This window comes from Schistocerca piceifrons, chromosome 1, assembly GCF_021461385.2.
Source record: "Schistocerca piceifrons isolate TAMUIC-IGC-003096 chromosome 1, iqSchPice1.1, whole genome shotgun sequence".
Taxonomy (NCBI): Eukaryota; Metazoa; Arthropoda; class Insecta; order Orthoptera; family Acrididae; genus Schistocerca; species Schistocerca piceifrons.
In genome coordinates, this window is record NC_060138.1 from 750,463,664 (window position 1) to 750,607,842 (window position 144,179).

A 144,179-nucleotide genomic window follows, 5' to 3' on the forward strand; every position below is an offset into this window, starting at 1 on the left:
AAAATGCCTTGGAGCCAAATACGATTAAACATCTGGAGGAGATATTATCTTTGTGGAGAATTGAGGTGTTGAAGCAATTGGTTGTGAATGGAATCAGGGCCAGGTGCTGAATCGTGGGAAGAAGAGAGAACTAGAAGATACCCCCATTCAATAAGAGGTTCATAGTAGAATTCCACCTGGCAAGGGTAAAACATAAGCAGCAAGCTTCAGCCCACGGTTTCCAGAGGAGGAAGGTGGTTGAATAGGAGGCTGATGCCAATGCTGTCCCAAAATGTGTCGCAAAATATTCTACGAGTACTGAAAGATCTGTACAAATTCCACCTGGAAGGGCAAGTGGAAGCCTGCTGCAAACAACCTCAGAGGGAGGAGAATGTAGTCCATACATGTGATGAAGGTTCAGAAGAACCTAGAGACAAGATGGAGTGTTCCCAACAGACACACTTCCTCTGCTTGATTAAGTAATGGGCTTTGGCGCAAAGGCAGGTGAAGGTAATAAAACCAGCAGAGGATGGGTGTTACAGCATTGCAAGGTTCAATTACGGTCATGGGTAGTGGTGGCATTGTGGAACTGGCTGATGGTGTCACCAGTGAGGATGAGGTAACATCCATAAATAAGAGGTCAGACTGAGGCTGTGAGGGGTGAGGGAGCATTGTCCATGGACAGGCGTCTGCAAGATCTGGAACCGAAAGAGAGTGGACAATCTTGGGGCACACAGACTGTGTGTCCCATGGGCAAGTGTTAGTAGAAGGCCTGCTGCCTGAGAGATGACAGGGACGAGTCCTGTCAGGAAGCCCCACCATGGGTGGGTGCCAAAAAAAGGGGACACTGCTTTGGCCAGGGAGGAGCACCCAAAAGCGAAAGCATGTGATCTGTAGGGGAGGGGGAGAGGAAAGGGAGTGGACAGGGATAAGAAAGGAGGAGGAGGGGAAAGGATGTAACAGAGACAAAAGTGGGAGTCATCGACATAGGGTGAAATTGGTCATATTTCTGATGAGCTCAAGTGTATGACAAGTCATCAAGGGACACACACCTGTATTTCTTCTTCTCTTTCTTATAAGCCAGTCAGGTGAATTTGGAGAGTATGGTTGTGACAATTAATACACTTAGGTGGCAGAACACAGGGGCTCCCCTCGTGGAGTGGGTGTCCACATTCACCACATAATGGATCCGCCGTAGATATGTGTCCAAAATACATGCACTGAAAGTGCCATTGTTGGCGCGACGTATGGCTTAAAAGCAACGGTGGTAACATTAAGAGTGCAACGGGAATTCCATTCTTAAATGCAGAGGAGAGAGCAGATAGGTGGAAAGAATACATTGAAAGCCTCTATGAGGGTGAAGATTTGTCTGATGTGATAGAAGAAGAAACAGGAGTCGATTTAGAAGAGATAGGGGATCCAGTATTAGAATCGGAATTTAAAAGAGCTTTGGAGGACTTACGGTCAAATAAGGCAGAAGGGATAGATAACATTCCATCAAAATTTCTAAAATCATTGGGGGAAGTGGCAACAAAACGACTATTCACGTTGGTGTGTAGAATATATGAGTCTGGCGATATACCATCTGACTTTCGGAAAAGCATCATCCACACAATTCCGAAGACGGCAAGAGCTGACAAGTGCGAGAAGTATCGCACAATCAGCTTAACAGCTCATGCATCGAAGCTGCTTACAAGAATAATATACAGAAGAATGGAAAAGAGAATTGAGAATGCGCTAGGTGACGATCAGTTTGGCTTTAGGAAAAGTAAAGGGACGAGAGAGGCAATTCTGACGTTACGGCTAATAATGGAAGCAAGGCTAAAGAAAAATCAAGACACTTTCATAGGATTTGTCGACCTGGAAAAAGCGTTCGACAATATAAAATGGTGCAAGCTGTTCGAGATTCTGAAAAAAGTAGGGGTAAGCTATAGGGAGAGACGGGTCATATACAATATGTACAACAACCAAGAGGGAATAATAAGAGTGGACGATCAAGAACGAAGTGCTCGTATTAAGAAGGGTGTAAGACAAGGCTATAGCCTTTCGCCCCTACTCTTCAATCTGTACATCGAGGAAGCAATGATGGAAATAAAAGACAGGTTCAGGAGTGGAATTAAAATACAAGGTTTAAAGGATATCAGTGATACGATACGCTGATGACATTGCTATCCTGAGTGAAAGTGAAGAACAATTAAATGATCTGCTGAACGGAATGAACAGTCTAATGAGTACACAGTATGGTTTGAGAGTAAATCGGAGAAAGACGAAGGTAATGAGAAGTAGTAGAAATGAGAACAGCGAGAAACTTAACATCACGATTGATGGTCACGAAGTCAATGAAGTTAAGGAATTCTGCTACCTAGGCAGTAAAATAACCAATGACGGACGGAGCAAGGAGGACATCAAAAGCAGACTCGCTATGGCAAAAAAGGCATTTCTGGCCAAGAGAAGTCTACTAACATCAAATACCGGCCTTAATTTGAGGAAGAAATTTCTGAGGATGTACGTCTGGAGTACAGCATTGTATGGTAGTGAAACATGGACTGTGGGAAAACCGGAACAGAAGAGAATCGAAGCATTTGAGATGTGGTGCTATAGACGAATGTTGAAAATTAGGTGGACTGATAAGGTAAGGAATGAGGAGGTTCTACGCAGAATCGGAGAGGAAGGGAATATGTGGAAAACACTGATAAGGAGAAGGGACAGGATGATAGGACATCTGCTAAGATATGAGGGAATGACTTCCATGGTACTAGAGGGAGCTGTAGAGGGCAAAAACTGTAGAGGAAGACAGAGATTGGAATACGTCAAGCAAATAATTGAGGACGTAGGTTGCAAGTGCTACTCTGAGAAGAAGAGGTTAGCACAGGAAAGGAATTCGTGGCGGGCCGCATCAAACCAGTCAGTAGACTGATGACAAAAAAAAAAAAAAAAAAAAAAAAATGAAGGCTTCACATCACATTTATAACACATACTGGCCAGTTTGGGACATGAGATCCCTATGAAAAATGACTCCCTGAACCATGTTAAAAGATGGGTGAGGAGTAATGGACACTGGACATCGCTAAGGTAAGTACAAGCATGAAGGTCAGTAGATCAACAGTGGTTCAAATGGCTCTGAGCACTATGGGACTCAACTTCTGAGGTCATCAGTCCCCTAGAACTTAGAACTACTTAAACCTAACTAACCTAAGGACATCACACACATCCATGCCCAAGGCAGGATTCGAACCCGCAACCGTAGCGGTCTCGCGGCTCCAGACTGTAGCGCCTAGAACCGCACGGCCACTCTGGCAGGCCAGATCAACAGTGAACCTGACAACATCTCACTGAGAGACTCCATTTCACCAAACTTGTCTACGACATCTTCCACAAAAAATTACGGCTTTGTGGCAATGAACGTGTCCCTGTCCATCCTAGTCCAGAGCAAGCAGTGGGGAAAGTATTTCACCCCAAGCTGGTGAGTCTGGCCCTCCTCCCAGGATGTAACCAAGGTAGGGTACAATGTAGTCATAAGAAGCAGTATTCAATGATCTATTACCAAATAAAGAGATGACCATAGAGAAAGGGCCACGTTTTTGGGGCTTGATACGTTTCACACACAAAGTATTCGACCTGATATCACCCACTCGGATCAGGGGCTCTCCCCAAGGGGTATCACTCAGCCACAGCAAGGACCATTTGACATGGCGGCCATTGCTGGGAGTTCCAATGTTACAGAGTGACAAGCAACCACTTCTAGCCTTGCATGGCGATGTAACAGCTCATGTATCAGAAGTGTGAGCCCTGTGTTGTCAGAGGGCTCAGTTCCACCACACAAACTAGGTATGTATGCTAGTGACCTGGTGGGACAGAGGGAGGCTACAGTGGGAAAGAAAGAGGGGAAGGAAGGGAAGAGAGGTGTCCACGCCATAGATGTTAGGGAGGGAGTTCTTCCCCAAATCACTCAAATGACAGAGAAACTTTAGAAGTTGAGGTCGAACCCCAAAGGAGAACCACAAACACCAATGAAAAGGTTGAATGAAAAAATAATGCAAGTGGAACAAAACCGCAAGCAATACAGGAAATCATGTGGATATCCAGGTAGATATAAGTAAGAACACCGAGAGAGGAGAAGAAGAGGGCTTGGGGGGGGGGGGGGGGGGGGGAATTGTGCGAGGACGGGGAGGGAAGGAGAAGAAAATGCAGCCTGGGAGAGAAGAATGGGCTTCAATAGCTCGGAGCCCCGCACGCGCCATACACGAACTCAGGAAGGAATCGTGAGCCCTCTGGAGATTGGGAGGGGGGATTGAGCAGAATCGTGATGTCCGTGCTATTTACTCTTGGCTATTTATTTGTGGTATAAAAGAAGTTCATAGTTCCAGTGGCTGTTTGCACAAAATGAGGCACTCTAACGATTATTATCGCAAACCTCTAAAAACGAATGGGAATGACAAAAGAGAAAAAATAAGAATTCTCAATACCTTTTATGTGATATACAGTCGTATAATCGATGGGTATCATAAATTTGCTGTGATACCACATTACAGCGCCACAGAGAAAGAATTTAAAGTTTTAGTTGATGAGTAAAAGAAAAAAAATATAATGCTCGACAGTCAGGCTCCGTTGTTCTGTAGATCAAGAAGCACTTTGTGCTAAATCTGCAGGTGTGAAGCACATGATGGAATTGGTGGTGTGAATAGTAAATTTTCTGAAGTCACACAGATTATTCCAATGTCAGTTGCAACAGTTTTCGATGGAATTGGACGAAGAGCATGGAGACTTAGTGTATTACCGTAAATTACATTGGTTAAATGAAGGGGATGCCTGGAACGAATTTTGCTGTTTAAAACCCGCTGCACTTGAATATATGAAGAAACAAGAAGAGCAGGAACGAAAATTAGAATATCCAGAATGGATTGCAGACCTCGCATTTCAAGTAGACCTGACAGCACATTGCCCACAGTAAGACATTGCAAGATGAAAAACAATTTATTTATTATTTAATGAGGATACATTTCAAAAAGAAAACTGCGTTTTGGAACGGACAAATTCTGAAAAAAGCACTGTCCATTTCCCTACGTTCAATGGCGCAAATATTTGCTAACTGAAAAGCCAGCTGCGTAGCTAATTAACACATCGGGAGGGTGGCAAGTTGCATATCTAGGATTTTCTGCTTTATAGTTCACTTCTTCAGTTAGTCTTCCTAGTATGGACAGGATGTGTGCACGCTATGTGCGGACTCAGGAGGAGCTGGTTGCAGTTCGCAAACAGCTGAATACGCCTTTGGCTATGGTCAGTCACCTTCAGGCTGCTGCCTCAGGATGTAGCGTGGCGCAGAATCTGGCGCATCACGTGGGACACCTCAGGGCTCTGCTACCGAGGCACATCTTAGTGCACCCAACGCGGTGAATCCTCCATCACAGCAGTGCGAGTGGCGGGTGGTAACGCGTACGCGTTGCTCGAGACAGAGGGCTAATGTGGAGACTGGTCGCCTGGTCTCGCCAATTCACCCTGTGAGTGGACAGGGCAGGATTCGAGCAGGCACATGCTGGAAGTCTGCTAGTTACTGAGAGCTCCAGGCGCGTTTTGGATCCCTTTAACCAGATAGCGTTAAGGGCTGGAAAGAAAGCCAATGTGGGCTGGGCGTGTCTACCTAGGGACCTCATCTGAGATGTGAAGGCGGTCTTCCTTGTGGCTATAGAGAGTGCAGGGTGCCGTCCTCTACAAGTTGTGGCTCACGTGGGCACCAACGACGCTTGCCACATGGATTCTGAGGCGATCCTCAGTTCGTATGGGCGGCTGTCGGAGGTGGTGTGGCTTCATGCGGAGGGTGCTAGGAGAGATCGCAATTTACAGCATCGTTCCCAGGGTTGCTCGGGATCCTTTGGTTTGGAGCCGAGTGGAGGGTCTCAACCAAAGGCTTCGTCAGCGCTGCGTCCGTTTTGGTTGTAGATTTCTAGACCTGCTTATCGTGTGGGGATTTGTAGGACTTCGCTTGACAGATCAGGAAGGAACTACACAATGGAAGCAGCTACTCGGGTGGCAGAGTACTTGTGGAGTACACATGAGGTTTTTTAGGGTAGGCAGTATTATGAGGCGGTCTGATCAACTCTCGCCAGACAATATGGAGCAAGTGAAGTCAAACAGCTTTCAGAATAAAGATACTTCAACTGTCACAATTTTATCCGTAAAATGTGGAAGTAATCGTAATAAAGTTAACGAAAGTTCTCAAAATTATTCTTGGGACCGAGATCTGGCTGAAACCCGAAGTGGAAAGCTCTACGTTATTTACTGAGTCGCGTAACGTATATCGGAAAGACAGATTAGAGGCACTACTGAGGCCGAAGTTGAGTGTGACAGTGAAGTCATCTGGTCGCTTATAAAAGGTGTAGGTGAAACAAATTTAATTGTTGGATGCTTTTACTAGCCACCCCGTTCTGCTGTGACAGTTCTAGAGTCATTCAGTGAAAGTCTTCGGTCAATAGCGCGTAAATACCCAGATCATGCAATACTGGTTGGAGCCGACTTTATCCTGCTGAGTATAGGCTGGGATGTCTATGGATTCATTGTGGGGAGTACAGAGAGACAGTCATGCGAAATACTTTCGAATACATTTCCTGAGAATTGTCTTGAGCAGCTAGCTCGGCAGCCCAAACTCCATGGAAATACACTCCTGGAAATGGAAAAAGAACACATTGACACCGGTGTGTCAGACCCACCATACTTGCTCCGGACACTGCGAGAGGGCTGTACAAGCAATGATCACACGCACGGCACAGCGGACACACCAGGAACCGTGGTGTTGGCCGTCGAATGGCGCTAGCTGCGCAGCATTTGTGCACCGCCGCCGTCAGTGTCAGCCAGTTTGCCGTGGCATACGGAGCTCCATCGCAGTCTTTAACACTGGTAGCATGCCGCGACAGCGTGGACGTGAACCGTATGTGCAGTTGACGGACTTTGAGCGAGGGCGTATAGTGGGCATGCGGGACGCCGGGTGGAAGTACCGCCGAATAGCTCAACACGTGGGGCGTGAGGTCTCCACAGTACATCGATGTTGTCGCCAGTGGTCGGCGGAAGGTGCACGTGCCCGTCGACCTGGGACCGGACCGCAGCGACGCACGGATGCAAGCCAAGACCGTAGGAACGTACGCAGTGCCGTAGGGGACCGCACCGCCACTTCCCAGCAAATTAGGGACACTGTTGCTCCTGGGGTATCGGCGAGGACCATTCGCAACCGTCTCCATGAAGCTGGGCTACGGTCCCGCACACCGTTAGGCCGTCTTCCGCTCACGCCCCAACATCGTGCAGCCCGCCTCCAGTGGTGTCGCGACAGGCGTGAATGGAGGGACGAATGGAGACGTGTCGTCTTCAGCGATGAGAGTCGCTTCTGCCTTGGTGCCAATTATGGTCGTATGCGTGTTTGGTGCCGTGCAGGTGAGCGCCACAATCAGGACTGCATACGACCGAGGCACACAGGGCCAACACCCGGCATCATGGTGTGGGGAGCGATCTCCTACACTGGCCGTACACCACTGGTGATCGTCGAGGGGACACTGAATAGTGCACGGTTCATCCATACCGTCATCGAACTCATCGTTCTACCATTCCTAGACCGGCAAGGGAACTTGCTGTTCCAACAGGACAATGCACGTCCGCATGTATCCCGTGCCACCCAACGTGCTCTAGAAGGTGTAAGTCAGCTACCCTGGCCAGCAAGATCTCCGGATCTGTCCCCCATTGAGCATGTTTGGGACTGGATGAAGCGTCGTCTCACGCGGTCTGCACGTCCAGCACGAACGCTGGTCCAACTGAGGCGCCAGGTGGAAATGGCATGGCAAGCCGTTCCACAGGACTACATCCAGCATCTCTACGATCGTCTCCATGGGAGAATAGCAGCCTGCATTGCTGCGAAAGGTGGATATACACTGTACTAGTGCCGACATTGTGCATGCTCTGTTGCCTGTGTCTATGTGCCTGTGGTTCTGTCAGTGTGATCATGTGATGTATCTGACCCCAGGAATGTGTCAATAAAGTTTCCCCTTCCTGGGACAATGAATTCACGGTGTTCTTATTTCAATTTCCAGGAGTGTATCTTAGACCTTGTAGTTACAAATAGGTTAGACGTTATCGACAAAGTCGGTGTAAATTGCTCAAATGGCTCTGAGCACTATGGGATTTAACATCTGATGTCATCAGTCGCCTAGAACTTAGAACTACTTAAACCTAACTAACCTAAGGACATAACACACAACCATGCCCGAGTCAGGATTCAAACCTGCGACCGTAGCGGTCGCACGGTTCCGGACTGAGGCGCCTAGAACCGCTCGGTCACTTTGGCCGGCAAAGTCGATGTAGAAACGGGGATTAGCGATTATGATGTGATTATAGAAACTATGATTACGAAAGTTAATAAATCAGTCAAGACGGTTAGGAGAGTGTTTCTACTAGTTAAAGCAAATAAACTGTTATTAATACCTCGCTTAGACAGTGAATTGGCATCACTTAATTCTAGTAAGATGGATGTGGAGGAAGCAGATCGTAAATCGTGGCCTGGAGAGTTATGTGCCTAGTAAGAGGATAAAGGGTGGAAAAGATCCACCATGGTTTAATAACGAAATTCGATGGATGCTGAGGAAGCAGAGGCTGTTGCACTCTCGGTTCCAAAGGGAACGCATAAACGACGACAAGTGAAAGTTAGAAGAGATTCGTGCGTCTGTGAAAAGATCTATGCGCGAAATATACAACTACCACCGTCATACCTTAGCAAAAGATCAGGACGAGAACCAGAGAAAATTCTGGTCGTATGTAAAATCACTAAGCGGGTCTAAGGCTTCCATTCAGTCCCTTGTTGACCAGTCTGATGTGGCAGTTGAAGGTAGCCAAACGAAAACTTAAGTTTATGTTTCACCTTCAAGTAATCGTTCACACAGGAGAATCGAACAAACATACCGCCATTTGGCCATCGGGCAGACTCGCCTATGGACGACATAGTAATATGCATACCTGGCACAGAGAAACAACTTAATGATAATACAAAGAGTACTCTACGGCACTGCCCCTTACCTGGTTTGCATTTATCGTGAATATCTCATCCAGCGCAAAGTCCCAAGGGACTGGGAAAAAGTGCAGGTGAGTTCAGTAACTAAGGAAGATGAAAGAAAAGGCCCGCAAAATTACAGTCCAATATGCCTAATTTCTGTTTGCTGCAGAATCCTTGAACATATTCTCATTTCGAATACAATAAACTTTCTTGAGACTGAGAAACTTATGTGCACGAATCAGCATGGTTCTAGAAAGAGAATCTAAGTCTGCCCTTATCTGACATGATACACTCAGAACTATGGGTGAAGGGTTACAGGCAAGGTCCATATTTCCAGATTTCCGAAACTCATTTGACATGGTGCACCACTGCAGGCTGTTAGCGAAGGTACGAGTGTACCGAATAAGTTAACAGATATGTGAGTGGCTCGAACAGCTTAAATAATAGAACTCAGTACGTTGTCCTCTGCGGAGAGTATACGTAGAGACGAGGGCATCGTCAGGAGTGCCTCAGGGAATGTCGTAGAACAGCTGTTGTTCTCTACATACGTAAATGATTTGGCTGACCGGGTGGGCAACAATCTGCGGTTGTCTGCTGATGATACCGTGGCGTACGGTAAGGTGTCGAAGTTGAGTGACTGTAGAAAGATACAAGACGGCTTAGACAAAATTCCAGTTGGTGTGACGAATGGCAGTTAGCCCTAAAAGTGGAAAAATGTAAGTTAATGCAGATGAATGGAAAGATCAAACCTGTAATGTTCGGATACAGTGTTACGATTGTCCTGCTTGACATAGTCAAATCGTTTAAATATCTCGGCATAATATACAGGGTGAGACACCTAACGTTACCGCTGGATATATTTCGTAAACCACATCAAATACTGACGAACCGATTCCACAGACCGAACGTGAGGAGAGGGGCTAGTGTAATTGTTTAATACAAACCATACAAAAATGCACGGAAGTATGTTTTTTAACACAAACCTATGTTTTTTTAAATGGAACCACGTTAGTTTTGTTAGCACATCTGAACATATAAACAAATACGTAATCAGTGCCGTATGTTGCATTGTAAAATGTTAATTACATCCGGAGATATTGTAACCTAAAGTTGACGCTTGAAACCTCTAACGTTCAGTTGCGTGTTGTAACAAACACGGGCCACGGTCGGCGAGCAGCATCTGCAGGGACATGTTTACGATGACGACCGTGTTTACGAGTGTGGCTGTAGTGCACTGTTGTGGTTTGGTCTAGCTGTCGCAGTGTCCGCATGTAGCGCTTGCTGCTATTGTTATTCTCCATTCGTCTCCGCACGCAGACCAACTGTAGTACACCGTGTTACCAGACGTCAGTGATAGTGTAGTGTTGTAGGAACTGTGACCGTGGTGTATTCGAATTCTGAAAAGGCGGAGATGATACTCATCTATGGCGAGTATCGACGAAATGCAGCTGAAGCCTGCAGGGTGTATGCAGAACGGTACCCGGACAGAGAGCATCCAACGTGCCGCACATTGCAAAACATCTACCGCCAACTGTATGCAACAGGTATGGTCGTAGCACGCAAACAGGTCCGTAACAGGCCCATCACAGGAGAAGCGGGTGCAGTTGCTGTGTTAGCTGCTGTTGCCATGAACCCACACATGAGTACACGGGACATTGCGAGAGCCGGTGGACTGAGTCAAAGTAGTGTCATGTGCATACTGCATCGTCGCCGCTTTCACCCGTTTCATGGGTCGCTACATCAGCAATTACATGGTGATGACTTTAATCATCGAGTGCAATTCTGTCAATGGGCATTAAAAGAGAATGCGTTGCAGTTCTACCTGTTTACCGATGAAGCGGGTTTCACAAACCACGGGGCAGTGAATCTACGGAACATGCATTACTGGTCCGTGACATCCTCGCTGGCTCAGACAGGTAGAGCGACAGCGACCGTGGACTGTAAATGTATGGTGCGGAATCATTGGCGACCGCCTCATTGGTCCACACTTCATTGCAGGGGCCCAAACAGCTGCAACATACATCGCGTTTCTACAAAATGATCTGCCAACGTTGCTCGAAAACGTCCCACTGGAAACGCGTCGACGTATGTGGTATCAGCATGATGGTGCACCTGCACATTCCGCAATTAACACTAGCCTGACCCTTGACAGGATGTTTGACGGGCGTTTCATAGGACGTGAGGACGCATAAATTGGCCAGCCCATTCTCCTGATCTTACACCTCTGGACTTCTTTCTGTGGGGTACGTTAAAGGAGAATGTGTACCGTGATGTGCCTACAACCCCAGAGGATATGAAACAACGTATTGTGGCAGCCTGCGGCGACATTACACCAGATGTACTGCGGCGTGTACGATATTCATTACGCCAGAGATTGGAATTGTGTGCAGCAAACGATGGCCACCACATTGAACATCTATTGGCCTGACATGTCGGGACACGCTCTATTCTACGCCGTAATTGAAAACGGAAACCACGTGTGTACGTGTACCTCACCCCTCATGGTAATGTACATGTGCGTCGTGAAAAAGACCAATAAAAAGGTGTTAGCATGTGGACGTAATTTGCTGTTCCAGTCTCTTCTGTACCTAAGGTCTATCACCGTTCCCTTTGGATCCCTACGTAATTCGATGCTCTCCGATACACACGATCGAACAGCGGAGGGGTGGTACTCAAGCGTCAACTTTAGGTTACAATATCTCCGGATGTAATTAACATTTTACAATGCAACATACGGCACTGATTACGTATTTGTTTATATGTTCAGATGTGCTAACAAAACTAACGGGGTTCCATATAAAAAAACGTAGGTTTGTGTTAAAAAACATACTTCCGTGCATTTTTGCATGGTTTGTATTATCCAGTTACACTAGCCCCTCTCCTCACGTTCGGTCTGTGGAATCGGTCGTCAGGATTTGATGTGGTTCACGAAATATATCCAGCGGTAATGTTAGGTGAATCACACTGTATATGAAGACAGTATCTGTTCCTTCGAACATGTCCGAAAGAATATATATATATGAAGATGGTATTTTCTGTGCGGATGCACAAACAGTGCCCCAACTCTTACGAGAATCTGCAAAAAGCCGCGAGTAATGAGTATAATGGGCACGGGCACTATGAATATAGTGCGGGACAATAAGTTGGGAATGTGGATCTCACGGGAGGTGTGCCAGACATAAGGCCCTGCAGTCGCACCGTCGTCTGTGCCCTCGGTGGCTCAGATGGATCCCGGCACGGTAGCTCAGCGTGTCCAGAGGGCTGCGTGTCCTCTGTAATAAAAGAACTGAGTCTAGGAATCAACGATCAACTAGAACGGATGTCTTGTGACGTCCGCCCAAATCAAACGCAACGAACTATATCGAACTAAATGAAAAAAAGAAAAATATAAATTAAAAAAAAGATTGATAGAGCGTCTGCCATGTAAGCAGGAAATCACGGGTTCGATACCCGGTCAAGGCACACATTTTCAACTGTTTCCGTTGACTTATATCAACGCCTGTATGCAGCTAGGGGTATTCATTTCATTGTAATCTGGGTATAATGCTGCAAAGCGGTATGAGGTGGAATGAGCATGTGAGAACTGTGGTACAGAAGGCGGATGGTCGGTTTATCGGGAAAGTTTTAGTAAAGCGTGGTTCAGCTGTAAAGAAGACCGCATATAGGATGCTGGTGCGACCTATTCTTGGGTACTACTCGAGTGTTTGGGCTCCGTACCAGGTCGGGTTGAAGGAAGGTATCGCAGCAATTTAGAGGTGGGCTGCTAAACTTGTTACCGGTAGGTTCAAACAAGACGTAACGGAGTTGCTTCGGGAAGTCAAATGGAAATACCTGGAGGGAAGGCGACGTTCTTTTCGAGAAACACTACTGGGAAAATTTGAAAACCGGCACTTGAAGCTGACTGTCTAACGATTCTATTGCCGCTCACACACATTGCGCGTAAGGACCACGAAGATAAGATACGAGAAATTAGGACTAATACGGAGGCATACAGGCAGCTGTTTTTCCCTCGCTCTATCTGCGTGTAGAACGGGTAAGGAAATGATAAGTATAGCTACAGGGTACCCCGCGCCACCCACCGCACGGTGGCTTGCGGGGTATCTATGTAGGTTTAGATGTAGAAGAAAACTTGAGTTTTTAAGAAATCATTGTGGCTTTGAAATAATTAGAAGTATAGTTTTCTAAATGTTTTCAGGACACTGCCAATCTTACATGTGTTTTCGAGACCGTTTTCCGTTTCAGTTGAAAGCTCCCCTGTGCGCATGCAGATGGAACCGTTTGCTCCGTAGACTAATTACTGTCTAAAAGACAAATTACTTTACATTGAAACTTTCCTGGAGGTCTACGTTGCTTTCCTGTGAAAGAGTTTTCAAGTCTCCATAACGAGTTGCAAAGTGATAGAATACTTCGAACATCGCCTTTGCGTGAAATGCTTTTTTCGATTGTGAAACTAAGTAAGGTACGAATACGTGACAAGCTAAGTGTAAAAATCTGTAAAACTGTCTATTTCCCTCTGTATGCCTACTGTCTGCAGCAGATAAAAATCGCGTTGTGTTCTCAGTGGGCCGAAAGTGAAGAAATAATTGTTTGCGATCTATGTTGTTGAGGAATATAAAATACGAAATCAAGTCATATGCAATGCGACTGCATTGCAATTCAAATGGAGCGCGTCTGCAGTTCCTCCCTGGGCACTGCCACTGAGACAGGAGGATGTATTGGTGGGGGAATGTGCAGCCATTAGAGAGAGTCATAGGACGCGAGCCACAGCCCTGCTGGTGTGCCAGATTCTTGGGCGTGCCTGATCTAAGTGGAACCATGCTTTGACAAATCAAAACCAATCACTGAGTTGTTTCCCATCTGGCGTTAAAGATGACATGAACCACTATCAGAAAACTATTGTCTACAAGCAACAATTCATGAATTTTGTACGGACGCATCTTCAAAAACTTTCACAAAGCCACTTAGGCACTACCAACGGAGACGAGACTGGTTACAATAGACGTCGCAGTCCCATTCGAAGAAGCTTTCACATTTATCACCTTTTCTTGTGGCAACACTTTCAGTCGATCTCTGCTGGTTGCATCCGCTATATTTCCTGGCTTCTGGAACTTTCCGCCGGCCGATGTGGCCGAGCGGTTCTAGGCGCTTCAGTCTGGAACCGCGTGACCGCTACGGTCGCAGGTTCGAATCCTGCCTCGGGCATGGATGTGTGTGATCTCCTTAGGTTAATTAGGCTTAAGTAGTTCTAAGTCGAGGGGACTGATGACCTCAGATGTTAAGTCCCATAGTGCTTAGAGCTATTTGAACCATTTTTTTGGAACTTGTCCCTGATTGATAGTGGACTTGCTTGCTGCATCCTAACCGTCAATGGTGTACCCAGCTAAGGGGTGGTCGGTTGGGAAGGGGCGTGTCAAATCGTATTAGCTTCCCAGTGAACAACGAGACAGTGAGATTTCAAGACAAATATATCTAGGTATACCTGCTACTAGTCAATTTCCATTACGTGTTCTGGCTATAGAGTGAGTTGTTGTCGAAGATTTTTTCTCTAGAGGGAGGAAAGCGGATCTTAGGGGAAAGCAGTTGCCCTTTCCTGTTCCTTGATGTGTACTCCGTGGCTTATCATAGATCCCTGCTATGGTATTCTGAGTGTTGGCATAACTGAGACGTATAATGTATTGGATAACGACGAAAACGTTCTACTGCAAGTGTATAACCCACTACTCACTCAATTAAGCAAGGATCCTACCTGTAACGAAACGGAAACGTACTTCTATGAAGTTATGTACCGTTTTAAACACCGTTTATTAGTAGCATTTTCTTCAATCCTCGGTGCCACCTCTATTCGCGCTCAGAGCCACGAAGTGACACTGTACAATCAATGGAGTAATTTATGGCATAGTTGGACAGACATCTTCATCCAAAATAAAGTCATATAAAAAGCATTACAAGTTCCCGCAAATTTTGCCCGCTGAAATGCTTTTCAAACCATTGAAAGGGCCACTGACAACTTAAATATTCGATAAAGTGCCACAACGGTCTACGTCGGCGTAACAAATTTCGAAGTCAGCTGATTCTACAGTTTACAAGGCTGAATAAAAAACGGGATTGTTGTAAATTAACTGTTGTATTACTGCAGAACTTAACCCAAAGGCAAATGAGGGCAGCTGGTCAAATCTTGCACTATTCAGGTATGGAAGGCATTCAGGCCCATTAGGGGCCCGATGCTGTAATACATAGGAACGTCGAGGCTCCGGTGGAACACGTCTGGTCATCAGAATGGAGGATCGCTATATTCTTGAGCATTCAAGCACATCTCCGCCTGCGACCCGACAACAAGTAATGCACTCCCTGGAACCTTTGGTTGGAGACTAGGAGAAGTAGGACTATGGAATTACCGTTCCTTGCGTAGACTACGGATTGGTGCCGTGACTGGGAAGCATGGAAAACTGATGAATGACATCGCATCGTGTTCAGATGTGAATCATGGTTCCATACAACCCTGGATGACCATCGTCGACGATTATGACAGCGACCCCGGGAGAGATAGCCATTCATCTGATGTTCTGGACATTCACAGTGATGTTACTCCTGGTGTCATGGTGTGGAAAGCCATTGTTTATAGTATCAGGTCACGGCTGGTAGTGATAGAGGGCACAACCCGCTTCCTCACGCGGCAGTGTCGTGGCGACATTTTTCAACAGGTCAGTGCTCGTCCACAAATCGAATCTGCCTGTATGAACTGGCTGTGTGATGTTGAGGTGCTCGGGTGGCCAGCCTGATCCACAGATCTGCCACCGATAGAACATGTGCGGGACTAGCTCGGATGTCAACTCCGTCCTAGTGCCGTTCAGGACATGGAGAACGATGATGATGATGATGTTTGGTTTGGTGAGGGGGGGGGGGGGGGGAGGCTCTCAACTGCGCTGTTATCAGCGCCCGTACAAATTCTCAACCTTTGCTCAGCCCAATCTCGGCACTTTTCATGAATGAGGATGAAATGATGAGGACAACTCCCAGTGTCATCTCGAGGCAGGTGAAAATCCCTGACCCCGCCGGGAATCGAACCCGGGACCCCGTGCTCGGGAAGCGAATGGAGAATGAGTTGCTACAGTTGTCGGCCGTCTTACCTCAGTAGAGGACACAACGGCTGTGTGACCCTATTGCAATCATTTCACTGCACGCATCCAAGAAAGACGTGTAACCATTCCCGTTGTATTACAGGCTCGAGAGACGTGCAAATGATGTAAAGGTCGTCTACGTGCCGTTTCCTTGTCAAACGCCGTTGTACATGAATAATAATGGAGTTGCCGCATATGAAACAGTCTTGTGGTGCGTCTCAAAGGACGCCTAGAGGGGTAAGGAGGAGCAACAGCTGGCTTGGAGCCCGAGAGCTCGTGAAAAGGCCGCGCTGACACCTGACCTCGCAGCGCCGGAGGAGGGCCAGTTTGCACAGGCAGGCCTGGTCGGGCTACGTTTATTGTTTTGCTTCTATGAGAGTGGCAGCAAATGTTACGACGCGAACTGTCACCGCAGTAAGTGATGGACACTCCGCACGAGGGAACGGCTCCGTGTGTTTCATTAGGCTCAGCGTCAACACCGAAAAGCGACTAGTGAAGTATGAGTATTTGATTGGCTTTAATAGCTACTATCATCATGACAACGTCTGTCTGTGAACCTTCCTTGACCTTCCCTGGTAGAAGACTCGAATATTTCTTTTTCTTTTTGCTTCGATCGTCAGTTACCCGTATCGTTTGACGTGATTGTCAGTTTGTGTTTGTCCTTACCAGTGGTGTCAACTCTGACCATCTATCACTAGTAGTACCTTCAACAGTGTATTTACAACTGTCTGTTTCAGTCTTTCGATGTAGTTGCTAACGCTACGTACTTTATTGAGTTAGTTAGTGTCTAATGTGTACTATCAACCTATCCCTTTCTCTGGTACTGATTTTCAAACCGGTTTTTTTTCTTTGGTTGTCCTCCATAATGGGCAGCAAAATGAAAACGAGTCAGACGAGAAAAAAGTAAGCAAACTCTTTACTGTTTCAAAAGTAATCGCCCTAACTGTTGATACATTTATCCCATTGTGAAAAAAGACGATCAATTCTTTGATGGGAAAATGTTTGCGGTTGCGAACGAGACCGTAATTGTAATATTAGTAATTTTCGCCTAACAAACATTAATATACGCTCAATAGTACACACCTGATGGCCTAAAGTTATCGAACAATTGCAAAGTAAAAGAAATGAACCATCGCATAGCAGCGACAGAATCTATTATACTTTATTTTTGCCGTTCTTGCGCGGTGCCTGTAAATCTCTATGTACATGTATCGATTAATGATATAAGAAAGAATTCTGTTGTTTCAACACAAGTGAGGCTTTGGGCGCCTCACCTTTTACTGTTTGTATTCCATGAAAGGCGGACGCAAACTTGCTGCGTTCCGCATCGATATATTATATTTTATGTGAAAATACTCAGTGAATATGCTAACTGTTATTTTTCTAATCAGAAAACATGTAGTTTCTTGTAACTGATTACGAACAGACAGCATCAAGAGGACATTTTGACTGTTATGTATAAAGTATTTAACCACAATGGTCATCTATTGTAATTGAATATGGAAAGGCACGTAGCATTAAAAAAACGTGTGTTAAAGATAAGTGTGCTTATTTTAGTAAATTAACCTTGATGATTTCCATTCCTCACTTGCTTGAATGATAATTATTTTGTGTTAGTTCATTACCAGAAATTACGATCACGCTGATGGGCCGAACGCAGCATCAGGCAGAAGGAACATTATCGTTTTCCTATTATTTCTGAACCAACTCTTTTCTTAATTGTGTAATGTTGCATGTCTTTTAAAGTCTATAAATCTTCTGGTCCCTTAGTGTTGTTCCGGGTATGACTACATTGCGACTATAAAAATGCGTAGATATGATAATGTTTCTTCCGAACGATCTCAAATATATCAATATGCTGCTCTTATTCAGGTATTTAATGCTCAACGTATGTTATTATAATAGTGTAAGCAATCCCTGATTCTGTTGCCAAGTGGCCCACCAAAATATTCACTTTTCTGACATTTTTCAAAAAAAAAAACAATTCTTTTTCTTTTCGCCCCCCAAGAGCAACGCTACAAATTGTACCCAGGCGTAGTGCACCTCTTCGTCCGGAGCAATCGAAGGCCACGAATGTCTTTTTCCAGGGCTCTGAAAATATAGAAATCGCATGGGGAGAGATCTGGACTGTGTGGAGCATGTGTAAGGGATTCCCAGCGAAACTTATCCATCGCAGTCGAAACAAACTTGACATGTGGGAGGCCATTGTCCTGCAACAGAGTGATGCCACCCGTCAACATTCCTGGTCTTGTGAAGTTGATAGCAGACTGCTTCAATTTTGCAAGATGTCCACGTACCGATGTGTGTTAACTGTGGCGTCATGTTCCAGAGACATATGGTTTTGGTGTGTGGGAATCCACTGCTTAGATGACACACGCAAGAAAAATCTTTAATTTTTTAAAAAAGCTCTAAAAAACTTTTGGAAACGCATTTGCTGTTGGTAATCCTTTATTACAAGATTATGCATGACTGGTTTCACGATACTGTAATCGCATCTTCAGCTGAAATGATGATGATGATGAGGTCCCATACCCCGAGGAGCGTTGGGGAAAATGCGGCAGATCCGCACCGCCGTACTAGGCAAGGTCCTAATGGAGGTAGTTTGCCATTGCCTTCGTCCGGCCGTAATGGGGATGAATGACGATGATGAAGACGACCCAACAACGCCCAGTCATCTCGAGGTAGGAAGAATCCCTGACCACACCGGGAATCGAACCCGGAACCCCGTGCCCGAGAACCGAGAACGCTGCCGCAAGACCACGAGCTGAAACATTATAGCTAATTTAACATTGGCCTATTGAAACAATACGGTCGCCCAACGAGTCAGCCGGCCGGTGTGGCCGAGTGGTTCTAGGCGCTTCAATCTGGAACCGCACGACCGCTACGGACGCAGGTTCAAATCCTGCCTCGGGTATGGATGCGTGTGATGTCCTTAGGTTAGTTAGGTTTAAGTAGTTTTAAATTTTAGGGGACTGATGACCTCAGATGTTATGTCCCATAGTGCTCAGAGCCATTTGAACCTTTTGAACCCAACGTGTCAAGTGTCATCCGATAGTTGCAAGACCGTACTGTTTCAATGGCCTACTCTTAAATTAGCTATATTTCTTGGTTTAAAGATGTGATCACAATATTGCGAAGCTGGTCGTGCATAACCTTGGAATAAAGGATTATCAACAGCTAATGCGGTTTCCAGAAGTTTTTCAGAGGATTTGAAGAAACATTTTAAAGACTTCTTTAACGCATGTTCCAGAAAGTCAATGAACAGCGGGCCCTAGCAGTGAAGGAAAAAAGTCATCATGACTTTCCCGGAGCTAGCGCGCCAGTTACTTGGACTATGCTGCAGAAGTTTCGCTGGGAATCCCTTGCATATTCTCCATACAGTCCCTATCTCTACTCATGTGATTTCCATTTTCTTGGAGCCCTGAAGAGAGACATTTGGGGCCATCGATTTCCTTCTGACGAAGAGGTGCACGCCTGGGTACAACCATGATACCGTAAGCGGCCGCAAACGTTTTTCCAGAAGGCATTGACCACCATGCCTCACAGTGGAATAAATGTTTTAACACTTTAGGCAAATACTTTTGAAATAATAAGCAGTTTATTTACTTTTGTTCCAGCTGTCTCATTTTCATTTGACTATCCTTTATATTTTATCGAACAATTTCTAAAATTTCCTTTATCAGAATGGTTTATACATTTCCAATTTTATTTTCTAGAATTTAATTTTTGTCCAAATGAGAACTTCAGCTAAAATACGGATTGGTTCAAATCTTAAGTGCATTTTTATTCCACTACTTATTTCATAACTTTACTAACCTCATTTCCTTTGTTAGAGATTGTTTGTGATATATTCTAGCATTAGCATTCTAACGTGATTTCATTTGCTAAATATCAAAAGATCTTCCAATACAACATTCCTAATTTTGGCGTTTGCTATATAGCGGAGCTCGCAAATGCGTACTGTAGTGATGGTGGTCGGTACAGATGTAGGGATTTCGAGTACTGGTGCAATATATTACCGAAGTAGGCCAGCAAAGGGAATACTGGGGTGATCAACAGCAGTCGTCAACGTCCACTGTTTTGAGCTAAATCCAAAACTTCTCCGCAAACCCCGTGGAGCAAAGTGGTGCAGTCTGGTTATGATCATCCGTCGAGGGAAGTTCGAGGGAAGTGGGATAAGAAGATTTACGTCCTCTGGGTATTTTTCAGCAGAAATAGGTTATGTGCTGACACCGCGTCAGAATCTCCCTCTTCTTTCTATTTCCATGACAAAGCATAAATAGCGCTTCACTATACAGGTACTCATAATTATTCACACGACAAACACACACACACACACACACACACTCATTTCTCTGAGGAAAGAAGATGGTTCCTAGCTTCGTATTTCTGTGTGACTGCTAAAACTCAAGAGGGATGGATCATGCACACTTCGAATTGATTAGTAGGCTGGATCAGTATTACTCCGGTTTTTGTTCACTTGTTATTTTTTGGTGCATCAGAAAAGGAATTGAAGTTCAAGGAGGTCTGTCGAAGACACTGTAATTCTGTCAAAGACGGCAAAGGACTTAAAAGATGAGTAAACGGGTGGATTGTGTCTTGATAAAATATACACGATTAACGTTCACAGAAGTCAAACAAGTCTAACTGAGTGTAGTCAAATACTGTGAGAAATAGATTAGGAAATTATAAATTCAAGGAAGAATAGTATTTTTCTATTTGGGGAGCAAAATAAGTGACAATTGTCGAAGTAGAGACGATAAATGAGATGCAGACTCGCAATCGCAAGAACAGTTTTTCTGTAAAAGATACATATTTTAACATCATATAGTATATCGATGACTTAGAAAATACAAGGGGCAGTCAAAACGTAAAGGGACTTTAGCAAAATGAACATTTGTTCTAAAGACAGAAAACTGAAACATACATTATTTTTCTACATAACCTTCCTGCACTTCAATCCACTTTGTCCAACATTTCACGAGTTTTTTGATTACGTTAGAAAAAGCTTTTTGGTTACACCTGGAACTAGTTTTTCGCCGCGTCAGTGACTTCTGCATCGGTTGCAAATCGTCTTCCCCTGAGCGCTTGCTTCAATGGTCCAAACATACGGCAATCGCTTGGAGTTCTGGACTGTATGGAGGGTGTTCCAGCAGTTCTAATCCCAACTATTTTACTGTTTCGGCCGTCTGTTTAACAGGATGTGGCCGAACGTTATCTTGGTACATTATGACACATTTACGCAGTTTCCGTGACGTTTGAAGCTGATGGCAACATTCAGCTTTGTTCGCTACACATCCCAGTAATTCTCACTGTTCATAGTTTCGCATCCTGGGGTGAAATGAACTACACCTCCCATGTCCCATAATAGTGTTCGCATAATCTTACCAGCTGTTGTTTGACATTTAAATTTCTTAATTTATGGTGATTATGAGTGTTTCCAAACCATGCTGCAGCCTTACTTTCCAGTTCGTGAAGTAACGATTTTCTATAAAAATCCATCTCCCTCGTGATGTAACGGGCCAAATGTTTATGAGAGATGTCCATCCTTTGTTTCCTATGGTGCGCTGACACTGCTTTCGGTGCCCACCTTGCGCTCACTTTACGAAAACTTAGCCTGTCGTGTAGGATGGAATATGCCGAACTGATATGTACAGTATTGTCTGTTTTGTCCGCTGTGATAGTCTGTTTTCCATCGCCTTACCCTCAATTACTTCCAAATCGTCTTCAGCTGTTGACATCGAAGGCCTACCCGGCCTTTCCTCGTCACATAGAGAGGCAGCGCTCTACCCATTCGTAGATCTTGCTTCGCGATAAACAGCTGTCACCATACTGCGCTTGCATTCCGCAGGTTTAACACCTTCCGCAAACAAAATGCGAATCACTGCCCTCATGTCCTCCTTAGTGCAGATCGCCGATGGAGCTGCCATGTTCCGCGGTCTGCTACAATACAACAACTAACGCGGGAATGAGAGTGACACGGTGTATAGAATTGTTGCAGACGACAACACTTCAGCCCTGGATACTAGCAGTGTTACCAAGCCCTATGGCGAGAAACTGTGAAAGTCGCTTTACTTTTTTTCTCTTGCAATATCTGAAAGTATCTGGACTGCAGCCTTCTATCGAAACTAAAAGTGGACGACAAGCAGTACAGACCAGAAGAGGACAGAAGCATCTGAAATGCGATGCTAAAGAAGGAGGCTGAAGATTAGCTGCGTAGATTGCATAATGAAGAGGTACTGGATCAAACTGGGGAGAAAAAATGCGCTGTGACACAATTTGAATCAAGTAATATATCGCTTAATAGGTCGTATTTGGAGGCATCAAATAATAGCGTGATAATGGAGTAAAGTGTGGGTTGTGAAATTGAAAAGAAAATCAAGGCTTCACTACAATAAGCAGGCTCAGCTTGAAACCTCCCCTTTGGCCGGCCGGAGTGACCGAGCGGTTAAAGGCGCTACAGTCTGGAACCGCACGACCGCTACGGTCGCAGGTTCGAATCCTGCCTTGGGCATGGATGTGTGTGATGTCCTTAGGTTAGTTAGGTTTAAGTAGTTCTCAGTTCTAGGGGACTTATGACCACAGCAGTTGAGTCCCATAGTGCTCAGGGCCATTTGAACCATTTTGAACCTCCCCTTTGAAAAATTTAGTGAATTACTGTACTGATAATCCTCTTACGTTACTTGATTTTCAAACAGCTGAGCAGAACTGAATGTACTCAGACATTTCTCTCTTTACTTATTCTGATCAACACTAACTGACACACAATATTTTTAGCTCAACGCAATCTGACTTTCAATAATCTCTACAAAAGAATGGCCCTGACTATCAATAACCTATACCTTTCATGAATCACTTACCTCACAAAAATCTTCATTACTCGAACTACTGCAATACAGCGAGCGCCAATACTGCCAGCTAAATAAAAAATTATAACTACTGAAGGCACTAACTACTGATAGGCATAGTTAGCAAATGAAAGATTTTGATAGGGAACAAACAATGTATTTACCTTAATAGTGTTCAAAAGTCATTATATATATTCCAGTTCATGAGATCCAGACTTACAAATTTACTGTCTCTGATGGACACACGTCCAGATCATCCGCTCTCAAAACCCCGCCATTTCTCTCCCCACAGCCACCACTGCAGGCGGCTCACTTCCAACTGCGCAACGCTATGAGCTGTTAACATCCAACTGCCCAACACTACAATGACGAATATTGCAACAATGCCGACCAGCCTTAGATTGCACACAGCACAGTCAGTGATTTTCATACAGAGCGCTACGTGGCGTTACCAACATAAAAACCTAAACTGCCTACTATCAATGCTGCAACACAGCTGGAAACCAGATGTCAAATGAAATAAGCAACTATGTAAAGCAAAGCATAAAAATATCATTCAATAGTCATGTGGCATTTCATAAGCTAGTAGAAATTCTCTCAACTCTGGTAGAAAGACACTTGTCATAATCAGGTGTGCAGATGTAAGAATATTTCCCATAAGTTTATAAGCATTTCAGTAAGTAGCACAAAGTACACGCTCCACAATATAATCATATGTTTCCAAGTAATGAGCGTGTCGTATTTGCGATGCTTTCTGTAAAGGAATGTCAATAGCGAGGTTAATGGCCTCTTTTTTCTCCACCTAATGGCTTTTTCTCCAGCTGACTGGCACAGCTGGATGCCCACAACGCATTACATCAAGGTCGCTTAGCTTTATTACCGAAATATTTACGACAGCAGTTTACACTACAGTGACAGTCTGATATAAAAAAGTTTCACAGTACAAGAATTTGCATTACAAATGTGTAGAAACAAAATCCTATAAATATAACAGTGTCCAAAAAATTTTCGCCGGCATTGTGATACATTCACACATGTACACACATTTCATAATTCTTAAAGTATGATTCTTGGTTTCCAACGTCCTTTTCCACAAATCAGAATCCTTAACCTCTACTCAACTAGTCCTTACCTTATTACACATATACACATTCGTTGACACTTCTTCAATATTTCATCATAATAAATACATAGCATAATCAAATTCCTCATATAACATCAGCTTATTGATCATAAACATACCTCAACAGCATAATACACATCGTCATCGTAATAATAACATCATAACAGATCAATCACATCTCAAAATCGTTGTAGCTTTCTGCAATAATTTCAAAACCTAAAAAAAAAAAATTCTCTGCTCATTTCAATAGTGTCATCTACCTAAAACATACTTTAAAAATCATGATCGCATACGAAATACATCATTGAAAGTTCTCGTAGTATCACAATGGTTCCAAAAAAAAATATGAACAGTTCACAAAGTACAAACAAAATACAGTTTCATAAGTGTGGAGATATCCAACTGTGTAATTGCGTAAACATCGTTCACTGACATAGTAAAAAAAATGTGTGTCCCCCTCAGTTAAATGATCTGATAGCTGTGTAATTTATGTGTTAGAGAAATATGGTACCGCTGTGTAAAGTTGTATAAGCAAATACCATGTTAGCTAGGGTTCCTTGTGCTTTCCAAACACATGGTACACAATGTAAGCGTGTACCCCCCTTGGGATTAATGTAATTATACCCTCAGGTGTTACAGATTACAGCAATGGAATGAAATGTATCACAGAAAAACCGTAGCTTTTTAATTCAAAAATCTTTAAAAATAAATGTTTTAAGTACACAATTAATCACTCAAATATGTGTACTGTAGCGCTAAGGTGTGCATTTTGTTGCAAGATAATGTCTGTCATTACTTAAAGCTAAAAAATGTGCCAAGTGTCGTAATTATCGTCGTACATAAGCAAAGTTCGGTTGAAGTCAATGTACTTACCTCGTAATAAATAAAAGTGAAATGCTATGTGTATAGATATCGTAGTTATTACGTACCTTACCGTGATCAAGAAAGTACAATACTGTAACGCATTGTTGTGCTACGGAAAAGGCTGTCTCATTGTAGCTATACCACAAAAGTTACTACTAAAACATGTTTTACTTTCCAGAAGAATTCAGAAAAACTGTGGAGATATAAAACAGATACAGCGCAAAAGCAATAATATAAGTTGTGTCACTTATTAGTAGCGTCGTGATATAATCGTGTAGCAGTCAAATCAACTAACCACTGTGTCATCTGGTATCTCTCAGAAAGTACTTTAAATCCATAATGTATTTTCAAGTAAACCAAAATGTTGCATTAAAATAACATTAGCAGTACCAGTATATGTTCTAAGTATGTAAGCCTTATAGTCGTTACGTAATCGTGAAACTAACAAGCAAGAATGTACACACACAATAACACTGTGTCCTCTGTTCACTATAACAATGCAATTGTGATTACTGTTTACATATGTTCCCTAGGTTCTAGACTGGATAGTTAACTTCAAAACATTGTTGCATGTTAACAGTTTCTAAGTGTGACAAAGCGTATTAGTAGCGTGAAGTTAAAAATGTTATAGCAAAGACTAAGTAAAAAGAATAGACTTGTGGTGTCCAGTTATTATTTCTGTCATCGCGGAATTGTGAGGGATGTGACCTATAATTGTTGTGTTCCTGTTTTTAAATCCCGCGATTGTCACTGTCAATTTCTAATCCTTGTAACAATCCCTGAAAAGCTTCAATGTCGTCTTTGCAACGTCCTGCCAAAATAATATGTCGTAAATGTTCCTGCAGTTTGATTAAGCAAATGCAGATGAGTTCTGAGGGGCAGTATGGGTTTGACAGATACTGATTCTTGTGCAACATGTATTCAAAATATTTCACAAGACTAGAAAATTCAGATTGTTTGAAATGTTTCATCATTATGATGCTATGTTTTACTCGGTCTTGTGTAGCTTGAGACCAATATGCTGAGAGGAAGGTATGATAAAATTCTCCTTCACTGTGACAATAGTGAATGACCGATCGCATTCTTACAGCTGGTTCATTCTCTAAATAGCCACACATAAATTCTAACCTGTGCTCCAATGACCAGTTGGGAGGAAAACAATGAGAGAATTGATGAAGCCATGCTTGTGGATTAATGTCGTTGCCAGAATTCTTAAATGTTTTGAATTTACGTGTAGTAATAAACAGCTTATAGTCAAAATCATCCTGTCGGCGTGTCGCATGTCGGTCATTGTTACGACGTTTCGGCGGTTCCATCTCAAAATTTGGTGGATCTTGCCAATTTCTTTCATAATTTCCGAAGTGCCCTGTGTTATTATTTTGTGGCTGTTCCGTATTTCTATGTCCCTCTTCCCGTATTGGAACGCGAGTGTCCTCTGAAATATGTAATTCTTGTATTGTCTGTGTCAACTGATCTTGTACTTCTCGGATTTCTCTTTCGTACTGTGTATTGATTTGATTCTGATTTTGTTTGAATTTTCTAATTTGTTCATACTCTTCTGTGTCATTAAAGACTACCGGTCTTGTGTCATTCAGAGATCATCTACCTCTGCAGATAAATTATTTAGCTGATCCGAAAGTTCGACTACTTTCTCTGATAATGAACTACTTTCCTCCATGTGTCTTTCTGAACCAATTTTCAGAGTATCTACTGTGTCCTTTAAGTTTTCCTGAGTTTTTGCAAGTTGCGTAACCGAATCGGTAGATGCAACTGAGTCAATTTTAGCCCGCAAGGTCTCGTGGTTTTCATGAACAATAGTTTGCAGTTCTTTTATGGCTGCTTCATGATTCTGTAATGCATTTTCATGCCGCGAAAAAAAAGGTTGAAAATGCTCACAAATTTGTGTTTTTACGTCATTACAGACTTTTTGTCATTTCAGTTCGATGTTATGTAACTCAATAGTTAAATCTTCACGTGTTTGTTGAAGTGTTTCTTTAATTTGTTTCTGATTTTTTTCCATTTGTTGCTGTGACTGTTTTTGATTTTGTTCCATTGCGTCTAACTTTCGAAGATTTTGTCCCATTTGTTTCTGATTTTGTTCAAGCGTTGTGTGTAACTTTTGTAGCCTTTGTCCCATTTGTTGCATTAACTGTAACAACAATGCACTGGTGTCTGAAACATGTTCCTCAGTGCTATTCGGCAGTGCATTTGAACCGGCAATATTCGCATTTTGAAAAGCAGAAAAAGGCGAGGACGCAAAACCTGAATCTACGGTATTTCTAAAATTTTGTCCTGTCATTTCGGATTCCTGAGGTGGGCTGTGGCCGACCGCTCGATTGACAATTCTATCCTGTTCACTAATTGTTTCATTGTTTACACCATTATTTGCCGCCCGCTCCATTTCCCTATGCACAATTACCAAATTACTACGTTGAATGTCTGTTAATTCATTACACAGTGGTGCTGATAAGCCTCAATCGTCGTCACTATCATTTCTCAATTTACTTTGGAGCCTAGTGTTACGTTTTTCACACGCCGTAATTATCACGTATTTCACACGATAACAAGAAAAGCACAATTTGAGGAACAAAAACAAGGAAACCACATTAGCATAGAACTGAAAATAATAATCGTTAATTGCAAGTGCAGCTGCGAAATACTTGGTGCAAATATACATGCATGCCACAATTGTTTTACTGTACAACAATGAAAAACTATAACTACAAAGGAAATTCTCTCTATGATTATGTGCTAGCAATAAACAATAGCTACACTAATTACACAAACTACAAGAAAAAATCAGAAGATTCCAGTGAGGTATCCTCGGCTAAGGGTCGACAAATGAAACCACCCCTTTGAAAAATTTAGTGAGTTACTGTACTTATAAACCTCTTACGTTATTTGATTTTCAAACAGCTGAGCAGAACTGAACGTACTGAGACATTTCTCTCTTTACTTATTCTGATCAACACTAAACGGAAACACAATATTATTAGCGCAACGCAATCTGACTTTCAATAATCTCTACAAAAGAATGGCCCTGACTAACAATAACCTATAACTTACATGAATCACTTACCTCACAAAAATCTTCATTACTCGAACTACTGCAATACAGTGAGCGCTAATACTGCCAGCTAAGTAAAAGATTCTAACTATTGAAGGCACTAACTACTGATAGGCATAGCTAGCAAATGAAAGATTTTGATAGAGATCAAACAATGTATTTACCTTAATAGTGTTCAGAAGTCATTATATATCTATCAGTTCATGACATCCAGTCTTACAAATTTACTGTGTCTGATGGACACACGTCCAGATCATCCACTCTCAGAACTCCGTCATCTCTCTCCCCACATCCACCACTGCTGGCGGCTCACCTCCAACTGCGCAACGCCACGCGCTGTTAACAGCCAACTGCCCAACACTACAATGGCGAATATTGCAACAATGCCGACCAGCCTCAGACTGCAGACAGCACAGTAAGTGATTTTCATACAGAGCGCTACGTGGCGTTATCAACATAAAAACCTAAACAGCCTACTTACAAGCTGGATACAGTTTCAAGAATTAAGCGGAGACAAAGAGCCTTGCGCAGCATACAGCAGCGCTGCATCAAAGCCATCTTCGGACTGCATACCACAAAGAACATTTATTCCTCAATTGAAGGCTTGAAGTAAATAGGGATCTAAGAGCCATTTGTTCTAAAAGTGTAGTTTAACTGAAAATGGGATGTATGTGTCGTATTTCTGGATTTCCAGAAGGCTTCTGACACTTTACCACACAAACGGCTAGTAGTGAAGTTGCGTGCTTATCGAATATCGTCTCAGTTATGTGACCGGATTCGTGATTTCCAGCCAGAGAGGTCACAGTTCGTAGTAATTAACGGAAAGTCATGGAGTGAAACAGAAGTTCAAATGGTTCAAATGGATCTGAGCACTATGGGACTAGTGGTTAGCACACTGGACTCGCATTCGGGAGGACGACGGTTCAATCCCGTCTCCAGCCATCCTGATTTAAGTTTTCTGTGATTTCCCTAGATCGTTTCAGGCAAATGCCGGGATGGTTCCTTTGAAAGGGCACGGCCGATTTCCTTCCCCATCCCTCCCTAACCTGAGCTTGTGCTCCGTCTCTAATGACCTCGTTGTCGACGGGACGTTACACAACACTAACCTAACCTAACCTAACCTAACCACTATGGGACTTAACATCTGAAGTCATCAGTCCCCTAGAACTTAGAACTATTTAAACCTAACCTAAGGACATCACACACATCCATGCCCGAGGCAGGATTCGAACCTGCGACCGTAGCGGTCGTGCGGTCCCAGACTCCAGGTCCTAGAACCGCTGGGGCACACCGGCCGGCGAAGCAGAAGTGATTTCTGGCGTTCCCCAAGGTAGTTTTACAGGCCCTTTGATGTTCCTTATATATATAAACGATTAGGGAGACAATCTGAGCAGCCATCTTAAGTTGTTTGCACCTGATGCTGTCGTTTATCGACTTACAGAGTCATCAGTAGATCAAAACAAATCGCAAAACGATTTAGAAAAGGTATATGTATGGTGCGACAGTTCGCAATTGATCCTAAATAACAAAAAGTGACGGCATCCAAGTGAGTGCTGAAAGGAATCCGTTAAGTTCGGTTACACGATAAATAAGTCAAATCTGAAGGCCGGACATTCAACTAAATGCATCAGAATTACAATTACGAACAACTTAAATTGGAACGAACACATAGAAAGTGTTGTGGCAAAGGCTAACCAAAGAGAGTGTTTTACTGGCAGGACACTTAGTAAATATAACATCTACGAAGGAGACTGCCTACACTGCTCTGTCCGTCCTCTTTTAGTATACTGCTGCGCGGTGTGAGATCCTTGCCAGATAGGACTGACGGAATACATCGAAAAAGTTCAAAGAAGGGCAGCACGTTTTGTACTATTGTGAAATAGGGAGAGAGTGTCAATAACATGATACGGGAATTTGGCGTTTTTCGTTGCGGAGTAATCTGCTCTCGAAAATTCAATCACCAACTTTCTCCTCCAGATGCGAAAATATTTTGTTGACGCCGACTTGCATAAGGAGAAACGATCGCCATGATAAAGTAAGAGAAATCAGAGCACGTATGGAAAGATATAGGTGTTCATTCTCTCTGCGCGCTGTACGAGATTGGAATAATAGAAAATTGTGAAGGTTGTTCGATGAACCCTCTGCCAGGCCCTTGAATGTGATTTGCAGAGTATCAATGTAGATGTAGATGTAGAACGCCAAAAACGTAAAAGACGATTTAAGTGCCAAAACGGTTCCTATTAGTTGCAGCGATCGATAACAGAATGCTTTGGGTGTATGTGCCAGGCGGTCGAACGTATAAAAGGGATCTAATTCCCGTCGCGCCGACGACCTGCCTCGTATTTGTCAGTCGCCATTGTTATGCTATATTGCAGCCTATTGTCTTTCTAGAATGTTGTGAGCTAGGCCTATCATTAGAAGGCTTATCAGTGTTATTCATGTAAACTATGACAGATGAGGGTGTTAAAAGCGAAGAGAGAAAGGAGTAGGAAGACTATCGGAACAAAATAAGAAGCTGAGAAATTCTGGCAAAGCTACAAAGACTGTAGTGAAGGCGGAGGATGCCCCATCTCAAAAAACTAAGTAAGAGCAAATACGATTGCTAATATATACGCCATGACCAAAAACATTTACTCTTTGATGCGTTTTATAAGTTAGATCATTGTAAACAACAAAACCATCTTCTAGACCTAATGCAAGTTAAGTGTCTTGCAAGATGCAGGTATGGTACATATGGAGACCCTGCACAAAGTAGGACACGAACAATAGTGATGTACACTATTCAAATGGCGAAGGGAAATTGTGTAAGTTAGTAAGAATACTTTCTGCAGTATTTTTGCTGTTTCCGGTAAAAGGTGCCAGCTTTTAGTAACAATCAAGCAGACTGATTACCCAATGTGTGTTAAGAAAAAGGGGTAATAATGAAACTGATCGAAAATATATTCATGATGAAAAGGCTGTTGACTGTGAGCACGTACAATCATTCTCAAGAGATGTAAGCCCCTATGGGAGGCAAGATTCAGGGAAGGAATATCTTTCACAAGATTTGAACATATCTGGGTTTACAAGGCTTTTAAGAAACAATATCCTGACAGCACAGTGTCATGCCGTTTTATCATCTGACATTTAATAAGTATTTCAATAATAACTTATCCTTCAAGCACCCTAGAACAGACATGTGAACAACATGAGATTTATTAGCTTGTCAGATCACAACATCGTGTGATACAGCTAAAACAGATTTCAGACATAAACTAAAACTTCATCATTTGAAAGCTGAAAAAGCAAGAAAAGAAATGATTAAAGATCTTTAACGAATCTCACATTATCATCAGTTGTAGTGTGACAGTTGCATTTGATTTAGAAAAAATACTGTCTTTAGCAACTTTAACTCATACTAATGCGTAATGTAGTGTGACAGTTGCATTTGATTTAGAAAAAATACTGTCTTTAGCAACTTTAACTCATACTAATGCGTAATACCTAAGGCAAGTTTCAAATTTCAACCGTTGCATCCATTTCCACAGTAACTCCAGTATGATGAATATGTGGCATGGAGGGAATGAAGTTGCATCATGTGTCTTTTGAGCTCTCAAAGAAATTGAATCTACAGACAAACCTGTGTGGAATAATAACTGCTGTTGGCAGAATAAAACTAAAATGATGATATTTTTGTGGGTGTATTTAGCTTGCAATGAAATGTACGCAGAAATCAAGCACAGGTTTTTAAATGAACACACCGCCATTTGACTCTATTGTTGTTTATTTAATTACGATCCAGGTTTCGGCCTTTTTGCCATTTTCAAGTGACTGAGTTTATGTCATTAACATATATTGCACGACATCAAGCCCAAAATTTGCCATAAATTAAGAAAAATGCCAGATGGAAAAGATGAGGATTTTATATCTGGTATTTCGTGGGGAGCGAATATTTTTTAATTTATGCCTAAATTTAAGCTTGCTTTCGTGCAATATATGTTACTGACATAATCTCAGTCAGTTGGAAATGGCATAAAAGGCCGAAACATGGGTCGTAATTAAATAAACGACAGTACAGTCAAATAGAGGCGTGTTCATTTAAAAATTATTGTAGACTGTTGCTCAGTAACATCTAAAACTGTTAAACCATAAGTTCTTAATCATGGGTCACTCCTTCCTCAATTGCGACCGTGATTTTGCTGCTACTGAAAAGCGGAAAAGTCTTACTAAAGACATTTTACAAAAGACTTAAAATCTATAATAGAAAATGTATAAGTGCCAAATACGTTTAAAGTAAACATGTTAAGGAAAGATGACTTTCTTGTCTCCAAAAATGCAGCAGAGACTTTTATTAACACAGTGAACGTTAACATTACAAAACTTTCACGGATAAAAGTCACTCCTAGAAATCCTTGCAAAATCATGGTTAAAAGAACCTTCAAAAAATACTAACAATGGACTGAAATTAATGTTTTCAAGAAAGATGTGACCAAAAATAAAGTAGCAGAGGCAGCATTACCTATATTGTTGTGAAAATCACATATTACAGCAGATAAGAAGACCGATTTAAAAATTATGATTGAATTTTTGGCAAAACGTAAGGACAAATTGTTTTATGCGAGCATCACATCTTAAAATTCAAGCCATGTTGAATAATGGTTTGGAATAATGGGTTGTAATAACGGGTTTCGATAGCGTTGTATTAATAAAGTTGAATATTACCCAGAAAGATGTAAGTTTTTGTATCATTGTACCAGTTTCTTTCCGTTATCATCACAAGCAAGAATAAGGAACCAATACCTATTCTATGAGTAGGTATTACGCAATGAAACATTTACATCCTATTTTAGATCAACTACTGACGGCATGTTCTGACTTTTGCAATTTTTTTACTGTTCTTGATTATTTTCTGTTTTTTTTTAATGACTGAGCACAGTGTCATATGTTTTCAGTTAAATATATAAACATATTTTGAATTCGCAAATTAAAAGTAAGTACTAACCAAAGAAAAAACGCATTTTCTAAAAAAAATGTTGAGACTGGCACTTAGAACCCCATTTACTTCAAGCCGTCAGTTATTTCCTGGTTACTTGAATCCAAGGTCGTGCAGTATTTTACGAAGGACAACATTCTCCGCTTGGACTGTTATTAAATGTATTTATTCACCTCTATCGCGACGTCGGGTTGTTGTTCCATTCTCAAGTGACGCCCACCTATGAAGTGTGTGTCAGTATAAACGCCCCTTCTATGAAGAAACTGCCCTCGTGTCAATCATGTTTACATATTCAGTGTGTGTAATAAGACAGGGGCTTTTGTCATGAAGAGTTATGTTTGTTTTATATAAACACACATGGAATACGTAAACGTGATTGGCACGAGAACAGAATCTTATTAGAATGAACGACACACATTGACACATTTCGAGGTGGACTACCTCTTGCGTGGCATAGTAGGCCGAAATCGTGATCGTGATCGTGGTTTAATAACGGTACAGGCGTAAAATGTTGCCTGTCAGAATTTCTTCTTCACCCTTCCTCCTTCCCACTCTCTTCTCCCCCCATCCTCCTCCCCCCTCCCAATACCTCCTCTAACTCTGAGCCGTCTTGATTGCTACTGCAAATTCAGATTCTATAGTAGTATTGCAAATCACAGCCTAAGCCGCCAAGCTAGAAATACAACTTTTCTATTTTCTGTGAAAACAACCTGTGAGTTAGAAAACAAAACATCAGATTGTTGTGTATACAATTTATGTATAAAATATATATAATGAGAGAGAACATATATGGGAGAAACAATGTGTCTAATGGTTTAAATGCCCCACTATCCTAGCTAAAACTACCTTCGTCAAAGATAACGAAACTATACATTTTTACAGCAAAGTACAGCAGACTATTTTCTTTCTCGCAATCAATTTTCCCAGAAAACCCGTCTATTGTAGTTTGATAATATATATGCTCTATGTCTGTCTGCATATTTTACAGAATATCATTTAAAATTTGAATTAATTTGATCAATGACTTATCGAGATGTTTGCTAAGATATACTGTATATAACGTATATATCCTTTATTCGACCAAATCTTTATCACGGTAACGTGTAAAGATTTGAAATATATCAGTAACGTACTTTTTGAGATGTTTGGATTTTTGGTAACAATGTTTCTATTTTCTATATTAGATTTGTAATAACTCAGTAACCTATTTTTTGATATGTTTGGATTTTCGGTAATAATGTCTCCATTTTCTATATTAGATTTATATTTATATATTATATACTGAAATTTGTAGCCAGCATCCGTCCTTATGTTCATTAGAGTATTGTGTAAAAATCTGAAGTAAATCGGTCAATAACTATTTGACATTTTTGGTAAAAACGTTATATTACATATTTGATTATATGTTACATTTACAAAATAGTTACACAAGAACGCACACGTATTCGAAAGCAATGTTGTGTCACAATTTTAAATAAATCGACGGACTACTTTTCGAAGTTTGTGAGCACAAACTACGCAGGCTGAATTTTTGTGTATGTGGGTTGATGCCTCATATAAAAGTTATAGGGAAGCACGGCCTTGTGCCTTTATTCCGATAGGTACTTTGATGAGAGAGATTTGTTATGAAAAAAAGATCAGAATCATTTGCGTAAACAAATAGACAGCAAACGCCAAATGCGGATACTACAGGTTTCCGGATTTGTCGCCTTAAACGAAACGTCATTCTCCAGTTTTAGAAGAGCAATGCTGATTGGCAGACGATATTTCTGATGCCTTGAGCTGAAGGAGTAATGGAAGAGACCGAAAGATATACCCCGTCACGTCTGGCATGGAGAGGGGCCATTCCATTGTCGCTCTTGGAGCGAGAACACGTAACGAGAGCGTTTGCGCTCGTACATGTACTCAAAGAGCGAGGAACAAGTCTCTCCTCAGTACTTCACTGGGAGGGCACCTCTGTCGAGAGCGAATCCAAGTGCGACTCTATATTGAGTCCTTGCGATTAAGCGTTGTTCACTGTGTTGGCTGACACACTTATTGTGCAGTGTGAACGGACAGAGTTATAGTTAAACGCCTGCAAGCGAATTTTGAGTGGCATCGCAGTGGACTGGTTATCTGACCGGTGTACCATGCCAATAGTTAGACTGGGGGCGAATAGGAGCCCTTGACTTCATCAAGGTGTAGGGAGAGTTTGATTGGCGAAGGTCAATCCAGATAGAATGAGAGTTATCTTATTTCTCAGCAGCGAGCGGCGCAGACAGCAGTCATCGCAGCTTACGGTATTGTGCGCTACAGCTCTTGCGAGCTGCACATTTCCTCCACAACAGCACCCTTCACTGCATTTCACATGCAATAGCCTCGACTGTACCTAGCAATATTCTAACGGATAATTATTCAAGTTGAGTAGGCGTGGCTCTCAGCCATTCTGCCAAGTCAATAACAATCTTAAACTTTGTATAGAAATTTCATTAGCGAATCCTATCCTTGAGAGGTAACTTCACATTCCAAAAAGAACCAGGATATAACTTGTTCAATTCATAACTAAAAGTGCCATTGTGATTTCTCAGAATTTTTGCAAAATAAATAATAGTTTTCGTTAGTTTCATGTTTTTCTTACACTAACTAGCACTACTCCAGTACCCAAGTGCCCCACTAGTTACGTAAGAAATTTTGTGAATTTTTGTGTCATTTCCTTACAGCAGACGACCCCAGAAGATATTTATTGCTGAAAGTTTTTCAGGCATTTCACTTTAGAACGTTAGGAGGATTGATAGAGGGGATCGAAAAAGCCCAAACAATCTCGTTTTGTATTATTGTGAAATAGAGAAGGATGTATCACGGATATGATTAGCTGTTTGGGATGGCAACTAAAAACAACTGCGTTTTGTGTTGCGGCGAAATCTTTTCACGAAATTTTAATCATCAAATTTCTACTTCGAATGTAAAAATATTACATTGTCGCCAGCCTACATAGGGACACAAGATCATCATGATAAAATAAGAGGAATCAGAGTCCCTGCAGAAAGAAAGATTTAACTGTTCATGTTTCTCACGTGCAGTTAGAAAGCGGAACGTTAGAGAAATAGTCTGAAGGTGGTTTGAGGAGCCCTCTGCCAGGCACTTAAGTGTGAATTGCAGAGGAGTGACAAAGATGTAGCTGTAAGGCGTAATGTATAAATTGTTCGTGGAATGAGATGCCAGGTATTCTGATAAGAAACTTGCTCATTGGACTTTAGGAAAATCATCAAACAAACTTCGACCAAAGAACCCGAGACAGAAGCCAACAGACGGTTTAACAGAGGTGGCCACGAAATCCTTAACAATTTTGTAGTACGCCTCTAAGGGGAGGAGATTTGCAGATTGCACCGACGCCTTATCCAACGACGGAAAAAGAAAGCGCGATTGATGTCCTCTCTCGCCTTTCTGTCGCGGTGCAGGAATGAAGAGGTTACACCGAAGTTCTTGAAATGTAAGCGCCTATTCATCACCTCCCAAGCACATCGTATCTACGACAGAATGGAGCGAGCTTTCTGTGTGAGTGAATTCTTGCAACACGGAGATACTTGGCAAGAACGGAGGAGGAACTTTTGAACATTTTCTATCAACTGAGTAGCAAATTGCATCGAGGCGACTGGGACAAGATCGGCAGCATCACTCACAGGAGCATGCAAAACGAACTCGAGCGCTGCACCGAGCAACAGAAGAAAAAGTTTGCAAGATGCCGGAAGCAGATTCCCAACATGTAATGCACAGTACTCAACCTCACTGAACGACAACTCTCCAAAGAGGAACAGTCTGTCCTTCAAAAGGAGGGAATGTCACTGTCAACCGGGAACTATACCTATGGAGGATATCATTGTTAACGACGAAGCGGCCATTCGGACCCTTCCTTGTGAAGGGGCTGAGAAAATACGCTCTAAAACAGCCAGGATACTGCACCGAGGAAAACCACCAGCTTGCAACCTGAAGAAAGAAGAGGTACAGGTTATCAAGAATATAATGGTCCTGCCTACCGATAAGAGAAACGCAACATCTCCTGATTTAACTGAATGATAATTATTTTTGTGTTACTTCATCAGAAATTACGATCACACTGATGGGCCGAACGCAGCATGAGGCAGAAGGAACATTATTGTTTTCCTATTATTTCTGAACCAACTTTTTTTTAATTGTGTAGTGTTGCATTTCTTTTAAAGTCTATAAATCTTCTGGTCCCTTAGTGTTGATCCGGGTATGACTACATCGCGACTATAAAAATGCACAGAAATGATAATGTTTCTTCCGAGCGATCTCAAATATATGTATCAATATGCTGCTCTTATTCAGGTATTTAATGGTCAACGTATGTTATTATAATAGCGCAATAAATCCCTGATTCTGTTGCCAAGTGGCCCACCAAAATATTCACTTTTTCGACATTAAAAAACGAAGTAACAGTTTTTTTTATTTTCGTCCCCCAAGAACAACGCTACACTTAGCGCCCGAACAGGGACTTGATCAAAAAATCATTTCATGTATTGTGTTTAAAAAATTTTCAGTTCTTGTTCTAATAATTGTTTCATTTTTTCATGTGGATGCAATTCAACCGAGAAAGAGAAGTGGGAAAACCTTTTAATTAATTCAGAAGAACGATTGATGAAATTACCAAAAAACGCGAGTATCCAGCTGTATCATTATCAAGACAGCCATAGTAAGTCAAATTTTTATACGCAGTAGCCAAGCTTTCGTAGTGACGTAGCATCTTTCGAGTTGATCAGAACGTAAACCTGTCTTTCCTTGCCTTGAAACAGCTTTATTTCAATTTGTCCATAGTCCATTCTTATGTAGTTAAATTCAGTGAAAGTGTACCATTGTTGTCAGTGCATAAAAAAAATTACGATATGGCGGATAACTACGCTCAAAACTGGTAAAACGTGTGATATTTCATTTGTTTGTAATTAGTAGGAACCATCTTGTCTTCTTGGCGTAAATGAACGTCAGTTGTTACCCAGAGTTAAAATTTTATCTTAGGTCCCAGTAAGCCATAGCACTACGTCACAGACAAACGACTGACGGCAGTGACAAACAATATCTGTAGCATTTTGACGTTTGACAAATAATTCATGAACATGGCTGACGGTAAACAGCGGACACAAACAAAACCAGACGACAGCGGTGATGCGAATGGACCTCACTATCCATTACGATCACGCGCGATAGGTACACGAGCGGAGGCAGAAGCAGCCTCGACCGAAGTTTTAGAAGCTGGTCCTAGTGTGCAAACTATTCCCGCTTTTGAAAAAAATGACTTGGCTGCAATGATCGAAGCAATAATGGAACGCAAGTTCGAAAGCCAAAAACAGGAAAGATTAGATGAAAAGGCCCGCGAGGAAAAAGAGAAGGCCGAAAGACGGCATAATAAAAATCAGGTCCTTACAAATTTGTGCAATTCAGTAAAAGCAGACATAAATTCAGTAAAAACAGATCTGCAAACGGAGATAAATGACCTAAATACACGGTTAAATTCGGTAAAGGCCGAACTAAAGGCAGACATAACAGCTGATTTAAATACCCTGTTGGGTAATGTCCAAAGCCAAATCAGTAGTCAGATCACGACCATGAGGCTAGAAATTAACACACAAGTAGAGTCAAAAATAGAGGATATTTCAAAACGGTTAGATGAAAAAATCGAAGCAGCCAAGGGAGAAATAAATTCAAAAGTGATGGAATATCAAAAACAAGCTGCGACCTTAAAAGAAGATTATACTGCAATCTCTGATGAGGTCAAAGGAGTTAAAACCGCAGTAGACACGATCGAGAATGTTGTTGATGATCTTTCCAAACAGATTGAGACTCTTAATGTAGAGGATCAAATAAAGAATACTGTTAAGGCACATGCTGAAGCATTGTCCGACCACTACCAACAGTGGATTAGAAACAAAGACGGATTCATAGAAAAGGTCAAGAACGAACTCAGGGAAACTGTCAAAAACGTGACCTTTGAAATATTGGCAGCCCCTGGAAAAACAGGAGACACGGTGATGTCAGAATTAGGCCAGATAAGACGAACGTTAGCTCAAGATTTACCTGAATGGCGTCAACAGATAGTTGATGAAGTTCGTACACTAAAATGTCAAGTTGAAAATTCCCTGCCACCCGTGTCAGGAGACTGGAATAATTCACCACGAAGTAATGAACAACAGCAGGTACATTACCGTTCACCATTTGTTAACGCTCAAACTCATAGTTCTATAGAAGCACAAGTTAACCAGAGTACCAGCCCACCCACTTTTGTCAGTTTGATGCAGGAGGAAAGCGTGATCAAACATCGTATTTTTCCGACCTTTCACCCACAGAAAAAAGAAATTCATCCTATCGTGTTCCTCCGAAATTTTTCAGGAATTTTCCCGAATAGCTGGAGTGACCGCCAGCGAATTCAATTCGTTAGTGGATTTATCGTAGGCGATGCTGCCTTATGGGGAACCGAAATGGTCGACTCTTGTAAAAGTTACAAAGAGTTTGAACAGATGTTTTTAGCTAAATTCTGGAGTTCTGGTGTGCAGCAGCGCCTGAGAAAAGAGGTTTACAACGCCGAAGTGTTTAACAGTAAGCGCGGTAGTTTGAGAAAATATTTTGAAAAGTATTTAGCGAAAATCAAGTTCTGGGATTCGCCGATCACCGCCAAAGACGTTATTATGATTCTAAAAACTAAGCTCCCGATTGCGATCAGAGAAAAGTTAGTAAACGTGTCTGAGGACGATACGGACACTTTCCTATCTGTGTTAGACTCGTTAGATCTGATTTACGAGGACGCTAGAGTTGATGTTGGCAACGCCCACTTCAGTGCAGGCGGCCAGCACAATACAGAATACGCAGGCAACAATGGTGGCCGAGCGAAAGCGCGTCACAGCGACAGCCAGTACCAACCCCACAACGGTTTCAAAAATAAACACACTACGTACTCCAACAGCAAATACAAAAATAAGTACAATAACGGCCAGAGATACAATCCAATATATAATTCGTCACCACCTCAGTACGAAAATGCACATTATAACACACAGCCCCAGCAATATGGAAGCACGCAACCGATCAACGGTAATTATCAAAACGATCAGTCTTACGATTCAAATCGTCAGTGGAAAAGAAATAAATGGCATAATCAAGGTGGAGACCAATGTACACATTTCACTAACGGCTACAATCAACACAAGCCACAGCAAAATACTTTTCAGCCACAAGCGAACGGACCTTCGGGAACTCTGAAGCCTAAACGCCCGCATAATACGCAAATCTATTATGCGCAAGCGAATACGCCAGGACAACAAGATCCGTTTGCAACCGAGTTCGTACCACAAAACCAACACCAGTTCCAGACGGAAGAAACATTAAGAAATATAAATCAGCAGGAAAGTAAGCGTCGAGCGGAAAATTAAAAGCAGCACCTTTGAGCCTCCTAGAGGATGCTGCAGGTTTGAATGGGGGCACCCTGTCCCTTAGTCCACACGAAATTAAAGCAATTAGGTATGACAAAGAGACAAACTTACGGGATGATCTAGTAGCAGACACTGAGACGAAAGACAATGATGACGTATGGGACGAACAAGTTCAAGCTTCCATAAGAGTACCAATTGCCAACATAGCAGTAACAGCCATTGTAGATACAAGAGCTAATATAAATGTCTTATCTTTATGTTTATTTAAGCAAATATCCTCTGTATGCAAAGTTTTATCACTTCCAATTCAAGGTTGCACCGTATCGGGAGCAATTGGTCCACTAACACAACGTGTAAATCTTCAGACTCAGCTTCAAATCCAGATAGACTCTATTTCAGTAATTTGCATTTTTCTTATTGTTAAAAACCTATCAGTGCCATGTATCCTGAGTATGGAATTCTTGAGGCAGACGAAAGCTAAAATTGACATCGAGTGTGGAATCTGTACTCTAGTAGCGAGCCAGCAACAAGTAACTGTAAATTTGTTAAGAAGTAAGGTGAAGACAAACTTTGGGGTGCTTCAAATAGCAGTACGGCCATGGACTAAAAGACAACAGTACAGTCAGACAGAAGACATGACAGATCTTGAAAGTGTTAATGACGATGAGTATAAAGACCTAATTCCCGGTCAGAATGAATTATACGGTAAAGCTAGTGAGTCCATTGAATTATCCAAACAACAGAAGAATGAGCTTTACAATTTGTTAACAGATTACGTTCAAGTATTTTCTAAGAAACCTGGACTAATAAAAGGCTTTGAATATCGAATGGATGTCCTGCCCCATTCAGCCAACTGTAGAACAAGCTATTCCATTCCATATGCGAGACGCGAAGCTGTCAAGTGCGAGATCAGGAAAATGTTACGCTGGAATGTGATAGAAGTATCTCATTCACCTTATTCGAGTCCTTTATTGTCTGTGCTAAAATCAGATGGTAGCGTAAGGCTAGTCCTAGATGCAAGATTAATCAATAAAATTATAGTACCCATAAGAACGAGACCAGAGGCTCTTGAAGAGCATCTGCAGAAGTTTCATGGAGTTAAGTATTTGAGTACCCTTGATTTGAAAAGCAGTTACTGGCAAGTAAAACTTGCGCAGGAGTCAAGGAAGTACACTGCGTTTATATTTGCAGGTAGATCTTACCATTTCAAAGTTGTACCGTTTGGACTAAATGTGAGTTCCGGAATTTTTATTTCTGCCCTTGACTATGTACTAGGTCCTGAACTTTTAGATGAGGTAACAGTCTATGTGGATGACGTTCTTGTAGCATCGAAAAATTGGGAAGATCATGTGGCCCTTCTGCAAAAGATATTTCAACGATTCAGAGAGTATGGTGTTACAGCAAATCTTAAGAAATCCAAGTTTGGAAAAAGTGAAATTAAATTTTTAGGACACATCATCACCCCTGAAGGAATTAAACCCGACCCGGAAAAATTGTCTGCTATAAAAAACTTTCCAACCCCTGTTACAAAAAGGCAACTGAGAGGATTTATCGGTCTTACGTCATTTTTCAGACGTTTTGTTCCCAATCAGGTATTGAACAATCCCGCTCTTCACAACCTTTTAAAAAAGAATTCACATTGGAATTGGACGCCGGAATGCCAAGACGGATTTAAGAAAATTAAAGACAGTCTGGTTAACAGTAACATTCTCCATCATCCTCAGATGGATAAGGAATTTTGTATTACTGCAGACGCTTCCTTTGTGGGTATCGGCGCTTGTCTTTTCCAGATTCAATTAGTAAATGGACACGAGCAAATCCAAGTGATTAGCTTTGCGAGTCGAGTGTTATCAGAGAGTGAGAAGTCTTATTCGGTTACGGAGTTGGAGGCACTTGCCGTAATATGGGCTTTTAGGCGATTTAACTATTATATCTATGGAAGAAAAATTAAAGTCTATTCAGACCATCAAGCCTTATCATTCCTCCTTACATGCAAGTTGCAACACCCTCGTCTTACTCGATGGTGCTTATTCCTGCAGGAATATGACTTTGACATTGTATATATAAAAGGTAAAGATAATGTTATAGCAGACGCACTTTCTCGCTCACCTGAGGGCTTACTAGAAACCAGCGAACTGGTGGAACAAATGTCTAATTATAAAGTTTTGTTAATGAAAGATCCAATTCACAGAAAGTATTTTCTTCAGTTATGTAGGCAGATTCAGATTCTTCAAAATACAGATCCAAAATGGAAAAAGGTTAGACAAATTCTTCACGAAAATCCAGCCCACAAGTTGTCCAAGTTTTATAAAGTTCATAACCAAGTGCTATTTCATAAGACGTCTGAGTCATCTGAGAGGTGGTGTGTTTGCATCCCTCGAAATTTCATTGAACATCTTCTGTGGTACACTCACATTTCATGGGGTCACTACGGACCAGAAAAATGTAAAAGGAAAATCTCGACTTACTGTTATGTTCCGAATCTACACCAGAGAATTCATAAATTATTGAGAAACTGTGTCATCTGTCAAAAGGCAAAATCCTTAAACATTTCCACTTCAATTCCACTAAATCCAATAGTTGCTGAAAGGCCGAACCAGCTTCTTAGTATTGATTTAGCAGGTCCACTACCCACCGGTAGGGGAGGCGCTAAATACTTAGTAGCAATCCTGGACAATTTTTCTAAGCACATAAGACTGTACGCAGTAAAATCTTCTTGTGCAAATCCAATAATTCGTCGCATTGAAAATGATTATTTCCCACGATTCGGGGTTCCCGAATCAATCTTGTCTGATAATGCTTCAAATTTCACATCACGCCCGTGGCGTGCATTTCTTGCTCGCCATGGAATCAAACAAATTTTGATATCCCTGTTTCGACCGCAATCGAATCCGACAGAAAGAATCTTCAAAGAATTTAACAGATTTATAAGGACGTACATTCCGAATAAGCAATCTAAGTGGGTAGACTTCGTAACACCATTCGAACAGATTGTAAACCACCTTCCTCATCTGTCGACCGGATTCACGCCACATGAGTTAATGTCAAGATCAAAAGAGAGGAATGAATGGATAGACCCCCTTCCAAAGTTACAAGACAACGAATTGGACCTAGACGCAAAAATCAGGCAAGCTCTCATATCATTGACAACGTATGCTAACCTCCGAAAAAAGGCATTTGATAAGAAGGTAAACAGAGTTATAGATTTCAAAGAAGGAGAAAAGGTATTAGTCAGGACTCACTTTAAACCATCCCTGTTGTTAAAGAAGAATCGTAAGTGGCAACACATTTATGAAGGTCCCTTTGTGATGAGGAAACCACACATTGGTAGCTATTTGTTATCTGACCCTGCCACGAATAAAATCAAAGGATTGTTCCACCATCAGGATTTAAGAAAATTTTATAACGCCAGGAATTAAGTTAATTTAAGCTGTAAGAAAATTCTAAGGTATTGGAGATCAGGATTAACCAATGAGTAACAAGAACGGAACTGAACTGACTACGGACGTTAGCCGGTGCTAAAAGGAAACCTTATGTATCAAAACAACGTGTCTGGAAAATAAAATACAGAATAAGTTGTAGACAAGTATTTACATGAATAATCTTTATGTAAACAGGAGGACATGTCCTAGAGGCGATTTTCAATTTTAGTTATAAGTTAGTATGTAAGGAAAATGATGTACTCGAGAGGTATTAATTAGCCCCGAGGTACTAAAATGAGGAAAGAGGAAGGAGCGAATAATGCACTTCTCTCGCTAAATAGTAATTTGAGAATGAGCAGGAAGGAGCGAATAATGCACTTCTCTCACTAAATAGTAATATGAAAATTATGATTATATGTGCTTAGTATTAGTAAGTGAAATTTAATCGAGGACAAATTAATGATCTGTTTTAAAAGGAAATACTTAAACGTCCAGACAAAAGAGGAAAGTTGTGTGAAAGATTCGATTCCATGAGGTTATTTCCTATTTTCAAAGGTGACGTAAATAAGGCACCACCTGTTAGCGTAAAACAGTCGGTAGATTTAACTTGTAAATTCCAGCACAGTGCTGTGCCAGCGATAAAATAACATCTCTTTGAAGTGAACAGATACCTAGGATTAAGCAGGAACAGATTGATAACGCAGTGCAATTGTTCTAAAAAGGCCTGACGTTAACCTTAAGTAAAAGCGTGATGGAATAAAAAGGAAGTTTATTATATAACGCAAAGTAAGATGAGTCCAGACTATAAACAAGCTGAGTAAAAGAAGATATGAGTAACATGGTTTATTATGGCAACTTCACGGTACTATTGAGCATTAGCGATACTGCAAATTCACAAGCTAGCAGCACATAGAATAAGGATCTCGCCCAAGCTTCACAGGTAGCGACAGCAGCAAACAACAACACTCTAGTGAGAGGCTTATATATACAAATGATAATTAATACCCAAATGCGTAATGCATAAACTTGGCTTAGTCTAAGAAATGAGCAACGAGTAGTAAGCAAGCTGCAGCAAGATACATATTAGATATACATGCTTGAAGTGATAGATTTCATTTTAAGTGTGCACTGCAATATTTATTGTTTTCTCTGTGATTATGTGATTATTGAATCCCTTTCCTAAGTGCAAATCCTTTAAGATCCTTGATCCTATCCACTCCTCAGGATCAACTTGTAAAGATGCACGTGTGCTTAGGAAGTGAGGCACTACATATAAAAATGAGTAGGTTCGCGACGCGCATATTGCTTTTGTAATGCGCAAGGTAAATTAAATTTTCGACCTGGTTGAGGAGTAATTTAAATTCTGTCGACGATCAGCGAGTACGCCCGCTTTTCCCATTTTTTTTTCGACTGTTTGTATTTCTACTCGAAACTCAGAGGCGGAATTGCTATTTTCAAATCTGTCCTCGAACTTTCTTTAAGTACAAGCACATACGAGAAAAACTTTTGACATAAATGAAGCTCCCCTCACAAGTCACTAAATAAGACGAGCACTAAAAAAAAATGTATTGGTCCTACAAAATGAATAAGCAAGCGTGATAAAGATTACTATGAATGAAATTAATTTGTAAAGGAGATTGGAATGGATTCGGTCAAAGAAAAAGGACTCATAATAGCCTACCTGTGACCGTAGGCTTAAATAAAAAAAAGACTAATTGAGAAACAATTGTTTTGATTCAAAGTGGTCAATTAGATTATTTATCGATTTAAATGAACTCTTGTAAATATTAGTATGTAAATCAACTTGTAAACACCGTGTGATGTTATGACGCGAGAATTTCTTTTAATACACCGTTCACGCAGACGCTCACCGCAGTGCAAGTGAAGTTTTAAAGTTCGACGATTGTCAGTGGCAGTATTCTACTGCACCATATGTGTGAAAATTTCGTTGATGTGTGCAGTGTGTAATAATCAGTGTCATTCCACACATGCAGTTGCAGCGGTAGCTACCACTTACCTGTGAATCCGTAACTGGATAGTGGACAGGAAGTGATGTGAGGCAGTTTCGGTGGCAGAAGCTCCCTCCAGCAATCTAAAAAGCACAAAGCCACGATCCGCCGAACAAAAGCGACGCACGGCACCTCAAGCGCGAAATCAACGCTCTGCAAGAAAGCTCCAGTCACGTGCGCGCGCACAGACTGAATTTCAAGATTGCTCGCAACAGTGGAGGCGGACAGCCACCACGTGACGAAATAATGTAAACGTTCAACCGACAACACAGTTGCTGTGCGCTACATTCTGTAGCAAAAACATTCACACCCAGTACTGAAAACATTTTGTATGTATCATAAACCTTCCGAGAGACTCTAAGATAGAGAAGTTAACGTAATTATTATAATGACTGATTGTACACAGAGACAAGTCACAAGGTCACCTCTGAACACTGTTGAAATGTAAACTTTAACGAAAGGTCACGATACGAATGAAAATAAGCACACGAAAATACGTCAAAGGATCCGATCCTTCCTATATCCCATCCCACATGTATATAAAATTAGTTTTGTAAGCTATTCTAATGTTGTTGTTGTTGTGGTCTTCAGTCCTGAGACTGGTTTGATGCAGCTCTCCATGCTACTCTATCCTGTGCAAGCTTTTTCATCTCCCAGTACCTACTGCAACCTACATCCTTCTGAATCTGCTTAGTGTATTCATCTCTTGGTCTCCCTCTACGATTTTTACCCTCCACGCTGCCCTCCAATACTAAATTGGTGATCCCTTGATGCCTCAGAACATGTCCTACCAACCGATCCCTTCTTCTGGTCAAGTTGTGCCACAAACTTCTCTTCTCCCCAATCCTATTCAATACTTCCTCATTAGTTATGTGATCTACCCATCTAATCTTCAGCATTCTTCTGTAGCACCACATTTCGAAAGCTTCTATTCTCTTCTTGTCCAAACTATTTATCGTCCATGTTTCACTTCCATACATGGCTACACTCCATACGAATACTTTCAGAAATGACTTCCTGACACTTAAATCAATACTGGATGTTAACAAATTTCTCTTCTTCAGAAACGCTTTCCTTGCCATTGCCAGCCTACATTTTATATCCTCTCTACTTCGACCATTATCAGTTATTTTGCTCCCCAAATAGCAAAACTCCTTTACTACTTTAAGTGCCTCATTTCCTAATCTAATTCCCTCAGCATCACCCGACTTAATTAGGCTACATTCCATTATCCTTGTTTTGCTTTTGTTGATGTTCATCTTATATCCTCCTTTCAAGACACTGTCCATTTCATTCAACTGCTCTTCCAAGTCCTTTGCTGTCTCGGACAGAATTACAATGTCATCGGCGAACCTCAAAGTTTTTATTTCTTCTCCATGAATTTTAATACCTACTCCGAATTTTTCTTTTGTTTCCTTTACTGCTTGCTCAATATACAGATTGAACAACATCGGGGAGAGGCTACAACCCTGTCTTACTCCCTTCCCAACCACTGCTTCCCTTTCATGTCCCTCGACTCTTATAACTGCCATCTGGTTTCTGTACAAATTGTAAATAGCCTTTCGCTCCCTGTATTTTACCCCTGCCACCTTTAGAATTTGAAAGAGAGTATTCCAGTCAACATTGTCAAAAGCTTTCTCTAAGTCTACAAATGCTAGAAACGTAGGTTTGCCTTTCCTTAATCTTTCTTCTAAGATAAGTCTTAAGGTCAGTATTGCCTCACGTGTTCCAGTGTTTCTACGGAATCCAAACTGATCTTCCCCGAGGTTGGCTTCTACTAGTTTTTCCATTCGTCTGTAAAGAATTCGTGTTAGTATTTTGCAGCTGTGACTTATTAAGCTGATAGTTCGGTAATTTTCACATCTGTCAACACCTGCTTTCTTTGGGATTGGAATTATTATATTCTTCTTGAAGTCTGAGGGTATTTCGCCTGTCTCATACATCTTCCTCACCAGATGGTAGAGTTTTGTCAGGACTGGCTCTCCCACGGCCGTCAGTAGTTCCAATGGAATATTGTCTACTCCGGGGGCTTTGTTTCGACTCAGGTCTTTCAGTGCTCTGTCAAACTCTTCACGCAGTATCATATCTCCCATTTCATCTTCATCTACATCCTCTTCCATTTCCATAATATTGTCCTCAAGTACATCGCCCTTGTATAGACCCTCTATATACTCCTTCCACCTTTCTGCTTTCCCTTCTTTGCTTAGAACTGGGTTTCCATCTGAGCTCTTGATATTCATACAAGTCGTTCTCTTATCTCCAAAGGTCTCTTTAATTTTCCTGTAGGCGGTATCTATCTTACCCCTAGTGAGATAGGCCTCTACATCCTTACATTTGTCCTCTAGCCATCCCTGCTTAGCCATTTTGCACTTCCTGTCGATCTCATTTTTGAGACGTTTGTATTCCTTTTTGCCTGTTTCACTTACTGCATTTTTATATTTTCTCCTTTCATCAATTAAATTCAATATTTCTTCTGTTACCCAAGGATTTCTACTAGCCCTCGTCTTTTTACCTACTTGATCCTCTGCTGCCTTCACTACTTCATCCCTCAAAGCTACCCATTCTTCTTCTACTGTATTTATTTCCCCCATTCCTGTCAATTGCTCCCTTATGCTCTCCCTGAATCTCTGTACCACCTCTGGTTCTTTCAGTTTATCCAGGTCCCATCTCCTTAAATTACCACCTTTTTGCAGTTTCTTCAGTTTTAATCTACAGGTCATAACCAATAGATTGTGGTCAGAGTCCACATCTGCCCCTGGAAATGTCTTACAATTTAAAACCTGGTTCCTAAATCTCTGTCTTACCATTATATAATCTATCTGATACCTTTTAGTATCTCCAGGGTTCTTCCATGTATACAACCTTCGTTCATGATTCTTAAACCAAGTGTTAGTTATGATTATGTTGTGGTCTGTGCAAAATTCTACCAGGCGGCTTCCTCTTTCATTTCTGTCCCCCAATCCATATTCACCTACTATGTTTCCTTCTCTCCCTTTTCCTACACTCGAATTCCAGTCACCCATGACTATTAAATTTTCGTCTCCCTTCACAATCTGAATAATTTCTTTTATTTCATCATACATTTCTTCAATGTCTTCGTCATCTGCAGAGCTAGTTGGCATATAAACTTGTACTACTGTAGTAGGTGTGGGCTTCGTATCTATCTTGGCCACAATAATGCGTTCACTATGCTGTTTGTAGTAGCTTACCCGCATTCCTATTTTCCTATTCATTATTAAACCTACTCCTGCATTACCCCTATTTGATTTTGTGTTTATAACCCTGTAGTCACCTGACCAGAAGTCTTGTTCCTCCTGCCACCGAACTTCACTAATTCCCACAATATCTAACTTCAACCTATCCATTTCCCTTTTTAAATTTTCTAACCTACCTGCCCGATTAAGGGATCTGACATTCCACGCTCCGATCCGTAGAAAAATGGTTCAAATGGCTCTGAGCACTATGGGACTCAACATCTTAGGTCATAAGTCCCCTAGAACTTAGAACTACTTAAACCTAACTAACCTAAGGACATCACACACACCCATGCCCGAGGCAGGATTCGAACCTGCGACCGTAGCAGTCCCGCGGTTCCGGACTGCAGCGCCAGAACCGCTAGACCACCGCGGCCGGCTCCGATCCGTAGAACGCCAGTTTTCTTTCTCCTGATAACGACATCCTCTTGAGTAGTCCCCGCCCGGAGATCCGAATGGGGGACTATTTTACCTCCGGAATATTTTACCCAAGAGGACGCCATCATCATGTAATCATACAGTAAAGCTGCATGCCCTCGGGAAAAATTACGGCTGTAGTTTCCCCTTGCTTTCAGCCGTTCGCAGTACCGGCACGGCAAGGCCGTTTCGGTTATTGTTACAAGGCCAGATCAGTCAATCATCCAGACTGTTGCCCTTGCAACTACTGAAAAGGCTGCTGCCCCTCTTCAGGAACCACACATTTGTCTGGCCTCTCAACAGATACCCCTCCGTTGTGGTTGCACCTACGGTACGGCTATCTGTATCGCTGAGGCACGCAAGCCTCCCCACCAACGGCAAGGTCCATGGTTCATGGGGGGGGTGCTATTCTAATATAAGACATTTTATCTGTTTCATATGTGAAATAATTCGGAGAGCCACACTCGAGCCCTGAAAGTGAAAGATATGGACTTCCTTTTCGAAGCCATCACCAGTGGCCGCTCTACAATCCAAGTCTATCATAAATAGTGTATGTGCGACGAAAATAAATGTATAATTAAGTGCGACGACGGACAAGGCAATCAATCGACAAGACGATGACAATATAATGAATACTGTCAAAACAGAAAGTTGTGTACCAGTTATGATAGTCAAATTACTTTTGCAACGATGAAAAATGAAGTGTGACTCTATTTCCTTATAAATTTTGTAAATATGTGTACTTATAGCCTTAATTTTAAGAATCATCAAGATAGACTGAATCCATACAAACACAGATAGACACACAGAACAAATTCACAATGATCCACCGTCAGTAATTACAAACTAAAGCGTTAATTCTTTTATTATGGAATGAATGTGAAATGAAATTTTTAATAACCTGTATGTTACACCCGAAAATTACAAATATTCCAATGGGCATGAGGATGAAAGTAATACCTTCGGTATTCCTTCCCTCCTCATGGGAGGCAGTGTAATATTAGTAATTTTCACCTCACAAACATTAATATACGCTCAATAGTAAACGCCTGATGGCCTAAAGTTATCGAACAATTGTAAAGCAAAAGAAATGAACCATCGCATAGCAGTGACAGAATCTATTATTCTTTATCTTTGCCGTTCTTGCGCGGTGCCAGTAAATCTCGATGTACATGTATCGATTAATGGTATAAAAAAGAATTCCGTTGTTTCAAGACAAATGAGGCTTTTGGCGCCTCACCTTTTACTGTTTGTATTCCATGAGAGGCGGACGCGGACCTGCTGCGTTCCACAAATGTATTTTATATTTGATGTGAAAATATTGAGTGAATATGCTAATTGTTATTTTTTTTCAATCAGAAAAGATGTAGTTTCTTGTAACTGATATCGAACAGACAGCATTAAGAGGACATTTTGACTGTTATGTATAAAGTATTTAACCACAATGGTCATCTATTGTAACTTAATATGAAAAGGTACGTAGCATTAAAAAAAAAACGTGTGTTAAAGATAAGTGTGCTTTTTTTCGTAAATTAACCTTGATGAATCCATCTCCTTATTTAACTGAATGATAATTATTTTTGTGTTACTTCATCAGAAATTACGATCATGCTGATGGGCCGAACGCAGCATGAGGCAGAAGGAACATTATCGTTTTCCTATTATTTCTGAACCAACTTTTTCGTGTAGTGTTGCATTTCTTTTAAAGTCTATAAATCTTCTGGTCCCTTAGTGTTGATCCGGGTATGACTACATCGCGACTATAAAAATGCACAGAAATGATAATGTTTCTTCCGAGCGATCTCAAATAAATATATATATATATATATATCAATATGCTGCTCTTATTCAGGTATTTAATGGTCAACGTATGTTATTATAATAGCGTAATAAATCCCTGATCCTGTTGCCAAGTGGCCCACCAAAATTATTCACTTTTTCGACATTAAAAAACAAAGTAACAGTTCTTTTTATTTTCGTCCCCCAAGAACAACGCTACAGGTATCATCTTGTATGTGTCTGATTCTGCTTGTATCCACCGTACATGCCTGTTATGTTGTACCGGGTTTGACCATATGTTGCTCCAGAAGTGTTCCATGTCTGTTATGTTTGGTGGATTGTCTATTTTAATGTATGTGTTATCTATTGTCTGGTAAAATTTCTTTTGGTTTGTGTTGAATGTTTGGTTTTGTTTCCTTCTATTTTCACTTTTTTTGTATCTTCTAAGTCGTTTGGCCAATGCTTGAAATTTCTGCTTCTTTCCATCTAATTGCTTTATCGCTTCTTGTTGTGAGATTTTACCTAACCTTTTTCGTTTTTTTCTGATATTTCGTTTCTTATAAATTGTGTTAGCTGTCCGATGTCTTTTCTCAGTTTTTCTATTCTGATCTGTAGCCTGTGTTGCCATGCTGGTTTTGTGGGTTTCTTCTGCATGTTGGTTGGTTCTGATCTCTGCCTAGTGTGTATATTTAGTGTAGTGAGTGCTCCTTTATAAACCAGTAGTTGTAACTCTTCCATAGTTGTGTTTTCATTTATTTTGTTGTGTATGATTGTGATGATAGTTTTTATTGTTGTTTCTTCTTGTGGGTTATTTGGCGGTCTATGCAAGAATGGTCTAATGTTTGTATTGTGTCTTTGTATTCTATATATGTCAGCTGAAATTTTTCTGCTATATCTAACATGTGTGTCACTTCGTGTTCTATTTGTGCTTGTTCTGGTGGCTGTCTTAAGATTTCGTTTTCCTCTGATTGTTTAATTGATGCGAGTTGTTCTTTGTTTGTTTGCTCTGGGATGTTTGAGTCCATTACTGTATTTTCTTCTTCTTCTGATTGCACATTATTTTGTTCCAGTATTTGTTGTACTTGTTGTTTGATGTTTTCTAATTCTGACTGGGGTATCCTGTTATCTTTGATTATTACACGGATCTGATCAGCTAGTCGTTGTTCTGTTAAAAATTTTAATTCTGGGTATCTAGTAATAAATGTTGTGTATACTTGTGATCCGTATCCAGTTGTGTTGGTTCCTAGGTTTGTCGCTTGGTAATAACAGAACATGAGGTGTCGATTAACTTCATCTGACCATCTCATCCTCTGTCTTTGTTTTCCTTCTAGGGTGATTGCAGGAAGCATATCCTGCAAAACACCTCTATTTGGATTTAAATAATTTTCCAGTTGGCTAGCAGTGTCGTTACCATTGTGGGCGGGCATAGGGTTCAAGCGTCGTCCCCGACCATGACGGCGCTTGTCCGAGGCTTCTTTAGTTCTGTCCTGAACCAACTAATCACACTAAAAGGGGGGTTAGCCCTATTAGTGGTTTGTTCTTCTCGTCGCCTTTTACGGCTGGCAGAACGTACCGGAGGCCTATTCTTTTCCCGGGCCTCCACGGGGTTTATTATTATTATTATTATTATTATTATTATTATTATTACCGGGAGAGGAGGGGTCACTATTCATCTACAGTGTCCAGTTACGTTAATGTGGCTAACAGTGGAAAGCCTGAATAACTAACTTTTAGAGCGCGGACCGCTGCGAGATGTGCAGGAAGAGCGTCACTGAGGTTCTGAAAGGATGTGGAGTTATGCCGACTCCAGTGCCGTGACAAGCTGCGTTAGGTTTGTCGGTTGAGGATCCATGGTGCTAAAAGCCCAGTCGACGTGCTCTTACAGTTTCTCGACTGCGTTTGAATACGGGAGTCTGGTGGACATAGGAGTACAGTAAACTCATCATGGTGCTGTTCGAACCACGCACGTACACTGGAAGCCGGTGACACGTTGCATTGTCCCGATGGTGGATGCCAACGTGCCGAGGAAATACAAACTGCATATAGGGGTGGACATGAACCTCAAGGAGAAATGCATACTTGTGTTGATCCTTTGTGCCTTCCAAAAAACGAGATCACCCATAGAATGCCATTAAAGCATACTACAGAAAATAACGCATGTAGGGCGTTTGCTATGAGACATTTCACGCCGTACACGCCAACGGACCTGTCCGATGGAGCATAAAATGTCTGAAAAGGCTCCCCTCCCGCATCTCAGCGGAGGTCCAGTTGCGGTAGTGGCGTGCAAATTCTAGTCTTCGTCATCGATGAGCAGCGATCAGCATGGATGCTTGAACCAGGTGCCTGCTGCGGAGGCCCGTATGCAGCAACTATCGCTGAACGGTCTTTGAGAAGACACTGTTGGTAGCCCGTTGGTTCATCTTGGCAGTCGCTTACTCAACCGTTACATGTCTATTTGCTGTACTCATCTTCACAGCCATCTCCATAGCCCGTGGTTAGTCACAGTTTGGATATCGCGATTTTGCCGTGCACAGTATACTTTACCCACGGCGGCACGCGAACGGCTTAAAAACTCCGCCGTATCGGAAATACTTTCACCCTTGGCACGAGAGCCAATGATCAAACACTTTTGGAAGGCAGATAAATTGCTCCGTTTCCGCGTATCAACAACGACTGCACTTTCTTTTCGCATCCTCTCGACATGCCTTATATATACCCTACACTGCTAGTGCTGTAGTAAAGTGGGCATCTTTCATCAGAGCAATGTCCGCCCCCGGTATCTGAGTGGTTGGAGTCGGCATAACTTCACGTCCCTCCCTCTGTAATAAAAAACTGAGTGACACGACCAACAACTAACTTGAACGGATGTTATGTGAAGTCCTCAACGACCAAACACAACAATCAAAAACGAAAAAAAAAGAGTGATCAGCGCGACAGAATGTCAATCCCAAGGGCCCGGGTTCGATTCCCGGATAGGTCGAAGATTTTCTCCGCTCAGGGACTGGGTGTTGTGTTGTCCTAATCATCATCATTTCATCCCCATCGACGCGCAAGTCGCCGAAGTGGCGTCAAATCGAAAGACTTGCACCAGGCGAACGATCTACCCAACGGGAGGCCCAGGTCACACGACAATTTTTTTATCAGGGCAATCTTATGTGGAACTTTAATATCCACTAGTTTAAACTTTTTTAAGTACAAACACCGTATAACTTCATAATAGTTCGCAGGACGGCAATGGACAAACCTACTGGACTCGCGCCCGAGATGCAATGCGGGATTCCCGCATCTGCCATAAATGCTCGTTTCCTGTCTATACGGAACTGCGTCTGACATTCTGATAGATTCCTACGTATATTTCTGAGTCCACGTGCGATGCGGCGCTACGGCCAGCTGGATCGGTGGTCGGCCGCTACGGACTGCAGCGGTCAGAAGGAGCGGCGGGCGCGCAGGCGGCGGCGGCGGCGGCGGCTGGGGAGGCGGCGTTCCATTAGTCAGGCGGCCGATAACAAAGGCGGCTGCCGTGCCGCCGCCGAGCAAACCCTCTCCGCACTTTATCTGGACCGCGGCACCGCGCCGCAAAAAAGAAACAACCCACCCGGCCATCTCCGGCCCTCTCGAACGGTACCCCGCCCCCAATAAAGCTAAACTTTTAAAATTCCTTAGGGTCCATTAAAGAACGATAAAACGAGCTCGCTCGCTCTCTCTATATACATATACATGTAATGCATTAGCTCAATAGAGGGCCCGATTGATACCATCTGACTCGGTTCGCAAGGTATTGTCCCCTGCTCGGTCGTTGCGAACGAATGGGCACCACTACGTTTTTGCCAAGTGTGCCGGCATGTAGATCTGCGAGGCGCTTTCATGGTTCTTGCACATCGAACGATATTAACTTCAAATAGATGAATCACATTTCGCAGAGTACGCTATCTGATCAAAAGGAGCCACACACCCTTACGTAATGCAGAATTGACCACCAGATGTCATGAAAGGCCAACCTAGTAGAATAAACGGAGGTGGAGAATATTGTAGTCAGACAGAAGCCGTAACAACAGAATTAGTCGGGCAACACAGCACAGTCACTTCGAACGTGCGATACTCATTGGACGCCACACGAGTAGCAAATCTGAAACGCCCTGCTAAACCCGCAGGACAGGACAGGTAGTTTAAATTATGGAAAGGGGCCAAAATAAGCAGCCGTCAGTTACACTCGAACATACAACTGTATTATTTGATCTAACATTACAAGAGCCGATTTTTTTCTTAACACACGGCTTTAATCTTTGGGACTTAATTACCGGCTGAAAGCCACTTTAATTTAAAAACGGCTGAAGGCCAATAACTTAAAACGCAAGCATAATTAGAAATTTAAAAGGCAAGCCTTACCTTAAAACAGTTCATTAGTTATGCTGAAGGCCCAAGACTCAGACACGTCAAGAGCAAACAAGTTAAATTAAAATCGGCTGAAGGCCTAACACTTAAAATTCAACAACATTAAAACCTATAAAATGCCAAAGGTGTTACGTGAAACAGTTCCTTAAATAAGAATGTTAATTAAATGGACACCCTAGCCGCAAAGAGGCGTTGATATACTTTATTGGGGCATGGGGGACTCGAATCCGGGATCTCCTGCTTACATGGCAGACGCTCTATCCATCATTCTAGCGCCTGCCATGTAAGTAGGAGATCCCGGGTTCGAGTCCCAGTCGGGGCACACATTTTAAACATGTCCCCAATAAAGTATATCAACGCTTCTTTGCAGCTAGGGTTCCATTTAATTATCATTTCATTCTAGCAAAGCTGCATGGTCATCAACGATAACTGTTCTTTCAGGAACAGATACTACCGCCATATATGTCTTTAAATAAGGCTGAAGGCCTAAAAAATGTTTCCCCTTAACGGCAAAACAACCTTATTTTAAACAAAAATCGGCTAGAAACCATGCAAGTACAAACAACAAGAACAAGTAAAAAAAAGCGCAGTACACCCAAGGGCGCTCAGATGTTCGAGGGTCGGCCTGGGATTCAAACACTAACGCTCGCTTAGGTGAGACAGGCAGTCGGGACAACCATTCATGATGCGACGACAACCCAACCGACGGACAGTCAACGGACTCACCGACAAGGTAACTTCCACTTCACCCGACCAGGGCACAACAGGCAGTTCAATGGAACAACAGAGAAGGTAACGGCGCCCACAACGAAATGCAAACGACACAATGTGAACAGTTGGGGCTGGCTGGTAGATTAAGTATACACTCAATTTTCGTGTCCTGTGAGCCACGGACCTCGTAGCAATGGGAACAGCCCTCACACTCCGACCGTGCGTGGACCCCGCCAGCGGCACCGGCCAGACACGCGCCACGGAGACTTCCTCGCTGCTCCACACCAACCGACCAACTGCCCAGGCCCAGAAACGGTGAAAGGACCGATTAGACGTCCAACCAACGGTCGTCCCGCTGCAATCTCCCTCCGTCGGACAGTTCGTGTGTGTCGCCAGCGGTCGGCGAGCACTGGCTGTCGGCGCCTCACCGGCGCTCCGTCCCCGATTTCACTGCTGCTGCGTCCCGACTGCACTGCTGGTCCGTCTCCAACTGACCTGCTTGTCCACCTCGAACTAACTCCAGACACACGACGACTCGGAAATTTTATCGGTCGCTCCAGAGATGGTACGACAGTGTACTTATCGATACGCGCTGCTGCTGCCGCTCACGAGCAAGTAAGGCAGGAAGTTAGTGACGCCAGTCAACTGAATAAGAAAACGAGGCGGCAGTACCGTAAAAGAAGATGACAAACAATAAATGGGATAAACGCGAGCCGTGCATGGCTCAAAATCCATGAGGGACAGTCCATCCCTCCTAAAGTGCACTGTTGGTGATATCACTCCGAAGTGGAAACGCAAAGAAAGAACCACACTCAACCGATACAAAATAAAACTCATGTACTGACCGGCAAGGAGCGTCGAACATTGTGGACGGTGGCTGTAGAAAATCGCATCAAATCAGCAGAAGGAATCACTCGCGGGTTCCAAAGTGCTGCCAGCGGCCCAACTAGCACAACGACAAAATTAATGAGGTACAATGGTCGATCAGCTTCTCATAAGCCACCAACAGCTGCTGTCAGTGCTAAGCGACGCATGAGGTGATGCAGACAGCGGCGCCACTGAACAGTGGATGACTGGAAAGGAATGATTTGGAGCGACGAATCACACCATCGTGTGAAGTGCCACCATTGAATTTCGGAGGACCTGCTGTTACCGTATGGGAGCGTGTTTCGTGGTTGGGATGTGGTCCACATACTGCGCTTAAGAAAACGCTAAATGATGAATTATATAAACACGTTTTACAGCATTTGTTACTGCGTACAGTATTGGGACAGTTCGGAGGCAATGACAATACACCTTGTCATAAAGCGGCATCTGAAGCCCTAATTTGTGGCCAACAACATTCCTGAAATAGACTGGCCTGCCTAGAGTCCCTACCTGGACGTAGACTTGGTTCCAGACCACAGAGTCCAACGTCGCTACATTTTCTGGTTTCCACTGTTGAGATAGAATAGGCTGCCGCTCCTCCGCAGACACTGAGACACCGTTGAAACTTTTCCGGGCAAATTTCATGTCATCGTTGATTATTTTGCTGCCTGGGTAGTAGAATTCCTTAACTTCATCTACTCCGTGACCATCAGCACTGATATTAAGTTTCTCGCAGCTCGATTTACCCTCAGTCCATATTCTGTACTCATTAGACTGTTCACTCCATTCGGCAAAAAAATGGTTCAAATGGCTCTGAGCACTATGAGACTTAACATCTATGGTCATCAGTCGCCTAGAACTTAGAACTACTGAAAACTAACTAACCTAAGGACAGCACACAACAACCACTCATCACGAGGCAGAGAAAATCCCTGACCCTGCCGGGAATCGAACCCGGGAACCCGGGCGTGGGAAGCGAGAACGCTACCGCACGACCACCAGCTGCGGACTCCATTCGGCAGATCATGTAATTCTTCTTCACTGTCACTCAGGATAGCAATGTCATCAGCGACTCGTATCATTACATCTTTTCACCTCGAATTTTAATCCCACTTCTCAACCTTTCCTTTATTTCCACCACTGCTCCTTCGATGTACAGATTGGACAATAGGGGTAAAAGACTAAAACATTGTCTTACACCTTTTTAATCCGAGCACTTGGTTCTTGGTCATCCACTCTTATTATTCTCTCTTGGCTCTTGTATATGTTATATACTACTCGTCACTCTCTCTATAGCTTATCCCTATTTTTCTCAGAATTTCGAACATCTTGCAGCATTTTACATTGTCGAACGCTTTTTCCAGGTGGACAAATCCTACGGACGTGCCTTGATTCCTCTTTAGTCTAGCTTCCACTATCAACCGCAACGTCCTCTGCTGCCTTTACCTTTCCTGAAGTCAAACTGATCATCTGACACATCTTCAATTTTCTTTTCCATTCTTCCGTATATTATTCTTGTCAGCAACTTGGATGCATGAGCTGTTAAGCTGATTGTGCGATAATTCACTCACTTGTCAGCTCTTGCACTCTTCGGAATTTTGTGGATAGTATTTTTCCGAAAATTTTTTCGTTTCTCACTATCGAACGAGAATCATTTCATAAATATTTCATTGACTGCTCAAATACTCCTCTTATTCGACTTCTTAATCCCTATCATTCATTTTGATAGATGTTACCAACATGCGTTTTAGATTAGTTATTTTTCCATTTACCGCGTACATTACTTTGCTCACATTTCTTTGCTTCGTACTATGTGACTTTGGGATCTCTTCGAAGTGGAGGAAATTTTCAGTTACACTTCAATATTACATTCACGCCTCTGTTAACATGAGCTAAGTTATAGAATTAAAAAACTAGTTCAGCATTTGAAAACACGAGATTTCAGTGCCCTACAGTTATCAGCAGTTATGCGTTGTCACGGAGTGAGCTCAAAGAGTGGTCAAGACAGTAGAGTCGTATCCAGAAAGGCGGGGTTCATATCCTCTACAGGATACCTGGTGTTCCTCTGAAAATGCTTTGACTATCCTTCCTTTCTCTATCCCTGTAAAATCCGAACTGGTACTTCATCTCAATTGACGTAGTACACGCGATACTTACAAACAGCACTGCACAGGTGGCAAGAGTAGGGGGGGAAGGAGACGGAATGAAAAAGAGAACACGAAGCACAATCTTTTCGTTCAGTATTACTCATCTGGGAAAGACAATGCATTAGACAGGGGTGAGTCCCGAAATATTGAAACACAAGAACTTCAGAAACCACCGTTGCCCTTAAGCGAGCATATCTCTTCCTATTTTTCCAGTGTACTGGAAACACGGTAAAGATATGCGTTATGCAAACATATGGCTTAGCTTACCTAATCCACAGTTAAAAGATAAACTGGACAGTAAAGAATACAATATAAAAAAGTGTATTTCGTTGCTCCTCAGATAAAAAGCAGGGCATGTAGAGAAAACGTTGGAGGTATGCAAATGGCTCTGAGCACTATGGGACTCAACTGCTGTGGTCATAAGTCGGAGGTATGCAGGTACGTACTTTAACAAAGAGTGTTTTTGTGTGTGTGTGTACAAAACGCAAAAAAAAAAAAAAAAAAAAAATCAAGTGAAGTTGGCGTGTATTGTTCGAATGTGTAAAGGTTATTTCTCATTCTTTTGCAAAATCTAGTTTCTTCGCCTGTAACTTTTGTGTGGTCGGTCAGACTTTTTCCGTGTTTCATTTGTAAGTAGGCTGTTAAGGTTTTTATGCTGGTAACGCCACGTAGCGCTCTATATGAAAATCATTGACTGTGCTGTGTGCAGTCTGTGGCTGGTTAGCATTGTTGGAATATTCGCTATTGTAGTGTTGGGCAGTTGGATGTGAATAGCGCGTAGCGTTGGGCAGTTGGAGGTGAGCCGCCAACAGAGGTGGATGTGGGGAGAGAGATGGCAGAATTTTAAGAGCGGATAATCTGCACGTGTGTCCGCCAGAAAGAGTAAATTTGTAATACTGGATATCATGAATTGATATATATATATATATATATATATATATATATATATATATATATATATATATATATATATATATATATATACTCCTGGAAATTGAAATAAGAACACCGTGAATTCATTGTCCCAGGAAGGGGAAACTTTATTGACACATTCCTGGGGTCAGATACATCACATGATCACACTGACAGAACCACAGGCACATAGACACAGGCAACAGAGCATGCACAATGTCGGCACTAGTACAGTGTATATCCACCTTTCGCAGCAATGCAGGCTGCTATTCTCCCATGGAGACGATCGTAGAGATGCTGGATGTAGTCCTGTGGAACGGCTTGCCATGCCATTTCCACCTGGCGCCTCAGTTGGACCAGCGTTCGTGCTGGACGTGCAGACCGCGTGAGACGAAGCTTCATCCAGTCCCAAACATGCTCAATGGGGGACAGATCCGGAGATCTTGCTGGCCAGGGTAGTTGACTTACACCTTCTAGAGCACGTTGGGTGGCACGGGATACATGCGGACGTGCATTGTCCTGTTGGAACAGCAAGTTCCCTTGCCGGTCTAGGAATGGTAGAACGATGGGTTCGATGACGGTATGGATGTACCGTGCACTATTCAGTGTCCCCTCGACGATCACCAGTGGTGTACGGCCAGTGTAGGAGATCGCTCCCCACACCATGATGCCGGGTGTTGGCCCGGTGTGCCTCGGTCGTATGCAGTCCTGATTGTGGCGCTCACCTGCACGGCGCCAAACACGCATACGACCATCATTGGCACCAAGGCAGAAGCGACTCTCATCGCTGAAGACGACACGTCTCCATTCGTCCCTCCATTCACGCCTGTCGCGACACCACTGGAGGCGGGCTGCACGATGTTGGGGCGTGAGCGGAAGACGGCCTAACGGTGTGCGGGACCGTAGCCCAGCTTCATGGAGACGGTTGCGAATGGTCCTCGCCGATACCCCAGGAGCAACAGTGTCCCTAATTTGCTGGGAAGTGGCAGTGCGGACCCCTACGGCACCGCGTAGGATCCTACGGTCTTGGCGTGCATCCGTGCGTCGCTGCGGTCCGGTCCCAGGTCGACGGGCACGTGCACCTTCCGCCGACCACTGGCGACAACATCGATGTACTGTGGAGACCTCACGCCCCACGTGTTGAGCAATTCGGCGGTACGTCCACCCGGCCTCCCGCATGCCCACTATACGCCCTCGCTCGAAGTCCGTCAACTGCACATACGGTTCACGTCCACCCTGTCGCGGCATGCTACTAGTGTTAAAGACTGCGATGGAGCTCCGTATGCCACGGTAAACTGGCTGACACTGACGGCGGCGGTGCACAAATGCTGCGCAGCTAGCGCCATTCGACGGCCAAACCGCGGTTCCTGGTGTGTCCGCTGTGCCGTGCGTGTGATCATTGCTTGTACAGCCCTCTCGCAGTGTCCGGAGCAAGTATGGTGGGTCTGACACACCGGTGTCAATGTGTTCTTTTTTCCATTTCCAGGAGTGTATATATATTTTATGATTTTCGAACAGTAATAAGCTAAATACAATGTTTGTTTGCTAACTACGCCCATCAGTAGTTAGTGCCTTCAGTAGTTAGAATCTTTTATTTAGCTGGCAGTATTGGCGCTCGCTGTATTGCAGTAGTTCGAGTAACGAATATTTTTGTGAGGTAAGTGATTCATGACAGGTATAGGTTATTGTTAGTCAGGGCCATTCTTTTGTAGGGATTTTTGAAAGTCAGATTGCGTTGCGCTAAAAATATTGTGTGTCAGTTTAGTGTTGATCAGAATAAGTAAAGAGAGTAATGTCTGAGTACGTTCAGTTTTGCTGAGCCGTTTGAAAATCAAATAACGTAAGGTGTTTATCAGCACAGTAATTCACTAATTTTTCTAAGGGGACGTTACATACATTTCCTACGTTTAGCTATAAATGGTTTATTGGAATCAATTTGTTTAAAAGCGCCTATGTGTTCTGTCAACTGTTTGGTAGATTTACCCAGTTTATCCTGTGTATAAATATGGGAAAAGATGTAGCAGTATTGAGGAACATCACGGTTAGATAGTTACCTTTTTAATTTCAAGCCAACACCTGTTCCGAACAATTACCGATTTCAAATATCAAGCACCTACTAATACAAACATTTACAACTACACACTGATCCAAAACTTTACGATCACTGTCTACAGCGCGAATGGATGCCTCCCGATGGGGTCTCTGGCTCGTGACGGTAAGAGAGGTACGTGAGCGGAGTAGAGACGAGTCGGAAGCATTCCAATGTCAATAAGGGCTGCAAATGGGGAAACAGCTGGCATAAGCGATTTCGAAAAAGGAAAGAAAACTTATGGTTTGGCAGATGGGATCGAGCATCTCAGAAACGCCAAAGTTGCTCGGTTGTTTGAGAATTATTGTCGTGAGTATGTACGGAAAGCGGTTGAAAGGCGGTGAAACCACGCGAAAAGATGTTGGACTTCACGCCTCATCAGAGAACATGTAGGTAGGAGGCTTGCCCGTTCTGTAAAACGAGATACCACCCGCAGTCCTTCACGTTTGATTTCCACCACGACAGCGATGGCATCTTCCAGCAAGATAACTGTCCATGTCACAATGCCAGAACCACGCAACAGTGGTTTCACGAGCGTAATAGGGAACTTTCGTTGATTTCCTGGGCACCTGACTTGAATCCGATGGAACACATACAGATGCGCGCCCATAAGCCAAAGGCCCATAATTTAGGCAGTTACATGAGCTGTGCGTAGACACTGCGTTGCACGTGCCTTTGAAAACGTACCCAGGACTCGCCGAATCCAGATCATTCAGATCTTCTGCTGTGTAGTATTCCAAAAGTGGAACAACACACTACTAGGCAGATGGTCATAAAGTTTTGACTCATAAGTGTAACTTAGTAACGCATTCCAAACTGAACACGTAAGAGAAAATTACACCTTATATTTCGAATAAGAGGAGAGAGCTTTACAAAAACGTATTAAAAATCGTCTTCATATGGGAATGTGCGTACAATAATTGCGAAAGCGAGTGTTCTTCTGTTCACAGGAATAAAAAGCGCCCAAGACGTATCGCCTGTCCATGGGAGAAACCCAGTACGAATCAAAATTGCGACTGATGATCAGATTTAGGAGCCAATGCAGCAAGTCAGTTATCTGGGGATCTATAAGGGGCAGTCAAATAAAATGAAACAGATGGCGAAAAAAATTAAATAAACTATCTACTATTTCAATAGTAAACAGGTTACTAACTTTTTTTTGTACATGTCTGGTTTTCATTTGACTGTCCCTGTTATATTACTTTTTAACGAAGGTAAGGATGTAGATATGAAATTACCATGACAGTAAATGCGTCACTACAGGCAGCACATCAAAAAATACACAAAGACGCAAAAAAAATGAAATTTTATACGGTATCGGCTGTACTTATTCTACTGTACGGCAGTGAAACATGGGTTATAATGATTCTAGCCATGTTCAGGTGCCAAAAGTGGTGAAGGATTGTACAAGTAGTGAAAGATTGTACCAGTAGTGAAAGATTGTACCAGTAGTGAAAGATTGTACAAGTATTGAAAGATTGTACAAGTAGTGAAGGATTGTACAAGTAGTGAAAGATTGTACAAGTAGTGAGAGATTGTACTGGACTGGACAATGTTACTAATAAAAACATTAAAAAAGGGTTGAATACAGTAATTAATGATAAAATAGACGATCATAAAACTGGAAGGAACTTTTGGAACGAATGGAACAAGGACTGCAAAGATGGCCTTGTAATGCAAACCCAAGAGAAACAGGGACGTGAGACGGCCAGTTACAAGACGGAACTGAGATCAGACGAGCTCGATAGCCCCAATCTGTGAAACGCAGAGGAAGGAGAGGAGGAAGAAGACTTAAGATACAGAATAGAAAGAAAAAGAATAGGAAGAAGACCTACTGCCCTTATATTATACCTTCTTCAGACAAATCAAAAAGACTTACCACGAAGCAGTATTGCGAATTAGTGACAGACTGATTTTCATACAAGTATCGACGGAAAATGAAAAATTGTAAACTCTGACGGCCGATGAATGAATGTGTGACGTCGCAACGCAATCGCAGTGCGTAGCTGGCAAGGACAGTAAATGGGAGACATGTTGATACCAGGGTGATCTTTGCGAATTTAAATCCGCGTGCTCAGTCGGGACAGTAACTATACCTCGCTGACAGGAGCTTGAACAATGTACGAAGGTGACGTCATTTGAGAGACCACGTGTCGTTGGGCTCAAAGAAGCCGGACAGACTAATTGACGAACCAAACGACACTTAAACAGGAGCAATGCCACCATTCAACGATGTTGTCAGGAATGGGTGAACCGTATCAGAAAACAGGGTCAAGAAGAAAGAGGTCGACCTAGTGAGACGACAGGAAGTGAGGACCGAACAATGGAACTCGATCCGACGTGAAACCGGTGCTTCATTGACAACAAGGAGTAATATGTGCCTCACAGAAAGACAGCTGAGCTCACGGCGCCTACCGTTGACCTCGACACACCAACAAGCCTGTTTGCAGTGGCTTCGGGTACATTCGGCCAGGAATCTCATCGACTGGAGTAGAGTTCTCTTCAGTGAAGAGTCCCGTTTCGAACTGAGCCTCGATGCCGACCGAAGACAGTCTGGAGACACCAAGGACAGCAGTGTGATACTAACCTGATTGTCACCCATTAGACGATCCGTCAGCCAGGTGGGATGGTCTAGAGTGCCGTTTCATTTCATAGCAGGAGCCACTTAGTTGTCATCCGTGGCACCGTTACAGCACAGCGGTGCGCTGACGATATTTTACGCCCCGTTTTGTTAACCTACACAGCAAGCCATCATTGGCTTCCATTTCAGCAAGATAATGCCCGTCCGCATACGCCGAGAAATTCTACTACTTGTCTTCGTGCCTGCCAAATTATACCTTAGCCAACAAGGTCGCCGGATCTCTCCCATTTGAGAAAGTTTAAAGCATTTTGGGCAGGACCTTCGAACCGGTCCGGCATTTTGACGATTTAAGGCGCCAGTTGGACAGTGAGCCGTGCGTGGCACGTGTTCCCTCCATCATGTATTTTACGCCCTGTTTTTAACATACTTCCACCTCACTACGTTAATTTAAATTACTACTGTCACTGAATTGCTGCTTTGCCTGACCGTGAGCGGCGTTAGCAGCGCTGAACGATATATTCCCTCTCGTAGTATCTTTGCTCAACTGCAATTACTTCTCGGTCGTTGTCTGTTGTAGAGAAGTTCGGGTCTGCCAGTCAGTTGGAACGCGTCTGGAGCGCAGTCCGGACCTGCCAGTAGGGAAGGTGCAATGCGGCAGTAGTGCAGTCGGGTTGGAGCAGCAGTGAGCTCTGCGTCGACATGGCTCCCCCGACCATTGCCGTCACGCATCACTTGAGCCGGACCACGGTCTTGGTGGATCGTCGGTCGGACGTCCTACCGGACGACGCGTTTTGGATCGCTGATCGTTCATGAGTCGGCTGTGTATGTGTGTGTGTGTGTGTGTGTGTGTGTGTGTGTGTGTGGGCGCGCGCGCGCATCGGCTCCCGGTTTGTCTTGGTGTGTGCTTAGTTATTGTTAAGTATCGTTCAGGTCTTCGTGCAAGTGTTCGTCAGCTTGTGTGTGTAGTTGGCGTTATTTCCACTGACGATTTCAGATGTGTCGGCATTCTGAGGGAGTCGGTCGGTTGCTGCGGACCAGGAAAGTTACCTTCACGTGGTGCAATCGGCTGGGTCCGCTGCCGGTTCCTGCGCAGTGTCGGAGCGTGTGTGGAGCTGTCCGATCGCTACGAGCTTCGTGGTTCACCGACCCAGGACGTCAAAGTTCAGTAGTGGTTTCAACTACCCAAGCAACGTCCATTCATGTTGTGGTGGTTCGTTTCGCTGGTCTGCTGTTGGGGAGGTTTTCCCGTGAGCAACACCGAGTGTTTCTATTGCTGAAAATTAGCCGCCATGTGGTGCATTTAACTATTTTGGTTGACTACAATTAGAGTGCACAAGCGGAATTTTCTGCCTTGTGGCCGTTAGTGTTCCGGTTACCTGCCCTGGCCACTAATGTAATTTCAGGCAGCGTCCTTTCCTCACCTGTTGTCGCTGGCCGACATGGTGCGTAATTTTGACAGCTAATACATACTTCATTGTGGATTATCATGTTTGTAACGTTTTGTGTTTGAGTTCTTATGTACTGACAGCCGGCCGGGGTGGCCAAGCGGTTAAAGGCGCTACAGTCTGGAACCGCGTGACCGCTACGGTCGCAGGTTCGAAACCTGCCTCGGGCATCGATGTGTGTGATGTCCTTAGGTTAGTTAGGTTTAAGTAGTTCTAAGTTCTAGGGGACTGATGACCTTAGAAGTTAAGTCCCATAGTGCTCAGAGCCATTTGAACCATTTTTGTATACTGACTGATGGGAAGCAAGCGGTTGGTCGGTCGGTCCGTGACTGTCCCTTGGCTGGGTTCGCACGAATTAAGTGTAGTTGGACTCACCACCCGTCTCACCTAATTGAACGAGGGCGTGTAACCTCCCCCTCACTTATCGACCTTAATGACAGTGAAAAATGAAACCGCGTGTACCTAATGGGAGTTTTGGAAAAGCAATCGTCACCGAAGTTAACCTGTCGGTAAAGAGGGAGGAAAGGGTTACATCTAAATGAAAGGAAAAATGCAAAAGAAACTGGTGGAAATTAATTTTGAAAAGGGGTAAAGTTAATAAAGAAAGTAAATGTGCGGCCGTTACGTTAACAATTAACTAGCGGTAATTAGATATTTGAGATTTGGGGGAAATCACGGTCGCCAGTCCTAAGGACAATTACTATAGTAACTGAAAAGAAAGGTTATTACACATATAATTAACACTAGAAGCGTGGCAACTGAAGGTTGACACGTGTAGTGTGAAAACTGAAAGTTTGTCAGAAGTAATAAATTTCGCTACACTCTGACTTAATTTAGCAAAAGAATTAATAAAACCGGAAAATCGAAAGTTAATTTAGTGACTGAAGTTAATAGTGAGCTTTCTTTCTGAAGCACATCGAAATCCAGTAAAATACGGTTAGTCTTGGACTACCTCAACAATCATTTCAAAAGCAACTTGACTCTACGCAATTTAGAAACAAGAGATTTAACTTTGAACTTGAATTAAATGATTCTGAACTATTAACAATAGTAAAATTTAGTACGTACCAAGCTGAGCTGCAGTCACAGGTAAGCTAAAATATGCTAACAAAACTAGCACTCTTAATTTGTGCTTGTGTAATCTAACTATTGTAGCCAGCTAATGCTTGAATTGAACTTTGAAATTAAAGCAGTGAAATGGAATTATGCTGGCGTTTGAATTTCAACGACACTCGGGTTCAATTCGGAAAAGGAAGGGACCCTGCTTGGCAATGCAATTGGGACAATGAGCAACAAAGGTTCATGCTAAGTTGCTGTAATTTTGCGAGGCAAATGGAACAATTTGAAAAGCTGAGGTCTGCCATACAGTTCTGAAACTTTACGTGCTTTTAGTCTTCCTAGTTGGTTGATTGAAGGTTTGAAGCCGTCGATCGAGGAGGTGGCGGCAGTCACTCATTGTCGGCCGTCGCTGTTGCAGAAGCCGGATGTTGGCGCGCCTTCTTCTCGACACGGTCACCAGGCGAAACGGGCTCTTGCTGTGCGCCAGCTAATGCTTCCCGTCCGCGACACCATGTCAGAAACTATCATCGCGAGTCGAGCGCAATTACATGCTGCCAAACCCCGAAAGCGCGGCAACTCGCGGGAGCGTCACACAACACACCTGCTCCACTCGCTACTCCCCAGACTCTCACTGTCCTGCCCGCGCTCCACGCGGCAGAGTTAACACTACCAAAGATCCTACAAACTTTGATTCTTCACACGACCTATCGATGTAATCGTTCGATAGCAGTTTTCCCTAGGCAAGACCCAGCGTAAAAATACAAATACTCTTTACACAACAAACCAATTATACATCGACATAAGTGCATAAATATATATATACAAACAGTAAAACAATTACAATATATAAAGAGACAGAAATGTCATATCTCGAGGTAACAAAACAAGGAAAAAAAATAATAGTACAATAGATGGAAATAGGAGGATATGCATTTCCGGCGTTACACGTGCCCCACATTGTCTGAGGATGTTCGTGTAACGTAAACAGACTCAGAAAATGTCCCAAAAAAGAAACAGCGGAAATGCATATGCTCAAAACATCAACAAAATTTAGCATTCGTCTAATTAACCATAAATCAATTTTTAGACCATAATAACTGAGTGGAGACACTCCTAATCTTATTCCACTCTGTCATCTTGCACAAAATAAAACAGGTTGACAACATATTAAAATTCATAGAAGATATAGAAAATGGTTTAGCTATTCCAAAATCGTCAAAATTCCTAACAGTATCAAGAAATGGAATACTATTTACAAAATTAATCAGAGTACATGGTCATAAAAACAGGTAGATCAAAATACGCAAATAAATAATTAAATAGACTACATATTTTATATAACCTTTTCATAATTAATATTCTCGTCACGAGAATCTACTTAACGCTAAACAAGAAAATAATATTCAGTAGATCGAAAAAAACATAAATATTGACAGTAGAATTCTTTCAGCTGTCCAGGAAGAAAAACAATTCCGCCTTCCGTACTCGCAAGTACAAAGAATGCCGACAGCGGCTCGCCTCGCCAGTATTGTTGCGCCCGCGTGTGCGGCACGCTTGATCTCACTCGCCCTTGTGACGGCGTTTCCAGAACGTCCGTTTCACTGAATTCTTTAGGAAAAACTCACTCCCGAGTAATCTCAAGGAGTCCCTTAATACTATCACAGTGGATAACTCAACACTGTCCATCATCACACGCATGTACTAGCCTGAAACTTAAAACAGCGTCTAAGTACATCGGCAATGACTAGTAAATCACATATTTATGGAATCTTACAGATATTTACAAAATCATATTTACATTCCTTAATCTACTGTGACTCAGCTGAAAACTTAAACTAGCAGCTTGGATTTTTAAATTGATTAATATTCAGTAACTCTTAAATCATTTAATCAACATAAATTACTTATTAATTACAACTTCTTTACTGACCTTGGTCAGTCAAAAGCATGGCAATCTAGCAAACCTTAAATCTTACACTCTATATTTACATATTGTACAAATTACCCATTGTGTGGTATTAATCGATCCTAGGTTGGTACAATTTCAAATCTACTATATTTCGAATACCTAATAGCTTTCCAGAGCTTGGATACTCTAAGCAATAAGCATTTGTGTGAGGTATACCAATGACTTTATATGGTCCATTATAAACAAACTTAAATTTAGAGATTTCATTGTCTATCTCGCTCGATTTCTCATGAGCTTTTACAAGTACTAAGTCTCCGATCGCAAACTTAGCAAAACGCGCTTTAGCGTCATGACGACGTATGCGAGCATCGGCTTTAAGCTTCATTACTTCTCGCAAACGATCTTTTTTCACACCAATACTAATGTCAATCCGTGGAGGGAATTTGATTATCTCTTCCACTAAACTTTTACTTCTGTCATCCAACAGGATTTCCTCTGGAGAAAATCCCGTAGATTCATGTCTCAAGGTGTTCATAATTCTCTCAAATACTGCTACATATTTGCCCCATGCCCTATGGTTGTGATGGCAATAGGTACGGCACAGTCGGCCTAGCTCGCGCATATACCTCTCAGCGGGATTCCCAGCCGGACAATAAGCTGAAATATGGATCACCTCGACCCCATTACTTTCCATGCCTTCATTCCACAACTTAGAAGTAAATTGTGCCCCATTGTCTGATAGAATCGCCTTGGGCTTACCAATATGAACAAAATAATCGTTCACCAGCTTGCTATAGACCGCTTTGGCTGTAGCTTTCCTAATCGGGTATAGTTTGATGAACTTGGAAAAAGCTTCTAGCACTACTAAAATGTAGGCAAAGTTTCCTGATGACTTGGGCAAAGGTCCGTACAAGTCCACGCACAGTAACTCAAAGGTGTCGTTAGGCCTTATACTTTGCATAGGACCACGACTCGTACAGTTGGTAACCTTCACCTTCTGACATAAATCGCAAGTTTTCACTCTGTCAGTAACTCGTTTTAACATGTTGTTGAAATGCACTACTTCACTCAGCTTTTCCGTACATTTCTTTGGTCCACAGTGACCATACGCCAAATGGTAGTAGTCTATTATTTCCGTGACGTATTTGGTGGGCCAGCATACCCGCCAAATATTACTATCTTCACCCTTACGTATGTACAAGATATGATCGTATATCTTGTAATACTTCCTTAATTTCTCTCCTTCTGGACTCTTTTCATCATATCGGGTTTTCACCATATTTAAACAACCATCCTCGTTCTGATGACGACGTAGATTCTTACAAATGTTCATTATTAATTTACGTCCCTCAACTTCTTTAAAATAGTACAATTTGACCACTCCATCTGCCTCATCTTTCAATAGACCTTGATTAGACTCGGGCAACCGCGACAGCGCATCCGCTACGCAATTGTCGGTCCCTTTTACGTAACAGATGTCATAGTTAAATTGCTGTAAATACAGCGACCACCTAGTCAGTCTTTCGTGAAGTAGTTTACAATCCTTCAGATAAGTGAGCGCCTTATGGTCCGTATGAATAATCACCTTACGGTCCCATAGGTAACCCTTGAACTTCTTGAATCCCCACACGATAGCGAGACACTCTTTCTCAGAAATCGTGTAGTTTCGCTCACTTTTTGATAAAGTTCGACTCGCGAACGCTATCGTCCGGTGTTCCTTATCCTCTCCTTTACCAACTTCTTGGAACAGTTCTACCCCCACCCCGTAATTCGACGAATCCGTTCCCAGATGGAAGGGTAGCGATAAATCAGGATGAAATAGTATGTTAGATCTTAACAACTCGTCTTTTAATCTCTCGAAAGCGGTCTGACACCCGTCAGTCCACACAAACGGAACATTTTTGCGTAAGAGGTTATTCAAATTTTCATCATTAAACACTTGTCCTTTTACAAATTTACGGTAAAATCCTGTGAGCCCTAGAAAACTTTTTAACTGTTTCCTAGACTTGGGTGGAGGACAATTCCTTATTGCCTCTAGTTTCTCTGGGTCTTTCGTAATACCAGCAGTGGTAATTACATGCCCTAAAAATTTCAGTTCCTGCTTCACAAATTCGCATTTCTTTAGCTTTAGAGTCATTCCGCCACGGCGCAATGCTCTAAAAACTTCATCTAACAGGTCACAATGGTCATGCCAAGTGGCATTGGCCAACAATAGGTCGTCAACATATACAGTTAATCTTGAACTCAAAGCCGGTCCTAGCACTTTATCTAGGGCCCTGATGAATACGGACACAGATATATTAAGTCCAAACGGCAGTACTCTATACTGATAACACCTGCCCGCAAACAAGAAGGCGGTGTATGGCCTAGATTCTTCTTCGAGTTCTATTTGCCAGTAACTAGCCGTCAGATCGAGGCTAGTCATGAACTTAACGTCATGAAAACGTTGCAAAATCTCCTCCATACTCTCTGGTCTGTCTGTTTCACGTTGAACGACCCTATTCAACGTGCGTGCGTCAATCACAATACGCACACTACCATCCCGTTTTGCTACAATGACCAAACCGTTATTGTATGGACTTGTACTTCTTTCAATCACTCCCCATTCGATCATCTTATCTATCTCCCGTTGCACTGCTTCCTTTTTGGACAGCGGTATAGCATACGGTCTCACGAAGAATGGTTCGTGCGGAATTACGTGCAACTTGCATTTATATCCTTCCACAAGACCCGGTTTGTCTGAAAACACACTCTTATTCCTCATTATTACTTCATACAGGCCTCGTCTTTGTTCGTGTGTTACGTTTGACACACCGTCTACAATACTTTCCAATTCACTTTCTACACTATTGTCAATGCCGAGATTCCTCACATTACAGTAGTTCAAATTCATACCTACGTCAATACCATTCGGCCAGTTAACAATGTGTATAGGCTGGTATTGCCTATGCACACCGTCTCCTGCCTCGTCAAAACTAACTACTATTGTTTTATCTTGGGACGTACATGTCAAAGTTTTGCTTTCGCAGTTAATCACTGCACGGTACTTTAATAGCCAATCTAACCCGATAATTACTTCCGTAGTTAAGTCTGGCACGACGACAAACTCTTGTTCAAATCGTGCCCCACATATCTCGAAGTTGACAAAAATCTGTTTTGTGACCGGTTTACTGGCCTTCCCAGTAGCACCGATAATTTTCACTCCTGTTACTGGCATAACTACGATGCCAGGTCTGTCTTTAAGTAACTCAAATATTTTCCCAGATACAGCACTCAATTCTGCACCGGTGTCAATCAACACGTTTAGTTGTAGGTCGTGCATATTAACAGACACTACTATCTGTCTACACTTGTCCTCGACTGTTTCTTTATTTTCCCACAGTAAATCCTCGTCTATATCCAGGTCATTCCAGAAAAAACCATCCGGCTTTGATCCTAAATCCGGCTTATCTGGCGGCTTTTTCAGCCTCTGTTCACATACAGTTTTAATTTCAACACGTTTGTCCTGAGGCTTAGTCTCTAGCTTCGCCTCCAATACCGAAACCTTTTCCTGTAACTCGTCAACTAGTGAGTGTTGCTTTGCTATCAATTCACTAATTGTCACCTTCGTTGATTCCTCTTTAATCAGATTGATCTCATCTGCCAATCTACCTGGAAGAATGTGCCCAGTAGCATCTGAAATTACTTCCTCTGGATCTGCGCAACCCACACTGCTATCGTCTGACTGTATAATGTCAGCTCTAACCTCATACACGCTGTAATCTATGTGCTTTTCTACCAATCGTGTCCGGCTGTCACTAAAATTTTCGTAATCTTTCTCCTTAATACTCTCGCAATGTTTAAACTGGAGGTTTGCGTCGGATGGGTCGGCTACTTCTACCACTATAACTTTCGGTAAAGTCTGCCGGTTAGGGCCAGAACTTTCCGTTACTACTTCAACATCTAACTCCTGCGGGACGAAACACGACGAATCTTGCTCGTGCTCCCCATTAACATCAACTATTTCTGGTAAAGTCTGCCGGTTAGGGCCAGAACTTTCCATCACTTCACAAATACTATCTTCCTGTGGGACGAGACGCGGCAAATCCTGCCCGCGCCCCCCATAAACACTTCTCCCGTACAGGCCCCTATAATCTATTAGTTCGTCGTATAAGCGACCGAACTGCCTTAACCAGACCTCATCCCTCTCTGCATCTCCTCGCTCGATGACGGACGTTTTATCCGACATCTGATCTTCTTTCAACACTTGCGAATCATTCTTAAACTCAATCTCCAGTTCCGCTGTGGGTATTACAGCTGCCACTTTATAATCGATTTCCGGAACACTACTTAAATTGTTCTCACTGACAGTGAATGTACTTCCTACTGCCGTGTCTACAGCTGATCTACTACTTGTGGGCGCACTCCTTTCTCCTAACACTGGCACACTCTCCCGCCGTTGATTATTCCATATGGAATTTTCATAACGACGACACCTGGGTTTTCTCCTGTTATTGGGCCGCCAAAATTTCTCCACGCCCGGTCGGCCCCTCACCGGCGCGGCTAATGGTTTCCCTGTCTCGTCCCAGCAGATACGCTCCCCGGATGCTGCTGAGGCGGCTGATCACCCCCTCTGGCGTTATTACTATTGCGCGAAGCCCGTATCACGCTAGTATGATACTGGTTTCCGTTATTCCTGTTATTATTTGCATTGTACCGATTGTTATTACGGTCCGAACCATTATTGTTATTGCTGCCATGGTTGCGGTATGCATTATTCCCATGGTTATCGTAGTTGTGGTACCCATTGTTGTTACCACGGCCTCTACCACTGTCGCGATTATTGCGCCAATTGTCCTCGTCCTCCACTCTTTCCAGGAAATCATTGATTGTCCTGTAATTGCTTCCTACGTAGCGTTTTGTATCATCTGGAAGCTTCATGTAGAGTTCCCAGACTACTTCGGATTCCGTGCGGCGATCACGCAAATATTCCAGCTTGCGGATCCAGCCCTCACAAAACTCCTTCATCGAAACGCGCGAATTCGCATCGAAAGGCCTCGATACGACAAATTCGCGCCAGACACCTTGCTGTTTCTGCTCTGACCAGTATTTAGCCAGAAACAAATTTTTAAACTCGTCAAAAGTCATGTTCGTAATGTTGAGGTTTAAGCCCCAACGCTTGGCATCACCAGCCAACACATCAATAACCGCATTAATTTTTCTCTCATTAGTCCATGATCTGGGTAAAACTCTTTCACAATTTTTAATGAAATCCGTCGGGTGTATACCGCCTTTTTTCAAGGGGTCGAACCGCTCCTCTTTCGTCAACAACTCCGAACTATGTGCACAGATTGGCACATAGCTCTGTTTTTCGTCAAGTTTCCTTTCTAATTCCGACATCCTCGTAATCACTTGGCAAGTGGTTGTCGCAAGCGTTTCCACTTCCCTCTTTCTCTCTTCGCAGGTATTAGCCTGCTTCGTCACTTTGGTATCTACTTCGGATACTAAAGCCTTTAAAGTTTCCACCTTCTGATGATCCTCTTTTCTCACTAATTGAATTTGTTCCGTCACCTTATTCTCGATGATCGGAGCAACTGCGTCTCCTACACTTTTCTCGATTCTGCTAATTTCGGAATCAAAACGAGTATTTATGCTCGCAATTTCCGCCTGAACGCCTATCATTTCCTGTTTAAGATTACCGATTTCGGTATTAATAACAACAATATCTTCTTTGATTTTATCAACTTTTGTGTTAACAACTCCAACATTGTTGATAACAACGTTAATAGCTTTGTTCTGATTGTCTAGCATCCGTTCAAATTTTTTAGACTGAGCTTCTTGCTTGGCAGCCTGAGCTTCTTGTTTGGCAGCCTGATCTTCTTGCTTGGCCGATTGACTCTTGATTTCGTTAATCAAAACATTCAATAAATCAGTTAAATTCCCGGAAACCACCGGTTTTACTTCCGCAGCGGCTTCCTCTTTAATTGTCCCCCGTATTCTTCATCAAGGGATTCAGATTCGATTTTCACTTCCGATTCCGAAACAATTTCTAAAGTTTGGAATTCCATTTCTGCTCTTTGTTGCGTTTCGGCGGTCGCGTCTTTCATGCTAGCCGCCTGCCCCTGAACAATGGGTACCGCGGCGCGCGTTTCCCACTGTTCGACCGATTGTTCCGTATCCAAGTCTACCAAATTTTGGTAATTGTTGCCTTCACTCATTTTAATAATTTTCAATATAAATGCAAAATCTCAACTCTAATTAGGATTCCTCACACGAATATTCTCGCTGACGTAACGGCCTGTACGTAACCAGTACTTTGTTACGAGATTTGCAACATACAAAATTCGTGTCCAGAACAACCTCAAATCCGAAGATTGTCCTGTCACCAGGTCGCCACGTGTAACCTCCCCCTCACTTATCGACCTTAATGACAGTGAAAAATGAAACCGCGTGTACCTAATGGGAGTTTTGGAAAAGCAATCGTCACCGAAGTTAACCTGTCGGTAAAGAGGGAGGAAAGGGTTACATCTAAATGAAAGGAAAAATGCAAAAGAAACTGGTGGAAATTAATTTTGAAAAGGGGTAAAGTTAATAAAGAAAGTAAATGTGCGGCCGTTACGTTAACAATTAACTAGCGGTAATTAGATATTTGAGATTTGGGGGAAATCACGGTCGCCAGTCCTAAGGACAATTACTATAGTAACTGAAAAGAAAGGTTATTACACATATAATTAACACTAGAAGCGTGGCAACTGAAGGTTGACACGTGTAGTGTGAAAACTGAAAGTTTGTCAGAAGTAATAAATTTCGCTACACTCTGACTTAATTTAGCAAAAGAATTAATAAAACCGGAAAATCGAAAGTTAATTTAGTGACTGAAGTTAATAGTGAGCTTTCTTTCTGAAGCACATCGAAATCCAGTAAAATACGGTTAGTCTTGGACTACCTCAACAATCATTTCAAAAGCAACTTGACTCTACGCAATTTAGAAACAAGAGATTTAACTTTGAACTTGAATTAAATGATTCTGAACTATTAACAATAGTAAAATTTAGTACGTACCAAGCTGAGCTGCAGTCACAGGTAAGCTAAAATATGCTAACAAAACTAGCACTCTTAATTTGTGCTTGTGTAATCTAACTATTGTAGCCAGCTAATGCTTGAATTGAACTTTGAAATTAAAGCAGTGAAATGGAATTATGCTGGCGTTTGAATTTCAACGACACTCGGGTTCAATTCGGAAAAGGAAGGGACCCTGCTTGGCAATGCAATTGGGACAATGAGCAACAAAGGTTCATGCTAAGTTGCTGTAATTTTGCGAGGCAAATGGAACAATTTGAAAAGCTGAGGTCTGCCATACAGTTCTGAAACTTTACGTGCTTTTAGTCTTCCTAGTTGGTTGATTGAAGGTTTGAAGCCGTCGATCGAGGAGGTGGCGGCAGTCACTCATTGTCGGCCGTCGCTGTTGCAGAAGCCGGATGTTGGCGCGCCTTCTTCTCGACACGGTCACCAGGCGAAACGGGCTCTTGCTGTGCGCCAGCTAATGCTTCCCGTCCGCGACACCATGTCAGAAACTATCATCGCGAGTCGAGCGCAATTACATGCTGCCAAACCCCGAAAGCGCGGCAACTCGCGGGAGCGTCACACAACACACCTGCTCCACTCGCTACTCCCCAGACTCTCACTGTCCTGCCCGCGCTCCACGCGGCAGAGTTAACACTACCAAAGATCCTACAAACTTTGATTCTTCACACGACCTATCGATGTAATCGTTCGATAGCAGTTTTCCCTAGGCAAGACCCAGCGTAAAAATACAAATACTCTTTACACAACAAACCAATTATACATCGACATAAGTGCATAAATATATATATACAAACAGTAAAACAATTACAATATATAAAGAGACAGAAATGTCATATCTCGAGGTAACAAAACAAGGAAAAAAAATAATAGTACAATAGATGGAAATAGGAGGATATGCATTTCCGGCGTTACAGGCGGACCGACCCGCTGGAGACTCCTGAGTGCCGTTCTCTTAATTAAACTTTTGGCAGTGGTAATGTTGTTGTAATTTAACTTTTTTTATATTTTTAATTTGGCAAGGTCATACGTTCTTTGCGTGTTTCCCTTGCGTTATCTAGGCACCGACTCGTGTTTCAGTAACTGTTGTTCAACAACGATTAGAATGGACAGGGACTGTGATTGCTGTGTTCGGATGAGGGCTGAGTTGGCATCCCTTCGCTCACAGCTGCAAGCGGCGCTGACTTCGGTCGCGCAGCTTGAGGCTGTTGCCAATGGGCACCACTGTGGTTAGCCGGAATTGGGTATCACGGGGTTGGCAACCTCGTCCCGTCTCTCCCCAGATCGGTCTGCCGCTGTGGTTGCCCCGGTTGCTGCCGCAGTGGGGCTGAGCTCTCGCCTGTGGTTGACTGGGAGGTCGTTCCAAGGCGTGGCAGGCAGCGAAAGACGTCCCCGGAGGCTGATCAGAAAGCCTCCCCGGTGCGTCTGACAAACAGGTTTCAGGCACTGTCTCTGGCTGAGCCAGATGCAGCTGCCTGCCCTGTTTCAGAGGATCATTCTCAGCCTTCAAGGTCCGGGCAATCGCAGAGGGTGGGCTTATTGGTAGTTGGGAGCTCCAATGTTAGGCGCGTAATGGGGCCCCTTAGGGATATGGCGGCTAAGGAGGGGAAGAAATCCAGTGTACACTCAGTGTGCATTCCGGGTGGAGTCATTCCTGATGTGGAAAGGGTCCTTCCGGATGCCATGAAGAGCACAGGGTGCAGCCAGTGGCAGGTGGAGGCACATGTCGGCACTGATGACGTGTGTCGCTTTGGATCTGAGGAAATTCTCTCTGGATTCCAGCGGCTGTCTGATTTGGTGAAGGCTGCCGGTCTTGCTTACGAGGTGAAGGCAGAGCTCACCATCTGCAGCAACGTTGACAGAACCGACTGCGGACCTTTGGTGCAGACCCGGGTGGAGGGTCTGAATCAGAGGCTCAGACGGTTTTGCGACCGTGTTGGGTGCAGATTCCTTGACTTGCGCCATAGGGTGGTGGGTTTTCGGGTTCCGCTGAATAGGTCAGGAGTTCACTACACTCAGCTGGCGGCTACACGGTTAGCGGAGGCTGTGTGGCGTTGACTGGGCGATTTCTTAGGTTAGAAGGCCTCGGGAAAGTACGGGGTGGGCTGCAATCTCAAAGGGTGCATGGAAAATACAGGACGTGCTTGGATCAAGGAACAGTCGGAATTGTAGTTGTAAATTGTTGTAGTTGTGCTGGGAAAGTCTCTGAGCTACAAGCGCTAATAGAAAGCACAGAAGCTGAAATCGTTATAGGTACAGAAAGCTGTCTAAAGCCTGAAATAAGTTCTGCAGAAATTTTTACGAAGTCTCAGACGATGTTCAGGAAAGATAGATTAGGCGGAATTGGTGGTGGAGTGTTTGTGTCTGTCAGTAGTGGTTTATCTTGTAGTGAAGTCTAAGTAGATACTCAGTGCGAATTGGTATGGGTGGAGGTTATACTTAACAGCCGAACTAAGTTAATAATTGGCTCCTTCTATCGACCCCCAGACTCCGATGATATAGTTGCTGAACAGTTCAGAGAAAATCTGAGTCTCGTAACAAATAAATATCCCACTCATATGGTTATAGTTGGTGGGGACTTCAACTTTCCCTCGATATGTTGGCAAAAATACTTGTTCAGAACCGGTGGTAGGCAGAAAACATCTTCCGAGATTGTCCTAAATGCTTTCTCCGAAATTATTTCGAGCAGTTAGTCAACGAACCCACGCGAATTGTAAATGGTTGCGAAAACACACTTGACCTCTTAGCCACAAACAATCCAGAGCTAATCGAGAGCATCATGACTGATACAGGGATTAGTGATCACAAGGTCGTTGTAGCTAGGCTCCATACCGTTTCTTCCAAATCCACCAGAAACAAACGCAAAATAATTTTATTTAAAAAACCGGATAAAGTGTCACTAGAAGCCTTCCTAAGATACAATCTCCATTCCTTCCGAACTGACTATGCAAATGTAGAAGAGATGTGGCTCAAATTCAAAGATATAGTAGCAACAGCAGTTGAGAGATTCATACCTCATAAATTGGTAAGAGATGGAACTGATCCCCCATGGTACACAAAACAGGTCCGAACGCTGTTGCAGAGGCAACGGAAAAAGCATGCGAAGTTCAGAAGAACGCGAAATCCCGAAGATTGGCTAAAATTTACAGACGCGCGAAATTTGGCACGGACTTCAATGCGAAATGCCTTTAATAGGTTCCACAACGAAACATTGTCTCGAAATTTGGTAGAAAATCCGAAGAAATTCTGGTCGTATGTAAAGTACACAAGCGGCAAGACGCAGTCAATGCCTTCGCTGCACAGTGCCGGTGGTACTGTTACCGACGACTGTGCCCTTAAAGCGGAGTTATTGAACGAAGTTTTCGGAAATTCCTTCACCAGGGAAGACGAATGGAATATTCCAGAATTTGAAACACGAACAGCTGCTACCATGAGTTTCTTAGAAGTAGACACCTTAGGGGTTGCGAAGCAACTCAAATCGCTTGATACGGGCAAGTCTCCAGGTCCAGATTGTATACCGATTAGGTTCCTTTCAGATTACGCTGATACAATAGCTCCCTACTTAGCAATCATATACAACCGCTCGCTCACCGATAGATCTGTACCTACAGATTGGAAAATTTCGCAGGTCGCACCAGTGTTTAAGAAGGGTAGTAGGAGTAATCCATCGAACTACAGACCTATATCATTGACGTCGGTTTGCAGTAGGGTTTTGGAGCATATACTGTATTCAATCATTATGAATCACCTCGAAGGGAACGATCTATTGATACGTAATCAGCATGGTTTCAGAAAACATGGTTCTTGTGCAACGCAGCTAGTTCTTTATTCGCACGAAGTAATGGCCGCTATCGACAGGGAATCTCAGGTTGATTCCGTATTTCTGGATTTCCGGAGGGCTTTTGACACCGTTCCTCATAAGCGACTTCTAATCAAGCTGCGGGCCTATGGGGTATCGTCTCAGTTGTGCGACTGGATTCGTGATTTCTTGTCAGGAAGGTCGCAGTTCGTAGTAATAGATGGCAAATCATCGAGTAAAACTGAAGTGATATCAGGTGTTCCCCAGGGAAGCGTCCTGGGACCTCTGCTGTTCCTGATCTATATAAATGACCTGGGTGACAATCTGAGCAGTTCTCTTAGGTTGTTCGCAGATGATGCTGTAATTTAACGTCTAGTAAGGTCATCCGAAGACCGGTCTCAGTTGCAAAGCGATTTAGAAAAGATTGCTGAATGGTGTGGCAGGTGGCAGTTGACGCTAAATAACGAAAAGTGCGAGTTGATCCACAGGAGTTCCAAAAGAAATCCGTTAGAATTCGATTACTCGATAAATAGTACAATTCTCAAGGCTGTCAATTCAACTAAGTACCTGGGTGTTAAAATTACGAACAACTTCAGTTGGAAAGACCACATAGATAATATTGTGGGGAAGGCGAGCCAAAGGTTGCGTTTCCTTGGCAGGACACTTAGTAGATGCAACAAGTCCACTATAGAGACAGCTTACACTACACTCGTTCGTCCTCTGTTAGAATATTGCTGCGCGGTGTGGGATCCTTACCAGGTGGGATTGACGGAGGACATCGAAAGGGTGCAAAAAAGGGCAGCTCGTTTTGTATTATCACGTAATAGGGGAGAGAGTGTGGCAGATATGATACGCGAGTTGGGATGGAACTCATTAAAGCAAAGACGTTTTTCGTCGCGGCGAGATCTATTTACGAAATTTCAGTCACCAACTTTCTCTTCCGAATGCGAAAATATTTTGTTGAGCCCAACCTACATAGGTACGAATGACCATCAAAATAAAATAAGATAAATCAGAGCTCGAACAGAAAGGTTTAGGTGCTCGTTTTTCCCGCGCGCTGTTCGGGAGTGGAATGGTAGAGAGATAGTATGATTGTGGTTCGATGAACCCTCTGCCAAGCACTTAAATGTGAATTGCAGAGTTGTCATGTAGATGTAGGTTAATTGTGAGCCTTCAGCCCTGGCAACATTTTCTCAGAGTTTCCTTCAAGTCCAAACGTTATCGCCTTCTGCTTTTGAAAGGTCATTGAAGGTCATTGTAATCTCCTCTCAAAGATATGCAAGTTAATGTGGGCCTTCCCTCGTTGGTGTTGAAAAACGGAAATTTTTAAACTTAATGTATTGTTTATTGTTTTACCGATTGTTGCAATATATATATATATATATATATCCTTAATTTGCAGAATTTAACTTTGCGGCCTTCAGCCATCTTGTTGCTTTTGTTTATCTTTTTCTGTGAACCTTGTGGGCTATCAGCCCTGTTAGCATCTTAAAACATTGTGGCCTTCTGCCTTCAGTGATCATCATAGTATATTTGTAACTTCAAAGATTTAATCCGGCGGCCTTCAGCCGCTCCCCATGCTGATCTCATACATGTATACGATTTATATTATTCGTAAATTTAACTGTGTGTCATGTCTTTCCAAAATTGACCTTATTCTAAAGCATCTGCTTGGAGGCCTTCAGCCGCGAAGCAAATTTCTTCAAGAATGTATTTGTGAACTAAATGATTAAAATTACAGTTGTGAAATGATTCCGACCGCAACTCCCTTGGCCCTTTCCACAACCCTAATTATCTGTTAGCCCTGCGTGATTTAGCGGGCGTTTCAGACAGAGTTTTGCACGATGTCCCTCAGGAGAATATCCCACAACACCGTCAATCAGTGCCGAGCCGATTACCTGCTACACAGGAGGCCGAACGCGTTATTGACTTACTCTATTTATGAAGGTCTTGCTCTTGCATAAATAGTCCATTTTTTCTGAAACTGTAACCATTTGTTTTTCCATACATTTGCATCGCATCGTCCCATTCGGATAATTCCTTCTGGTGCGTGTTTTTTTTTTCTCTTAGCGTGTGTAATTGAATTGAAACGACGTAGGGGCTGTAAACATTGTTTTACCAAACAACAGGTTCAGTAAGGCATTGCAGCAAAAGTTAAAACTCCCTACGCCCAAAACGTATGTACACATACTAGACCAGGGTTCAAGTAAGAGTCCGTGAATAACAATGAACTGGTACTGCCCAAGCTACTTATATACAACACCATGAACAATACGCACCCAGCCAAATTTTTGAAGTCAGTCGAGAGAATGTCACCTAAATACTGGAAAAATGTTAATTGTTTAACAGGACAAGCACCAAAATAGGACTGTAAATAGCAGAGCAAATTTAAACCATTGCATCATTTCCAAGTAGTCTTTAAAAGGGTGTTTATTGGTCCTGTCGAGTATACCAGCGTACACGATCATAGGAAATCACGATATGAAAAATATTCACTCTATAACGAGTATGCAGATGAGGACTTGAGCTCTGAAAACAAAGTTCATCAGGGAAGTCAGGCTACTAATAGAAACACTAATAAGAGCATGGGATTTAAGTCCTATTGTACTAAGTGCGTGAGCACTAATTCCTATTTATGTGAAATATTAAGAAATGGACACGTATTGCGTCATGTGCTATGTAAGTTACTACCTACTGAAGTAACGAGGTTTATTAATGGTGAACTTTACGTGCTATCACACATGCTGCAGTATGTAGATGCATTACATCTGTGAGTAAGAAAAGAGTTATTTAATGAAACGCCAGAAGGTATAGAATAAACACATCTTTACTGTCCTTGTTCGTTAGGGGTGATCCTACTTCATTTGGATGACATCACGAATTATTACGGAAGCGATGTGCCTCAAGCTGACAAGTCAGCTAACTGGAGTAAGGATTTTTACTTGTTTACAAAGTTATCTGGGTAGTGTTATACCGTCACATTTATTCTGGTTACTTAGTTGACGTTACGAGGGCTATGCAGAACGTTTTTAGCAGCCCGTAAACCGTAATGCGGAGGACAATGGGGTTGTTTTCATCCGAAAGAGCGATGTTTTTCGACCTTGGGACGTGTGCGCGCAGCCCCTGGCTAGCGGTGGTCCTCCCACAGCGCGGTAAGAAGCACAGGCAGTGCTGAGTCAGAGACGGCGCAGGATGGAGAAGTCGCGCCGTGACTTTCGCGCCATGATTTTTTACGATTATAAAAAGGGTTTAAGTGCCGAAGAATGCCATTCTTCTTTGCTGCGTGTTTTTGGTGAAGCTTCCCCTTCTAGGGCCACAGTTGGAAATTGGTTTCGCGAGTTTATGAGGGGTCGGCAGTCAATTGAAGATGAACCTCGTCCCGGTCGGCCAGCAACAGCTGTGACTCCTGAAAACATTGATGCTGTAAAGAAATGATCAATGAAGATCCACATCTTACATTCTGCGACATTGAAGGGACCCTAAATATTGGATCAACAGCAGCACAGACCATCGTTCATAGTCACTTAGTCCTTACTAAGAGATGTGCCCGTTGGGTGCCACATTCCCTGACAGAAAGCCAAATGAGGGGCGAGAGTGGACTGGTGTCGTTTCACGCTCGAAAAATGCAATGGAGGGTAAGTCCCAAGACACCTACAATATCGTCAGAGGTGATGAAATGTGGGTCTACCATTATGACCCTGAAACGAAGAGACAGTCTTCTGTGTGGTGCTTTCCAAGGAACCACCCACAAAAGTTCGACGAAGTCGGAGCTCTGGAAAAAAGATGGTGGCAACTTTTTTCACAAAGATCGGGCATCTCACCTCTGTGACCTTGTACACACGTCGTACAGTCAGTACTGAATGGTACGTGAACGATGGTCTTCCAAAAGTCATCGCCACATGGAAGTCACAGCATCCAAAGTCCAAGAGTGGGCACCTTCTGCTGCTTCACGACAATGCATCTGATCACGGGGCTGCCAGAACGATGGACTTTCTGGAGAAGGAAAAAGTGCGGGTGCTACCCCATCCGTGTGTTCACCTGACCTAACCCCTGTGACTTCTTTCTGTTCCCTAAGACTAAGGAAAAAATTCGATGGCAGCGGTTTTCATCAGATGAAGAGGCCATTGCAGCGTACGAGAGTGCACTAAGTGACATCCCAAAAGAAGCTTGGACTGACACATTTTCTAAATGGTTTCAGAGAATGGAAAAATGTTTACATGCTAATGGAGGGTATTTTGAAAAGATGTAAACGGTTTTTTGCAAATAAATTTTTTTCATACATTCTGCTAAAAACTTTCGGCATAGCCCTCGTAATAACCTTATTTGTACATGACTGGGCTGGCGTCATGTGTCTGAGCACAGAAGTGAGGAGTATTATTGCAGGCGTTTGTAAGTGACTGTGTGATATGAAGGATAGTCGCTACAGAGAACAAGCATAGTAAATACAAGAGTAGCCTTCCTGGCAAGCAGTGTGATGGCTGCGCTTAATAACAGGCATGGTCCCTAAGAAAATGTATGTACATAAAAGAGCAAAATTAAACTAACTTAGTATTGTCACATATACGGAGTAGCCTCATTACTTCCTTTTACATTCGCTGAAGGAAATTTAACTTAGAAACAATGAATAGTAATACTTATAAATAAGCTATTTAAGGGAATCATGCTGGGACCGGAAGATTTATTCACATATCCGGAGAATAAAGATGTGACATTTAGTGTAAGTTACTTGTACGGTGGATTAAAAACTTGGACAATGAATAGTCATAAAGGAATGGATTACTTATGGCCATGGAAGGGAAAATGTATGTCTACGACCATAGGAGCTATGCTGGGTACGCATTAAGCACAAATAAAATTTTGTGGTGGAGTGGGACCTTACTTCCAGTGGTGATAAACATGTACAACGAAGTTGTTATTGTATAAGACAAAAGAATATTTTAAGATGTGTTGTATTATAAGATGTGTAGATGTGAGGTGTGGAAGGTGAATAATAGTGCAAGGATCGCACTTCATACGAATCTCTTTTCAGTCACACTGAGCGTTATTTGGTTACGTTAGGAAGAGAATGGTAGAGAAGAGTAATAATGTTGAAAGTATTTGAAAAGAAAGGAGATGTAGTAAATTGTGATTAAGTTTATTCTTGCAGATTGGACTTTCTTATGGAAGGAGATTATTAAAATACAGTGTTCTATAAGTTGTGGTCCAGATGACGAGAACGGATTAATTTTATTAGGTATTCAGCGTCATTTAAGGTTCAGACGGTGCATTTATGTTGTTAGTTGAACAGAATATATGTGTATTTATATTAACTTCATCGGTGAAGGCCAGCTCCATTGACCTAGCCTGTGGTCCAGTTGAGTCGACTCAGCAATTTGGGCGACTTTGCTTTGCGGTTGTGAGGAGGTGTGTGGCAGTCCTCCTAGTGCAACCGTCAGTATTGATTTTGATCCAAGAATGTACCGTTAAATTACGAGTTTGTAATGTTTATGGATACTGAGAGGCCAGGCTGACTACTGGTGAAGGGAACACCTTGTGCTCAAAGTATTACAGAAGTCGTTTATTAGAACGAGCCTTGAAGCGTCCTGAAGACCCGGCAGAGCTGTCAGTTCTCGGTAACAAGATTTATGAGCAGCAACGGCAGGGCTATAATCCCGACAGTCAAAGAGCTTCGACAAGCCATGGCCGAGTAATGAAGACTGTGAAAAACTCACTATTGCGCATTCAGTTTAATGTTAGCCATTGAATTTTATTGTGGAAAGAATAATGCGCCAGGAATAGTTTTGATCCAAGCTACAGTTAACTGTGAAACTTCCTGGCAGATTAAAACTGTGTGCCAGACCGAGAACTCGAAGTCGGGACCTTTGCCTTTTGCGGGCAAGTCCTCTACCAACTCGGTCCAGAACACAGTTTTTCCGCTAAATTTCACACAAATCTAGGCTGTTAACTCTAATAAATACTTGAGGATTAGAATTACTAGTAACTTAAATTGGAACGATCACATTGATAACCTTGTGGGGAAACCAAGCCAAAGACTGCAATTTAGTGGCAGAACATATAGAAAATGCAACAGGTCTCCTGAAGAGACTGCTTACACTATCCTTGACCACACTCTTTTGGAATAATTGCTGTGCGGTGTGGGGTCCGTATCAGACCGGATTGACGAAGGACACCGATAAATTTCAGAGAAGGGCAGTTCGTTCAGTATTATCGCGAAATAATGTTGAGAGTGCCACGGATATGATGCAAGGATCGGGGTGGCAGTCGTTAAAACAAAGGCATTTTTCACTGCGACAGTACCTTCTCAAGAAATTTCAATAACCAGCTTTCTATTCAGAGTGTGAAAATATTTTGTTGGCACCCATCTAAATGGGGAGAAATGATCATCATAATAAAATAAGAGAAATCAGAGCTAGCACGGAAAATATTTAAGTACTTGTTTTTCCTCGCGCTGTTCGAGAGTGGAGCGACAGAGAAATAGCTTGAAGGTGGTTCAATGAACCCTGTGCAGGTACTTAACTGAGAATTGCGGGCTGATGTAGATGTAAATTTAATTCGGAGCGGAGAAATAAGTAGAAGAAGCGCAAGTGGTTTATTCCTGGGAATTTATATGATCTCTGTGACTAGCATGAGCTGTTAGATCACGCACAGCGCCGCAAAATTCATCATAATTCGCAGTCAGATAGAATTTTAATCAGTTACAACACCTATACCGAACCTTACGCTTAAACCACGGATAAACCGCCTTTTGTTGACGCTCGCAACTAATTCGGACTTTATAATACTTGCGCGGCCAGGATCAGGAAGATTTTTATTTGGGCCATCAGTAAAAGAACATTTGAACATCTTTTTGCATACACCTCCCGACAAATAGACCGCCACACAGGTTTCCCCTAAAACAAAACTCGCCTAACTAACGAAAACCTCGTTGTCCGTCAGGGATGTGGAACATTGCACAAAGTCATTTACTCATTTGGTCGCTGAATGAAAATAAAAGCTTACTGACAGTTGCACACGTCATCTGTGTTTCGGAAGAACTGTCTGAGCCAGACTAAGCAGTGCGCTGAACGGGTCTCCGCGACGAACTCCGGCTGGGCTGAGCCTCCTTTCGCAAGACCAGGCGGTTTTGCGGAGCAGGTGCCGACAGCGCCTGGTCGCCGATCACGCTTACCGTGGTATCCAGCGCGCACACATCCCCCACAGCAGTGGAATAGCTGGCGGTAAACAATCAGTGGATAACAAAAAAAGAAAGAAAGAAAAGCACTGTCGGGGCGGTCGGCGGCTGCGCCGATGAAATGGAAAACGTTTATCTGCCGGCCCCACAATGGGTTTCCGATGCGGCCCAGCGCGAGCGCGCCCGCTGAAATGGCTATTGACACAACCAGCGCGTGGAAAAAGCTGCGTGGAGGGGATGGGGGACTTGGGGGGGGGGGGGGGGGGAGGGGGCTGTTATAAAATAATCGAACCTGGACAGAGCGCCGGCTATCGTGACGTTAGCTGCTTCTGCGTCGCTTCCCTCGTGATGCTTTTGTCGCGCATCTCACGTAAATTAAGTTACACTCCGTGGTCAACTTACTGTAAAAGTCAAATTTCAGCATTCGTTAAAGTCAGCAAACTTATAACTAGAGGGTGGTATCTGGTAGCCACATACGTTGTTGCTTAGCATCTTCATGACAAACAAAGAAGATGGTACTGCCAAAACTACTCGACGGCTGAAAACATAAACGTGTACAGTGAGAGGAGGAAAGATTGACCGGCCCGAATAGTTTACAGTCCACGAGCAGATCACTGCGCATTCCCAAGTTCAGAATTGCCAGTGTTTAAAACTCTAGTGGTCTGTGGAAGTTCAGCCTGGTGTTTACATCGGCAAACAGAAGCAATATTATAGTTAGGAAGCAGTATATGTCGAGATCCACTGCAATTTAACTCCTTGTATCATTTATTTTGAAAATCATTATCGAGCACATAAAAACGATTAAAATATTGTTAAAGAATAAGAACTGCACGTCGGTCCAATTACTACAACGACGAGCGTTTCACTTCTGTTACAATGACGCCGGCACGACAGTTCAGCGTGTTCGATCAGAGGGTTAGCTGCCGTCTGTAATAAAAAAACTGAATGGATGGATCAACTATGATCTTTAACGTTTTTCATCGGACGTATACCTGGAACAAATGCAAAGAATAGTTACGAACAAAAAGAAACAAAGAAATGGCTGAGTGGAGAGGCTGGTGGATTATGAACGTTGAGGACAAGCATTCGAATCTAACTGGAGTCAATTGTCTCTGTTTTAAATTTACGCTTGTGCAGATAGTATTTTAAAACTTAATTCGCTACAGATTATATAGTTGTGGGCTTTTCTAGGTTCCACATTCTTTCAAAAGATTCCATTTTATAATAGTCCAATCTTCAAACAAGCAGACAAATGGTCATGGTAAAAATATTGAAAATGGATGTATTTATTTGTAATTACTTCGAGCGCCGTGTGGTGTCTCTAGAGTTTTCAGCTAAGAGAAACTTATCGGCCGATTGGCATACGTCGTACGTCTGATTCAAAACGGCTGATGTGATGTTTGCGTGAGAATAATTGTTCTCTTTGAAAACTGTGTTACTGCATCTGAGGCAAGACGTTGTTATGGTGTTGATGCTTCCACATCAAGGGGATGGATTAGACGACTTAGACATAATGATGAGTTAGCGAGACGTCCAATACACGGAAGGGCACGAGTCTCTGCACCGAGACAAGATTAAGAAGTGGTCAGGGCGGCCCACAATGCTCTTTTGTCACTCATCCGGGAACTAAGGAGAAATTCACATTTCCCGGGCTCGTCGAGAACTGCTCTTAGAAGATTAAAGGACCATGAAATGAGGTCCCATAGTGGTCTTGTCAAAGAGCAAGCCGTGGACAGACTGGTAACTGTGATTTCCTGGGAAGACGTCTATTGGAGGGAAGTCGTTTTCTCCGACGAGTCCACAATTGAGACCACAAGCAGAGGTCCTGCTTTTGTTTACCACACTGATGGGCAACGACATGACGCGCGCTTTGTGGCCACACGCGCTGGCAGCGGACACAGAATATTATTCAGTGCCTTCCGTGGCCTCCAAAGTCACTTGCTCTCAATCCCATAGTTCATGTATGGGCTCACCTTAAGAAGACTGCGGGACAATCGGCCAGACCCTCCTTGGGGAATTGTGAATGCACTCTAGGATTTGGTTCATTCTTCATGGGATGGAATTGACATGGATGACTTTTCCATAGACTTGTCAGTTCTATGCCTTGAAGAATCCAAGCTTTTCTTGATGCCAATGGCATGTGGACAAAATACTGAAGCTATAAGTAGCCTACTTTTCATTTTATTTTATTTCATTTTTCTGTAAAAGGCCTACATAGTTGTTAGACCAACAATATTAATTTCAAATACAAACCTACTTACTGCAGTATTATTTGTATTTTTAAGGGAGATTAGATGAATATCAGGCCCCACGGGAGATTATTTGTATTTTTATGGGAGGTCAGTGAATATCACCGTCCAAGGAAAATTAATTTTTATTTTTATTTTGAGATCAAATGAATATCACCCTAAAATTTACAAACCATTATTAGTTATTTACTGAAGAGAACACTGAAAAAAGTGAAAAAAGAAAATATAATTTAATAACAAAAAGTAAATAAAACACCGCACATTTCTAACGCTATAAAAAAAATCGTCGATGGCTAGATTCTATCCGACTCACACTATGGCTATCAGTACAGAAAGCTGACACGCAACCAAGTTTTTTTTTCTTCGCATTCCTGAAATGTACCTAAAACTACGAAAAAAAAGGGAAGCTAATGCCACCGCCACTTTTACCCTAAATGTTTAAGAAGAAACCCTATAGGAGAAGCTCCACCACTTCAGGCGTTGGTCCCTATCAAGAAAGACACTAATAAAATCAACAAAAAAAGGAGCAGGTAAGGAAAATACATGGAAGGTGCCTTCCTTTAAAAAAAATCATTAATTAATCCATCTCCGTCGCAACAGCACGTCCTTGCAAGGACTGGCGATCGCCTTCGACATCAGCGGGAAAGGAAACCCCGCGTGGTGGTGACACATTAGATGACCGATGGACGTCTTCTCGGAAGTGTGTATGAATATCCGTTGAGGGGATCGAATCTGAAAATGGAAGACGGGACATATGCCAGCTGCCCCTTGCATGGACGATCCAACTACGAAGGGGTTGTGGAAAGCGCTCTGTAGAAAGTTCGAGAAATATTGATGGTACTTTGGGTTGTGGACAGCTGCGAAACGTCGGTCCTTAAGGTATTGCCAGAAATCGAGGGCTGATTTGTCACCACCACCAAATAGGTACTGGACTGCGTGCCCGCTAATCCAAGTCATCGACTACGTCTTTGCACGTGGAAAACAGTCCACGTTCGGGAAAATAATAATTTTTGGGGTGATGCTATCAGGAGTCGTGCGTGTGATGAATGCCAACGTCTGGCGAACCAAAAGCCAAACATTACTCGACTCGCCGCACACAAGACGATGGCCACCGTCGTTTTGCAGGCCACTCGTGGCACATAATGGTGGTGGCGCCAGGTGGATCTGGTGAAGACGCCACTGGCAGACCTGCTTCCCATTAACGTCACATACCACGACGCACGAGTAGGGGCCTGCACTGCCCGCCACGCGGTATTCCATCGGACGAGGGAATGTTTTGCTTCAATCATATTCGACAGGAGCCGCGACTGAGGCGACGCATGCACTATCTTGGCCATCGGTAGACGTAGAGGGAGATGCACGGTCCTGATGTAGCTGTACTGAAGAAAGAAATAGCTCAGGTAGAAAAAGAGCGATGGGGCGTCTGTCAGCGGCACTGGGGCAGTGAGGTCAGGGTGAAGGACCTCATTAGTAGGCTGGTGAGGCATGCCGGAGTGCGTTGCCTTATCTTGGCAAGCGTGCTCACAGAGAGGGCTGTTGCTCGATGGTGAAGTGACAGAGATTGAGGCCTCCTTTATCCCTTTGTCCTTTGTCGTGGCCGGGCGAGGGGGGGGGGTGGGAGGGAGGGGGGGGGGGACGAGGAACTCATAGCCGACTTTAAATAACAAGCCTTGACTCACAAAGGAACCCAATGCAGCCAACATGTGATACATCTGGTCATTCAGGAGGGATAAAGTCTGGGTCACGTACGGGATTCCCGACACAAGCATTAGCAAAACTGGTCTGTTGCAGCATGTCCAGGGTTCGGAGTCGATGGTCACGGAGCTCTGCTCGAATCCAGCGTAACAAGCGCCTACTGTTAAGGGCCACCGAGCGCCGCAAGTCGGTTGTAAAATCAATACCGATACATCGTGCTATGTCAGAGATCCGCAGGGGAGCGACGCGTTCACTGGGCAGCCCACGGCCTATATGCAACATGCGTCACCTGCGAATATTAAGGGCGCTGCCTGAAGCGCTGCCTGAACATCGTTGCCGTTGAGCAGGAGGAGGACCACGGCATCCGTAACAAAAAGTATGTCCGCCAAGAGTCATCATGGTGAGGCATTGGCCGAGGGCGTGCACGGTCGCAAAAAGAGGGCATCCTTACCGCACCAATCTTTGTACCATGATAGGTGAAGTAAGAGGACCATGCCACAGGATCCTAGATGTCGCGCCCCAGAGTAGGCGTATCATGACCTCCACGAAGCTGTCTGGGAATCCCATATTCCGCATCACCGTTGTCATATAGGAGTGATCAACCCCATCGAAGGCCTGACTGAAATGAATGGAGGCGGTAGGTCCTGTAAAACTCTAAATGGAGGCCGTCGGGTCCTGGCGACTTGTGAGGCGCACCAGCCAGTATAGCTAAAGTGGCCTCCTCCTCAGTCACGTCTTTAAGTAATGTCATGTGCACGTCCCACGGTAGGGTGCCATACGTACGTCAGAGATTTCCTCAGTCGAGTCGGGGGGATGGTGGTCCGGTTGACTATAGTGTGCGTGGAGAGCATTTCCGATCGCACGTTGTATCGTGACTCAGCGACTGTGGTCTAAACTCACAGCACGGATTAGCACCCGTCGCCGACGCCAGCGTTCCGCGATGATGTGTAACATCGACGGCCCTTTGTGGTCCATTCTATCCATGGTGTGCTGACTAGTGGGTGGCGTGAATCGTGCTTCTGCGCGGTTCATTGCTTGCTGACGGTCAGGTGAGTGCGGCATTGCGGAACAGTCACACAACATGCGGTAGTAAAAAATCTAGTGAGTGCCGCCTCCAGGCGACGATCTCCCTGCCGTGACCAATCAACGGCTTCCTAAGAGCCGGCTTGGCATACAGCAGCCACCAAGATCGGGTAAGTCTCTCGCCGACGGGCGCACGACATTCACGTTACCTCCATGTGCTGTCGGCATTCAGGCGAATGTAGATATATCACGTTCAGTTTCCAGGGGCGTCGGCCATGTCGTACCATCTGACGACGCAAGGTCGGAAAAAGCAATGGGCCATATGTCAGCAGCCTGTGTGCCCCGAACAATGGAGCGCTAAATATATTACGCTGTCCATACGGCTGGAGGAGTGTCTAGTATAGTGAGTGAAACCCGCACTATCGCCATGTACTCCCACGGGTCCACGAGTCGAAATTTGTTTATGATGGAGGAGAGCGCCGGGTATGGAACGTGATGTGGCAGTTGGTTCTATGGCGCCTGGGTGGAGTTAAAATCCCTACCGAAAATTAAGGCATACTGGCGTCCCATAAAGAGTGGTGCGACCGCATCTGTGAAGAAAGCGGACTGTTCACGGGGTCGTCCCGATCCGGAGGGCGCATGGATATTAGCGATACTAACGTCATTGAGAGTGGCGCCATGTCTCTCGCGTCCTGGAGGGAAGCGATGTCTTTGGCAATTAGGCCATCACGGGGAAGGATTGCCACGCCAGTGTCGTGGCTGACGCGTGGGAAACGTGAGCAGTGTACCCGAAAGGGCTGACGAAATCCTCGACATAGACCTTCTATAGGACAATATATCCGCCGCATTCAGCGTCTTTTGTAACATCGCCTGCACGGGTGGTACTGAAGTTGAGAATCGCCAGCCATTATTCTTGGGTCTCAACGTCGCCGGGAAGGTGGCGCTCGCTCCGGCGGCGGCCACCAGAGGCGGACCAGCCGCAGCATCCATCGCGCTTTCCGTCACTGTGTCGTAGCTGTCACGTCACCTTCATCGGAGCACGCCCTTACGCGGCACCAGGCAGTAGCACAGTGTCATCCTCGACGTCATCAGCTCAGGAGTTCGTCAGTACAGATATGGTGGTGTAGGTGGAATTAGCACGGCGGGACGGAAGCCACCCAGGACGCTTGCGGGAGGCTTCGGCGCCGCCGCGTCACTACGACGTGATGCTGTCGTGGGGTGAGACGGCGGAACATTACCGCCCGACATCCGCGTGTCACAGGACTTTGCGTCATCAGACATGCTGTCGTCATCTTGTGGCCCCATTCCTTGAAGATAATCATCCGAGAGCGCACAGTGCCGCTCCCGGCGCTTCCGTGGGGCCCTTTGCTTACGTACATGCTGTTCTGTGTCGGAATGGGAGCGGTTGATGAATTCTTCTCGGGTTATCATCCGAGTTGTAGCGCCGTCTTGTCGCAACGTTTCAATGAGTTTCGTACCGATCATCCTCTGGTGAAGTGTCGGGATGCTGCTGCTGCTCTCATCTGTTACTTTCCCTCCTTCGGGAAGTGTGAGGGGGAGTTTGTATCCTTTCGGCTTTTACTCCCCTGTGTACGTGCGTGTGTGATTTTTTCTGTAGTTTTTTTGTGTCTGCGAAATGTGGTGATGGTTCTGTTTGTGTCTGGTACTTGCCTGAGGTTGGCGAGATGATTGGTGTCATATGAGAAGGAGCAGGATTAAGGGAATGGGTATTGGAATTTTCTCTTCAACTTAATCGTCGAAGATCGTCATGGGGGGCTTGTGCTTGTCGCGGGACATGTCATACCGACCTAGGGAGTAGATGAGGGCGTTTCCTGATCTGGAAGAACCTTCATAGAAGGCCCTTGCCAGATCTTGGAAACGCTCTCTCAGGAGTGGGATTTCAGTTGCGGCGTGCAGATCATCTATGGGGAATCCAAGAGGTAAATGCAATGCCCTCCTGAGGGCTCGGATTTGCAGCCTCTGGAGTTTGTCCAGGTGCTGCTTCGCCGCGTATCCCCAGACAGGGCACGCATATTCCATTACTGGCCGGATCAGGGCCTGGTATACATTTACTGCTACTGGGCAGGGAAGGGAGCTGGTTGAGATCAGGATTGGGTATAGGATGGACATTCTGGCGCAGACCTTCCTGTGGACCTCGTCTATGTGGGGTTTCCACGTAAGACGAGAGTCCAAGGTTACGCCAAGGTACTTGGCGGTTCTGCGCCAGGGCAGTTGGGTTCCATTTAGGTGAAGTTGGAGGGGGGGACGTTGAGGAGGTTCGCGCCTTCCGAGTTTGCGGGTAATCAGCATAGCCTGTGTCTTTTGAGAGTTGATGGTGATACGCCAGCGACGGGCCCAAGTTTCTGGTTCATCTAAAACTCTTTGTAGCCTACGGATGACCAGGTCCTTGTTCGCATTTCTCGTGTAGAAGGCTGTGACGTCTGCGTACTGTGCAGTGTGCACCAGGGGGGCCGTTGGTGTGTCCGCAGTGTACAGACTGTACAAAATGGGCCCCAGGACCGATCCCTGTGGCACCCCAGCACGAATACACCTTTTAGTGGAGGTGGCAGTTTCTACTTTGACGGAGAAAGTTCTATTCGTGACATAGCTTTTGATCAGCTTAACTATACTCCCGGGAAACCCTTGTGTGTACAACTTGTAGAGTAGCCCTCTATGCCATACTGAGTCAAAGGCTTTGGCTACGTCTAGTAGCACTAACCCCCAGTAGCCTCTGTGGTTGAAGCCCTCTGTGGCTGCTTCAACAACTCTCATGACCTGTTGTGGAGCAGAGTGGTTCTGCCGGAACCCGAATTGGAAATCCGGCAGCAGTTGCTCTCTGGTAATGTGTTCCTGTATAGGTCTTCGCAGGAGGCTCTCACAGATCTTGCTGGGAGTTGGCAAGAGTCTAATCGGCCTGTAGTGCTGCGAGATGCTGTGTTCTGCATATCTATATAGCTGCTTGGTCGTCATCCGCTACTGTAGGTCGGCCAGTGACGTTCCTCCGGGAGGGGGTACCGCGTCGGTGGTGTGGGGGAGAGGGGGGGGGGGGGCGGCCCGGCGTCGAGACCCGATGGCTATCCAATCTGACTGCGGACGCCGCTGCCTTCAGATCGGAGCGTTCCTGACGTATTTTGTCACCTGTGGGATTCCACGCTGCACTGAAATGGAAACCGCTATCCCCGTTTACTAAAATGTTGTGCAGACGTATCCCCACTGCCTCTTTGTAAAAAAGTAAAAAAGTCAAAGACATACTTGGTTCAACCAAAGACCAGCTGGGGTTGCAGACGCCGGGCATTTCCAGTATTTAGTGCGAATGCGGGACGGAATATATCAGATCAGGAACGTACGACTAGGACAGACAAACAGATTCGCGGTAGCAGAACACAGCATTAATGAGAGAACCCTTCAAATTCGAAAAAACGAAGAAGCTGTGCAGCGCCAACGGTTTCTGGGACTATCTTCAAAGAGGCAGTGGAGATACGTCTACACAACAGTTTAGTAAACAGGGATAGCTGTTTTCAGCTCAGTGTAGCGTGGAATCCCACAATTGACAAAATACGTCAAGAACGCTCCAATCTGAAGGCAGCGGCGTACGCAGACAGATTGGATAGCCACCGGGTCTCGACGCCGGGCCGCGCCGCCCCCCCTCCCCCTAACACCACCACCGACGCGGTACCCCCTTCCGGAGGAACATGATTGGCCGGCCTGCAGTAGGGGACAACAGGCAAGCAGCTATATAGATATGCAGAACACAGAATCCTGACACTTCGCCAGAAGATGATGGGTACGAAACTGAAACGCTGCTACAAGACGACGCCACCACTCGGCCGATAACCCGAGAAGAATTTATCAGTGGAATACGCCGAGAAAGACTGTAATGGCATGGGAGCGGTTGTCCGTCGCCTCCTTCCCAGATGGGGTACAGCGACAGGCGTCAGATCCACCTCCGTGTCGTGGTAAGCGGTAATAGGTAGGAGGGTGTCTCCTCCCGATAGTGCCTCTGGTTGCAGCGATGGGGAAAGTCTCCAACTAGTCTCCACAACGGTGGTCATCACCTGCGACGCGTCACGTGGTTCATGCAGAAGATCGGCAGTTGGTGCGGCGACCGCGGTATAGGTGACAGGAAGAACTGTGGACGGGGCAGTGGAGGCGCTGTCGTCGAGTAGTGTCTGTAAAATCCGGCGCCGGAGACGGTATTGGCGGACAAGTCCTTCCTAGCCGCAGCCAGCACTGGTACGGAGCTGGCTGTCATAAACAATGATGGCCCTGTGTACTGGTAGATAGGACAGCTTGGCTGTGGAAGTGGAAGGGTAGCCCACAGCATAGACAACAGTATTCACAATTACAAGCACCCAAGCTTTAATGATCTTCCAGCAATAAAGGCTCTTAACAAATCACAATCAAGCAAGGAAATAGACTTGGTTGCAAACATATGTTAACCTTCAACCAGTGAATAACACCAATAAAGAATTACCAATCAATAAAACGTAGATAAAGGACTGCTTTACAAGAATGCTTAAATTAAATAAAATCATGAAGGCTAAGTTACAAATTTTACGTTAAGGTGAATAACCCCAATAAATAATTCTCATTTAAATAAAACATAGATAGGAAAATGTCTTACCAAAATGCTTGAATTGTGTAAAATCATGAAAAGCGCAGTTACAACTTTTCTCACAACTACTTAGGAATTTACTGCAAATAAACGAATTTGATCTGTTTAATCAGAAGGTAACTGCCAAGTCCAAGCGACCGAAGCCACTCAGAGCGGACGACCGCCCAAACGCTGGTCATCAACCGACATCGTCACGGCCCAGTGGCCACCGTGCTAAAACAGACTAACGTTTCGGTAAGCGACCGACAACAACACAGGGGTAACAGTGACTGAAAGTCGGCGCACGCCTTACGAAACACGGCACACCCTGAAGCGGGAGCAGGCACAGCTGACTAGCGGCCATACAACCGCGAGCAACAAATCTCACGCCGCCCGTACTAACGAGGGAAATGATAGCGAGCGACAAGACGCAAAGCAGCAACCGTGCCTACCCCTCTACCACAGAATGTGCCCTGTCTCCTTGTCTATGGTAATACAATTTATAGCACACAAGAAACGATTTAATAATGGCATTAGTTCAACGCAAGATCAGTTAACATTTAGGTCTAGTAAAGATTTACCCACTGATTTGCCTTCAAATAAACTTCCGGTCCGCAGGCGAAAATTAATAAACTTGGCATAAGTTTTTACCAGACCGATAAATAAGAAATCAAATTAAACAGTAGCCAAAATACAGTCACGATACGCAAGCCCTTCAAGACCTTGCTATCTTACAGTTATCATTAACGGCGAAACATGCACAAATGAATGACAAGAAATTCACCATTGAAAGCAAAAACAAACACACTACAAAGGTTAAATTAATTAATTTGCAGACGAGCCAGTCACTGAATTCTAAGACAATCGCGACGAAAAAAAAAAAATCTCTGAAATTACAGCTGCCTGCAGCAAATCAAAAGAGTCAGGGTGCATGAACGTAAAGCACAAGCCACTGTTCCAGCCGGAGCGTAACCTTTTCAATGCACATACGGACAGAACAACACACGTGGGCATGAAGGGAGCAGCAGATGCGTACCAAGCAAACTATACTGCGCCAAAATACGACCCACGTCACGTCCACAAACCGGAGCACTGCTCGCGGAGCTGGTGTCTGCTCGCTGGACTGCCGCAACTCTCTGTCCCCCGGAAAGCGATGCTGACTGCCGCCTTGCTCAACGCTCCCTTCTCGGCCGTGCCCAACAACTCTTCTCTTGTCGCCTCAGAGTGCGGCCGCAATGTCCGTTCTCCCTGCTGTCCGCCCCAGACTCTCGTTACTCGTACTCACTCCCCCGTTAGGACCCGCTCCGACAGGAGGCGCTCGCGATCGCACATAGTGCCAACCTCAACCAGAGGAGTCATCGATAGCGTCTTGCGCCCGAGAGCCGGGCCACGGCATCCTCCTAAAACCAAGTAAGACGGCACATGCTTCATCAATTCAATTTTCACTTGACGGACACCATTTAGTATTACACGGTAGACCTCAAACGTTTTCCATCCTTCGACCAGGTGACTGAGTACACTGCCATACGGCTTAAAAGCCTACATGATGACGTCCGGCGGGACGGGAATTCGAAAACCCTGATCGTACGCAGGCCGAAACACGCGTGGTCAATCACTACATCACCTATGTGTTCGTCGGGGTACTTAAACCACAGGTTTCGCGAGTGGCGGTTCACAATTTCGCTCCACAGTATTTCGGTGCCCATCTTGACATATAAAAGGTTCCCAGTGATGGAAAAGTGAATGCCTTCTGACATCCTGGTGTTATAGGTGAAGATCATCCTGTATAAAGTTCTCAATTTCGTAATGTCTCGATATCGCATATTCTGCATACAGTGTGATATTGATCGTTGTCCGGCGGTAAGAGTGTGCCATTGCTCGCTCGTAAGAGGGACTCAATATACGAAAGCTCGGCGACAAGTAAGCAACGCGCGCTCGAGTTCCACGAGCGGGACGCATTGGACGACCGCGCCTTACGGCTATCCATGCCGAACTGCCAAGTAGCTACCGATCTCTTCCTCTTAGCTAACGGTCGAATAGTAGTTCAAGAACGATTATTAAACTAGAAATAACAGGTACTGGAAAGCACATCCACTCTCTCGCGTAAATTGCACGCAAGGACGTAGAAAAGTATACCAACAAGCTGACACGTTTGTCTTAGCTGAAAACTATAGAGAAACAGGTGACAGCCGAAGTAATGAAAGGTGGCTGCACTGAGCCACAGCGCCAGAGATCGCGCTAGAGAGTATTGTTCCGCCACCTCCACTGGCAGTGATTATCGAGAAGTCGTGGTGGAGAGTGCTTGTCGAGAACTCGTAGTAGTCAGTGCTTGCTGAGATGTCGTAGTGAAGAGTGCTTGTTGAGAACTCGTAGTAGGCAGTGTTTGTTGAGAAGTAGCGGAGTGCAGTGCTTGTCGAGATGTGGCAGTAGTCAGTTCTTGTTGAGATGTGGTAGTAGCGAGTCGGTGTGGAGATGTTGTAGTAGTGAGAGTGCTTGTTCCATGTTTTATGCAGTTGTTTGATGGGCTAGACAGCAGATGTTGTTCTAATGGAGATATTGTAATGATTAGAGTGCTTTTCATCAATATATATGAAGGTAACAAAACTCGCTTTATTTCTCATTATTTCAGTGTCTTAAATAATGCGTCATTACAGGTTCAGTCAACAAATCATCTGGCTTGTGTTCTTGTATTAGAGTGTAATTCTGGTTTTCTTGCGCAATTATAGTATTTCTATTTTCTTTAATTACTTCAGTATAAATGATATTTAAAATTTCTGGTCTTATTGAAGAAGAACCGTGCCAGATGTGTACGTTGAATCACACTTCCACACACAGAACAGTTACACTTGTGCTTTGGTTTCGTACGTTTTATAGTTGCTGGGGACTTAATTAATTAATTGTGTAACGGAAATTTTCTTTCATTCTTTGTTGTTATTCTATGCAGTCAGATTGCGTACAGGGCCAACCGTTTACGAGACTTCGTAATCGGACTTACAGCTAAATAAAAAAAAAAAAAATATTTGCATTACTTAATTAAGCCCCCATGCAGTAATTACAAAATGGTTCAAATGGCTCTGAGCACTATGGGACGCAACTGCTGAGGTCATTAGTCCCCTAGAACTTAGAACTAGTTAAACCTAACTAACCTAAGGACATCACAAACATCCATGCCCGAAGCAGGATTCGAACCTGCGACCGTAGCGGTCTTGCGGTTCCAGACTGCAGCGCCTTTAACCGCACGGCCACTTCGGCCGGCTAGTTACAAATAAATATATCCATTTTTAATCCTTTTAGTATGACCATTTCTGTGTGAGCCGTGCTGCAGCTCGCGTTGGTGTTGTTTATAGGTTTCCGCCCTCTGTTGGAGGCCAGACGGTACCGTTTAGTTGGCATGGTTGCGGTTGTTTGTCTTCTCGCGTTGACTGGCGCCATTCGGTTTCGCAAGCGTTGCCTGTCCTCTACTGGCAGCAGCGGCGGTTATCGATATGTAGTAACTGTTGCCCTATCTTTGGGGCGGCGTCGTTAGTTTCCCGGGTCAGGTGAGTGTGCCAGTTCCGTTGGGGACTCAGGAGGAGCCACGTCCGCACAGTGCGTAAACACGCTGGAACCTCTGGCGGCATGCATGGACTCCTGGATGGAAGGGCTGTAGTCAGAGGGTGCACTATCTCGTCGTAAACCTGATCCTGCAAGCTTTAAGATGAATGCATTTCAATCCAAGTAGAAAAACCTCCCTGTGATATCTCGCGATTCTCCAGTGACTTGGGTTCGTGTTGCTGCTTGTAGTGTCGCCGATGCGAAGAGCAGCGAGTGGAGTGCTTGGGGAAGGAGGATCTGATTAGCTTTCCTAGACTTCTTATTACTTTTTACTGCGTCCATCTTGTTACAATTTGTTAAGTTCAACCAGCCGTAATTTTTCTTGCTTAGTGGCCGCTAACGCTCCAGGTACCTGCACTGGGGTTAAGTGTATGTAATGGCAGTATACGTTTCCTCGCCTTGCCGCTGCTGTCCGGTAAGGCGTGTAGATTTGACAGCTTACTTGATTGTAGGGCGGTTGGTGATTCTTCTACTCTGGTTGTAGTGATTCCTTTCTCGTTCCGGGCCGTCTAAACACAGTAATTTGAGGACGTAGTGCAGACCACCGGTTCCGGCTTTGGCATATTGTTCCATCGTTGCATTTGGTTTATCGGACGTCAGGTAGCTTCAGCAAGATTATCATTAGACATTCATTTGACTGCCACTAGTCTGAGTTACCATCATGTGAAGTGAATGCAACTCTTGGCTGCCTATGTCAACGCTCGCGAAAGTGTTTGTTGCTGGACCTTCTCAGAGGTCGATTGCTGGAGCACCGTCTAGATCAGCTGCTTGTTTTTTAAATTAACTTTTGCTATTGTATTTGCTGTTTCACAGCAGGTTTCAATTTTTTTATGTTATTGCCGTTCCTGGCGTGTAAGGCATTCAGCCGTGATTGTGGTCGATTGCCCCAAAATTTTAATTTGTTGTTTGTTTTTGCGTATTAAGCCTTTAAAACCTTATTTACAGCCATTCCTGGCGTCTGATGCCGTCTGCTGTGTTTGTGGCGACTTGCCTTTAATATTTCAATACCTGTAATTCGTAAGTTGCAGTGAGTTTTAACATTTCTTAATTTATTGCCTTTCCTGGCGTGTTTAAGACCTTCTGCCCAGATCACAGTGGCTTGCGTTTAAAATATTATCTATTCTATCTGTATTTAATGGTGATTTGTTAAATTGTAACTCACTGGAAACACTATTATTTACACTGTTGTTTATTCCTTCATTAATAAGGTGTGGTATTTTTTGTTTATTGTTGAGTCTGCAATTACTGGTTTAAAATAAATTGTGTGTAATCGTAAAAAGCAACCAGTAGTAACTGATTACGTTCCCGTCCACAATCGTATCCGAATCCTGCCTTACCTTGACTACCATCTGGTTTCACTTTATTTGTTTAAAGACCAGACTATTATAAAATGAAATCTTTTGAAAGAGTGTGGAATCCAGAAAAGCCTACAGCTGCACAATTTGTAGCGAATTTAGGTTTAAAATATTACCTACACAGGTCTAAATAAAGAAAAATAACAATTGACTCCAGTTAGATTATAATGCTCGTCCTATACGTTCGTAAACCGTCAGCCTGTCCACTCAGCCATTGAAATAGATATGAAACATAAGTCGATGCAGTAATTCTATCGACCGTGAGTTCTTATATTTCAAATACTTTTTCGTGCTCGAATAAAGATTTTCAAAAGAAATGATACGATGAGTTAAACTCCAATGAATCTCGACTTATTCTGTATCGTAACTATTATATTGCTTCTATCTGACGTTCGAAACACCAAGCTGGACCTACACAGACGGCTAGAGTTGAACAATGGCACTTTTGAAAGTGGACATGCGCAATGCACTGTTCCTGGATTCTAAATTACTCGGAGCGGGCAATGTTTTTGCCTCTCATTGTACATTCAAAGAAGAGATTGGCAACGTGCTACTTCCTCTCATACAGGTCTCGCGAAACGACAACGATAAAATGAGAGCAATTAGATCTGACACAGAGGTTTAGCGTTTTATCGACGGCCGTTCTTTGCACGCGCCATCCCATCCGCGAACTGTGCAGGGTAGATGGGAGAACATAGTGCTACCATATACTCTCGTTTGTCACTCACCCCAGGCACGTCACCCGCTTCGCTGCATTTCAGTGTTCTATTTAGAACGTGTGTCAATTCCCTAGGTTTTATTTTTCGAAGCTCCCATATAGTTTCATTCAGTGAGACCCAGTGACCACTTTTGGTGGTAATTCGTGATTAGAATGAGGCAGCAATACAAGAAGAATAATCTAAGTGCTAACGGCGTTTGTCATCTCCTCCCCTTCCTCCCTAACAGCAGGACATATGAGCACTCTACACACGGTATTCGTGGACACACGGAAACAGCTACACTTAGCATGCAACACAAAAATATTGCAATGGACATGTGCTCAACGAAAGCGAAAACATTAAAAGCAGAGAACCAATTTGCAATTCAGTGTAAATAAAAGCTGAGAACCAAATAAGATTGCATTATACAAGAGGCAATAAAAAAATAAGTTCAGACTTAGCTAATGGAGCCCAAGGACCTGCTGAATTTCAGTTACCACGACGGCTGACATATGTTCGAACAGTATATTAACCAGATGCACACGTATCAACACGAGAACCAAAATCTTATTCAAATGTTTTCTTCAGGCAACTGTAAGAAGCGGATAAATGCTTCAGGAAATTCATGACACTTGGATACCTTACAACAATTCATTAATTTGATATCATTTTCCGTCACTGACCATCATTTTCCACGAAAAACTGCCTGCTGCAAGTCACATGTCTATCACGCTGAACCATACAGTGTATTAACTGACTTGAAGTAGCTAATTTTTTCGTGCCGGATGGAGGTCAGTGACCGAAACCGGTAGCAAATTAATAAATTGTTGTAATGCAACCAAGTGCCATGAATTTCCCGAAACAATTTCTTTCCATGAGTACCGTTACATTAACCAGCAATCCAATTTAAACCTTGTGCTCCAAATCAGGTGAGATTGGCCAGTCACATAATCATTTGACAACAGTGCAAACTAAAACAGTCGAGCTCGCACAGAGCGACTGCGTATACCGCCGTCTGCTACCAGTAAAATCGATAATGTCCATGCGACAGTGAGGCTAACTACAAGTGTCAAAGCCTAGAGAGGGCTGCATACTAAACAGATACACATACAGAGCTCAAAGACTAGCAGCAGTTCACACACACCAGTACATGTATAGCACAGACTTCTTCTTCTTCTTCTTCTTCTTCATCGTCGCCTTGTCCCACGTCAGGTAGGGTCGGCGTTGCTCTTCTGGATCCTTCTCCTCCATAGTACCCTATCCATTGCTTCTTCCTTCATCCATCCTTTCTCCCTTAGGTCCTCGGATATCTTATCTTTCCACCTCATCTTCGGTCTTCCTCTCCTTCTCGCTCCTTCAATCTTTAGATCTTCAACTCTGTTTTCGATATACTCTTCCCCTTTTCCCTGTAAGTGTCCGTACCACCTTAGTCTGCTCTCTTGTATCTTTTTCCCCATGGGTCCCACTTTCTCAGCTTCTCTAAAAAATTCATTTCTAATTCTGTCCTTCCTTGTTACCCCACACATCCACCTCAGCATCCTCATTTCCCCCACTTACATCTTCCTTCGCTGGGCTTCTGTGATTGGTCATGTCTCTGCCCCGTATATCATAGCAGGCCTTACCACCGACTTGTACACTTTCCCTTTCAACCCAATGCTCACCTTCTTGTCACACAACACTCCACTCATTTTCCTCCAGTCGTTCCAACCGCAATTTATTCGGTGTTGTATCTCGCTTTCCGTGTGGAGTTGCTAGTCTCCCATCGGGCGCCTCCCCGGGTGGCGGATAGGGGAACGCTCACCAGATATGGTGGGTACTGGGGAAATAAAATACCCAGGGTGGACCAAAACTAGCAAGCCTCTGCCCCTCTACCAAGGGAAGGGGTTGGCGGCAGGATGGGCATCCGGCTGTAAAAACATTGCCAAAACAAGAGTAATGATGGATGCTTCTGAAGATAAATGTATAGGACAGACTGCTTTTACTGAAACCCCACTGGACGTGCCGTATGATATAGGACGCCCTTATTGCCTGCAGTCCGCGCTTGTATTCCAATGCTACCTGTTAACCGCTCCACAACAAACTGCCTTCTGGTGGTCAGCTTTCTTCTAGATGGAGCCCAACTTTTTGTTCTTCCCTCACAGCTGACTAGACGGCACTGGTGTAGCGGCGCTCCCGCTGCAGTGCCCTCGTGCTGGCGCACCCGCGCCTCTATTCACATGGCCTTCCAAGTTAAGGCGAACGTGTGAGTGTGGTGACAAGAAGAGACGTGACCTGTATGAGGACGGATTAACCGAAAACCAACCTAAGCACCGATCAGACTCCATTATAACCAGTATCGTTAGTATAAAAGTAGCTGTTACTGTTAACAACAATAACCGATTTCGCTATTCCGGTAAATTTTGTCTGCGCGACATTAATAGGCGTGCAGAAATAAGTCCGCAGCTTGTGGTCTATTGGCTAGCGTTGCTGCCTCTGGATCACGGGGTGCTGGGTTCGATTCTCTGCCGGGATGGGTTGGCTCTGAGGACTATGCGACTTAACTTCTGAGGTCATCAGTCGTCTAGAACTTAGAACTAATTAAACCTAACTAACCTAAGGACATCACACGCATTCATGCCCGAGGCAGGATTCGAACCTGCGACCGTAGCGGTCGCTCGGTTCGAGACTGTAGCGCCTAGAACCGCACGGCCACTCCGGCCGGCTGTCATCCTCATCACCATCATTCGTGACCGTGGCTCGATTGGACTGCGTAAAATTGGACAGCGTAAAAATTGGGACTTTGTACGGCGCTGATGCCCGCATAATTGGGCGCCCAACAAACCAGACATCATCATCATCATCATCATCATCATCGTCCAGCAATAATTAAATAAAAGTAATAAAGAGAACAGAACAATAAATTCTGTCGTGAGCGCGTGATGCTGCCGAGACGAGTCAGCCAGATGTTGGAGGATGCTTAAGGTGACTTCCGGACGTGTCGGCACGCGGCCGCGCTTCGCAGCTGCGGCGGGCGCGCGCGTGTTGGCTCGCTGCTCACTCCTCGCCGCCTTTCAGCGGCAGCCTCAAACAAGCGGAGCTCATTATGCAAACCTAGTTACCGCCGCCACGGAATTAATAGGCCAAAACTTGAGAGCGCGAACAGCTTAATACCGCGAGGTGGAGCGCGCCTTTCTGGCGGCGCCCCTGCCCGCCCCTCGCCGCCCCTTTTTTTTTGTAGCCCGGCTCATCACGGCGCCGGGCCTTCTTTTTAACTTTTCGGTTTGAGCGCGTCGCCTTTGAAGGAAGCGCCAGCCAGCTAGTTGGCTGGCGGCCGGGATAAAGCTCTCCCCTGTGCCAGCCTGCCTGCCTGCCTACCTCACCTCTCCCCCAGATCCCCGTGAACGCCCACGTTTCTGTAGGTGACAAGCTCTAAAGGGCCGGAGCGGCGGAAACACCTCACACCTAGCTGCACGTGTCCTTGCACTTGCTCGTCGTTTCAAAATACACAACAGCTTCAGTGCTCGCTCGTTTATGTTTCGCATACGCTGACAAGTCACACTACTGCTGAATATACTGGGTGTCTGCGACAGTACGCCGGCCGGAGTGGCTGAGCGGTTCTAGGCGCTACAGTCTGGAACCGCACGACCACTACGGTCGTAGGTTTGAATCCTGCCTCGGGCATGAATGTGTGTGATGTCTTTAGGTTAGTTAGGTTTAAGTAGTTCTGAGTTATAGGGGACTGATGACCTCAGATGTTAAAACCCATAGTGCTCAGATCCATTTTTTTGCGACAGTACCTAACGGTTAATGCTGTTTAGCTGCTCTTCTAAATAGTATCACAGTAAACCACACGAACAAACCAGTTGTGTGTTTACCTGTGGTTACTCGAACTTTAGATACCTGGGCTATGCACGACTCTGATTAAAAAGAGTAGCTCGAGATAGATGTAACCGCTCCTTCTGTTAAAAATGTTCGTTGATGACGTTCGTGCTCCTACCAACTAGCGGTAGAATATCTAAACACTGTCTGATGAGGAACGTTACAAAAGAGGTCTGTCCTGCTGCACTGTATTCATGCCGAGTGCGTATTAATTGTACCGGCCAGGTAAAACAATCGTATGCTCCCCGACGTGTACGAGCACAGCTACTCGTACATGCATACAAACTGCTATTATTGCACTAAGCATGGTTACAATGTATAAACAGAAACACTTTCCCCACTAAAGTTTTCAGTTTACGTAAGCTAAATAGTCTGAAACAGCACTATAACTTTTTTAGAGCGACACAGAGTATACAGGGTGGTCCATTGATAGTGACCGGGCCAAATATCTCACGAAACAAGCGTAAAACGAAAAAACAACAAAGGACGAAACTTGTCTAGCTTGAATGGGGAAACCAAGATGGCGTTATGATTGGTCCGCTAGATGCCGCTGCCATAGGTCAAACGGATATCAACTGCGTTTCTTTTTAAAATAGGAACCCCCATTTTTATTACATATTCGTGTAGTACGTATAGAAATATGAATGTTTTAGTTGGACCAGTTTTTTCGGTTTGTGATAGATGGCCCTGTAATAGTTACAAACATATGGCTCACAATTTTAGACGAACAGTTGGTAACAGGTAGGTTTTTTAAATTAAAAATACAGAACATAAGTACGTTTGAACACTTTATTTCGGTTCTTCCAATGTGATACATGTAACTATGTGAACTTATTTGTGGGAATGCACGCTGTTACAGGATGATTACCTGTAAGTACCACATTAATGCAATAAATGCTCAGAATAATGTTCGTCAACCTCAATGCATTTGGCAATACGTGTAACGACATTCCTCTCAACTGAGAGTAGCTCGCCTTCCGTAATGTTCGCACATGCATTGACAATGCGCTGACGCATGTTGTCAGGCGTTGTCGGTGGATCACGATAGCAAATATCCTTCAACTTTCCCCCCAGAGAGAAATCCGGGGACGTCAGATCCGGTGAACGTTCGGGCCATGGTATGGTGCTTCGACGACCAATCCACCTGCCATTAAATATGCTATTCAATACCGCTTCAACCGCACACGAGCTGTGTGCCGGAAATCCATCATGTTGTACATCGCCATTCTGTCATGCTGTGAAACATCTTGTAGTAACATCGGTAGAACATTACGTAGGAAATCAGCATACATTGCCCCATTTAGATTGCCATCGGTAAAATGGGGGCCAATTATCCTTCCTCCCATAATGCCTCACCGTACATTAACCCGCCAATGTCGCTGATGTTCCACTTGTCGCAGCCATCGTGGATTTTCCGTTGCCCAATAGTGCATATTATGCCGGTTTATGTTACCGCTGTTGGTGAATGACGCTTCGTCGCTAAATAGAACGAGTGCAAAAAATCTGTCATCGTCCCGTAATTTCTCTTGTGCCCAGTGGCAGGACTGTACACGACGTTCAAAGTCGTCGCCATGCAATTTCTGGTGCATAGAAATATTGTACGGGTGCAATCGATATTGATGTAGCATTCTCAACACCGACGTTTTTGAGATTCCCAATTCTCGCACAATTTGTTTGCTACTGATGTGCGGATTAGCCGCGACAGCAGCTAAAACACCTACTTGGGCATCATCATTTGGTGCAGGTCGTGGTTGACGTTTCACATGTGGCTGAACATTTCCTGTTTCCTTAAACGTAACTTTCCGCCGAACGGTCCACACACTTGGATGATGTCATCCAGGATACCGAGCAGCATAGATAGGTCACGCCCGTTGGGCTTTTTGATCACAATATCCATACATCAACACGATATCGACCTTTTCCGCAGTTGGTAAACGGTCCATTTTAACACGGGTAATGTATCACGAAGCACTGGCGGAATGTTACGTGATACCACGTACCTATACGTTTGTGACTATTAAAGCGCCATCTATCACAAAGCGAAAAAAGTGGTCCAACTAATACATTCATATTACTTTATGTACTACACGAATATGTAATAAAAATGGGGGTTCCTATTTAAAAAAACGCAGTTGATATCCGTTTGACCTATGGCAGCGCCATCTAGCGGGCCAACCATAGCGCCATCTGTGTCGTTGCACTGATAAAATGTTTCGTAAGCACGTAATATTATTTGGTCTGAAATAATTGTCAGACTCGGTAGATTCACGTTATACTGGTTTATTACAGTCTAAGCACATCCTATCATTGTCTTAAGGAAGTAACGTTTTCCTAAGCTGGGTGGAATTAGTTACGTAAATTCCAGTCAGAGTTTGCGATAAGATCCAGATTTCACCAGTTGCTTTAACGAAATCTAAGTATTTTCTCACAATCAGATACGAATATTCACTTCCTTTTTCGTTAAATTACTAACAGTCTATCACGTAGGGACGTAGTTCAGTCTTCTATTAATAATAATCAATCTAAGACAAATTTCAGTTCTTTTCCTATCTTGACTTTACGTAATGATATACTCAAAAGTTGCTGATCTACCTATTTCAGGCTTAATAATTTCTAGCAGATCACAAATCTCCAAAATGTAAAAACAATCTCGTATCACCTACGTACAAGAGCACACGTTAAGTTACGTCACGATCAAGCAAGCATTAGAAGCATATTAACAATGTATAACTTTTTCTTCTGTATTCCGCGGTGTCCTCAAAGAGTACTCACAAGGAGTATTCTTTGAGGTCACTTGTTCTACTCCGTAATCTATAACTACACTACTTTGCGATCTACTTTTACTTTAATTTGATACAAAAGTGGTTTTATTTTACTTTCTTTCGCAAAAATACTAAGTTACATTTTAATGGATTTCTTTTCTATTTCTTTTTACATTGTTTCTCTTCAGTATACTTGCTACTATTCAAGTGATGCTATTGCCGTGGCACTTGGCTTTCACTTTTTTTTTGAAATTTGAATATTGGGTTTGGGGCTTGTATTGGGTTTTGGGTACTATTTTTATATTTTCATCTTTGCGTCCAAGGGAAGCGGCGTTACATAGTAATAATCTCGAGCCATACATCTGCAGCCATACATCTGCTCTCATCCCCACAGTTATGTCGCTGCAAATAATAATCTGTAGTTGTGATACAGCAGTCAAATGTTCTATGCACTGGCTAGAACTGCGAGTTAATAAAAATACATAGAAATACAAAATAAAATTTAAACGTGTAATTTAATAACAGGGGTTCTATTATAACGTCTGAAAGTGATGTAGACGACAGAGTACTTTGTTGAATAATGTTTGTTTAAGAAAAGACATCTCAGTGAAATAGGATATGGTACTACGATATTCAGTTAAAATGCAGACAGAAAACGATAATATGAAATGCAGTTAAGTTACGTTGAGCGATACGATAATGTTAGCAAAAGTCCCAAACTAAATAGTCATCAAAAATTCAAGAAAATTCAGTCCATTTCATGATCACAGTATACAACATATTCACCGGTTCGAAACAGTCGGCAGACCGTTGTGGCCGAGAGGTTCTAGGCGCTTCAGTCCGGAACAGCACTGCTGCTACGGTCGCAGGTTCGAATCCTGCCTCGGCCATGGGTGTGTGTGATGTCCTTAGCTTAGTCAGGTTTAAGTAGTTCTAAGTCTAGGGGACTGATGGCCTCAGATGTTAAGTCCCGTAGTGCTCAGAGCCATTTGAACCATTTTTTCGAAACAGTACGGAGCTCAGCATGATAATTCACAGACTAACACATATGATACAAAGGATAGTAACTCATACTCTGTCTTTCAGCAGTTCCGTGATAGAAGTGGAATAAGTCAGAGTCCTTTTCTGGAGCACATTCAGACCTCTTGAAACGTAAAGTCCCTTCAGAAGTGAAGGTAAGGTATCGCCCGTTCACCGTCTACAATGAAACACCTATATGACTCAATCACACACATTACTTGATGCTGACCTGCCTTCTCCAAGAACTGAACCTAAAGTGTCCCGAATCGCTCCCTTGAGCTCTTCATGCAAAAGTCCCTCTCTCCACTTGACCCCCATACATTTCCGCTGCTGTCTGCTTCTCCATTGGTTGAAAACCATATCCACCAAAAGTACATCGTCCTTGAGCTTTACAGACATGATTTGATTCATTGACCACTTTTCAGACTAAGCTTATACGCTACAACAACATTTAAATAAAGAAAGCCGCGCGGTTTGAGGCGTCTTGCCACGGCTCGGGAGGCTTCCCTCGTCGGACGTTCGAGTCCTCCCTCGGGCATGGGTGTGTGTTTGTTATCCTTAGCGTAAGTTACTTTTAGTTAGGTTAAGTAGTCTGTAAGCGTAGCGGCCGATGACCTCAGTAGTTTGGTCCCATAGGAACTTACCACAAATTTCCAAAAAAAAAAAAAAAAAAACAATAATAATAATAATAATGAAATATCATAAACATTAGGTTACACTCAGATTATTCACAATACTTATAAATAACAGTTTGATCGTAAATAAATAAGCCATCATTCTTGCGCAAGTGTGCTTACGGTAATTGACAACGGATTATAGCTAAAAATCGTTTAAACAATAATTTGTATGTGCTTCACCGAAGCGTCTTCCGGCATTCTTTTCAACTGTGGTGTCCGCCAACATATGCGACTGACTGCGTTTACATTAGCATAATTTTTTTAATATCGCCCGCAGTCAATATTTAAATAAAGTTACTGGTGAAATAGTAAACTGTTCGTTAAATGAAAACACAAGTATTACAAAATACTGATGTTGTATTCATTAGCTGTGTGAACGTGGCGGATACAATGTTTTCACAAACATTTGAACAATGAAACAGGTACAAAAGACGTCCTAAATCGAAAAAAGAAAATAGATAAATAGCCTCCAGTGATAGTAGCTATAGTGCAATCCTATCGTCTGAGATACCGTTAGTTTCGTATGATGCAATTAAAAGTTACTAATTTAAAGGTTAATTGCGTAAACGTTTATTCGCTGTGAAATATTAACTTTTGTAGGGTTAAAGATATTGAAATATAGTTGTGTCACTGGATGCACCCCATTCTTCTGGGATGTGTTCTGATTTGCATTAATATATGGCTGTGATTTATAATCTAAGTTCAGAGAGCTGTAACTCAGGTGGCTTTAAGATTGTCTGACAGTCATTTCCTGTAGCATTGTATGTTCTTCTAAGCGATTATCCGTTGCCAAAATTCGCAGCACTGGGATTGACCCAATCCGCTCCTTCGCTGACACCCTTGCCTGGAGCGACTCCGGCGGCCCGCCCTATTCCCCGGACCCACTGCCGTTCAGCCGTACATTATATACACCTTACCTCATAGCAAGTCCGTCCGGGTGGCCGTGCGGTCTAACGCACGGCTTTCCGGACGGGAAGGAGCGCCTGGTCCCCGGCACGAATCCGCCCGGCGGATTTGTGTCGACGTCCGATGAACCGGCCAGTCTGCGGATGGTTTTTAGGCGGTTTTCCATCTTCCTCGGCGAATGCGGGCAGGTTCCCCTTATTCCGCCTCAGTTGCACTATGTCAGCGATTGCTGCACAAACAAGTTCTCCACGTACGCTACACCACCATTACTCTACCACGCAAACATAGCGGTTACACTCGTCTGGTGTGAGACGTTTCCTGTGGGGTCCACCGGGGGCCGAACCGCGCAGTAACCCTGGGTTCGATGTGGGGCGGCGGAGGGGTGAAGAGGACTGCAGTAGTCGTCGTGGGGTTGTGGACCACTGCGGCTGTAGCGGGGACGGAGCCCCTCCGTCGTTTCTAGGTCCCCGGCTAACATACAACATAACTCATAGCGATCGTAGGTAGCGGATTAGCTCGCCTGCATACGCGTAGCATTGCAAGTCTCAAATGGTTTACGTCAAACTGAAACGTGTATTAGTTTGTACGTTGAGATATGAAACTAATGGTTGGAAATTCATATTTATTATGTTATCGACATACACATTGTACACCACATAACTACAACATAGCTCATAGGGGTTGTTCAAAGTGACGACTGCCAGCCCCAGTGCATTTATTACAACGACGTAAGCAGTTCTGCCACACTCTCGTGAAGATACCGGGTGTATTTTTTACACTGGAACAGGAAGCGGGTGATAAACAGCATACACCCCTGACAATCAAGCAGACGTACTGTACGAAACTTAGATCATAGCACTTGTGCCACGTGACGACCGGCATCGCACCAGCGCATTAAACCGTACCGCATGCACACCACTATCCCTGGTGTCAGTTGTCCACTGCATCAGACACCTTGTGGCGTGTCCATGGCGAGGTGTGTTACTGTGTACAGTGCATGAAGAATAGTCAAAGACAGAGCGTTGCTCGTGACGAGTGTTGCGGCAGGATTTAGCGCATTTAAAGCAGCACATACGTGCAGGGAACTCTTTCCTAACAAGCGACATCCCAGCTGACATAAGTTTATTTCAATGGATATCAAATTACGATAGGATCGTCCACGCCATAGAGAGCCGGCCAAGCTTCCGCCAAAGACGGTAGTGCTGGGTCATGTGGCCGATCACCCTGCAATAAGCGTCTGTCAACTTGCCCGTGAAATGCACACTTCGAAGAATACAGTGTGGAGAGTACTTGTGGAACACGTATTACACACCTATCACAAAGAACCTGTTCAAATACTGGGACCAACGAATTTTGAGCCCTATGTTCACTTCTGTCAATGGATTATCGACCGTAGTGCTGTAGTGCCGAATTTAGTACAGTTTGTAATGTTTACAGATGAGGTCTCATTCACCCATTATGGTATTTTCAACAGCTGCAACAGCCATGTCTGGAGCGAGGTAGATCTCCATGCCGTCTACATCGGAGACCATCAGCAACAATTCTCTGTCAATGTATGGACGGGTATTGTCGAACATCACCTAATAAGACCTTATTTGCTGCCTCCCCGATTGGCTGGTCCACATTACCTGGTGTTCCTGCGAGACATTTTGCCATATTTCTTCTACAATGCACCCCCTTCTTGTCCGCGAAAAGATGTTTCAACACGACGGTGCACCAGCTCACTTCGATGTTAATGTCCGTGAGCACCTTAACAACCTATAATACGAGGGTCGGTCAAAAAGTAATGCCTCCCATTTTTTTTCTACTTAAAGAAATTAAGTTAAGTGAAAAATTTGAATTTGGCGCCATTCCTCAAACCTTCTTCTGCAATCCACTGCAGTAGTAACTTTCTGTGTCAACAGGTGGCAGCACAGCAGAAGTTTGTAAGATGGCCGACATCGATGTTCGTTTGAGACAGCGTTGTGTGATTGAATTCTTGAATGCAGAAGGTGAAACGCCCATACGCATTCATGAAAGACTAAAGAAGGTGTATGGTGTTGTGACAGTGGATGTCCGCACTGTTAGACGATGGGTTCGTCGTTGTAAGGAAGCTGAAGGGCAAACACCGTTGACTGACGAAAAGCGGAGCGGCAGGCCGGTGAGTGCAGTGACTCCACACAACATTCAGCAAGTTGATGACATCATTCGTGGTGACCGTCGGGTGACTGCAGATGAAGTGTGTCGCATTATTTCTCTTAGTAAAGGCAGTGTGATCACGATTATTAAACAATTGGGGTACTCAAAAGTTTGTGCACGGTGGGTTCCAAGAATGTTAACCGATCAGAATAAAGAGGCAAGGAAAACAATAGCCTCCCAACACTTGCAGCGCTTCCGTTTGGAGGGAGATGAGTTTCTGAAAAAAATTGTGACCGGGGACGAAACATGGGTGCATTTTTTTGAACCCGAATCAAAGAGGCAGTCAATGGAGTGGCGTCACACAAGCTCGCCAAGGAAGAAAAAATTCAAAACTGTGCGATCGGCAGGGAAAGTTATGGCAACAGTTTTCTGGGATACAGAGGGTGTGATTCTGGTTGATTTTTTGGAGCAGGGATGCACAATAAATTCTGTTCAATACGTCACAACCCTCAACAAACTTAAAGCACGTCTTCAGCGAGTTCGCCCAACAAAATCAATGGCAGATGTTCTTCTTTTGCATGACAATGCAAGACCACACACCAGTCGTCACACCTCTGACGAGATTGTCAAAATTGGATGGGAAGTTTTGCCTCATCCCCCATGCAGCCCCGACCTGGCACCATCAGACTTCCATCTGTTCGGGCCACTAAAAGAAGCTCATCGTGGGATTCATTTTGAAGATGAGGAGGCCGTCAAATCATCCATGCGTCAATGGCTTAGGAAGCAGAGCTGTGATTTTTACCGTGCTGGGATACATGCCCTTGTTCAAAGATGGACCAAAACTGTAGAGATGGGCGGAGATTACATTGAAAAATGACAAAATGATCCTCAATGTTGTGGTTTTCAACCTATGTAATTGCATTTAAATTTCCTGACAATTAAACGTAGAAAAAAAAATAGGAGGCATTACTTTTTGACTGACCCTCGTACCTTCACCGTTGGATTGGAGGCGGAAGTCCTGTCCCATGGCTAGCGCGAATGCCAGAACTCAAATCTCTGATATTTCTGCTCTGGTGTTACGTCAAGACGTTGATATATTTAACCCCCGTAGAAAGTGACGACGACCTGCTTCCTAGGAGTCAAGTAGCCTGTCTCCTGGGGCAACAGAGGCTAATGATCTTTGAAAGAGTGCGGCAGAACTTCATGCGCCGTTACCACGTACGCACTGAGATTAGTGGTCGTCACATTGGACAGTTACTATGAGATGCGTTGTTATGCGGTGTACGCTTTGTATGTCCATAACACAATAAAAATGCATTTCCGACCACTGATTTCTTATGTCCATATAATTTGTTCTGGATGTTGTGGGACAGGTCCTAACTGTTGCCATAAGTGAAAGAAATGGCTAGTCGGGATTGGAAATAACGATGATCGTCGACTTTTAAAGTGGTGGAGCCACTAGTTGTATGAATGTCTTGTTCGGTTCTGATAAGTTTTAGGTACAATTTTTTCCTTCATTAATATCCTGACTGTTTGGATACAGCCCACCGCGATTTCTTCTCTTCTGTCACTTATACCCACTAAAACTTATACCCAACTGCCTTCATTATGTCAAAATACGTCAAGGGTGAAGTGAGGGATGTCGGTATCCAACGGGCACAATATTTCGGCAAACGACCGCATTGCCTTCAGCAGGTGCGCTGATGAACTGACGGTGGGGGGGAGGGGTGTGTTGCCGTCCTTTTATCTTCTTCCCCTCTCCCTCCTATCGGCCGCTCCATTGGCCATCCGCTCCCAGCATCTCTACCCTCACTCCTCCCGCTGACACGGCGATCTGTCCTAAGTTCGCCCCCAGATGCGCGTCATTGCGGCACCTCTGCTATTCCTGTACCTGCCTCCCAATGTCAGCTTGTTGCCTGACATCTCATTTCTCTTTTTTAGCAATCCAATAGTGGGGCCTCATGCCTTACTGACGATGTTCCCGCTATCGTGATTTATTAGCTGTTCCCTTACTTCCTTAATGCCGCAGTCCCAGAAGTAGGACGTGTCACACATCCATGCCCGAGGCAAGATTCCAACCTGCGACCGTAGCAGCAGCGCGGTTCCGCACTGAGGCGCCTAGAACCGCTCGGCCACCGCGGCCGGCTATACAATCCGTAAACACCTTCTTTCAAGCAAGCTTTACTACATTGCAAATCTTTAAATTAAAACTGGAAGAATAGTTTATTTTAGAAGCACCTTCGTTACGATTATCATTTTCTTTGCCTTGCTCTTAGACTCGATCTAGTTTCCCTCGTTTACATTTATCTTCAGTAACCTCAACCAAAGCTTGTGTAATCCTAACTTGAGAGTTTTTATTTTCAAGGAATGAAAATATCCCCACGTTTGATTTGTGATGTCCTCGTTAGCGTTTAAATACCATTTCACATTTCACTTAGAAGTGAGAATGTTGGACTTAGTTGTCCGAGATACTTTCCTACCGGAGTAAGGCACATAACCTCCTGCTTTTACCCTTATATTGAGAATACTATTACGTTTGTAACTTTTTTCGTTTACTACTCCTCTTTTCAGTTTGGGTTAAAGTCCTTTGCCTGAACTTGGAGGATGTCACTGTGATAAAAAGCTTATTTATATTACGAAAACCACAAAACACTCCTAAATCAGTTACCACAAAACTGTGAACATAAATGACTATTTTGAATCCAGAGCAGCAGCACTAACTGACATGATGCAACTTAAAAGATAAAATGACGCCGCAGATTACCGCACAAAGCAACCAAGCGGAGTCATTTGACTGCTCTCTGATCTAAACACGAAACTCATTGTAATGCCAGACATTGCAAGAGGACGGTGTCTGAGAGTTTTCAGCACAAAAAGGTGCATTTACCCTCATAGAAAAATGTCACCATGAACTCATTTTCTCTTGTTTTGGCGCTTTGGTTTCTGAAATAAAGGATCCAACTGGCTCAATAGATCTTCGCAGTAGAAGCATGTCATTTACATTTTACTAATAAAGTTTCATCAACTATCAGTATTTCAGTTTTTTATTGGTCTAAATGGACTTGACAACGAAAGCTCCACCTTCAGGTTGAGAGATTAACTGAGGCTATCTATCCTAACTTGGTGACGAAGTTACGGATCAAGGAGGCTATTCTTACAAATAAATAGAAATAGAATAGAAAAGAAATTTGAATCGTAATATAGAACAAACTACATCTCTAACAGTTACCTGTATATTGTAAAAGTATGTTATCTGTCGACACTGAATTTCCTGTACACTGTCAGCGTAAAGTTACATGAGAGTTGCATTGGCTCTCAAACTCCAAAGACTTTCATCTGAATTAACTCTGCTTTGAAGATATGCCAGGTTGTAAGCTATCTGTATTTTAGAACTGAGTTTAGTGGTCACTGAAATCCCACCAGAAATTGCCCTGTTGACGATGTCCTTTTTCCTCTATGAATTTTGACGCATAAAAATGCTATTATAACACAATATGACTTCATTTCGTGAATAATTTAACACAGACCAATTTAGTTCATGCAGCTGGTAAATCAGGCATCCCGATTGTTTAAATCTCTGTAGTATGGAAGTTTTCTATAAAAAGAACTGACGCTTTTACCTTGCAAGAGTTTCATATGTCCCACCTGATAGACTAATAATGTGCAACGAGCATACTTGACTCGCACTGTAATTCTGAACACTTCTCTATAAAGAAGCTGATAACATCAAATATTCGTAGAATACTGCACTGAACATGGCAAAGGTATCGTTGAAAATTTACCTTCTGCAACCTGGAAGAAATCTACTAAAAGTGTTGCAAGGAAACTCACGCTAACAAATTGCCTGTATCACTTGAGAATAAATTCTCATTGAAGAGGTACTCGTGCTTAAGGCAGAAGATCACAGTAAAATCCCATAATTGACTGACGTTTATGCCCATGGCTGTATGGAACCTTGACAATAACCAACATATTAATGCAAATTTCCAGTTTAATGAGGGGGTAGTATGCGAATGAATACAAGAGAATTCGCATAACCAGACAATCATTAAAGCCAAAAAGCTTCGTTTACAAAATATTCGTGAAACCAAGGAAAACACAAAGAAAGTTAGGTGAATGAGTAACCTATTTACTCAGTTCGGCTACGAGTCAAATAAACCGCAAAGCAAAACGAGGATTGGCCCTAACTAATAGAAACTGAAAGTCCCGCCTTTTTACTCGCAGTGGCTCAATAAGACAAGAGCGTTCAACATGGCTGACCAAGTACGCCTTTGCTCCAGGCATACCCTAACTTTCCACCGCACGTCCACAGAGAAAACGCTGTTCGCAAACCCAATATAGAAATCCAGGCTGTACTCATACATCACTCTGCTTCCTTCTTAATATTTTTAAGAGCAGCGTTTCTTACCACACAATATCACATACAAGAACCGAACACCAACAGTGCATAACACAACAGGAATCTTTCATGGTCTGCAAAACAACAAAACCACAGGCCACGCTATCTACTCCACATTTCATTAGCTGAGCCAGCGCTCGTCCCAAAGACTGTAGCCGAGCCATGGGGGTCCAATATGGGAAGTCGCCTTGACGTCATACCAGCAGTCCCAAACATTGGATTCTGGAAGTGTTCTGATAAAAAATTCCAGCTTGCTTCCTTTACAGATGTGCTAGTCGGTCTGGTTTTAGTCTAAAGTGCAAAGGAATTACATTTCATTCGTAAATGGACTCGTTAACGCGATATTTTCTTTTATATTCATGAAATTTAGCTGCGTTTGTTACGTACACTGTAATGTTTTTTCTTTAATTTTTCCTCTTTTCCTATCAATACAACTCGAATAACGCTCTGGTTGAACGCCGTGAGAAGGAAATACTGCAAACCGTCCAGGCATAGGAAAATATGTTGTGAGCATTTTCGGGAAGAGCAGACAGATGGGACATCACTTTCGTCATTCCGTATTAAGGAAAATGCTGGATTACGAAAGCAGCCTTTTCACATCACATGATTCGCTTCTTGGTCATTCTACATGCGTAACAGAAAGAAAGTTACGTTAAAGAGGCCATATACGTCGTATTACTGAATCAAATACTCCTTTAAGAGCAGAGAAATGTCCGAAAATATCTTTCTGACACTGTGTGACTCAAGAAAGCACTGTAATATTTGCTATTTGAACAGTTGCGTCGGCAAGACAGAAAGTAACAGCAGGAATCAATTTTGAGCAGTGACTGCTAATGTTTGGGGACTACTAACATGGCGGCACCGGCTTCAATGCGATCTAGAGCGTAAGTCTATAGCGCCACCTCCCCTTATCCTACCTCCAGGAACTGAGCCGGGAGTGACTACGCAGATATTGACCAGAGGCCACAGATATCACAACAATGACTGCTCACAAGTGACAGGAGCGAAATTGACATTAAGGGGACCACACCGTGATTCAGGTCGAAAAAAATCGATTTTCGGTTTTTATCATATTTCGAAAGATTAAGGTTTTATATATGTACTCTGAAAGGGATTTTGCTGAAACAATTTGTTTTCCAGCATTTAAAGAGCATTTTCCTACCACATGTGTTTGTGTGTCACGCTCACTTTTCTGTCACCCATTGTCAACCCACCCACTGTCATCTCTTAACCCATTGGAGATGCCATTATTACCAAAATAGAATGTGTAAGCCATGTTCAAAAACGTTTGGGAATATGGCTGAGAAAATTAACTGTTGATATGAGAGGAAAAAAATTAGAATATCGAAAACTGTTGACCGAACAGGGTCGGTTAACTAAAACTGAAATGGAAAACTTGCAGGTATACTATGGGCAGGCAATTAGGAGAAATAAAGAAAATCTTGAGGCAATGGATGTTTGCGCCATATTCTTCCATAAGTCCTCTACTGATGATAAGCCATGTCATGGATTGTGTCCATCAGGAGAAAATTCTTGGTGCAGATACAATAGGGCTCAGGCAACTGGAGAGTCTTATTCTCACCAGCATTCTCTTCCTGCTACTGTTATTACAGCAATTAAACCTATTTTCTGAGACTTGGCTCATCCCGACCTTCTAATGAAATGTCTGCATGGGCAGACGCAGAACCCAACTGAATGTTTCAACAGCATAATTTGGAACCGCCTCACTAAAACTGTATTTGTAGGCATGCACACAATGAAACTAGGAGTTCATGATGCTGTTATTACATTCAATTGTGGTAATATTGGAAAGTGTTGGGTACTGAAAAAGTTGGGAATTAATCCTGATGAAAATATGATCACTGGGCTGCAGCATTGCGATAAAATGAGGATAGCCGATGCAGACAGGTCTGCATCTAATATGGCCAAGAAAGTAAGACAAACATCCAGGAAGGTGGGAAAGAAGCTGGAAGAACTGCTAGAGGCCAAAGAAGGACTATCATATGCAGGAGGACAATTTTAATTAACTGTAAGTAACAAATTTCAAAAGTTTTTTTAAGTCAATTTCCCGCAAAGTAAAATTTTCAGTACATATGCCCCATTATATCAGAAACTATCATAGATCAATGAATGAAATTTTCAGATACTCTGCATAACATCGAAAGCCACCTCTGGTACTACATTCATTAATATTCCCCCATTAGGCCGCGCGGGATTAGCCGAGCGGTCTGGGGCGCTGCAGTCATGGACTGTGCATCTGGTCCCGGCGGAGGTTCGAGTCCTCCCTCGGGCATGACTGTGTGTGTTTGTCCTTAGGATAATTTAAGTTAAGTAGTGTGTAAGCTTAGGGACTGATGACCTTAGCAGTTAAGTCCCATAAGATTTCACACTCATTTGAACATTCCCCTATTAGGAAGTTTACAAAAATATATTTTCTGCAGAAAAAAAAAGGTTCAAATGGCTCTGAGCACTATGGGACTCAACATCTGAGGTCATCAGTCCCCTAGAACTTAGAACTACTTAAACCTAACTAACCTAAGGACATCACACACATCCATGCCCGAGGCAGGATTCGAACCTGCGACCGTAGCAGTCACGCGGTTCCGGACTGCAGTGCCTAGAACCGCACGGCCACCGCGGCCGGCCTTTTCTGCGGAAAAAAGGAATATTTTTGTTAGTAAATTTAAAAAAGTATTTCTGAAAAACTATAAAATGGATAAAGCAGATTTTAGTACAGTTGACTCTATTAGCATCATGTAACATACAGTAAAAACATTAAGGTCCTGCATCAAACAGTTTTTTCAGAAATGGGTCAAATACTTGCCTAAATTAACATGGTTTAGATAGGCAGGATGTGGTCCCCTTAATAACAGGCAAGTTTCTAGACTATGGAAGCAAGATCAGGATTGAAGCATTTACAGTTTACTTACAGCAGTCTCGTTTTAAGTGCTGGTTTTTATTTTAAATGTCCCTTCTGTAGTTCCATTAAGTTCATTTAATTTATTTTCGTTACTCCCTTTCTTTCGCTTCTTTGCCAGTTCTAAAAACTAATGTACGTGACGTACGTATACATTTTCTCAGCAAATGTAAATCTGCTTGTTGACCTCAGGGACTAGCTGACTGTACGAGGACAGAGATAACTGCGTGCGCTGTACATACGGAAGTAAACTACCGAGGTGGCGAGCAGAAAGCAGTACAGCTGCCGTGCACTGGCCAGATGTTGTTTTCCGGCGGCAGTCGCAGTGAAAGGCAGAAGTAGAGGCAGCGCTGGACCGCCAGCGGCAGCACCCCGCAGGACTCACAGGAAGGGGAGCGCCGACCCAACCAACTCTGTCTCATCTGGCGCTTGCAGCTGACTTTCGTGTACGTCTCTTATGTGCTTTGAAATAAGAAGTGTTACCACACAGTTCCGCAACTTGTCCTGGTAATCAGAATGTAGAACTGAAAGAACACCATCTACTAATCACTGTGCTGCCCCACATTCCACGAAATTGCGCATATCACGCTGTCATTTGAAGCAGAAAGCGATCGATGACGATGTAGGGGCAGACACTCTCACTAGACAGCATGGAGTGCACGTCATCAAACGACAGCAGTTCGTCTTCGAACAGTACTAACGATCGGTCGAGTAGACTGTAGTCGAAGAAAGGCCACCACTTAGTTAACAGATCGGTAGACAGTACTGATACGCACTCCATAGCTATTCACGGCTCATGGGAGAGCATATGTCTAAAGGCAATGGCGAAGAAAGACAGCAGCCATGCTTCACTACTCTTCTGATAATACTTTCCTCTGATATTTCATTTCCAAATCTTATTCTTATCCGGTGTTGTAAACATTAATTTTGCACCAACTCGTTTCTTCCTCAGTATATAACTTGCTATGTCGTACTCTGCCAAAAGCATTTCTAGGTCGAAAAATATAATACAAGTTTTTCTAACTCACTCTTCATACCACTCTTCTATACTTCTTAACCGAGAGAGGTGTCGCAGTGGTTAGCACTCTGGACTCGCATTCGGGAGGACGACGGTTCAAATCCGTCTCCGGGTATCCTAATGTAGGTTTTACGTGAATTCCCTAAATCTTTTCAGGCAAACGCCGGGACAGTGCCTTTGAAACGGCATGGCTGGTTTCCTATCCCATCCTTCCCTAATCCGAGCTTGTGCTCCGTCTCTAATGACCTCGCAGTCGACGGGACGTTAAACACTGATCTCCTCCTCCTCCATCAGCCCAGTAAACTAAATTACATTACATACCTCGATAAGCAGGTAATAACGACAACCACACTCACACACACACACACACACACACACACACACACACACACACACACACAGAGAGAGAGAGAGAGAGAGAGAGAGAGAGAGCGAGAACCTTTAGAGAACTTTTACATATACAAATCTGTTACTTTTGTAGATACAAATCTGTTGAAGACAGCAGATGGACAGTGCTAGGATATGGTTTATTTTTCAAATATATCATTAGATCTCTGTTTTTTTTAAACTACTACTTTTCGTAATTGTTCGCACAAAACGCTGTCTTTACGCATTTGATAGTCACATGACCTTTCTTTTATACTTTTTGTACGTGTCACTTCATGTGCAAAAAATATTATTATTACAGATTAGTAAGGGGACGCTATACTAGTATGACACGAAATTACATTTCATCACGAAGAAACTTCCTTAACTGCGTGTTCTACCATTGGTCTAAGGTCCCAAAAAAGACGGTGCAATGTTTGAAGTGGAGGCACTATTCCTGAGTGTGCTATCCACCACCATTAAATCTCCGTGCCGAGCAGCGGCGCGCTATTACGCGCGACCGATAAACGCATCGTTGGCGGTTCCTTTCCCTTTAACTATGGAGCCTCATTTAATGTCTGACGTTCTCATCGTGCTATTTCTTACTCCACAACTGCAGTGGACCTGCTGTTCGATATTGATTTGGCTGAGCTCTGGACGTAGAATCCGGATGCTATTCTGGAACTGGGACTTGAACGCTCACTGGGCTTAGTATCTCAACGGACTTGTGATATCCTCCAGAATTCTGTATTTCACTTGGACTTCCTGGACAATGGTATAACCATCAGTTTATATAATTTCCATAAAGTGTTCATCTATAACATGGCGCTTGGTAACAGAATTATTTTGTATCAGTGTTGCGTCACTAAGCTGTAGAACGGTGATATATTTGTTGTGTCATTTCTGGTTATAACACACAGTAATATGACCCAAAATTTTTTGCCCACGATATGTCTGTTCTTAATTAAGAGTTCGAATTTGGTGACAAATATCATTCAACATTTCTTTTAGATGTAATATTTTTTTACAATCTCCGTCACGTTTTGTGACCTTACGCTTGCAGTGTGTAAGAGCGTGTATTCCGCTGGCAAAAGCTGTTTCCCTGTGCTCGTAGCAATGCTTTCGCTGCATGAATTAACGCTCTCACCATATTCAGTGTGTCCCACGTAGAGAATGCTTACGTGGGCCAATGAGACGGAAGTCCGATGGCGCCAGGTCTGGGCTATAGGGGGTCTGAATCAGTGATTTCTCAGCCAATTTTGTGCTGTGTTCCCGCGTTATGAGTCTTGTGTGTGGGCGTGCACTGTTGTGTTGGAGCAAGGCTACTTTTGTGTTCATGTCAGACCGAAACCATCGGGAACAAATCTTGACTTTTTTTAGAGTATTCACGTTGTTGTTGTTGTTGTGGTCTTCAGTCCTGAGACTGGTTTGATGCAGCTCTCCATGCTACTCTATCCCGTGCATGCTTCTTCATCTCCCAGTACCTACTGCAACCTACATCCTTCTGAATCTGCTTAGTGTATTCATCTCTTGGTCTCCCTCTACGATTTTTACCCTCCACGCTGCCCTCCAATACTAAATTGGTGATCCTTTGATGCCTCAGAACATGTCCTACCAACCGATCCCTTCTTCTAGTCGTGCCACAAACTTCTCTTCTCCCCAATCCTATTCAATACCTCCTCATTAGTTATGTGATCTACCCATCTAATCTTCAGCATTCTTCTGTAGCACCACATTACGAAAGCTTCTATTCTCTTCTTGTCCATGTTTCACTTCCATACATGGATGGCTACGCTCCATACAAATACAGTACTTTCAGAAACGACTTCCTGACACTTAAATCTATACTCGATGTTAACAAATTTCTCTTCTTCAGAAACGCTTTCCTTGCCATTGCTAGTCTACATTTTATATCCTCTCTTCTTCGACCATCGTCAGTTATTTTGCTCCCCAAGCAGCAAAACTCCTTTACTATTTTAAGTGTCTCATTTCCTAATCTAATTCTCTCAGCATCACCCGACTTAATTCGACTACATTCCATTATCCTCATTTTGCTTTTGTTGATGTTCATCTTATATCCTCCTTTCAAGACACTATCCATTCCGTTAAACTGCTCTTCCAAGTCCTTTGGTGTCTCTGACGGAATTACAATGTCATCGGCGAACCTCAAAGTTTTTATTTCTTCTCCATGGATTTTAATACCTACTACGTATTTTTCTTTCGTTTCCCTCACTGCTTGCTCAATATACAGATTGAATAACATTGGGGAGAGGCTACAACCCTGTCTCACTCCCTTCCCAACCACTTCTTCCCTTTCATGTCCCTCGACCCTTATAACTGCCATCTGGTTTCTGTACAAATTGTAAATAGCCTTTCGCTCCCTGTATTTTACCCCTGCCACCTTCAGAATTTGAAAGAGAGTATTCCAGTCAACATTGTCAAAAGCTTTCTCTAAGTCTACAGATGCTAGAAACGTAGGTTTGCCTTTCCTTAATCTAGCTTCTAAGATAAGTCGTAGGGTCAGTATTGCCTCACGTGTTCCGATATTTCTACGGAATCCAAACTGATCTTCCCCGAGGTCGGCTTCTACTAGTTTCTCCATTCGTCTGTAAAGAATTCGCATTAATATTTTACAGCCGTGACTTATTAAACTGATACTTCGGTAATTTTCACATCTGTCAACACCTGCTTTCTTTGGGATTGGAATTATTATATTCTTCTTGAAGTCTGACGGTATTTCGCCTGTCTCATACATCTTGCACACCAGATGGTAGAGTTTTGTCAGGACTGGCTCTCCCAAGGCTGTCAGTAGTTCTAATGGTATGTTGTCTACTCCCGGGACCTTGTTTCGACTCAGGTCTTTCAGTGCTCTGTCAAACACTTTACGCAGTATCATATCTCCCTTTTCATCTTCATCTAACCCTCTTCCATTTCCATAATATTGTCCTCGATGCATCAGAATTTGACTCTTTTGGCGATAGACCGATGAGAACGACACCATCACTATCCCAAAAGAGTATCATCGTCTTACCAACACACGGCCATCACTGACACCACGGTGAACCAGCTTTCATCAGAAAACAGAATAGACCTCCACCTCGTCCTCCAATGGGCTCTCGTTTGACACTTGCCGAACGGCGGTGGTTTTGGGTCAGTGGTAAGTACACTACATCTGGCTCGGAGCTGCCCTTGAAGTACCTATTTTTAATAGTTCGTTGTCTCACTGTGGTACCAACTGCTTCTCAAATTGTTGCATGTGCTTTATGATGATCCAGAGTAATACGTCGAACACGATGGTCCTGCCTCTCGAAAGTGCCACGTGGTCGTCCGGAGCCCGGTCTTCTTGCTATCGTACAGTCTCGTCATCACCGCTGCCAGCAGTCACGTCCAGTGAAAACATTTCTTGCCAAGCCTTTCGGCAAAACCGCAGAGGGAACATCTAGCTTCTCGTAGCCCTGTTACACGCCCTCGTTCAAACTCAGAGAGGTGCTGATAACGGCGTGTTCGTCACCTTAAAGGCATTCTTGACTAGCAACACCTCAACACGTCCAACTAAAGGTCACGACCGTTACAGCGTGTATTTAAAGCAAAGCTGATCTGCATCCTCATAGTGGTGCTACTAGAGCTGCCCTTATGCGACTGGTGCGAAATCTGAATAGACGTCATCTCCCAGATGTAGAAACTCGCCTACCAACTTTCGTTTACGTCGCACGACGACCTTCTTGGTGTTGAGATTTTTTTATCCGTCAGTGCAATTCTTCATACTTTTTCTGGAACCTTGTTGTTCGAATTTCTAATTGTATGTATGAATGTAATAGTTGAAAGAGGTTGGTCGATTGTGAAATATGTAGGTAGCCGTGTGTCCGATAATCCCAATTGCTGTGTTGTTTTTGGATCGTGGGTGTCGGAGGTTTTGCGGTCATATCATTTCTATTACGTCAGTGCATTTGGGGGTTGCGCCATCTACGGCTGCAAGTACCTTCGGATATTAAGACCAAATCTCAAATGCAGTTCCAGCAGTGAGACTGTCGCTTAATGTGTCGACGAGACGACATGTATCGCATGTGAAACTAGTGCGAGACGAATGTTGTACAATTTTTCGTTGGTTGCTATTTTTTCGTTGACGAACTTGTACCACATGGCTTTAACGCTCGAAAATTGAACTTTGCTGTGTAATTTGTTCCGGGTAATATTGCAATTTATCTGAGTGTTTATTTCCTTTAGTTTACTTTTATTTGATAAAAATTTTTTAGATCTGTTTGTTTCTTATGTTACGGATCGCTGTTCCTTTTGCGTTGCTGAACTCGAACAAATATGACGAAATATGTTTTAATGCTCTTGGTTTCGTCGTGATGTCGAACGGAGACTCCAGGCTTATTGTCTCCCAACAGTTAATTAAGGCTTTTGTAGTACTGTGATTCGCGTTTTCCGTGCATTTTTTTGATACGGTTTATCAGGAGAGATTTGCATTTTTGTCTTCTATCTGTGAGGCTTAGAGCGCCCGTCGTGGTTCGCACTGTTAACGGGTTGTAACGCAGTTTAAAAATATTTACTCTCTTGAAAAACCAACATATCGCTCGTTGGATATTATCTTCTATGGCAACAGGCTCTAGAAGTATCTACGTCACGTAACTCGGTTTATTTAATACTGAGATTTGTTCTGTTTGCACTTCTTTTATTAAGTTCAGCTGCCTGTCGCAGTACAATAGATATTGGCTCATATTTTGCGTATCATATCTGCTCAATTTCGTGTCGACATCTCGTCGGGTATTGCTCCCATGTATAAGATATATACGAGGGTTTTGTTGCAGATACTTTATTGATAGTAACGTCGATTTGGGAGGTTTTTCTTTTACCTAGCCTAGCAATCATAGCCACGGCCAAATCATTAGCCTGTTGTCTCCATACGTTACAAATTTAAAAAAAAAATGATAAAACCTGTAACTATTGCTATTATAAATGTCTTCAGTAAAGTATGCAAGTAAAATATGAAAAGTGTTATTGATAAGGAATGTATTAATTTTATGATAACGGAATTTTAAAACCATTTTTATATCCTCCGTAGGTTGTCAGAAATTTATATACATATGAGTTTTACTACACCATATGGTACATTACGGGCCAGTTTCGCTCTGTGGTTATTTTCTAATTCCTACTAAATCAAACAGTAACGACAACTGCGCCGGTGAAATACGTTTCGCGGAGCATATTTCACAGCAATAAATAGGTCTTAGACATAACAACAAATATAAGACACATTGATGAAACGCAAATTTAGATGAAATGATAACCAATAAAAAAATGCCACCAAATCGTCCATAAACGCACTGTACTAAACCTGTTTCCATGTAAGGGATTGTAAATAACAGATCGCTAGTGCGCAGCTCTGCGCCGGTCTTCGAGGTTTGTGTGGACGCGCCTTCAGCGGTCGTAAAGATAAAAGTGGACCAGTAAATGTACGTACAGGGTCATTCGATGAAGTTCCATCTGTAAACAGAATCCACAGAAATCTTTTTATATGCTTACAATGAGTGCAGTTCACAAATTTCACAGCGATCTGCACAATATTGATGTATGTACTAACCCTGCTTCTGGAATTGTTCCCATGATGAAGACGCATTGATTGTTTTTTCCAAACAATTACGTCCCAAATCACGAACACTGAACAGACAGACCCATAACTCAGTCCACATAATGGCGCCATAAAGCAAAATGTTATGTTCCTTTTTTTTAAAAAAAAAAAAGTCTTGGACATCACTTAAGTGTACTGTTTTGAGCCATTTTCTCTTTTGGTACATATCAGAAGGCAGAACAGAGATAGAGTAGCAAAAGACAACAGCGCTTTAACCACCACAGGAGCACACATCTCTTTTGTGAGTATGTGATTAGACACTACGGGGTAGCGCTAGTTCTCTTTCCATGCAACAAGTCTGTCCTTCAACTATTCTTTTTTCTGTCTCTGTCGGTCCATTATAGCCAGGGGATATCGGCTGGTACGTACTCTTCAATTCAGTAAACTTTACCAACAGCCGTATACTTCCGGTTATTTTACATCTAATGTAACCAGTTTCGGCAATTCATTTCCACATCTTCATGTCCCATACACTTTTTTCGAATCAACGAGCTTATCGTATTGCGCCATGAAACTGGATATCCGCTTGGGACAAAAGTCACCTAGTGCATAAATATGTATTCAGATTACGGAGGAAGCAGGAGTCCCTGAGTGACTATATAACCGATGTACGAACAGCGGTGCTGGCCTTTCACACTCGCCTCCTGGAGCATGAAGTCGTTTGAAGTATAGTGCGGGGGTTGAAACCGGAAGATCGGAGTCGTGTATTGTTCGGTGAAAGGCCGACTTCTTAAGCAGACTTCGAACGGCTACAGTTCATGAACCTGAGGGTGTTTCGCGAGCAGATGACATGCGGGAGTGCGAAGGAATTTCCGGTAGCAGTGGGTATAAGGAAAAGGGATGGAATTACCAGCCTGCAAGTAGCGTTCCCGCTAAGGTCGTGTGCTACCGTTGTAACCAACAGGGACATTTCGCACATGAGTGCAAGGTCAAGGGGGGAGCAATGTCGAACATCTGACGCCAGGCGGCACGCAGGCGAGGTCGCCACGGTCCCTTGCCTAGGGCCTGCAATAGCCGGGCGGTGTCGAACGCTAGATTACCGTTCGCTTGCGTAAGTTTGAACAATGAGCCGGTGTGTGCTCTGATTGATTCTGGCAGTAATATATCTCTTCTCGACTATAGGTGGTATCAAAGACATAAGTCCATTTGTAAGTTCCCGGTGCTGCGGAGTGTTTCGGTAATCTCTCGGGGTGGGAATGGCCAGCGTTTAGATGTGGTTGGCGAAATGAAGGTGGGGTGCAGAGTTGGCGATTTTTCTTGGCCTGTTAAGGTATGTGTAGTGAGGAATTTGGGAATGGATAACCTATTGGGATGTAACTTTATAGAGTTTACTGGGCTGCTATTGGATTACGTGGGAGGCGTGTTCTATTTTCGATTTTCTCCAGTTACCAAGTTTCAGTTTTGTAACCATTATACGAGGGATTTTCGGGTGTGTAGTGCTAGTAGTAATGCCTCTGGTTGTAACTTGAGTCATCTTACCGAGCAGCAAGCCTCGCAGTTGTTGCAAGTCTTGGAGAAGTTTCCTCGTGTGTTAACGGACGAGCTGGGTGTCACCAATAAAATTCAGTACTGTATCCGTGTCACTGATAATCAACCGGTGAGGCAAGCACCGTATAGGTTGTCGCCTCCTAAGATGAAGGTGCTGAGGCAGATAGTTGACGACATGCTTGGAAAGGGGTTATTCGGCCGTCTACTTCGCATTACGCTTCCCCAATATTCTTGCTTCCTAAAAGTAATGGAGGTGGCTACAGGCCGGTGGTTGACTATCGGGCCTTAAATAAAAAGGTGGTTTTGGAATCGGTCCCACTTCCTGATTTGCACAAATGCTTTACATGGTTTTCGGGAGCGCGTTACTTCACTGTATTGGATCTCAATCAAGCCTACCACCAGATTCCGTTGGCCGAGGAGTCTAAGCCCCTTACTGCATTCACGACAGATTGGAATCTATACGAATTTAACCGCGTGCCCTTTGGTTTAGCGACAGTAGCCGCGGTTCAAATAAATGGCTCTGAGCACTATGGGACTTAACATATATGGTCATCAGTCCCCTGGAACTTAGAACTACTTAAACCTAACTAACCTAAGGACAGCACACAACACCCAGTCATCACGAGGCAGAGAAAATCCCTGACCCCTCCGGGAATCGAACCCGGGAACCCGGGCGAGGGAAGCGAGAACGCTACCGCACGACCACGAGCTGCGGACAGCCGCGGTTCTCTCTAGGCTTCTCGACTCTGTTTTGGGGAACATAAAGTCTCAGTTTCTTTTTATTACTTGGATGACTTGGTCATCTATAGTAAGACCTTCGAAGAGCATTTAGGACATATTGATAGAGTGCTAGCGCGTTTGGAACAGGCAGGGTTAACTGTTAACCCTTCTAAGGTCGAGTTTGCCCGTCAAGGAATCTCCTTTCTGGGCCATGTGGTGTCCTGCAGTGGCATCAAGGTTGATCACTCGAGGACCCATGCAATCCGTGATTTTCGACCACCTAAGAGTAAAAAGGGGGTGGCTAGGTTCGTGGGTATGGTAAATTTTTTTATGAAATTCATTCCCCGTTTTGCGGAACTGGCGGCTCCGTTGAACTTTCTGAGAAAGAAAGGGGTGCCCTTTAATTGGACCGAAAGCCAGCAAGGCGCCTTCGATGCTTTTGAAACTGCATTGAGTAATGCCCCGATTCTGGCCGTTCCTAATTTTGATTTGCCCTTCATTCTTCAAACGGATGCTTCGGGCTCCGGTATTGCGGCCGTGTTGCTTCAGGAACAGGACGGAGAGCGCCGACCGATCGGTTATGCCTCACGTGGCCTTACGCCATTGAGATGAAGTATTCCACCTATGAGTTGGAGGCGTTAGCGGTGCTCTTCGCCACCGAGAGGTACAAGTTCTATCTTGAGCATCGCGAGTTTCTTTTAGAGTCCGATAATAAGGCTCTCATTTGGGTTATGGCGCGAGCGCGGAAAACGGGTCGGATTGCCCGTTGGGCTGTGCGTTTGTCAGCCTTTAAGTTCGTAGTTCGGCATGTCAAGGGCACCGAAAATGTGCTAGCCGACACCCTGAGCTGCATGTTTGAGAAATCCGATGAAGAGGCTAGCGAGGATCAACTACGTTTCCAACCGGCACGCGAGAAGAAGCTCTGGTACCTGCTGTATTAGGGAAAGTGCCACAGTTGTTTAAGAACCTGGAAGAGGAGCAGCGTCAGGACACGTAGTTGGCCAGGACCAGGGAGCGGCTGGAAGCCGGAGGTACTATCTCGGGTTACGGCTTTAGGAGAGGAATTTTGAGTTTTTGCACTCGCCATGATCAGAAGTTTAAGATTTGGTTGCCCAAATCGTTTATCCCGACCGTCTTTAGGTATTATCACTGTTCGGTTCTTGGAGGACATCTGGGGGTCTTTAAAACTATTAGTAAGATTAGAGAATCCTTGACGTGGCCAACACTATATCGGGATGTTAGGAAAATGGTGAGAGCCTGCAGGGAATGCAGTATGGCTAAACCCAGTTCTAACGCGCGTCGGGGGTTGCTTCAGTCTTCACGCGCTGAGCGTCCTATGGAGCGCCTCTTTATTGATTATGTCGGCCAACTGCCCCGTACCCAGGCTGGGTACAAATATATTTTGGTGGCGGTTGATGCTTTCACTCGATTTGTCTGGATGTTCCCGAGCACCGGAGTCACGGCCAAGAGTACTATTGCTCATCTCGAAAGGATTTTCTCCTTGTTTGGTCCGCCCAAGGTTTTGGTTAGCAATAATACGCCTGGCTTTATTTCACAAGAGTTTCGAAGGTTTTGTTTTCATCAAACCGTGACATGACAACCTATTATTCGCAGCCTTCGTTCGCTGAGCGTTTTAACCGAAACCTTAAATCAACCTTGATAATTTATCACGAGAAGAGCCGGACCAAATGAGATAGATCCCTCCCGTGGCTCAATTTGGTCTTCAATACCTCCCGCCATGAGTCGCATCAAATCACCCCGGCCGCTTTACTGTTGGCCTATTCTGTAAATTCTCCGCCGGCCGGTGTGGCCGAGCGGTTCTAGGCGCTTCAGTCTGGAGCCGCGCGACCGCTACGGTCATAGGTTCGAATCCTGCCTCGGGCATGGATGTGTGTGATGTCCTTAGGTTAGTTTGGTTTAAGTAGTTCTAAGTTCTAGGGGACTGATGACCTCAAATGTTAAGTCCCACAGTGCTCAGAACCATTTGAACCATTTTTTGTAAATTCTCCGCTTGCTAACTTGTGGTCATCTAGGACCTGTTGCCAGAGGAGATATCAGCAGAAATTATCCACGAGAATTGGCAGAGGGCAAGGGCCAATATAGATCTCTCCCACAAGAGCGAGGCGGCACGATACAACAAGGGGCGTCGTCCTGCTAACATCAGAGGGGGCGACCTAGTTTTTGTTAGGCGTGTGAGGACGGGGGAAAGGACATAAAACGTCATCTAAATTTGAGCCTCGCTTTGAGGGCCCCTATCAGGTTCTTCAGGTCCTCAGTCCGGTGACCTACCGTGTACGGCATCAACAATCAGGCCAGGAAAAAAGAGTGCACGTATCACAAATCAAGCTTGGCAATGTTGGGTAGTTGCGTAAGTTCCTGCTTGTATAACCTCATCCCGGGGGTTTTACGTTAAGGGGGGGGGGGGGGGAGCTGAGACAGATCGCTGGTCGATCATCAGCGATCGGCTTGTTACCTTTGACGCGTCCCCGGGCATGAGCATCTCTGCGTTTTCGGCTGGGGCGCGCGGGACGGCGAGAGGCAGTCGGTTTGGGGCGGCCGGTGAGACTGGCGGAGTTGTGGCTCGGGTGTAAGCACATGTGTGATGTCTGTTACGCTGGGGCTGTTTGCTAATCGTGAAACTCCTGCGGTGGTTACTGGTTGCCTGGAAGGCATTTCATATAGAATGTTCAAAACCTCGCAGTGAGAGGGGAGTCCGGAGTTGGTGTTGGCCTAGATGTTTGTACAAATTGAGGTGCCTGTGTGAAAAGCACGGCGTGGGCCTGTTGGTTGCTTCGTCCTTCTGGCAGCCACCGCAAGCGCATGTTCGGCGGGAATGTCTACAGTTTGTGGTGAGCACAGTGTGAATAAGTTCCCGTAGGATGTGCTCCCAGCCTGACTCTTAGCCTGTGTTATTTGTGGGTGGCGACCCCTTGTCTGTTACTGCTTCCGGGTGTTTTGTAAGATTTCACAGCAAAACTGTGTTTTGTGGCATTCTGTGTTTCTGGCTCAGCCTCCGCCTAGAAAGGGACTGGACATCTTTTGGAATTCCTTAAGGCTTTAATTTAAATATATAACAAAAATTGTTCTTTCAGAATAAGCGCCTGTTTCTTTGGGACACTGCAGTTCAAACAGGAGTGGCGAAATGTCAATGAACATTTGTGATTTGTCAAATGAAGTTTATTTAATGTCTTGCAGTATTCTGGGGCACGCAGCTGTGTTATTGAATTTTAGAAGTGTTCTGTCGGGTGAATGACTGCTCCCCACTTTGGTGTATTCTTTTGAGTAGTATTGTAAGGTTTTTCGGATATTTCTCAGTGGGGTGTATTGATTCAATTTTGTTTTTATCTTTCTTTGAATTACGGAGAATTGTTTAGTTTATCTGGTTATTGGTTTAACTCGCGCTTCACGCACTAAATCAGCTGATATTGAAATTGTTTTTCTTTTTTATTCATGTTTAATGTCAGACAGAATCAAATGTAACTTCATTTATGTTGAAACTTCCTGGCAGATTAAAACTGTGTGCCGGACCGAGACTCGAACTCAGGAACTTCGCCTTTCGCGGGCAACTGCTCTACCAACTGAGCTATCCAAGCACGACTCACGCCCCGTCCTCACAGCTTTACTTCTGCCAGTTCCTCATCTCCTACCTTAAAAACTTTACAGAAGCTCTCCTGCGAACCTTGCAAAACTAGCACTCCTGAAAGAAATGATATTGTGGAGACATGGCTTAGCCACATCCTTGAGGATGTTTCCAGAATGAGATTTTCACTCTCCAGCCGAGTGTGCGCTGATATGAAACTTGCTGGCAGATTAAAACTGTGTGCCGGACCGAGGCTCGAACTCGGGACCAAGGCTGTGGCTAAGCCATGTCTCTGCAATATCCTTTCTTTCAGGAGTGCTAGTTCTGCAAGGTTCGCAGGAGTGCTTCTGTAAAGTTTGGAAGGTAGGAGACGAGGTACTGGCAGAAGTAATGCTGTGAGGACGGGGCGTGAGTCGTGTTGGGTAGCTCAGTTGGTAGAGCACTTGCCCACGAAAGGCAAAGGTCTCGAGTTCGAGTGTCGGTCCGGCACAAAGTTTTAATCTGCCAGGAAGTTTCATATCAGCGCACACTCCGCTGCAGAGTGAAAATCTCATTCTTCTTTTATGTTATTTGAAATAAATGTGTTGGATTGATCTTAATGAATTACGTGCAGTCGAAGTAAGGGACCCAGTCCTTCATTAGTGCTTAACAGTGACGTGTGGTTCGGGTGGTGAGCCCCGTGCTCGGACCAGACAACAGCGCTTTAACCACCACAGGGGCACACATCTCTTTTGTATGTGATTAGCTACTACGGGGTAGCGCTAGTTCTCTTTCCATGCAGCAAGTCTGTCCTTCAGCTATTCTTTTTTCTGTCTCTGTCAGTCCATTATAGCCAGGGGATATCGGCTGGTACGTACTTTTCAATCCAGTAAACTTTACCAACAGCCGTACTCTTTCGGTTATTTTACATCGAATGTAGCCAGTTTCGGTAATTCATTTTCACATCTTCATCCCCCATACGCTTTTTTCGAATCAACGAGCTTATCGTATAGCGTCGTAAAACTGGATATCGTGAATTCATACGAATCAGTTGCACAACGATTGGGATTCACGATATTCAGTTTTATGGCGCTATACGATAAGCTCGTTGATTCGAAGAAAGCGCATGGGACCTGAAAATGGTAAAATGAATTGCCGAAACTGGTTGCGTTCGAAATGAAATAAAATAACCTAAACCATACGGCTGCTGGTAAAGTTTCTTGAATTGAAAATTCTTTTTCATGTCTGTTTTTCCAGTGGATTGTCTTCTTAGTATCGATTGCGCTAGTATCTTGTTTCTGATTGTGGACACCCGTTTCCTTCCCTTCTGGTCTTCTATAACTTTTAATTCTTATCTAAATTGTCCGCTTGTGTGTTTCACCTGCCTTTCCTTTTCCAAAGTTTATAGAAGTGCAGATCGTACAGCACGGCTTATATTCTACCTCTTGTGCCTTCTTTTTTGCACCCTTCCTTTCCTACAAAGGTACTACACTCAAAACCAGCGTGGTAGCTATACAGTTACGGGAGTTTCTCAAGTATCTGGACAGTAGTAGGCCCTCGTCCACACAGGGATTGCACTATTGCTGCCTGAGCTGGAACTGTGTCACACAAGCCACGGAGTATGTGCCCGTCATGACTGGGGCACGGGAACTAGAGGAAATAGTTTACTGGCCAGGTAACCGTTGCTGTGGCTGGATGGCGACCATTGGGAAAGTCCCCATTTGGAGTTGGTGGAACCACGACAGAACATTCGCAGATGAAAGCGAATTAAGGTTTGTTTCGCTTGCGGCCTCAATGCTCCAGCAGTCTCTTCAGACGGAGAAGATTACTATAACGCAAAGATATAACCCCACGATGTTTCCCTCCCTGGCTGTGCAGTGGGAAGAGGGATAAGCCAGCCGTCTGCGAGCGAAATACTTCACCAAATAGTTGGACTGTGATCGGACTGATGGAGATACTTTTACTCCGACGAAACCATCATACTTTGAGACGGCCGAGGTGGCCGAGCGGTTCTAGGCGCTATAGTATGGAGCAGTGCGAACGCTTCGGTCGCAGGTTCGAATCCTGCCTCGGGCATGGATGTGTGTGATGTCCTTAGGTTAGTTACGTTTAAGTAGTTCTAAGTTCTATGGGACTGATGACCTCAGAAGTTAAGTCCCACAGTGCTCAGAGCCATTTGAACCATCATACTTTGTCGAAACATTGAGAACAAATTTGGAGAAGTTAAGCTTCTGTAAACGTTGGATGCCGTCTGGTGGCGATGCGAACGTGTGATGCGGTAACAAAAGTTTGAAAGCGAAACACGTGGGTGGGGGTCACTAGCAAATATATGGGCTGAAAATGGAGAAATCTACTGAGATAAGCGACTTTGACAAAGGACATATTATTATTGCGCAGAGACGATCAACAAGTATCTCGAAAACGGGGAATCTCGTCGAATGTTCACGTGCTACAATCGTGATCATCTACGGCAAGGGATAAAGGACTGTGAAACTACTTCTAGGTGCTAAATGGTTGGACTCCATGACTTTTCACAGAACGTGGAGTTCGGAGGCTTTTCTGCCCTGTAAAGTAGGATAGATGGCGATCTGTGGAATCTCTGCCGAAAGAGCACAATGCTGGTGAAAGCACAAGTGTTTCGCAGCACACTGTTCATCGCACATTGTTGCACATGGAGCTCCGCAGCATACTACCCAGTGACATCATCAGTTACGATTGCAGCTGTCACGGGATAATCGGGATTCGACCGTCGATCAATGGAAACGTGTCGGATCTTCGAATGAATCACATTTTTGAAGCACTAGGTTGATTGCCATCTCCACAAACGCCCTCGTCGATGTAAACCACTGCTCGAAACGTGCAGTTCACAACGGATTCAGTCTGGAGGGATCAATTTTATGCTATGGGAGGCATTCTCTTCCGCTTGCATGGGACCTGTTGCTGTAATCGAAGACATGCCGACAGCTGCGATCCATCTGCATCCCTTCATGCTTGATGTCTTCCCCGACAGCGTTGTCATCTTTCAGCAGTATAACTGTCCGTGTCTCGGAGCATTATGGTGAATTCACGTTGATGTCTCGGCGATCAAATACGCCTGATGTAAATCCTATGGAACCCATCTGTGTAGCTATGGGCGCTATCACCATTTACGAATTACATGACCTGTGCCTAGACATCTAATGCCGCATACCTCCATAAACATGCCAACAAACTGTTGGAGTCGGCCGGAGTGGCCGAGCGGTTCTAGGCGCTACAGTCTGGAGCCACGCGACTGCTACGGTTGCAGGTTCGAATCCTGCCTCGGGCATGGATGTGTGTGATCTCCTTAGGTTAGTTAAGTTTAAGTAGTTCTAAGTTCTAGGGGACTGATGACCTCAGCAGTTAAGTCCCATAGTGCTCAGAGCCATTTGAACCATTTTGAAACTTTTGGATCTCTCATACGCGGAATCAGTGATATATTTCGTTCAAAAGATGAACAGACAAGCTATCACGCAGGTGGTCATAAAGTTTTGGCTCTTCACTGTACCAGTGACAAATTCCCCACACAAAACTTGGACATGGTCCAAGGAATCATCTCCCACACATCGCTTATGCTGCAGGAGAGTAACTACACACTGATCTCTATCAGAGAGCCATATATAGAGTCAGACACGTACAAAAAGCGCCAAAGATAATCCTATGAATACAGACACCTTTATATTTGCCTTTGAAGGGAATGTCCTCCTGGAAAAGATGAAGATCATGGGGCACAGGTGTGATGTGAAACCACATGTCCCACTGCCTATTAGGTTCTTCAGATGTTTACACTTTGGGAATATGTCTCCCACTGCAAGGCGAAGCCAAAATGCGGCAAGTGTGGACGATCACTTCACGAAGGTAGTCCTTGTGAACATTCACCTTTGTGTGTCAGCTGTGTTCTCCTGTTTTCCCAGTTACGAAGAAAGAGTTGAGCCGTGGCCGGCTTGCGTTGATGCCGTTTGTTCTTTGGAAGTTTGTCGCAATCGAGTGGCATCTTATTTTTCCCTGGGTCACTACCATAACGAGTCGCTGACTTGCCTCCATCAGCGGCAGCAGCAGCGCTTTTCGATACTAGTACTGCTGCACCATCTTTGGTGTGACCGCTATATTTCCATGTGGTGGTGTGTGTGGCAGTGGGTCGGTCGGGACAGAGCAGCGAGGCAGCGAGGAAGTCTCCGCAGCCCGAGGTCAGGCCGGGACTACTGGCGGCGTGCACGCATGGTTGGATTGTGAGGCGCTAGCTGCGAGAGCTACAAAGTTTGTTACCCACTGAACCTGGACACTGAAGTTGAGTGATCAGTTAACCTGTTATGAAACCTCAACTGCTGTGACATCTCTTCGTTCATGGTCGGTTGTTGCTTCCTGGTTTGTTCCGCCTAGCAGCAATGTATGGTGTGTTGGAGTCGGCGAAATTTTGCTGCCGTCATCCTGTGTGGTCTTGAACTATTAAATTGATTGTTACTTATCAGTGAAGTGCACCAGCGGTATTTTCTGCCTTGTTGTCATTAAGGCCCCAGTTACCTGCCCTGTTCATTAGCGTAGTTTTCTGGCAATATGTTTTTCCTTGCCGTGTTGATGCCTTTTAGTTGTTTGTTTATATTTTTTTCTTAAGAGTGGTTATTGTGTGTTGGGTGCTTTTAGACGCCAATTTTAAAGACGTAGTGCGTCTGGTATATTAGTTCTTGGCTGATATTTTCCATTGTCGTACCCTTGGTCGGGCAGAATCGGAATTGATTAGGTTGTGTAAGTAGGCTGTTTATGTTTTCTCTATGTAAGTAGGCTGTTTATGTTTTCTTATTGGCAATGTTACGTAGCGCTCAATAGGAAAATCACTGGCTGTGCTGTGTGCAGTCTGTGGCTGCTTTGCATTGTTGTAATACTCGCCATTGTAGTGTTAGGCAGCTGGCTGTGAACAGCACGTAGCGTTGCGCAGTTGGAGGTGAGCCGCCAGCAGTGGTGGATGTGGGGAGAGAGATGGCGGAGTTTTGTAATTTGTCATGAACTGCTATATTTATATATGATGATATCAAGGTAAATACATTGTTTGTTCTCTATTAATATCTTTCATTTGCTAACTATCCCTATCAGTAGTTAGTGCCTTCCATAGTTTGAATCTTTTATTTAGCTGGCAGTAGTGGCGCTCGCTGTATTGCAGTAGCTTGAGCAGCGAAGATTTTTGTGAGGTAAGTGATTTGTGAAAGGTATAGTTTAATGTTAGTCAGGGCCATTCTTTTGTAGGGAATTTTGAAAGTCAGATTGCGTTGCGCTAAAAATATTGTGTGTCAGTTTAAGCACAGTCATATATAAAATTGTTCAAAGGGGAAGTTTCATATGGCGACCCTGCCAGGATACCTCACTGGAATCTTCTGATTTTTTGTTGTAGTTTGTGTAATTAGTGTAGATTTTGTTTATTGCTAGCGCGTAATTGTAGAGAAAATCTCCTTTGTAGTTGCAGACTTTCATTGTTGTACAGTAAATCAGTTGTGGCATGCATGTAGATTTGCACCAAGTATTTCGCAGCTGCAATTAACTAGATATTATTTTCAGTGCTATGTTAATGTGTTCTCTTATTTTTGATCTTCAAATTGTGTTTTTCTGTGTTGTCGTGTGAAATACTGTGACAATAATGGCGTGTGAAAAACGTAATACTAGGCTCCAAAGTAAACTGAGAAATGACAGTGAAAATGAAAGCAGTGTGTTAGCGCCGCAGAGTAATGAATTAACTAATGTTCAAAGTAGTAATTTGGTAATTGCGCATAGGGAAATGGAGCGGGCGGCAAACAATGGTGTAGACAGTGAAACAGGTAGTGAACAGGGAAGCGTTATCGATCGATTGGTCGGCAACAGCTCGCCTCAGGAATCGCGAATGACAGAACACAATATCGCAAATACTGTAGATTCAGGTTTTGGGTCATCACCGTTTTCTCAAATAAGTCAAGACACATTTTCTGCTTGTCAAAATGTGAATGTTGCCGGTGCAAATGCACTGCCGAAAAGCGTAGAGAAACAGATTCCAGACACTAATACATTATTATTGCAATTAATGCAACAAATGGAACAAAATCAGAGACAAATGGGACAAAATCTTAAAAAGTTAGACACAATGGAACAACACCAGAGACAAACACAGCAACAGTTAGACACAATGGAACAACACCAGAGACAAACACAGCAACAGTTAGACGCAATGGAACAAAATCTTCACACCACGCTTGAACAAACACGTGAAGATTTAACTACTGAGTTACATAACATTGAATCGAAATGTCAAAAAGTCTGTAATGACGTAAACACACAAATTTGTGAGCATTTTCAACCTATTTTTTCGCGGCATGAAAATGTATTACAGAATCACGAAGCAGCCATAAAAGAACTGCAAACCATTGTTCATGAAAATCACGACAACTTGCAAGCTAAAATTGACTCAGTAGCAGCTACCGATTCGGTTACGCAACTTGCAAAAACTCAGGAAAACTTAAAGGACACAGTAGATACTCTGAAACTTGGTTCAGAAAAACATACAGAGGAAATAATTTCACTATCGGATAAAGTAGCTGAACTTTCAGATCAGTTCACTAACTTATCTACAAAGGTAGATGATGATCTGAATGACACAAGACCTGTAGCCTTCACTGACACTGAAGAGTGCGAACAAATTAGGAAATTCAACCAAAATCAGAATCAGATTAATACGCAACACCAAAGAGAAATCCGGGAAGTACAAGATCAGCTGACACAGTTAATACAAGAATTACGTATTTCGGAGGATACTCGCGCCCCAATACGGGAAGAGGGACACAGAAATACGGAACAGCCACAAAATAATAACACAGGGCATTTCGGAAGTTATGAAAGAAATTGGCAATGTGCACCGAATTTTGAGATGGAACGGCCGACACGACCTAACAATGACCGATATGCGACTCGACGACATGATGATTTTGACTATAAGCTGTTCATTACTACACGTAAATTCAAAACATTTAAGAATTCTGGCAACGACATTCATCCACAAGCATGGCTCCATCAATTCTCTCATTGTTTTCCTCCCAACTGGTCATTGGAGCACAGATTAGAATTTATGTGTGGCTACTTAGAGAATGAACCAGCTGTAAGAATGCGATCGGTCATTCACGATTGCCACAGTGAAGGAGAATTTTACCATGCCTTCCTCTCAGCATATTGGTCTCAAGCCACACAAGACCGCGTAAAACATGGCATCATAATGATGAAACATTTCGAACAATCTGAATTCTCCAGTCTTGTGAAATATTTTGAAGACATGTTGCACAAGAATCAGTACCTGTCAAACCCATACAGCCCCTCAGAACTCATCCGCATTTGCTTAATCAAATTACCTGAACATTTACGACATATTATTTTGGCAGGACGTTGCAAAGACGACATTGAAGCTTTTCAGGGACTGTTACAAGAACTGGAAAGTGACACTGACAATCGCGATAAAAGAAATAATAACTGGACGCGACAAGGCTATTCTCACAACACAAATCGTGACCGAAACAGACACCACCCGTATTACAACCGTTGGCAGAGTAGTAATAATTACAGGGAAAGATCACCTCTCCGCGGTAGTGACTATCACAGAGACAATCAGAGAAACAGACAATTTGGGAACCAAAATAATTATTATCAAGGGAGACAGAATAACTTTAGACGCAACGGTCCAACGCTCAGTTACGATTCAGGGAGAAATTCTCCACCACTTAACCGACAAGAAAGGAACTACAGGAACTACCGACATGACGACAGACGATGTGATCGTAACGACAGACCTGAATTGCATCAGAACTGGCGGGATTTAAACAGGGCAGGGCCCTCTCGTCACGGTGAATTTGTAGAAGTTAGGTCTCCAAATCCCAATAACGACGCTCGCCAACAAAGAGACAATAGGCAATGACTCACACCGCTGGCAGCCACAAAACGTTCTTATGACACTAACGACGCAGCTGCCGTAGCTAGTAATTACGTAAAAATGGAAGACATTAGGGACATCTTACTCCAGGAACACGACATAAAACATAACAATATTGCATATCCTGTGATTCACATTACAGTAAATGATGTAAAATTTACGGCAGTACTTGACTCTGGCAGTCCCATTTCAGTAATTAGTGAAACAGCCTTTAGCAAATGCAACAAATCGAACGATTGTCCCACACTTCCGTTACGTAAGATTAAATTACAAGGTGCAATCTTTGGAAAAAGTGTAGATGTACGCCAACAAACCAACTTAGAATTCTATTGTCAAAGCCACAGCTTCTCTATGAGCTTTCTCATTGTTCCATTATTGTCGACGGAAATTATATTGGGAGTAGACTTTTTGAATGAATACAAAGCAATCTTAAACTTTCACGATGCTGAAATAGGTTTAGAGAAGGAAGGTAAGTCAATAGCTTTGAAATTTGAAGATTGGCTCTCAAACCATGACGAAGAAATCAATCGGCTTTACCTTCTGTTAGACAACAGTTCGAAATTTTCTACGGAACTAGACACTAACAATCACTCTGCAAGTACTGACAGGGATGATGTCGATGGCGCATTTGACACTAATAAGTTAATTCAGAATAAAATTCAAACAATTGAGAATTGTAATGACACTGATAGGCAGGACCTTTTTGAGATTTTACAAGAACATTCCACAGTTTTTACTCATAAAACAGGAACAATCAAGGGATTTCAATACCAATTTCGTGTTCGTGAGCATACTAAATTTTGTGTTAGACCATATGTAATTCCAGCACATTATAGGGACCGTGTTAGAACAGAAATACAATCTATGCTCGACGAGGGCATTATTGAGCCTGCAGTAAGCTCATACAACAATCCATTACATGTTGTTGAGAAGAAAAATGGATCGATCAGGCTTGTCTTAGATTCGAGACAAATCAATACTATCATTATTCCTGAAACAGACAGGCCGCAGACGATGGAAGAACTTCTTCAAAATTTTAATGGTGTAAAAGTGTTGTCTTCCATTGACCTCAGATCCAGCTTTTATCAGATCGAACTTCATCCAGAATGTAGAAAATACACAGCTCTCCTTTGTTTCGGCGTTTCTTATCAGTTTCGGAAACTTCCTTTTGGTTTGAACATTTCTTCAGCAGAATTCATTCGCGGGCTAAATTCGATATTACCTGAGTTCTTAAAACGTCACATCACCTTATATGTGGACGATATTCTAATAGCAGAAGCTTCATGGGAACTACATAATCGCATCCTCAACAGTTTGTTACGTATTTTTGCAGAATCTGGAATTACAGTTAACTTGGAAAAGTCTGAATTCGGTAGGACAAAGGTGAATTTTTTGGGACATATTATTTCTTCTGAAGGCATTCAGCCGGATCCTGAAAAGTTAGAAGCAATCAGAGCCACTCCAGTTCCATCCACAAAAAGACAAGTCCGCAGTTTTCTAGGTCTCGTAAATTTTTACCGTCGTTTTCTGAATATGCAAATTCTTGTTACACCAAAACTTTGTTCTCTCACTGGAAAAAATACTATTTGGAACTGGGACGAACAAGCACAGTTGGAATTCAATTCTTTGAAAGAAGCGTTACTTCACGCGCCAATCTTAGCTCATCCAGATCTGTCACAAGATTTCTGCCTTAGCACGGATTCTTCTAAAGTCGGTCTTGGTGCCCATTTATTTCAAGAAGCCATAGAAAATGACACTACCGTTCAGAAAACCATTGCTTTTGCTAGCCGAGTGCTAACAAAATCTGAAAAAAATTATTCCGTTACTGAATTAGAAGCTTTAGCTATCGTTTGGGCATTTAACAAATTCCGTTTCTTTCTTTCTGGTAAGCACGTAAAAGTATACAGTGATCATTGTGCATTACAATTTCTTATGTCTTCAAAATTAAATCATGACAGGTTAAAACGTTGGGCATTGTTTCTGCAAGAATTCCGCTTCACAATAGTCTACATTCCCGGCAAGGAGAACATTGTTGCGGACGCACTGTCACGCGCACCGGCTGGGCTTGAGAAAAGTAACAAAGAAGGCAACCTCGAGAAAAATTTCAGTATTCTTTACATTCAGAAAGTCGCCTTTGAAAACTT